Source organism: Phyllobates terribilis, unplaced genomic scaffold, assembly GCF_046119375.1.
Source record: "Phyllobates terribilis strain yellow unplaced genomic scaffold, ASM4611937v1 Scaffold_4__5_contigs__length_816908805, whole genome shotgun sequence".
NCBI lineage: Eukaryota > Metazoa > Chordata > Amphibia > Anura > Dendrobatidae > Phyllobates > Phyllobates terribilis.
Window position 1 is genome coordinate 683,147,083 of NW_027362764.1, and position 144,179 is coordinate 683,291,261.

At 44.2% G+C, this 144,179-nt stretch overlaps 6 non-coding genes and 22 pseudogenes across 6 annotated transcripts; all 28 read right to left on the reverse strand.

Moving 5' to 3' along the window:
- Positions 1-13,316: 13,316 nt before the first annotated feature.
- Positions 13,317-13,436, reverse strand: LOC141268646 (5S ribosomal RNA; annotated as a pseudogene).
- A 621-nt stretch (positions 13,437-14,057) lies between these two features.
- LOC141269483 (5S ribosomal RNA) lies at positions 14,058-14,176 on the reverse strand (annotated as a pseudogene).
- Positions 14,177-25,270: 11,094 nt separating this feature from the next.
- On the reverse strand, positions 25,271-25,390 carry LOC141269830 (5S ribosomal RNA; annotated as a pseudogene).
- A 7,646-nt stretch (positions 25,391-33,036) lies between these two features.
- LOC141268549 (5S ribosomal RNA) lies at positions 33,037-33,156 on the reverse strand (annotated as a pseudogene).
- A 619-nt stretch (positions 33,157-33,775) lies between these two features.
- Positions 33,776-33,894, reverse strand: LOC141266849 (5S ribosomal RNA). Its single transcript, XR_012320870.1, has one exon. It is a non-coding gene; the product is annotated as a 5S ribosomal RNA (ribosomal RNA).
- Positions 33,895-34,692: 798 nt separating this feature from the next.
- Positions 34,693-34,812, reverse strand: LOC141270231 (5S ribosomal RNA; annotated as a pseudogene).
- A 621-nt stretch (positions 34,813-35,433) lies between these two features.
- Positions 35,434-35,552, reverse strand: LOC141268294 (5S ribosomal RNA; annotated as a pseudogene).
- A 922-nt stretch (positions 35,553-36,474) lies between these two features.
- LOC141269482 (5S ribosomal RNA) lies at positions 36,475-36,594 on the reverse strand (annotated as a pseudogene).
- Positions 36,595-37,215: 621 nt separating this feature from the next.
- Positions 37,216-37,334, reverse strand: LOC141269139 (5S ribosomal RNA; annotated as a pseudogene).
- Positions 37,335-38,315: 981 nt separating this feature from the next.
- LOC141269117 (5S ribosomal RNA) lies at positions 38,316-38,435 on the reverse strand (annotated as a pseudogene).
- A 25,251-nt stretch (positions 38,436-63,686) lies between these two features.
- Positions 63,687-63,806, reverse strand: LOC141269722 (5S ribosomal RNA; annotated as a pseudogene).
- Positions 63,807-64,426: 620 nt separating this feature from the next.
- LOC141267053 (5S ribosomal RNA) lies at positions 64,427-64,545 on the reverse strand. Its single transcript, XR_012321071.1, has one exon. It is a non-coding gene; the product is annotated as a 5S ribosomal RNA (ribosomal RNA).
- Positions 64,546-65,486: 941 nt separating this feature from the next.
- Positions 65,487-65,606, reverse strand: LOC141268961 (5S ribosomal RNA; annotated as a pseudogene).
- Positions 65,607-66,212: 606 nt separating this feature from the next.
- Positions 66,213-66,331, reverse strand: LOC141269621 (5S ribosomal RNA; annotated as a pseudogene).
- A 13,068-nt stretch (positions 66,332-79,399) lies between these two features.
- On the reverse strand, positions 79,400-79,519 carry LOC141267826 (5S ribosomal RNA; annotated as a pseudogene).
- A 7,641-nt stretch (positions 79,520-87,160) lies between these two features.
- On the reverse strand, positions 87,161-87,280 carry LOC141267185 (5S ribosomal RNA). Its single transcript, XR_012321198.1, has one exon. It is a non-coding gene; the product is annotated as a 5S ribosomal RNA (ribosomal RNA).
- Positions 87,281-87,901: 621 nt separating this feature from the next.
- LOC141267104 (5S ribosomal RNA) lies at positions 87,902-88,020 on the reverse strand. The gene has a single exon (XR_012321119.1). It is a non-coding gene; the product is annotated as a 5S ribosomal RNA (ribosomal RNA).
- Positions 88,021-88,962: 942 nt separating this feature from the next.
- LOC141267758 (5S ribosomal RNA) lies at positions 88,963-89,082 on the reverse strand (annotated as a pseudogene).
- An 8,415-nt stretch (positions 89,083-97,497) lies between these two features.
- Positions 97,498-97,617, reverse strand: LOC141268945 (5S ribosomal RNA; annotated as a pseudogene).
- A 621-nt stretch (positions 97,618-98,238) lies between these two features.
- LOC141269729 (5S ribosomal RNA) lies at positions 98,239-98,357 on the reverse strand (annotated as a pseudogene).
- An 8,782-nt stretch (positions 98,358-107,139) lies between these two features.
- Positions 107,140-107,259, reverse strand: LOC141267274 (5S ribosomal RNA). The gene has a single exon (XR_012321282.1). It is a non-coding gene; the product is annotated as a 5S ribosomal RNA (ribosomal RNA).
- Positions 107,260-124,631: 17,372 nt separating this feature from the next.
- On the reverse strand, positions 124,632-124,751 carry LOC141269196 (5S ribosomal RNA; annotated as a pseudogene).
- A 621-nt stretch (positions 124,752-125,372) lies between these two features.
- LOC141267060 (5S ribosomal RNA) lies at positions 125,373-125,491 on the reverse strand. Its single transcript, XR_012321078.1, has one exon. It is a non-coding gene; the product is annotated as a 5S ribosomal RNA (ribosomal RNA).
- Positions 125,492-126,414: 923 nt separating this feature from the next.
- Positions 126,415-126,534, reverse strand: LOC141270073 (5S ribosomal RNA; annotated as a pseudogene).
- Positions 126,535-127,155: 621 nt separating this feature from the next.
- Positions 127,156-127,274, reverse strand: LOC141270143 (5S ribosomal RNA; annotated as a pseudogene).
- A 2,757-nt stretch (positions 127,275-130,031) lies between these two features.
- On the reverse strand, positions 130,032-130,151 carry LOC141268324 (5S ribosomal RNA; annotated as a pseudogene).
- A 621-nt stretch (positions 130,152-130,772) lies between these two features.
- On the reverse strand, positions 130,773-130,891 carry LOC141268632 (5S ribosomal RNA; annotated as a pseudogene).
- A 942-nt stretch (positions 130,892-131,833) lies between these two features.
- Positions 131,834-131,953, reverse strand: LOC141268873 (5S ribosomal RNA; annotated as a pseudogene).
- Between the last annotated feature and the right edge of the window lie 12,226 nt (positions 131,954-144,179).

Sequence of the window (144,179 nt, forward strand, 5' to 3'; positions counted from 1 at the left end):
TAGTATTAAAAGTAAAGAAGCAACAATGCTGGAGGCCCACGGTGATCAGAAGGATGCTGGTATTTTGCAGAGATGAAATAGCACAAGAGAGAAAGCAAATGAAAAAAAGAAAAGAGAATGAATGTGTGCACTTGTGAAAGGGAATGGAAAAAAGGCATAGAAGAGAGTGCCCCCTGCTGGTGGAAGGAAGGAAAAAGCAAAAGCCTACAACACCTGGTATTTCCAGGCGGTCTCCCATCCAAGTACTAACCAGTAGAGATGAGCGTTGTTCTACTCGAACTGTTCGCCAATCTCAAATTCGAGCTGTTTTGGGCGGTGTTCGAGCCGTTCGGCGAACACGAACAATTTGAGAAAAATTCGGCTGTTCGAGGTTATGTTCAATAACTGTTCGTGCACCAAAATCATAACTGGATTTTTTCTCAGTAATGATGAAAATTAATGTTAATACGCAGTTTGAGTGTACAGCGGGGTGGGGGGATGGGCAGGGGATGGATCTCTGCAGGAACAATGAAGATCTCCATTTTTTTTTCTCTTTCCCACATTTGCAGTGGGGAGGTGCAATCTGTCAGCCTATCAGCAGCGCACACACGGAGCGAAGTGCTTTTTTTCACACAAGCAAGGGCATGTGTCATTGGCAGTGTATGTCACATGTCCTTGCCCTATAAGACCAAGCCATTTTCCCCGTCGCCAACATTTTCTCACTGCTGCAGCTGCGTGTTAGACGGCACCGCTGTTGCTTGTTAATTTCAAGCCAATTTTCGCACAAATCTACAGATAGCTTGGGAGTAGGGAATAGTTGTGATTGCAGTCCTTTTAAGGACTAGGTTACAGCATTTCCTACGACTTTTATCAGGCAGGTCTGTGCTCTTAAATAGATAGATTGTGAGAGTAAAGACTAATTGTAATTGGAGTCTTTTTCAGGACTAGGTTACATCAGTTCCTATCAGTTTTTGCCAGGCAGGTCTGTGCCAGTGCTGTGCAAGTTTTTTTCACAGCATTTGGCTGAATCTAGCAAAGCTAATCCTTTTTGGCCTATTGCAGAGTGTGTTAGTCAGTGGAGTAGCCTATCTGTGTTGCAAGATATACCACCTGTGTATAGAATACCAATTTTTTTACTGCACCTAGTGAAGTAAAATCTTTTGGGCATAGCATCATTCTATTAGTCCATCTATACTGACCTCCATCAGGTTGCAAATTGAATATAATTTTTTTCTGCATCTAGCTCTGAAAAAATATTGGGCTTCTAGCTGTGTGTGGGACTTGTTCTATTAATCCATCTATACAGACCTCCATCAGGTTGCAAACTGAATATATTTTTTTCTGCATCTACCTCTGAAAAAATATTGGGCTTCTAGCTGTGTGTGGGACTTGTTCTATTAATCCATCTATACAGACCTCCATCAGGTTGCAAACTGAATATATTTTTTTCTGCATCTACCTCTGAAAAAATATTGGGCTTCTAGCTGTGTGTGGGACTTGTTCTATTAATCCATCTATACAGATCTCCATCAGGTTGCAAACTGAATATATTTTTTTCTGCATCTACCTCTGAAAAAATATTGGGCTTCTAGCTGTGTGTGGGACTTGTTCTATTAATCCATCTATACAGACCTCCATCAGGTTGCAAACTGAATATATTTTTTTCTGCATCTACCTCTGAAAAAATATTGGGCTTCTAGCTGTGTGTGGGACTTGTTCTATTAATCCATCTATACAGACCTCCATCAGGTTGCAAACTGAATATATTTTTTTCTGCATCTACCTCTGAAAAAATATTGGGCTTCTAGCTGTGTGTGGGACTTGTTGTATTAGTCCATCTATACTGACCTCCATCAGGTTGCAAACTGAATATATTTTTTTCTGCATCTACCTCTGAAAAAATATTGGGCTTCTAGCTGTGTGTGGGACTTGTTCTATTAATCCATCTATACAGACCTCCTTCAGGTTGCAAACTGAATATATTTTTTTCTGCATCTACCTCTGAAAAAATATTGGGCTTCTAGCTGTGTGTGGGACTTGTTCTATTAATCCATCTATACAGACCTGCATCAGGTTGCAAACTGAATATATTTTTTTCTGCATCTACCTCTGAAAAATATTGGGCTTCTAGCTGTGTGTGGGACTTGTTGTATTAGTCCATCTATACTGACCTCCATCAGGTTGCAAACTGAATATATTTTTTTCTGCATCTACCTCTGAAAAAATATTGGGCTTCTAGCTGTGTGTGGGACTTGTTGTATTAGTCCATCTATAGTGACCTCCATCAGGTTGCAAACTGAATATATTTTTTTCTGCATCTACTTCTGAAAAAATATTGGGCTTCTAGCTGTGTGTGGGACTTGTTCTATTAATCCATCTATACAGAACTGCATCAGGTTGCAAACTAAATATATTTTTTTCTGCATCTAGCTCTGAAAAAATATTGGGCTTCTAGCTGTGTGTGGGACTTGTTGTATTAGTCCATCTATACTGACCTCCATCAGGTTGCAAACTGAATATATTTTTTTCTGCATCTACCTCTGAAAAAATATTGGGCTTCTAGCTGTGTGTGGGACTTGTTCTATTAATCCATCTATACAGACCTCCATCAGGTTGCAAACTGAATATATTTTTTTCTGCATCTACCTCTGAGAAAATATTGGGCTTCTAGCTGTGTGTGGGACTTGTTCTATTAATCAATCTATACAGGCCTCCATCAGGTTGCAAACTGAATATATTTTTTCTGCATCTAGCTCTGAAAAAATATTGGGCTTCTAGCTGTGTGTGGGTTCTTGTTGTATTAGTCCATCTATACTGACCTCCATCAGGTTGCAAACTGAATATATTTTTTTCTGCATCTACCTCTGAAAAAATATTGGGCTTCTAGCTGTGTGTGGGAATTGTTGTATTAGTCCATCTATACTGACCTCCATCAGGTTGCAAACTGAATATATTTTTTTCTGCATCTACCTCTCAAAAAATATTGGGCTTCTAGCTGTGTGTGGGACTTGTTGTATTAGTCCATCTATACTGACCTACATCAGGTTGCAAACTGAATATATTTTTTTCTGCATCTACCTCTGAAAAAATATTGGGCTTCTAGCTGTGTGTGGGACTTGTTCTATTAATCCATCTATAACGACCTCCTTCAGGTTGCAAACTGAATATATTTTTTTCTGCATCTACCTCTGAAAAAATATTGGGCTTCTAGCTGTGTGTGGGACTTGTTCTATTAATCCATCTATACAGACCTGCATCAGGTTGCAAACTGAATATATTTTTTTCTGCATCTACCTCTGAAAAATATTGGGCTTCTAGCTGTGTGTGGGACTTGTTCTATTAATCCATCTATACAGACCTCCATCAGGTTGCAAACTGAATATATTTTTTTCTGCATCTACCTCTGAAAAAATATTGGGCTTTTAGCTGTGTTTGGGACTTGTTGTATTAGTCCATCTATACTGACCTCCATCAGGTTACAAACTGAATATATTTTTTTCTGCATCTACCTCTGAAAAAATATTGGGCTTCTAGCTGTGTGTGGGACTTGTTGTATTAGTCCATCTATACTGACCTCCATCAGGTTGCAAACTGAATATATTTTTTTCTGCATATTCTTCTGAAAAAATATTGGGCTTCTAGCTGTGTGTGGGACTTGTTCTATTAATCCATCTATACAGACCTCCATCAGGTTGCAAACTGAATATATTTTTTTCTGCATCTACCTCTGAAAAAATATTGGGCTTCTAGCTGTGTGTGGGACTTGTTGTATTAGTCCATCTATACTGACCTCCATCAGGTTGCAAACTGAATATATTTTTTTCTGCATCTACCTCTGAAAAAATATTGGGCTTCTAGCTGTGTGTGGGACTTGTTGTATTAGTCCATCTATACTGACCTCCATCAGGTTGCAAACTGAATATATTTTTTTCTGCATCTACCTCTGAAAAAATATTGGGCTTCTAGCTGTGTGTGGGACTTGTTCTATTAATCTATCTATACAGACCTCCATCAGGTTGCAAATTGAATATCATTTTTTTCTGCATCTAACCCAGCCAATAGTTTTGGCCTAATACCACAGTTTGGCCACTCAGCTCTGCTCGGTTACCATCCATTGTTTTTTTGTGCAAACAACTCCAGAGTTGTGAATTAGTTAACCACCAAAATGAGTGGAAAAAGGCCTGCTGCTGGTGGAAAGGGGAATAGGCGTGTTGGGAAGGGGAAAAAAGGTTGTGTCCGTGGGGTAGGTGTTAAAGCAACAGTAACATCTGCAGAAGAAAGACCATCTTCCAGCCAAACTAAAATGTCTACTTCTTTTAGCGGACAATGTGATAAGATCCCTTTCTTACGGCCACGCCAATCGCTACAAATTCCAGATGATGCACAAAAACAGCAGGTGCTTCAACGGATATCAAGTGCTCCTTTAAGTGGGCTCTCCTCCACATCAACTTCAACATCACAAAAACTCCAGTCCTCAAAGGTGTCACCCCAATCGCACTTGCTTCCTCACAGCTCCAAAATCTCCAGCTGCCCGTCTGAGTATGAGGTAGAACAGATGGTTGAGTCTGCAGAGCTGTTTACTCATACTATAGCCTGGGAATCAGAGGTTGACTCCAGCGCTTCTGTGAATCCAGACGAGGAAATGATCTGCACTGATGCCCAGAATCTTTATGAGTCGGATCCAGGACCAGACGCAGAAGGTTCTGACCATAATGTAGACCCTCATTCCCAAACTGTAACTCCTGTTGGTGGAGACAATGAGGAAGACGATGATAAGACTCAAATACCTGATTGTAGCGACAACTTTAGTTTTTTGTCAGGGCAGGAACAGGTTGGCTCTGAGGACGACGGGTGTGATAACGCACAGGGTGATGATGATGAGGTTGGAGATCCCACTTACTGTCAACCCACAGTCAGCCAAGAGATGAGGTGGAGGAAGATGCTAGTGACGACGAGGTCAGGTTGCGCCTTCCTGGACAGAGACGTAGTACTGGAAGCACGTCAACAACTGCATCCTCAAACACAACTCTGCCTCTCACCACAAGTCGTGGTGGCTCTTCAGGTCGCATGGGTGCTAAGCCTTGCATAGCCTGGGCATTTTTTCAGATCGATAAAGATGACCCAACTCGTGTTATCTGTAACATTTGTCAGCAAAAGCTAAGTAGAGGTCAAATAAATACATAGTTTGAGTACTTCATGCATGAACCGGCACATGGACATGAAGCATAAGTTGCAGTGGGAAGCTCACTGTGCTACAATGCGGCCTAGCCGGCCGGGCCAACCACCGTCTGCCATATCTTGTGCATCCGCGGCCTCTTCATCCTCTGTGACTGGGGGGACAGCAGTCACACCTGTTTTGGGGCGCAGACCTGCCACCTCTTTACCCGCAACAGCCAGCGTGATTGGCAGGTCATCATTTTCTTTGGTGGTGGTAACACCAGCTGGTGTTGAGCGCTGTCCGACATCGATAGCACCACCTTTGGATCAAGGCAACCTAACATGTCCGCCTGCATCTTCCTCACAGACCGGCAGTTTGCCGGGACACCCTTATCAACCCCGTCTAAGCACAATAGCCAGCCCTCGGTCCCTCAGATGTGGACAAGTAAAAGACCATTTCCTCCTAGCCATGAAAAAGCTAACAGGTTGAATTTCACCATCTGCAAGCTCTTGGCTACAGAAATGCTGCCTTTCCGCCTGGTGGACACAGAGGATTTTCGGGACCTTATGTCCGTCGCAGTGCCCCAGTACCAGATGCCCAGTCGGCACTACTTCTCAAAGAAAGGTGTGCCTGCGCTCCAACAGCATGTCGCACACAACATCACCGCTTCTTTGAGAAACTCTGTGTGTGACAGGGTGCATTTCACCACAGACACTTGGACGAGTAGGCATGGACAGGGGCGTTACATGTCGCTGACTGGGCACTGGGTAACTATGGCGACAGCAGGACAAGGGGCTGCTGTCCAAGTCTTGCCGTCCCCACGAGTTGTGCGTCAATCCTCTTTATGTCAAAGTTCCTCCACTGCTTCTGCCTCCTCAACCTCCTCTCGGTCTTCCACCTGCACCCAAAGCCTGTCTGGTCATGCCACAAGCTTTCTAACTGCGCAGAAGGGATCCTGCACACCTCCTTACTATGCTGGCAGTAGGGCTCAACGTCATCAGGCGGTTTTTACATTGAAATGTCTGGGAAATGTGAGTCACACAGCTGAGGAGTTGTGGTCAGCTCTGGAGAACCAATTTCATGAATGGTTGTCTCCACTGGACCTGAAACCAGGGAAGGCCGTGTGCGACAATGCTGCAAACCGGGGTGCGGCCCTTCGCCGGGGCAATGTCACACACGTGCCTTGTATGGCTCACGTGTTGAACCTGGTTGTCCAGCAATTTTTAGCCCACTATCCCAGACTAGATGGCCATCTGCAGAGGGCACGGTCGCTGTGTGCTCACTTCCGCCGTTCGCATCCCGCAGCTCAGCGACTTACATCTCTACAGAAGTCGTTGGGCCTGCCACTTCACCGGCTAAAATGCGATGTGCCTACCCGGTGGAATTCAACTCTGCACATGTTGCAGCGACTGTGGCAGCACCGACAAGCCCTGGTGCAATACGTTCTGACGTATAGCCTGGGCCAACGAGATTCAGAGGTGGGGCAAATCACGCTGGAGGAGTGGTCTCAGATCAGGGACCTATGCACCCTTCTGCACAGTTTTGAAATGGCGACGAAGATGTTTAGTGCTGACGATGCCATTATCAGCATGACTATTCCGGTGATTTACATGCTGGAGCACATGTTAAACAGAATTCGGAGTCAGGTGGTGGCACAAGAGGAGGTGGAGGAAGTAGAGGAGGAGGAGTTGTATGCGGAAGGGCTAACATCTGCAAGGTCCAGACGGTCGACAGCACCAAGGCGGCAGGCATGTGAGGGTGGGGGGGTGGTTTTACCAGGGCGCATGGTAGCAGCCAAACTAGTGAGGAAGGTGCAGGAGCCCAGGAAGAAGTGGAGGACGAACTGATGGAAGACTCATCAGATGAGGGAGACCTTGATCACATTTCTGTTGTGCGAGGTTGGGGGGAGAGGACAGAGGAAGGAAGCATGATTGTTACCTCGCCACCAACACAACAGGGACTTGGTGCTCCTGGATGCGCAACACACATGAGTGCCCTCTTGCTGCACTAACTGCAACATGACCCTCGAATTGTGAGAATTAGAAATAATCCTGACTATTGGGTTGCCACACTGTTAGATCCCTGGTACAAAAGTAAATTTGCAGAAATTATTCCTGCCATAGAAAGGGATGCACGCATGCAGGAGTATCAGCAGAGACTGTTGCAGAATCTTACATGTGCTTTTCCACAAAATACCAGTGGTGCACGTAGTGAATCTCACAGTTCCAGCTTGCCAACCGTGGGACCGTCAAGTGTTCAGCACTCAAACCGTAACAGAACCACAGTATCTGCTGGTAACATCAATTTTGCGGAATCATTTCACCACTTTTTTAGCCCATCCTTTGCAAGGCCACAGGAGACAAGAAGTCTGACACATAGTCAACGCCTAGAGACGATGGTACAGGAGTATCTCCAAGTAAACATTAAAGCCACGACTGTGTCACTGGACCCTTGCTCTTTTTGGGCTTCCAATCTGGATAAATGGCCGGAGCTAGCCACTTACACCTTGGAGATCTTGTCATGCCCCGCAGCCAGCGTTCTGTCTGAACGTGTGTTCAGCGCTGCTGGTGGTGTGCTGACAGATAAGCGCACGCGGCTCTCCACTGATAATGTAGACAGACTCACGTTCATAAAGATGAACAAATCATGGATCCGAAACGACTTTTCTACCCCTGTGTCATCCTGGGGAGAGTAAAAGCTTGATGACTGGTTAAAATCACCCTACCAACCGTTTTAAGCTTTCAAATTACTAATCATGTTTATCTGTATCTTGGCTGGAAAATAATTTGGGCTTTGTAGCAGTGTGCAGCACTGATCCTATTAGGCCATCTATACTAAAGCTTCACCAGATTTAAAATTAATAATAATTTTTAGCTGCATCTAGCCCGGAAAATAATTTTGGGGCTCCGAGATGCGCAAGACACATAAGTGCCTTCTTGCTGCACTACCTGCAGCATGACCCTCATATTGTCAGAATTCAAAGTAGTCATGACTACTGGGTTGCCACACTCTTAGATCCCCCAAACTTTTCAATCAACCATTTCATTTTAATAAAGACCAAAAAAATGGTCATTTTTGAAATTATAAGCATTAGCAGGTTGTTAGAAACTGAAATCAAACAGTTTTCAACTCAAAACTTTATTCTAGGTGATGTTACATTTTCACATAGGACCCCTTGTTCGAAAGGAGCTTCTGAACTCTCTCGTCCATTGAATTTGTCAGGTTTTGGATGGTTTCTGCTTCAATTGTTTTGCATGAGGACAGAATACCCTCCCAGAGCTGTTGCTTAGATGTGAACTGCCTCCCGCCATCATAGACACTCCTTTTAATGATGCTCCAAAGGTTCTGAATGGGGTACAGGTCAGGGGAGCATGGGGGTCACACCATAAGTTTGTCCCCTTTTATGCCCATATCAGCCAGAGATGCAGATGTTTTATGTGCAGCATGAGATGGTGCATTATCATGCAGAAAAATGATCTTGCTGTGAAATACACGGTTCTTCTTCTTGAACCATGGCAGGAAGTGCTGTTTGAGAAAATCCACATACATTATGGAGTTCATCTTTAGCGCCTTCAGGGATCCTAAAGGGGCCGACAATCTCTCTCCCCATGATTTCAGCCCAAAACATTACTCCACCTCCTCCTTGTTGGCGCTGTAGCCGTGTTTGTGTGGGGTGTCCATCAACCAGCCATCCTCCACTCCATCCATCTGGACCATCGAGCGCTGCACGGCACTCATCCGTGAACAAAAAAGTTTTGAAATCAGTCTTCATGTAATGTTTGGCCCACTGGAGCCGTTTCTGCTTGTGTGAAGTGGATAGAGGAGGTCAACAGTATGGCGTATGCACAGCTGCAAACCTCTAAAGGACCCTGCATCTTGTTGTTCGGGGGACGTTGGAGGCACAAGCAGCTTCAAAAACTTGTCTGCTGCTATGACAAGGCTTTTTTGCCGCTGCTCTTTCAACCTGACGTAATTGCCTGTAGGAAAGACTCCTCAATTTGCCCTTATCAGCACGCACACGTGTGTACTGTGAATCAGCTACATACTTCTTGATTGCCAAGACACTTCATCCTGATCATCGCACAATGTTAATTGTAGTCATGCCTTGACCTAAACACTCCACAATTTGTTGCTTCTCAGCAGCCGACACATCCTTTTTCTTTCCCATTTTGGCAGAAAATGTAGGCTGCTTAATAATGTGAGACAGCCTTCTTAAGTAGTCTTGCCTTTCATTGGACACACCTGCCAAACTAATTAGCACAGGTGTCTGCAATTGCTTACAGTGATATAAAGAGCCCTGACACACATCACCATCAATGAGTTTAACTGACAAACAAACAAATTCTTCCCTTATCACTCCTAAACACTTTTTGCATAATAATTTGGAACGCAGTGTACATGTGCTTTTCCACAAAACACCAGTGGTTCACGTAGTGAATCTTACAGTTCTAACTTGCCAACCGTGGTCTGTATGGAGTTGTTCAATAAAGGGCCCAAAATTAAGATAACATAGATGGGAGAGGTCTCTATGAATAGGAATTCCTAAGTATTTGATACCCTGTGAGGGCCAGGCAAAGGGAAAGTTGGACTGGATGGAATCCTACATGGATTTGGGGAGGGAGACATCGAGGGCCTCAGACTTCGCTGCATTGATTTTAAAATTTTACCATGTAACAAAGTGATCTATTTCAGCCATAACAGCATGGATGGATATATGTGATTGAGTGATATATACTAGGACATCATCAGCAAATAGAGAGCACTTGTACTCGGTGCCTCCCACCTCAATCCACCTAATATTGGGGTTATGGCGAATTGATGAGAGCAGGTGCTCCGTCACTAGGATGTATAAGAGAGGGGACAGAGGACATCACTGCCTTGTCCCATTGGTGATTGTGAAAGGTGATGAAAATGTTCTGATGCACCCCCTGGGCCTTGGGACACCTGGAGCCGGACCCTTTTTGGTGGATGCTGGTGGTTGTAGTCTTCGTGGCGGCGACCCGGTTCCGTGGCTCAGGGTGGTCAAACCAGTGGCGGAACTATTTATGTGGTTTTGATGTTTAAATGTCCGACTACGCCACCCATGGATTGCGGTCAGAGTGAACCGCTGCTGCAGGGCAGACCGCTGAGGCTGGTGTTGTGGGTGCAGCAGAGCGTAGCATAACTCCCCACGGGAGGAGTATAGCCTCAGGGCAGTGTATGTGGAGGATGGGGGTGATGGTGCAGGGCAGCAGCAGTAACGACACGGAGTCAGTGATGCAGTCCAGGGCCTTTACTCACAGTTGTTATTATCCAGACCACGTCTGCAGGTAACGGCTGCCCACGTCGTACTGTGCTCACCAGGTGAGGGGCTCAGACAACTCCCAGATAACTTTGGAGCGCTTCACAGGACCCCCTTTGTGTGTCCTTTGTCTGGCCTTTCTTACCAACCCTTCTGTCCGGCTGCCTCGGGCCTCCTCTTGGTAAACTTGGCGCCAGTTTCCCTGACCCTATGTGGTGCCTTCCTAGCGGGTGTAGCGAGGGGCTGCGCCACATAAAATGTCACAGCCTCCGGTTTCTAGCTGAGGGTCGTTTCCTGCCTCCACAAGTTTCGGGGACCGGTCTCCCCCTTTGGCCTGACCCCTCCACGCAGGTGGATTCGGGCGTGCGGTGGCGACTCGCCCGTCCGCACCCCTGGGATCCCTTCATTCCTTGTTCCTGGAGCCTTCTCCGCTCCTCTTCCTTCCTTCTCCCTCTTCCAAGCCTGGGCCTCTGTTACTAGGCCCGCCTCCGGAGCAGAGCTCATGCAGAGCCCCTGCTCCTTGCCACTTCTGCTCAGACTTCTCTGCACTGAACTAAGATGGTGCCCACCTTTTATACTCCCTTCTCAATGCACCCAGGAACTGCTTCCTCCCTGCTCCTGCACTACAGGGTTCCCCTTCCTCAGTGTTCCCTCCCCCCACTCCAGCTAGGGACAGGGACTGTCGTGCCCATCTCAGAGGCATATTGGTCGCCCTGCCCCACGGCAATGTGGTGTAATGCATGCAGGTGTCGGGTCCTGATCCACACTCCATCCTTACCTGAGAGTGAGATATCACACCTCTGGGTGAGGTGCAATACCTCTGTAGCAACTGAGCCCTCAGGGTGCTACAGTTCCATTTATCTTCAGCCTAGGTGATGTATTGTGATACAGGGCCGTGATTTTGGCTATAAAAGGGTCCCCTAGACCCCTACCCCAAGCTTTTTAAGAGAATCATATATGGCGTGCCAGGAGACTCTATGGAATGCTTTCTCAGCATCCAATGAGAGTATCTAATTACAAATTTTTAACTGCATCTAGCCCAGGAAATACTTTGTGCCTAGTAGCAGGGTCTGCTAATCAGCGGATTATCCCGGCTGTTAAGCAAGCTACACCACCTGTAGTTTGGACACTTCATTTTTTCAAAGGAAATGCTTCGGGACCACGGGATACTCAGTGAAGAGCATCAGGAGGCACCCCAAGGCATAGGGGCTCGGACTGCCAGTAGGATGCCTTGCGGTGGACAGCCGAGCTCGATCCTTATAAAAGCTTTTTAACTGCAGCAGCTTTAGTGGACGCTACTGGAGCTGGAATTACGCGGCTGCTGGCATGAGACTTGCCCTCCAATAGATCCTTGTAAATGGATTTAAAGTGTATTCATTCAAATTAGAGAGACAATTTAAATTAAAAAGCTTAGAGCTGCCTCCACCACAGGGGGGCTCGCTCGACCCACCAGCGGACAGGCACCAGTATTGGGAGAGGGGGGCTGGCCATCAGGTTCACCGCGGCTCTGGCACAAACCCGGCGACACGGAGGTGGCACGGGCAGGAGCGGACTGGCCGTGTCGACTTCTCACTTTTTGGATTTTAGAAGGGCATGACATGCCTATATCTGTGTCTCCCCCTCCTTTTACTCCTCCACCTCTTTTATTTTCTCATGACTATATGTACTTGTCACTTTTCCATGTGTTAGTTATGTCTTCTGAGCAGTTTGTCAGCTTTTGGACACCTTTGAAGGTGTTTCCTATGTGTTTCTATGTGTTTTTGTTTGCCTGCCATTGGTTTTAACGGTGTTCGAAGGTGTTCGACGAACAGTTCGACGAACAGTTCGGCGAACACACGGGTGTTCGACGAACCGAACCGAACTCGAACACTACGGGGGTGACTCAACACTACTAACCAGGCCTGACCCTGCTTAGCTTCCAAGATCAGATGAGTTCGGGCGTGTTCAGGGTGGTGTGGCAGTAGGCAAAGACATGCCTCTCACTTGCTGCTTTTCTACTTTGACGTCTGGCTGCCGGCTGCCCTTTCCAGTGCTCAGCAAGACCAGGTCCTTTTGTGCTTTCCCTTCTCTTCAATTTTTTTTCTGGCTTCCTTAAAAGGTCGTGTAGACACAACGCCCCACTCAGAGCCGCCGAGCTCACTGATCGGCTGCAGCGCTGTCGACGGAACGTCAGCTTCACGGCCAATGCCACAGGCCGGGAGCAGAGGCGAGACTCACCGATAGACCCGGGTAGGGTGAGTAGAGCGCAGTTAGTTGCTTTCTAATAGGCTGCAGCCGGGGATTAACTTTTAATGAAAGATAACAATCCCTTTGACTGTCTGCAGCGCGCCACACCTAGGAAGCGCACTCTCACACACAAGACAGCATGCACACGTGCTCGCACGTGACAACACCCCCTATCTGCCCCTACAACCTCTCCATCACCATGTGTCAGACTCTCCTGCCTGTTTTATGATTTCAGGGCCCTAGCAGGAATCAACCCCCCCTCCCCAATTTCTTCCGCACCTTGCTTGCACTGAGGTTAGCTCTTTGTCAGCCGTCTGGCTTGGTTACACAAGCTTCTTTGCAGAGAAACATGTTACTTCTGCTGGCCCTCGCTAGGCGGCCGGCATCCAAAACCATCCCTTGGCACCTGGTGAAAGCCTGGCCCCTTCACGGCCCCGGGTGCTTTTAACGCCATCATTTCCACACGGCGAGCTGCGGAGTCAATAAGCACTCCTAGCCGTGGCAAAGAGCTCGGTGTCAGGCCTGCGTAAAGGCGGCGGGGTAGCGTACTTACCTGTCAACTGGCTCAGAGACCTTGGGGCTTCCATCATCTAAGTTACTTAAGGTCGGTGTCCGGCAAGGCGCCGTTCCATGCTAGCCGAGCTGGGCAGTAGGACAAAACGTCATCAAAATGGTCTACAGCACCCGGTGTTCCCAGGAGGTCTCCCATCCAAGTACTGTCCGAGCCCAGCCCTGCTTTGCTTTTGAGATCAGACGAGATCGGGCGTATCCAAGGTGGTAGGACCAGTAGACGCTGCTTGATCCATCGCCCGGCCAGCCTTTCTCAGGATCGCTTGGTGGCGAGCAATCTGGCCGTGACGGGGCGGGCTCCGAAGGGTCCATGCAAAGGCTGTGCCGTCCCTACAGGTGTGGTTTGTTTAGCAGTGATTCACCCGCCGCATCAGGTGTCTTCAAAAATGTCTTGGCGCAGGGTCTCCTGCAGGCTAAACCCTTCATCGCGGTAATGTGACAGAAAGAGCAAGCTGGACCCGTAACTTGGGGGTGGAGCGAGACGTCCAGGGGTGAATGAAGGAAGAGGGTGAGATGGTTGCCTGTGACTTTGAGCTGCTCTTCAGGGGGGAGGGTCGTGTTGCCTGCAAAGGTCTTCTGCTTGGGGTTACCGGTTGTTGCCTCCAGCCACACGGGAGACGCTGGTCCTGGTGAAAAGTAGCCTAGTATTAAAAGTAAAGAAGCAACAATGCTGGAGGCCCACAGTGATCAGAAGGATGCTGGTATTTTGCAGAGATGAAATAGCGCAAGAGAGAAAGCTAATGAAAAAAAGAAAAGAGAATGAATGTGTGCACTTGTGAAAGGGAATGGAAAAAAGGCATAGAAGAGAGTGACCCCTGCTGGTGGAAGGAAGGAAAAAGCAAAAGCCTACAGCACCTTGTATTCCCAGGCAGTCTCCCATCCAAGTATTAACCAGGCCCAATCCTGCTTAGCTTCTAAGATCAGACAAGATAGGGTGTGTTCAGGGTGGTGTGGCCATAGGCAGAGACAAACCTCTCTCTTGTTGCTTTTCTACTTTGAAGTCTGGCTGCCGGCTGCCCTTTCCAGTGCTCAGCAAGACCAGGTCCTTTTGTGCTTTACCTTCTCTTCAATTTTTTTGCTGGCTTCCTTAAAAGGTCTTGTAGACACAACGCCCACTCAGAGCCGCTGAGCTCACTGATCGGCTGCAGCGCTGTCGACGGAACGTCTTCTTCACGGCCAATGCCAAAGGCCGGGAGCAGAGGCGAGACTCACCGGTAGACCCGGGTAGGGTGAGTAGAGCGCGGTTAGTTGCTTTCTAATAGCCTGCAGCCGGGGATTAACTTTTAATGAAAGGGAACAATCCCTTTGACTGTCTGCAGCGCGCCACACCTAGGAAGCACACTGTCACACACAAGCCAGGATGCACACGTGCTCGCACGTGACAACACCCCCTATCTGCCCCTACAACCTCTCCGTCACCATGCGTCAGACTCTCCTGCCTGTTTTATGATTTCAGGGCCCTAGCAGGAATCACGCCCCCCCTCCCCAATTCCTTCCTTGCCTTCCTTGCACTGAGGTTAGCTCTTTGTCAGCCGTCTGGCTTGGTTACACAAGCTTCTTTGCAGAGAAACATGTTACTTCTGCTGGCCCTCGCTAGGCGGCCGGCATCCAAAACCTTCCCTGGGCACCTGCTGAAAGCCTGGCCCCTTCACGGCCCCGGGTGCTTTTAACGCCATCATTTCCACATTGCGAGCTGCGGAGTCAATAAGCACTCCTAGCCGTGGCAAGTAGTGTTGAGCCACCCCCGTAGTGTTCGAGTTCGGTTCGGTTCGTCGAACACCCGTGTGTTCGCCGAACTGTTTGTCGAACTGTTCGTCGAACACCTTCGAACACCGTTAAAACCAATGGCAGGCAAACAAAAACACATAGAAAACACCTTCAAAGGTGTCCAAAAGCTGTCAAACTGCTCAGAAGACATAACTAACACATGGAAAAGTGACAAGTACATATAGTCATGTGAAAATAAAAGAGGTGGAGGAGTAAAAGGAGGGGGAGACACAGATATAGGCATGTCATGCCCTTCTAAAATCCAAAAAGTGAGAAGCCGACACGGCCAGTCCGCTCCTGCCTGTGCCACCTCTGTGTCGCCGGGTTTGTGCCAGAGCGGCGGTGAACCCTGACGGCCAGCCCCCCTCTCCCAATACTGGTGCCTGTCCGCTGGTGGGTCGAGCGAGCCCCCCTGTGGTGGAGGCAGCTCTAAGCTTTTTAATTTAAATTGTCTCTCTAATTTGAATGAATACACTTTAAATCCATTTACAAGGATCTATTGGAGGGCAAGTCTCATGCCAGCAGCCGCGGTAATTCCAGCTCCAGTAGCGTCCACTAAAGCTGCTGCAGTTAAAAAGCTTTTATAAGGATCGAGCTCGGCTGTCCACCGCAAGGCATCCTACTGCCAGTCCCAGCCCCTATGCCTTGGGGTGCCTCCTGATGCTCTTCACTAAGTATCCCATGGTCCCGAAGCATTTCCTTTGAAAAAATTAAGTGTCTAAACTACAGGTGGTGCAGCTTGCTTAACAGCCGGGATAATCCGCTCACTAGCAGACACTGCTACTAGGCACAAAGTATTTCCTGGGCTAGATGCAGTTAAAAATTTGTAATTAGATACTCTCGTTGGATGCTGAGAAAGCATTCCATAGAGTCTCCTGGCACGCCATATATGATTCTCTTAAAAAGCTTGGGGTAGGGGTCTAGGGGACCCTTTTATAGCCAAAATCACGGCCCTGTATCGCAATACGTCACCTAGGCTGACGATAAATGGAACTGTAGCACCCTGAGGGCTCGGTTGCTACAGACGTATTGCACCTCACCCAGAGGTGTGATATCTCACTCTCAGGTAAGGATGGAGTGTGGATCAGGACCCGACACCTGCATGCATTACACCACATTGCCGTGGGGCAGGGCGACCAATATGCCCCTGAGATGGGCACGACAGTCCCTGTCCCTGGCTGGAGTGGGGGGAGGGAACACTGAGGAAGGGGAACCCTGTAGTGCAGGAGCAGGGAGGAAGCAGTTCCTGGGTGCATTGAGAAGGGAGTATAAAAGGTGGGCACCATCTTAGTTCAGTGCAGAGAAGTCTGAGCAGAAGTGGCAGGGAGCAGGGGCTCTGCATGAGCTCTGCTCCGGAGGCGGGCCTAGTAACAGAGGCCCAGGCCTGGAAGAGGGAGAAGGAAGGAAGAGGAGCGGAGAAGGCTCCAGGAACGAGGAATGAAGGGATCCCAGGGGTGCGGACGGGCGAGTCGCCACCGCACGCCCGAATCCACCTGCGTGGAGGGGTCAGGCCAAAGGGGGAGACCGGTCCCCGAACTAGTGGAGGCAGGAAACGACCCTCAGCTAGAAACCGGAGGCTCTGACATTTTATGTGGCGCAGCCCCTCGCTACACCCGCTAGGAAGGCACCACATAGGGTCAGGGAAACTGGCGCCAAGTTTACCAAGAGGAGGCCCGAGGCAGCCGGACAGAAGTGTTGGTAAGAAAGGCCAGACAAAGGACACACAAAGGGGGTCCTGTGAAGTGCTCCAAAGTTATCTGGGAGTTGTCTGAGCCCCTCACCTGGTGAGCACAGTACGACGTGGGCAGCCGTTACCTGCAGACGTGGTCTGGATAATAAGAACTGTGAGTAAAGGCCCTGAACTGCATCACTGACTCCGTGTCGTTACTGCTGCTGCCCTGCACCATCACCCCCATCCTCCGCATACACTGCCCTGAGGCTATACTCCTCCCGTGGGGAGTTATGCTACGCTCTGCTGCACCCACAACACCAGCCTCAGTGGTCTGCCCTGTAGCGGCGGTTCACTCTGACCGCAATCCACGGGTGGCGTAGTCGGACATTTAAACATGAAAACCACATAAATAGTTCCGCCACTGGTTTGACCGCCCTGAGCCACGGAACTGGGCCGCCGCCACGAAGACTACAACCACCAGCATCCACCAAAAAGGGTCCGGCTCCGGGTGTCCCAAGGCCCAGGGGGTGCGTCAGAACATTTTCATCACCTTTCACAATCACCAATGGGACAAGGCAGTGATGTCCTCTGTCCCCTCTCTTATACATCCTAGTGACGGAGCACCTGCTCTCATCAATTCGCCATAACCCCAATATTAGGTGGATTGAGGTGGGAGGCACCGAGTACAAGTGCTCTCTATTTGCTGATGATGTCCTAGTATATATCACTCAATCACATATATCCATCCATGCTGTTATGGCTGAAATAGATCACTTTGTTACATGGTAAAATTTTAAAATCAATGCAGCGAAGTCTGAGGCCCTCGATGTCTCCCTCCCCAAATCCATATAGGATTCCATCCAGTCCAACTTTCCCTTTGCCTGGCCCTCACAGGGTATCAAATACTTAGGAATTCCTATTCATAGAGACCTCTCCCATCTATGTTATCTTAATTTTGGGCCCTTTATTGAACAACTCCATACAGACCACGGTTGGCAAGTTAGAACTGTAAGATTCACTACGTGAACCACTGGTGTTTTGTGGAAAAGCACATGTACACTGCGTTCCAAATTATTATACAAAAAGTGTTTAGGAGTGATAAGGGAAGAATTTGTTTGTTTGTCAGTTAAACTCATTGATGGTGATGTGTGTTAGGGCTCTTTATATCACTGTAAGCAATTGCAGACACCTGTGCTAATTAGTTTGGCAGGTGTGTCAAATGAAAGGCAAGACTACTTAAGAAGGCTCTCTCACATTATTAAGCAGCCTACATTTTCTGCCAAAATGGGAAAGAAAAAGGATGTGTCGGCTGCTGAGAAGCAACAAATTGTGGAGTGTTTAGGTCAAGGCATGACTACAATCAACATTGTGCGATGATCAGGATGAAGTGTCTTGGCAATCAAGAAGTATGTAGCTGATTCACAGTACACACGTGTGCGTGCTGATAAGGGCAAATTGAGGACTCTTTCCTACAGGCAATTACGTCAGGTTGAAAGAGCAGCGGCAAAAAAGCCTTGTCATAGCAGCAGACAAGTTTTTGAAGCTGCTTGTGCCTCCAACGTCCCCCGAACAACAAGATGCAGGGTCCTTCAGAGGTTTGCAGCTGTGCATGCGCCATCCTGTCGACCTCTTCTATCCACTTCACACAAGCAGAAACGGCTCCAGTGGGCCAAACATTACATGAAGACTGATTTCAAAACTGTTTTGTTCACGGATGAGTGCCGTGCAGCGCTCGATGGTCCAGATGGATGGAGTGGAGGATGGCTGGTTGATGGACACCCCACGCAAACACGGCTACAGCGCCAACAAGGAGGAGGTGGAGTAATGTTTTGGGCTGAAATCATGGGGAGAGAGATTGTCGGCCCCTTTAGGATCCCTGAAGGCGCTAAAGATGAACTCCATAATGTATGTGGATTTTCTCAAACAGCACTTCCTGCCATGGTTCAAGAAGAAGAACCGTGTATTTCACAGCAAGATCATTTTTCTGCATGATAATGCACCATCTCATGCTGCACATAAAACATCTGCATCTCTGGCTGATATGGGCATAAAAGGGGACAAACTTATGGTGTGACCCCCATGCTCCCCTGACCTCTACCCCATTCAGAACCTTTGGAGCATCATTAAAAGGAGTGTCTATGATGGCGGGAGGCAGTTCACATCTAAGCAACAGCTCTGGGAGGGTATTCTGTCCTCATGCAAAACAATTGAAGCAGAAACCATCCAAAACCTGACAAATTCAATGGACGAGAGAGTTCAGAAGCTCCTTTCGAACAAGGGGTCCTATGTGAAAATGTAACATCACCTAGAATAAAGTTTTGAGTTGAAAACTGTTTGATTTCAGTTTCTAACAACCTGCTAATGCTTATAATTTCAAAAATGACCATTTTTTTGGTCTTTATTAAAATGAAAAGGTTGATCGAAAAGTTTGGGGGATCTAAGAGTGTGGCAACCCAGTAGTCATGATTACTTCGAATTCTGACAATATGAGGGTCATGCTGCAGGTAGTGCAGCAAGAAGGCCCTTATGTGCCTTGCGCATCTCGGAGCCCCAAAATTATTTTCCGGGCTAGATGCAGCTAAAAATTATTTTTAATTTTAAATCTGGTGAAGCTTTAGTATAGATGGCCTAATAGGATCAGTGCTGCACACTGCTACAAAGCCCAAATTATTTTCCAGTCAAGATACAGATAAACATGATTAGTAATTTGAAAGCTTAAAACGGTTGGTAGGGTGATTTTAACCAATCATCAAGCTTTTACTCTCCCCAGGATGACACAGGGGTAGAAAAGTCGTTTCGGATCCATGATTTGTTCATCTTTATGAACGTGAGTCTGTCTACATTATCAGTGGAGAGCCGCGTGCGCTTATCTGTCAGCACACCACCAGCAGCGCTGAACACACGTTCAGACAGAACGCTGGCTGCGGGGCATGACAAGATCTCCAAGGCGTAAGTGGCTAGCTCCGGCCATTTATCCAGATTGGAAGCCCAAAAAGAGCAAGGGTCCAGTGACACAGTCGTGGCTTCAATGTTTACTTGGAGATACTCCTGTACCATCGTCTCTAGGCGTTGACTATGTGTCAGACTTCTTGTCTCCTGTGGCCTTGCAAAGGATGGGCTAAAAAAGTGGTGAAATGATTCCGCAAAATTGATGTTACCAGCAGATACTGTGGTTCTGTTACGGTTTGAGTGCTGAACACTTGACGGTCCCACGGTTGGCAAGTTGGAACTGTGAGATTCACTACGTGCACCACTGGTATTTTGTGGAAAAGCACATGTAAGATTCTGCAACAGTCTCTGCTGATACTCCTGCATGCGTGCATCCCTTTCTATGGCAGGAATAATTTCTGCAAATTTACTTTTGTACCGGGGATCTAACAGTGTGGCAACCCAGTAGTCAGGATTATTTCTAATTCTCACAATTCGAGGGTCATGTTGCAGGTAGTGCAGCAAGAAGGCACTCATGTGTGTTGCGCATCCAGGAGCACCAAGTCCCTGTTGTGTTGGTGGCGAGGTAACAATCATGCTTCCTTCCTCTGTCCTCTCCCCCCAACCTCGCACAACAGAAATGTGATCAAGGTCTCCCTCATCTGATGAGTCTTCCATCAGTTCGTCCTCCACTTCTTCCTGGGCTCCTGCACCTTCCTCACTAGTTTGGCTGCTACCATGCGCCCTGGTAAAACCATCTCCCCCACCCTCACATGCCTGCCGCCTTGGTGCTGCCGACTGTCTGGACCTTGCAGATGTTAGCCCTTCCGCATACAACTCCTCCTCCTCTACTTCCTCCACCTCCTCTTGTGCCACCACCTGACTCCGAATTCTGTTTAACATGTGCTCCAGCATGTAAATCACCGGAATAGTCATGCTGATAATGGCATCGTCAGCACTAAACATCTTCGTCGCCATTTCAAAACTGTGCAGAAGGGTGCATAGTTCCCTGATCTGAGACCACTCCTCCAGCGTGATTTGCCCCACCTCTGAATCTCGTTGGCCCAGGCTATACGTCAGAACGTATTGCACCAGGGCTTGTCGGTGCTGCCACAGTCGCTGCAACATGTGCAGAGTTGAATTCCACCGGGTAGGCACATCGCATTTTAGCCGGTGAAGTGGCAGGCCCAACGACTTCTGTAGAGATGTAAGTCGCTGAGCTGCGGGATGCGAACGGCGGAAGTGAGCACACAGCGACCGTGCCCTCTGCAGAAGGCCATCTAGTCTGGGATAGTGGGCTAAAAATTGCTGGACAACCAGCTTCAACACGTGAGCCATACAAGGCACGTGTGTGACATTGCCCCGGTGAAGGGCCGCACCCAGGTTTGCAGCATTGTCGCACACGGCCTTCCCTGGTTTCAGGTCCAGTGGAGACAACCATTCATGAAATTGGTTCTCCAGAGCTGACCACAACTCCTCAGCTGTGTGACTCACATTTCCCAGACATTTCAATGTAAAAACCGCCTGATGACGTTGAGCCCTACTGCCAGCATAGTAAGGAGGTGTGCAGGATCCCTTCTGCGCAGTTAGAAAGCTTGTGGCATGACCAGACAGGCTTTGGGTGCAGGTGGAAGACCGAGAGGAGGTTGAGGAGGCAGAAGCAGTGGAGGAACTTTGACATAAAGAGGATTGACGCACAACTCGTGGGGACGGCAAGACTTGGACAGCAGCCCCTTGTCCTGCTGTCACCATAGTTACCCAGTGCCCAGTCAGCGACATGTAACGCCCCTGTCCATGCCTACTCGTCCAAGTGTCTGTGGTGAAATGCACCCTGTCACACACAGAGTTTCTCAAAGAAGCGGTGATGTTGTGTGCGACATGCTGGTGGAGCGCAGGCACACCTTTCTTTGATAAGTAGTGCCGACTGGGCATCTGGTACTGGGGCACTGCGACGGACATAAGGTCTCGAAAATCCTCTGTGTCCACCAGGCGGAAAGGCAGCATTTCTGTAGCCAAGAGCTTGCAGATGGTGAAATTCAACCTCTTAGCTTTCTCATGGCTAGGAGGAAATGGTCTTTTACTTGTCCACATCTGAGGGACCGAGGGCTGGCTATTGTGCTTAGACGGGGTTGATAAGGGTGTCCCCGGCAAACTGCCGGTCTGTGAGGAAGATGCAGGCGGACATGTTAGGTTGCCTTGATCCAATGGTGGTGCTATCGATGTCGGACAGCGCTCAACACCAGCTGGTGTTACCACCTCCAAAGAAAATGATGACCTGCCAATCACGCTGGCTGTTGCGGGTAAAGAGGTGGCAGGTCTGCGCCCCAAAACAGGTGTGACTGCTGTCCCCCCAGTCACAGAGGATGAAGAGGCCGCGGATGCACAAGATATGGCAGACGGTGATTGGCCCGGCCGGCTACGCCGCATTGTAGCACACTGAGCTTCCCACTGCAACTTATGCTTCATGTCCATGTGCCGGTTCATGCATGAAGTACTCAAACTATGTATTTTTTGGCCTCTACTTAGCTTTTGCTGACAAATGTTACAGATAACACGAGTTGGGTCATCTTTATCGATCTGAAAAAATGCCCAGGCTATGCAAGGCTTAGCACCCATGCGACCTGAAGAGCCACCACGACTTGTGGTGAGAGGCAGAGTTGTGTTTGAGGATGCAGTTGTTGACGTGCTTCCAGTACTACGTCTCTGTCCAGGAAGGCGCAACCTGACCTCGTTGTCACTAGCATCTTCCTCCACCTCCTCTGCTGACCTCATCTCTTGGCTGACTGTGGGTTGACAGTAAGTGGGATCTCCGACCTCATCATCATCACCCTGTGCGTTATCACACCCGTCGTCCTCAGAGCCAACCTGTTCCTGCCCTGACAAAAAACTAAAGTTGTCGCTCCAATCAGGTATTTGAGTCTTATCATCGTCTTCCTCATTGTCTCCACCAACAGGAGTTACAGTTTGGGAATGAGGGTCTACATTATGGTCAGAACCTTCTGCGTCTGGTCCTGGATCCGACTCATAAAGATTCTGGGCATCAGTGCAGATCATTTCCTCGTCTGGATTCACAGAAGCGCTGGAGTCGACCTCTGATTCCCAGGCTATAGTATGAGTAAACAGCTCTGCAGACTCAACCATCTGTTCTACCTCATACTCAGACGGGCAGCTGGAGATTTGGGAGCTGTGAGGAAGCAAGTGCGATTTGGGTGACACCTTTGAGGACTGGAGTATTTGTGATGTTGAAGTTGATGTGGAGGAGAGCCCACTTAAAGGAGCACTTGATATCCGTTGAAGCACCTGCTGTTTTTGTGCCTCATCTGGAATTTGTAGCGATTGGCGTGGCCGTAAGAAAGGGATCTTATCACATTGTCCGCTAAAAGAAGTAGACATTTTAGTTTGGCTGGAAGATGGTCTTTCTTCTGCAGATGTTACTGTTGCTTTAACACCTACCCCACGGACACAACCTTTTTTCCCCTTCCCAACACGCCTATTCCCCTTTCCACCAGCAGCAGGCCTTTTTCCACTCATTTTGGTGGTTAACTAATTCACAACTCTGGAGTTGTTTGCACAAAAAAACAATGGATGGTAACCGAGCAGAGCTGAGTGGCCAAACTGTGGTATTAGGCCAAAACTATTGGCTGGGTTAGATGCAGAAAAAAATTATTTTGAATTTGCAACCTGATGGAGGTCAGTATAGATGGACTAATACAAATAGTCCCACACACTGCTAGAAGCCCAAATATTTTTTCAGAGGTACTGTAGATGCAGATAAAAATTATTTTTAATTTGTAACCTGATGGAGGTCAGTATAGATGGACTATTAGACCAAGTCCCACACACTGCTAGAAGCCCAAATATTTTTTCAGAGCTAGATGCAGAAAAAAATTATTTTTAATTTGCAACCTGATGGAGGTCAGTATAGATGGACTAATAGACCAAGTCCCACACACCGCTAGAAGCCCAACTATTTTTTCAGAGCTAGATGCAGAAAAAAATTATATTCAATTTGCAACCTGCTGGAGGTCAGTATAGAAGGACTAATAGAACAAGTCCCACACACTGCTAGAAGCCCAAATATTTTTTCAGAGCTAAATGAAGAAAAAAATTATTTTTAATTTGCAACCTGATGGAGGTCAGTATAGATGGACTAATAGACCAAGTCCCACACACTGCTAGAAGCCCAAATATTTTTTCAGAGCTAGATGCAGAAAAAAATTATTTTTAATTTGCAACCTGATGGAAGTCAGTATAGATGGACTAATAGACCAAGTCCCACACACCGCTAGAAGCCCAAATATTTTTTCAGAGCTAGATGCAGAAAAAAATTATTTTTAATTTGCAACCTGATGGAGGTCAGTATAGAAGGACTAATAGAACAAGTCCCACACACTGCTAGAAGCCCAAATATTTTTTCAGAGCTAAATGAAGAAAAAAATTATTTTTAATTTGCAACCTGATGGAGGTCAGTATAGATGGACTAATAGACCAAGTCCCACACACTGCTAGAAGCCCAAATATTTTTTCAGAGCTAGATGCAGAAAAAAATTATATTCAGTTTGCAACCTGATGGAGGTCAGTATAGATGGACTAATAGAATGATGCTATGCCCAAAAGATTTTACTTCACTAGGTGCAGTAAAAAAATTGGTATTCTATACACAGGTGTTATATCTTGCAACACAGATAGGCTACTCCACTGACTAACACACTCTGCAATAGGCCAAAAAGGATTAGCTTTGCTAGATTCAGCCAAATGCTGTGAAAAAAACTTGCACAGCACTGGCACAGACCTGCCTGGCAAAAACTGATAGGAACTCATGTAACCTAGTCCTGAAAAGGACTCCAATTACAATTAGTCTTTACTCCCACAACCTATCTATTTAAGAGCACAGACCTCCCTGATAAAAGTCGTAGGAAATGCTGTAACCTAGTCCTTAAAAGGACTGCAATCACAACTATTCCCTACTCCCAAGCTATCTGTATATTTGAGCGAAAATTGGCTTGAAATTAACAAGGTATAGCGCACACAGCAACAGCGGTGCCGTCTAACACGCAGCTGCAGCAGTGAGAAAATGGTGGCGACGGGGAAAATGGCTTGGTCTTATAGGGCAAGGACATGTGACATACACTGCCAATGACACATGCCCTTGCTTGTGTGAAAAAAAGCACTTCGCTCCGTGTGTGCGCTGCTGATAGGCTGACAGATTGCACCTCCCCACTGCAAATGCGGGAAAGAGAAAAAAAAATGGAGATCTTCATTGTTCCTGCAGAGATCCATCCCCTGCCCCTCCCCCCACCCCGCTGTACACTCAAACTGCGTATTAACATTAATTTTCATCATTACTGAGAAAAAATCCAGTTATGATTTTGGTGCACGAACAGTTATCGAACATAACCTCGAACAGCCGAATTTTTCTCAAATTGTTCGTGTTCGCCGAACGGCTCGAACACCGCCCAAAACAGCTCGAATTTGAGATTGGCGAACAGTTCGAGTAGAACAACGCTCATCTCTAGTGGCAAGGAGCTCGGTGTCAGGCCTGCGTGAAGGCGGCGGGGTAGCGTACTTAGCTGCCAACTGGCTCAGAGGCCTTGGGGCTTCCATCATCTAAGTTACTTAAGGTCGGTGTCCGGCAAGGCGCCGTTCCATGCTAGCCGAGCTGGGCAGTAGGGCAAAACGTCATCAAAATGGTCTACAGCACCCAGTGTTCCCAGGACGTCTCCCATCCAAGTACTGTCCGAGCCCAGCCCTGCTTTGTTTCCAAGATCAGACGAGATCAGGCGTATCCAAGGTGGTATGGCCAGTAGACGCTGCTCGATCCATCGCCCGGCCAGCCTTTCTCAGGATCGCTCGGTGGCGAGCAATCTGGCCGTGACGGGGCGGGCTCCGAAGGGTCCATGCAAAGGCTGTGCCGTCCCTACAGGTGTGGTTTGTTTAGCAGTGATTAACCCGCCGCATCAGGTGTCTTCAAAAATGTCTCGGCGCAGGGTCTCCTGCAGGCTAAACCCTTCATCGCGGTAATGTGACAGAAAGAGCAAGCTGGACCCGTAACCTGGGGGCGGAGCGAGACGTCCAGGGGTGAATGAAGGAAGAGGGTGAGATGGTTGCCAGTGACTTTGAGCTGCTCTTCAGGGGGGAGGGTCGTGTTGCCTGCAAAGGTCTTCTGCTTGGGGTTACCGGTGGTTGCCTAGAGCCACGCGGGAGATGCCGATCCTGGTGAAAAGGAGCCTAGTATTAAAAGTAAAGAAGCAACAATGCTGGAGGCCCACGGTGATCAGAAGGATGCTGGTATTTTGCAGAGATGAAGTAGCGCAAGAGAGAAAGCAAATGAAAAAAAGAAAAGAGAATGAATGTGTGCACTTGTGAAAGGGAATTGAAAAAAGGCATAGAAGAGAGTGGCCCCTGCTGGTGGAAGGAAGGAAAAAGCAAAAGCCTACAGCACCTGGCATTCCCAGGCGGTCTCTGTTAAATGGTTAATTATGGAAATTCATTTGGAATGTTAATCGATAATCATTTTTCTGAGTTCTATGCCTCAGCCATCGTGTCTAGTTGACATGCGCTATTTGTGTGTGTATTTTTGGTTCACTACCATATGTAGAACAGGTGTCCATACGACTGGCTATAAAAGCCCATGGTACAGAAAGGGGGGGCTCTCTTGCTCTGCCCACCCCACAAGACACAGAATCTTCATGCTGAGAAGCAGATGACATGTAGGCCTGGACACATGCTGGACAAAGACATGATTTACCAGCCAGGATCCAAGGAAAGATGCGTGAATCTCAACAATTAACTAATTATGGACAAATGGACAATTACTTTATAACTAATTATTGTATGTACCTGCTGCAATCTGATTCTTTTTAATGGACTATCCAAGAATAAATAGATACATTTTTTTATAAGAATATCGTGATATTGATACTTTGAGAAGTCCTCAGTAGAAAAAAATAATACAGGAAGAGTATTATTTTACAATGGTGAGCCAGCCAGTCCTGTTTTTTTGTTTTTTAAATTAAGTAAGTGAATTTCTTCCGTGAACAAGGGGGGAGTCCTGACGAGCTGAACAGCTGTTGTTCACGTGTCAGTAAATTCACTAGTTTGTCACGAGAAGCAGAAAGGACCTACAGACTGAGGAAAGACAGGAAGCAGAGGTACTAACAAGGAACAGAATCACACAGGAAAATAATCAGACGAACTGAAGACAGGACGTGTTGATAAAGAGAAGCCAAGGAATCTTAAGGTAAGCAAAATATGGATATAATTTCTTCTTTTGCTAAACAAAGTAATATTAATTTCAAAGGTAATGTAGGAGATGACATAGAAGTTTTGTGGCTCAGTTTATACAAAGAATGTGAATTGCAGAATTTACAGTTAACTTCTAAATTGGTAAATAAAGACAAACAGAAATTGAGAAATATTCTACATTTGGTAGATTTTTTTCTTAGTCTTGTGTTAGAGATTTCTAAGCAGGAAAATAGTGTAGAAGTGTCAGACGGTGATACTGATTCTGACTGTAATGTGGAAAATGAACAAGAAGTAAGACACGTGTCTGTAACTGAAGGTGACCTTGGGTCTGACCAAGAGACGGACATACAGAAACCTGACATGGGAGGAGACATGACTGACATACGAGGAACCGACATACTAGGTGATGTGGGAGGAGACGTGAGTGACGTAGGAGGAACGGACGTACAAGAGCCACTAAAAATATCAGAGAATTCTGGAATTACCCAGGCTCAACTCCAAATTAAAATGAGGAAAAATTTGCTGAAATTATACAAAATCATGCCAAAATATGATGTCAAAATCCATGCCTGTAGAAATTCAGAGACATTTGAGAGCTTCTCTGATAAGTTTGATTTATCCAATGAGGAGAGGAATCAATTATTTAAAATATGGATTCCTGTGACATTGTCCAGACGTTTACATTTAATGCCCTGTGAAAATGACTCTCCTAATGGATGGGAAAATGATTCGGACAGATTAAGATATTTGATTTATTGTGTCACAAAGGATTTTCCCAACATAGAAGATCTGCAGAAACTAAGGATTGGTAGGAAGGAATGTACATATACATTCATGTCCATATTTGAACGGTTGTACAAAGCTCTCATCAAAAATGGAAAAGTACAACATATGATAACAACTTTTGTACAAAAATTCAAATTCCTAAATTCAGTTTCCCAAGTTATGGCATCACAAAAAAATTCATTATTTGAATGTGCGCAGATGCTGGATTTTGTTAGAAAACATGAGAATCGTGAAAAGAAAATAAATCAAGCTAAATTTATAAAACCAGGAAAGGTAAAATCTTACCAAAAGCCAATATCAAACTCTCCTAGACTGAGTCATCCCCATAGTGAACTCTATCAAATACGCAGAAGATTTCATATATGTTATAAGCCATATCAGCCAGTGCAAAGATCCATCTCTCCACAGAATGAGTTAATTCTCAGTCAGAACTGTGATTCTCTAAAAAGGAAAATGGCTGAAACTGATGGACAGAGACAGGTGAGACGACCAACTCACTGTGACGTCATGGAATGTGGACAGAAGAACAGGCAGTTCTCTGAGGTTTTGAAGGATAGAAAAATGTCTTTCCTAAATAGGGCGTTCCTGGAGATATTTGAGAGAGACAGAAGATTTGGTTTAGGGAGTGGCTAAGGAAAAACTGTAATTATAATGTTGTATCAAAATGTAATACAATGTCACAATATTTATTTATAATCTCATACAGTAAAATTGTAGTTACATAGTTTCTAATAGTTCATATATATATATATATATATACATATATATATATACACTTGTCTAAGTAGAGATTGCGTATAATTGTATTTATATATACGTTTATAAAATATATATATATATTAATTAATAAATTAGAACTTCATATATATAAATTTAAGTAGCAATATTTTGAATTACATTAGAACCAACCAATATATGTATAAGATATTTAAATAATTCTGTTTCTGTATGAATTTGATATTTAATTTTATTTTCTTATATTTCCTTAGAGTTTTCATTCCAAAGCAGGATTTGATCAAAGAACTCTAAAATGGATTTATTTCTTTATTCACACAGGAAGTGAAAAAATTGCATGATTTTATGTGTATAACATTTAAAAATAATAACAATATATCTAGTTGAACTATAATATATATGTAATACTTATTAATTCTTTTGTGTTGCTAATATTTTCTGTGCATGAAGTGTTCGTGCAAATTAAAGTAGCTTTACAGCATGACGTGTGACAGCTGCGGCCTTTGAACTTTGAGCTAATAGTATAGTATCCCATTCATTCTATTTTCAACTGATGTAACTTAAGACCGGGCAGCCAGTGAAAAAAGAATCTAAGACAAGAGTTTTTTCAAGTGTCTGAAATTCCAGTGACTTACTCTCATATTATATAATATGTACTTGGGGAATATTCAAAGAAATATAAAGATATTCAATTGATATGGCAATGCGCATTAATAAATTGGGATACAACAATTTTGGGTTAAATATATATATATATATCTAAAACTTCATATGTGGAATGTTTGAGTTGAACAGATCTGTGAATGTCAGAGTGAAGGTGACAGATGAGTAAATCAGCAGCTGCTAAGTGTGATTGATGTGACAGAGGCCTCGAATGTTTGTATGTTTAAAAAAAAAAAATGTTTCTTTATGTGAAGGTACAAAAATATATTTAATTCTGAGGAAATTATAATACATAATTTGGTATTATCTACATATATATATTTCTATATTTCTTTAATAATTATTATTTCTTGATTTAACTAATAGTGGATAAGGGCAACCACACATCAAAATGGTTTACAAAGCAAATTTATATTTAGAATAATTTTCCACATGATAATATTCTTGAATAACTATAATATTATTTTTAATGGTTACCTAAATAGGTACACACCTCTCTTTAGTCAAATCTATGCTACTCATCGATATGAAATTTATGCACAATATTTCTAGAAGAATAATTATTTTTAATTGGGTTCTGATATATACATAAATTTTATAAAATAATATTTTTGGTATTAAGGGGAAAAATGTGTTTTTGATCCTGATTACATAATCACTTTTGATCAATACTTATTTTACACACATTTAATAAAGAAGAAATAATAAGGTACTATGGTATAATTAAGAAGGGTATTACATGCAAAGTTGCATAATTTAATATTTTTTGGTGGTACAAGGTTATGACAAATATGAAATCATCCAGATAATGGAGATATAAGGGTATTTTTTATGGAGAATATAATTACTCTGCATTTGTCATTAAAATTTAAAGGCCTTATTTTTATTTTTATTCTTATTTTTACTCTTAATTTTATTTTTCATTTTTAAAATTTTATTCTTACTTTATGCTTCTTATTTTTCTATTTTTTCATTTTTTAATTCTCATTTGATTTTATTTCAGTTCAATATCTCAATTGAGAAAACACATTAATATTTAATAAAGTAATGTCTAATACAAGAGTATTGCTTCATTAAATATATATTGCTAAAGAAAAAAATGTTTACATTATCTGAGTAAACACAACAATTCATTCATTCATTTATTCATTCATTCATTCATTCATACATTCATATATTTATTCATTTTGGTTCAGGAGTATACATTCTTTGATATTATTGGTTTAATAAAGATATAAAAACTTGTTTTTTCAAAATACACTGACACCTATGGGTTGGAAAAGGTAATTACACCTATGACATAAAAATGTTCTATCATATGGAGTACTTGATTGATAATGAAATATCTATTATTGTTTATTATTCCAAACATAATTTATTTTAATATTTTGATAATAATTAGATGGATATTACTGATTGCTATGGTACGCTGTGATATTATAGGTTAGGAAAAACTGCCAGATTTGGTATCAGATTAGGGAATGAAGACTTCAATCAAGACATCGCAATTATGAATTCTATCTTAATAAAGACTTTTAATTTTTATAAATCAAAGAGATTCTCAAAAGTTACAAGAAGAAGCAACTGATATCCGGACGTCTCAGAAGGTAACAGGTGTGAATGCTGAGTGTTATAATAGACTGTGTCCATTACATACAATACAATTCACACCACTGATCACTAGGACGGCAGAGGACGATGATCCTATATGTACTGTGTTGTGTTCAAGTTTCATCATGTTCCACTGGTTTCTTATCACCTGCAACGCTTCAATGAAAGCTGGTGAACAGGTAATACCTGGCATATGTGTCCTGTATATAAAGGACTGAGTACTGGTTATGGTGCTATATAAAGCAGGAAAGTGTCAAGTTAACCCTTGCTTTACTGACCAAAGACGTCACATCTGTTCCAAAAGTGACACGAGACCAGTGCGGACACACGGAAGATTCCAAAGACGATCCAACGTAAGTCCAGGTGACACTGCACAGATATTAAAGCTACATTTCATCCATGGACTTTGTTTTCTTATCAACTGAAACACATGATCTTTCTAATAAAGAGTACAGTTTATGGACTGAACAATAATGAACACAATTATGGACTGTACAATATCTACATGCTGTAATTTATTTCAAAGGAGTTTTCATCTAAAGACTGTGTTATAAAAGAACCAAGAAGAAGACGAGACGACGACCCGATGACATCAGATGATGACGATTGAACCCGCGATTGCTTCAATTTAGATATAGGGAAGTATAATTATACATATTAAATGAATATTAGTCACGGCTTACCATAACATGAATTCACATCATTATATAACAATTATCCGATATTGATACTATTATTACTATTATTACTATTATTATGGAAATTTAATGATATTGCCAAGGAAGAAGGAAAGAAAAAATGATTGATGAATGTATCTTCTTTTGAGAAATTTCAGTTAAAGTCCTTTTATTCTCAAAAAAGGGGGAAATGTTAAATGGTTAATTATGGAAATTCATTTGGAATGTTAATCGATAATCATTTTTCTGAGTTCTATGCCTCAGCCATCGTGTCTAGTTGACATGCGCTATTTGTGTGTGTATTTTTGGTTCACTACCATATGTAGAACAGGTGTTCATACGACTGGCTATAAAAGCCCATGGTACAGAAAGGGGAGGGGCTCTCTTGCTCTGCCCACCCCAGAAGACACAGAATCTTCATGCTGAGAAGCAGATGACATGTAGGCCTGGACACATGCTGGACAAAGACATGATTTACCAGCCAGGATCCAAGGAAAGATGGGTGAATCTCAACAATTAAGCTAATTATGGACAAATGGACAATTACTTTATAACTAATTATTGTATGTACCTGCTGCAATCTGATTCTTTTTAATGGACAATCCAAGAATAAATAGATACATTTTTTTATAAGAATATCGTGATATTGATACTTTGAGAAGTCCTTAGTAGAAAAAAAATAATACAGGAAGAGTATTATTTTACAGTCTCCCATCCAAGTACTAGCCAGGCTTGACCCTGCTTAGCTTCCAAGATCAGATGAGATCGAGCGTGTTCAGGGTGGAGTGGCCATAGGCAGAGACAAGCCTCTCACTTGCTTCTTTTCTACTTTGATGTCTGGCTGCCGGCTGCCCTTTCCAGTGCTCAGCAAGACCAGGTCCTTTTGTGCTTTCCCTTCTCTTCAATTTTTTTGCTGGCTTCCTTAAAAGGTCTTGTAGACACAACGCCCCACTCAGAGCCACTGAGCTCACTGATCAGCTGCAGCGCTGTCGACGGAACGTCAGCTTCACGGCCAATGCCACAGGCCGGGAGCAGAGGCGAGACTCACCGGTAGACCTGGGTAGGGTGAGTAGAGCGCGGTTAGTTGCTTTCTAATAGCCTGCAGCCAGGGATTAACTTTTAATGAAAGGGAACAATCCCTTTGACTGTCTGCAGCGCGCCACACCTAGGAAGCGCACTCTCACACACAAGCCAGCATGCACACGTGCTCGCACGTGACAACACCCCCTATCTGCCCCTACAACCTCTCCCTCACCATGCATCAGACTCTCCTGCCTGTTTTATGATTTCAGGGCCCTAACAGGAATCACCCCCCCCTCAACAATTCCTTCCGCACCTTCCTTGCCTTCTTTGCACTGAGGTTAGCTCTTTGTCAGCCGTCTGGCTTGGTTACACAAGCTTCTTTGCAGAGAAACATGTTACTTCTGCTGGCCCTCGCTAGGCGGCAGGCATCCAAAACCTTTCCTGGGAACCTGCTGAAAGCCTGGCCCCTTCACGGCCCCGGGTGCTTTTAACGCCATCATTTCCACACGGCGAGCTGCGGAGTCAATAAACACTCCTAGACGTGGCAAGGAGCTCGGTGTCAGGCCTGCGTGAAGGCGTCGGGGTAGCGTACTTAGCTGCCAACTGGCTCAGAGGCCTTGGGGCTTCCATCATCTAAGTTACTTAAGGTCGGTGTCCGGCAGGGCGCCGTTCCATGCTAGCCGAGCTGGGCAGTAGGTAAAAACGTCATCAAAATGGTCTACAGCACCCGGTGTTCCCAGGATGACTCCCATCCAAGTACTGTCCGAGCCCAGCCCTGCTTTGCTTCCGAGATCAAATGAGATCGGGCGTATCCAAGGTGGTATGGCCAGTAGAAGCTGCTCGATCCATCGCCCGGCCAGCCTTTCTCAGGATCGCTTGGTGGCGAGCAATCTGGCCGTGACGGGGCGGGCTCTAAAGGGTCCATGCAAAGTCTGTGCCGTCCCTACAGGTGTGGTTTGTTTAGCAGTGATTCACCGGCCGCATCAGGTGTCTTCAAAAATGTCTCGGCGCAGGGTCTCCTGCAGGCTAAACCCTTCATCGCGGTAATGTGACAGAAAGAGCAAGCTGGACCCGTAACTTGGGGACGGAGCGAGACGTCCAGGGGTGAATGAAGGAAGAGGGTGAGATGGTTGCCAGTGACTTTGAGCTGCTCTTCAGGGGGGAGGGTCATGTTGCCTGCAAAGGTCTTCTGCTTGGGGTTACCGGTGGTTGCCTCCAGCCACGCGGGAGACGCTGGTCCTGGTGAAAAGGAGCCTAGTATTAAAAGTAAATAAGCAACAATGCTGGAGGTCCACGGTGATCAGAAGGATGCTGGTATTTTGCAGAGATGAAATAGCGCAAGAGAGAAAGCAAATGAAAAAAAGAAAAGATAATGAATGTGTGCACTTGTGAAAGGGAATGGAAAAAAGGCATAGAAAAGTGCCCCCTGCTGGTGGAAGGAAGGAAAAAGCAAAAGCCTACAGCACCTGGTATTCCCAGGAGATCTCCCATCCAAGTACTAACCAGGCCCAACCCTGCTTAGCTTCCAATATCAGACGATATCGGGTGTGTTCAGGGTGGTGTGGCCGTAGGCAGAGACAATCCTCTCACTTGCTGCTTTTCTACTTTGACGTCTGGCTGCCGGCTGCCCTTCCCAGTGCTCAGCAAGACCAGGTCCTTTTGTGCTTTCCCTTTTCTTCAATTTTTTTGCTGGCTTCCTTAAAAGGTCTTGTAGACTCAACGCCCCACTCAGAGCCGCTGAGCTCACTGATCGGCTGCAGCGCTGTCGACGGAACGTCAGCTTCACGGCCAATGCCACAGGCCGGGAGCAGAGGCGAGACTCACCGGTAGACACGGGTAGGGTGAGTAGAGCGCGGTCAGTTGCTGCACCTACAACCTCTCCGTCACCATGCGTCAGACTCTCCTGCCTGTTTTATGATTTCAGGGCCCTAGCAGGAATCACCCCCCCCCTCCCCAATTCCTTCTGCACCTTCCTTACCTTCCTTGCACTGAGGTTAGATCTTTGTCAGCCGTCTGGCTTGGTTACACAAGCTTCTTTGCAGAGAAACATGTTACTTCTGCTCGCCCTCGCTAGGCGGCCGGCATCCAAATCCAACCCTGGGCACCTGCTGAAAGCCTGGCCCCTTCACGGCCCCGAGTGCTTTTAACGCCATCATTTCCACACGGCGAGCTGCGGAGTCAATAAGCACTCCTGGCCGTGGCAAGGAGCTCGGTGTCAGGCCTGCGTGAAGGCGGCGGGGTAGCGTACTTAACTGCCAACTGGCTCAGAGGCCTTGGGGCTTCCATCATCTAAGTTACTTAAGGTCGGTGTCCGGCAAAGCGCCGTTCCATGCTAGCCGAGCTGGGCAGTAGGGCAAAACGTCATCAAAATGGTCTACAGCACCCGGTGTTCCCAGGAGGTCTCCCATCCAAGTTCTGTCTGAGCTCAGCCCTGCTTTGTTTCCGAGATCAGATGAGATCAGGCATATCCAAGGTCGTATGGCCAGTAGACGCTGCTCGATCCATCGCCCGGCCAGCCTTTCTTGGGATCGCTTGGTGGCGAGCAATCTGGCCGTGACGGGGCGGGCTCCGAAGGGTCCATGCAAAGGCTGTGCCATCCCTACAGGTGTGTTTTGTTTAGCAGTGATTCACCCGCCGCATCAGGTGTCTTCAAAAATGTCTCGGCGCAGAGTCTCCTGCAGGCTAAACCCTTCATCGCGGTAATGTGACAGAAAGAGCAAGCTGGACCCGTAACTTGGGGGCGGAGCGAGACGTCCAGGGGTGAATGAAGGAAGAGGGTGAGATGGTTGCCAGTGACTTTGAGCTGCTCTTCAGTGGGGAGGGTCGTGTTGCCTGCAAAGGTCTTCTGCTTGGGGTTACCGGTTGTTGCCTCAAGCCACGCGGGAGACGCTGGTCCTGGTGAAAAGGAGCCTAGTATTAAAAGTAAATAAGCAACAATGCTGGGGGCCCACGGTGATCAGAAGGATGCTGGTATTTTGCAGAAATGAAATAGCGCAAGAGAGAAAGCAAATGAAAAAAAGAAAAGAGAATGAATATGTGCACTTGTGAAAGGGAATGGAAAAAAGGCATAGAAGAGAGTGCCCCCTGCTGGTGGAAGGAAGGAAAAAGCAAAAGCCTACAGCACCTGGTATTCCCAGGTGATCTCCCATCTAAGTACTAACCATGCCCAGCCCTGCTTAGCTTCAAAGATAAGACGAGATCAGGCGTGTTCAGGGTGGTGTGGCTGTAGGCAGAGACAAGCCTCTCACTTGCTGCTTTTCTACTTTGACGTCTGGCTGCCGGCTGCCCTTTACAGTGCTCAGCAAGACCAGGTCCTTTTGTGCTTTCCCTTCTCTTCAATTTTTTTGCTGGCTTCCTTAAAAGGTCTTGTAGACACAACGCCCCACTCAGAGCCGCTGAGCACACTAATCGGCTGCAGCGCTGTCGACGGAACGTCAGCTTCACGGCCAATGTCACACGCCGGGAGCAGAGGCGATACTCACCCGTAGACCCGGGTAGGGTGAGTAGAGCGCGGTTAGTTGCTTTCTAATAGGCTGCAGCCGGGGATTAACTTTTAATGAAAGGGAACAATCCCTTTGACTGTCTGCAGCGCGCCACACCTAGGAAGCGCACTCTCACACACAAGCCAGCATGCACACGTGCTCGCACGTGACAACACCCCCTATCTGCCCCTACAACCTCTCCGTCACCATGCATCAGACTCTCCTTCCTGTTTTATGATTTCAGGGCGCTAGCAGGAATCACCCCCCCCGTCTCCAATTCCTTCCTTGCCTTCCTTGCACTGAGGTTAGCTCTTTGTCAGCCGTCTGGCTTGGTTACACAAGCTTCTTTGCAGAGAAACATGTTACTTCTGCTGGCCCTCGCTAGGCGGCCAGCATCCAAAACCTTCCCTGGGCACCTGCTGAAAGCCTGGCCCCTTCACGGCCCCGGGTGCTTTTAACACCATCATTTCCACACAGCGAGCTGCGGAGTCAATAAGCACTCCTAGCCGTGGCAAGGAGCTCGGTGTCAGACCTGCGTGGTAGCGTACTTAGCTGCCAACTGGCTCAGAGGCCTTGGGGCTTCCATCAACTAAGTTACTTAAGGTCGGTGTCCGGCAAGGCACCGTTCCATGCTAGCCGAGTTGGGCAGTAGGGCAAAACGTCATCAAAATTGTCTACAGCACCCGGTGTTCCCAGTAGTTATCCCATCCAAGTACTGTACGAGCCCAGCCCTGCTTTGCTTCCGAGATCAGACGAGATCAGGCGTATCCAAGGTGGTATGGCCAGTAGACGCTGCTCGATCCATCACCCGGCCAGCCTTTCTCAGGATCGCTTGGTGGCGAGCAATCTGGCCGTGACGGGGCGGGCTCCGAAGGGTCCATGCAAAGGCTGTGCCGTCCCTACAGGTGTGGTTTATTTAGCAGTGATTCATCCGCCGCATCAGGTGTCTTCAAAAATGGCTCGGCGCAGGGTCTCCTGCAGGCTAAACCCTTCATCGCGGTAATGTGACAGAAAGAGCAAGCTGGACCCGTAACTTGGGGACGGAGCGAGACGTCCAGGGGTGAATGAAGGAAGAGGGTGAGATGCTTGCCAATGACTTTGAGCTGCTCTTCAGGGGGGAGGGTCGTGTTGCCTGCAAAGGTCTTCTGCTTGGGGTTACCGGTGGTTGCCTCCAGCCACGCGAGAGACGCTGGTCCTGGTGAAAAGGAGCCTAGTATTAAAAGTAAATAAGCAACAATGCTGGAGGCCCACGGTGATCAGAAGGATGCTGGTATTTTGCAGAGATGAAATAGCGCAAGAGAGAAAGCAAATGAAAAAAAGAAAAGAGAATGAATGTGTGCACTTGTGAAAGGGAATGGAAAAAAGGCATAGAAGAGAGTGCCCCCTGCAGGTGGAAGGAAGGAAAAAGCAAAAGCCTATAGCACCTGGTATTTGCAGGTGGTCTCCCATCCAAGTACTAACCAGGCCCAACCCTGCTTAGCTTCCAAGATCAGACAAGATCAGGCGTGTTCAGGGTGGTTTGGCGGTAGGGACCAGCAAGCCTCTCACTTGCTGCTTTTCTACTTTGTAGGCACAGACAAGCCTCTCACTTGCTGCTTTTCTACTTTGACGTCTGGCTGCTGGCTGCCCTTTCCAGTGCTCAGCAAGACCAGGTCCTTTTGTCCTTTCCCTTTTCTTCAATTTTTTGGCTGGCTTCCTTAAAAGGTCTTGTAGACTCAACGCCCCACTCAGAGCCGCTGAGCTCACTGATCGGCTGCAGCGCTGTCGACGGAACGACAGCTTCACGGCCAATGCCACAGGCCGGGAGCAGAGGCGAGACTCACCTGTAGACACGGGTAGGGTGAGTAGAGCGCGGTTAGTTGCTTTCTAATAGGCTGCAGCCGGGGATTAACTTTTAATGAAAGGGAACAATCCCTTTGACTGTCTGCAGCGCGCCACACCTAGGAAGCGCACTCTCACACACAAGCCAGCATGCACACGTGCTCGCACGTGAAAACACCACCTATCTGCCTCTACAACCTCTCCGTCACCATGCGTCAGACTCTCCTGCCTGTTTTATGATTTCAGGGCCCTAGCAGGAATCACCCCCCCTCCCCAATTCCTTCCGCACCTTCCTTGCCTTCCTTGCACTGAGGTTAGCTCTTTGGCATCCGTCTGGCTTGGTTATACAAGCTTCTTTGCAGAGAAACATGTTACTTCTGCTGGCCCTCGCTAGGCAGCCGGCATCCAAAACCTTCCCTGGGCACCTGCTGAAAGCCTGGCCCCTTCACGGCCCCGGGGGCTTTTAACACCATCATTTCCACACGGCGAGCTGCGGAGTCAATAAGCACTCCTAGCCGTGGCAAGGATCTCGGTGTCAGGCCTGCGTGAAGGCGGCGAGGTAGCGTACTTAGCTGCCAACTGGCTCAGAGGCCTTGGGGCTTCCATCAACTAAGTTACTTAAGGTCGGTGTCCGGCAAGGCGCCGTTCCATGCTAGCCGAGCTGGGCAGTAGGGCAAAACGTCATCAAAATGGTCTACAGCACCCAGTGTTCCCAGGAGTTATCCCATCCAAGTACTGTACGAGCCCAGCCCTGCTTTGCTTCCGAGATCAGACGAGATCAGGCGTATCCAAGGTGGTATGGCCAGTAGACGCTGCTCGATCCATCACCCGGCCAGCCTTTCTCAGGATCGCTTGGTGGCGAGCAATCTGGCCGTGACGGGGCGGGCTCCGAAGGGTCCATGCAAAGGCTGTGCCGTCCCTACAGGTGTGGTTTATTTAGCAGTGATTCACCCGCCGCATCGGGTGTCTTCAAAAATGGCTCGGCGCAGGGTCTCCTGCAGGCTAACCCTTCATCGCGGTAATGTGACAGAAAGAGCAAGCTGGACCCGTAACTTGGGGACGGAGCGAGACGTCCAGGGGTGAATGAAGGAAGAGGGTGAGATGGTTGCCAATGACTTTGAGCTGCTCTTCAGGGGGGAGGGTCGTGTTGCCTGCAAAGGTCTTCTGCTTGGGGTTACCGGTGGTTGCCTCCAGCCACGCGAGAGACGCTGGTCCTGGTGAAAAGGAGCCTAGTATTAAAAGTAAATAAGCAACAATGCTGGAGGCCCACGGTGATCAGAAGGATGCTGGTATTTTGCAGAGATGAAATAGCGCAAGAGAGAAAGCAAATGAAAAAAAGAAAAGAGAATGAATGTGTGCACTTGTGAAAGGGAATGGAAAAAAGGCATAGAAGAGAGTGCCCCCTGCTGGTGGAAGGAAGGAAAAAGCAAAAGCCTACAGCACCTGGCATTCCCAGGCGGTCTCTGTTAAATGGTTAATTATGGAAATTCATTTGGAATGTTAATCGATAATCATTTTTCTGAGTTCTATGCCTCAGCCATCGTGTCTAGTTGACATGCGCTATTTGTGTGTGTATTTTTGGTTCACTACCATATGTAGAACAGGTGTCCATACGACTGGCTATAAAAGCCCATGGTACAGAAAGGGGGGGCTCTCTTGCTCTGCCCACCCCACAAGACACCGAATCTTCATGCTGAGAAGCAGATGACATGTAGGCCTGGACACATGCTGGACAAAGACATGATTTACCAGCCAGGATCCAAGGAAAGATGGGTGAATCTCAACAATTAAGCTAATTATGGACAAATGGACAATTACTTTATAACTAATTATTGTATGTACCTGCTGCAATCTGATTCTTTTTAATGGACAATCCAAGAATAAATAGATACATTTTTTTATAAGAATATCGTGATATTGATACTTTGAGAAGTCCTCAGTAGAAAAAAATTATACAGGAAGAGTATTATTTTACAATGGTGAGCCAGCCAGTCCTGTTTTTTTGTTTTTTAAATTAAGTAAGTGAATTTCTTCCGTGAACAAGGGGGGAGTCCTGACGAGCTGAACAGCTGTTGTTCACGTGTCAGTAAATTCACTAGTTTGTCACGAGAAGCAGAAAGGACCTACAGACTGAGGAAAGACAGGAAGCAGAGGTACTAACAAGGAACAGAATCACACAGGAAAAGAATCAGACGAACTGAAGACAGGACGTGCTGATAAAGAGAAGCCAAGAAATCTTAAGGTAAGCAAAATATGGATATAATTTCTTCTTTTGCTAATTAAATTAATATTAATTTCAAAGTTAATGTAGGAGATGACATAGAAGTTTTGTGGCTCAGTTTATACAAAGAATGTGAATTGCAGAATTTACAGTTAACTTCTAAATTGGTAAATAGAGACAAACAGAAATTGAGAAATATTCTACATTTGGTAGATTTTTTTCATAGTCTTGTGTTAGAGATTTCTAAGCAGGAAAATAGTGTAGAAGTGTCAGACGGTGATACTGATTCTGACTGTAATGTGGAAAATGAACAAGAAGTAAGACACGTGTCTGTAACTGAAGGTGACCTTGGGTCTGACCAAGAGACGGACATACAGAAACCTGACATGGGAGGAGACATGACTGACATACGAGAAACCGATATACTAGGTGATGTGGGAGGAGACGTGAGCGACGTAGGAGGAACGGACGTACAAGAGCCACTAAAAATATCAGAGAATTCTGGAATTACCCAGGCTCAACTCCAAATTAAAATGAGGAAAAATTTGCTGAAATTATACAAAATCATGCCAAAATATGATGTCAAAATCCATGCCTGTAGAAATTCAGAGACATTTGAGAGCTTCTCTGATAAGTTTGATTTATCCAATGAGGAGAGGAATCAATTACTTAAAATATGGATTCCTGTGACATTGTCCAGACGTTTACATTTAATGCCCTGTGAAAATGACTCTCCTAATGGATGGGAAAATGATTCGGACAGATTAAGATATTTGATTTATTGTGTCACAAAGGATTTTCCCAACATAGAAGATCTGCAGAAACTAAGGATTGGTAGGAAGGAATGTACATATACATTCATGTCCATATTTGAACGGTTGTACAAAGCTCTCATCAAAAATGGAAAAGTACAACATATGATAACAACTTTTGTACAAAAATTCAAATTCCTAAATTCAGTTTCCCAAGTTATGGCATCACAAAAAAATTCATTATTTCAATGTGCGCAGATGCTGGATTTTGTTAGAAAACATGAGAATCGTGAAAAGAAAATAAATCAAGCTAAATTTATAAAACCAGGAAAGGTAAAATCTTACCAAAAGCCAATATCAAACTCTCCTAGACTGAGTCATCCCCATAGTGAACTCTATCAAATACGCAGAAGATTTCATATATGTTATAAGCCATATCAGCCAGTGCAAAGATCCATCTCTCCACAGAATGAGTTAATTCTCAGTCAGAACTGTGATTCTCTAAAAAGGAAAATGGCTGAAACTGATGGACAGAGACAGGTGAGACGACCAACTCACAGTGACGTCATGGAATGTGGACAGAAGAACAGGCAGTTCTCTGAGGTTTTGAAGGATAGAAAACTGTGTTTCCTAAATAGGGCGTTCCTGGAGATATTTGAGAGAGACAGAAGATTTGGTTTAGGGAGTGGCTAAGGAAAAACTGTAATTATAATGTTGTATCAAAATGTAATACAATGTCTCAATATTTATTTATAATCTTATACAATAAAATTGTAGTTACATAGTTTCTAATAGTTCATATATATATATATATATATATATATATATATACACTTGTCTAAGTAGAGATTGCGTATAATTGTATTTATATATACATTTATAAAATATATATATATATTAATTAATAAATTAGAACTTCATATATATAAATTTAAGTAGCAATATTTTGAATTACATTAGTACCAACCAATATATGTATAAGATATTTAAATAATTCTGTTTCTGTATGAATTTGATATTTAATTTTATTTTTCTTATATTTCCTTAGAGTTTTCATTCCAAAGCAGGATTTGATCAAAGAACTCTAAAATGGATTTATTTCTTTATTCACACAGGAAGTGAAAAAATTGCATGATTTTATGTGTATAACATTTTAAAATAATAACAATATATCTAGTTGAACTATAATATATATATAATACTTATTAATTCTTTTGTGTTGCTAATATTTTCTGTGCATGAAGTGTTCGTGCAAATTAAAGTAGCTTTACAGCATGACGTGTGACAGCTGCGGCCTTTGAACTTTGAGCTAATAGTATGGGATCCCATTCATTCTATTTTAAACTGATAAAAAACCAGGCAATGTGAACTGAGGTCTAAGATGGTAGACATGCAAGAAATAGGAGCATGTTCACACTAGCAAAAAAGAAACAAAACCTACAAAAGACAAAAGACAAAAATATATCTCATACCCTACCATCATTATATATAAATGTAAAGCAAAGTTGCATAATAAATATAGGGTACTTAGTGAACTATTTTTGATCAAAAAAAGTATACAAGCCGTCCCACCAGCGGCAAGGTGACCCTAAATTGGGACGGTACCTATACTGCCTATATTAAAAACCTTACTGTATATCAAAGTTGAAGTAATGCATATAAAAGGGTAGACAAATAGGACCGGGTCCCAACTCCAGACCACCCAGGCCCGTGGTAAGGTACATATATACCAGTCAGCTCAACAAAGGGGATGCCACACCCTTAAATTGCACAGAATGCAAACAAGACAAAAAACCAGGCAATGTGAACTGAGGTCTAAGATGGTAGACATGCAAGAAATAGGAGCATGTTCACACTAGCAAAAAAGAAACAAAACCTACAAAAGACAAAAGACAAAAATATATCTCATACCCTACCATCATTATATATAAATGTAAAGCAAAGTTGCATAATAAATATAGGGTACTTAGTGAACTATTTTTGATCAAAAAAAGTATACAAGCCGTCCCACCAGCGGCAAGGTGACCCTAAATTGGGACGGTACCTATACTGCCTATATTAAAAACCTTACTGTATATCAAAGTTGAAGTAATGCATATAAAAGGGTAGACAAATAGGACCGGGTCCCAACTCCAGACCACCCAGGCCCGTGGTAAGGTACATATATACCAGTCAGCTCAACAAAGGGGATGCCACACCCTTAAATTGCACAGAATGCAAACAAGACAAAAAACCAGGCAATGTGAACTGAGGTCTAAGATGGTAGACATGCAAGAAATAGGAGCATGTTCACACTAGCAAAAAAGAAACAAAACCTACAAAAGACAAAAGACAAAAATATATCTCATACCCTACCATCATTATATATAAATGTAAAGCAAAGTTGCATAATAAATATAGGGTACTTAGTGAACTATTTTTGATCAAAAAAAGTATACAAGCCGTCCCACCAGCGGCAAGGTGACCCTAAATTGGGACGGTACCTATACTGCCTATATTAAAAACCTTACTGTATATCAAAGTTGAAGTAATGCATATAAAAGGGTAGACAAATAGGACCGGGTCCCAACTCCAGACCACCCAGGCCCGTGGTAAGGTATATATATACCAGTCAGCTCAACAAAGGGGATGCCACACCCTTAAATTGCACAGAATGCAAACAAGACAAAAAACCAGGCAATGTGAACTGAGGTCTAAGATGGTAGACATGCAAGAAATAGGAGCATGTTCACACTAGCAAAAAAGAAACAAAACCTACAAAAGACAAAAGACAAAAATATATCTCATACCCTACCATCATTATATATAAATGTAAAGCAAAGTTGCATAATAAATATAGGGTAGTTAGTGAACTATTTTTGATCAAAAAAAGTATACAAGCCGTCCCACCAGCGGCAAGGTGACCCTAAATTGGGACGGTACCTATACTGCCTATATTAAAAACCTTACTGTATATCAAAGTTGAAGTAATGCATATAAAAGGGTAGACAAATAGGACCGGGTCCCAACTCCAGACCACCCAGGCCCGTGGTAAGCTACATATATACCAGTCAGCTCAACAAAGGGGATGCCACACCCTTAAATTGCACAGAATGCAAACAAGACAAAAAACCAGGCAATGTGAACTGAGGTCTAAGATGGTAGACATGCAAGAAATAGGAGCATGTTCACACTAGCAAAAAAGAAACAAAACCTACAAAAGACAAAAGACAAAAATATATCTCATACCCTACCATCATTATATATAAATGTAAAGCAAAGTTGCATAATAAATATAGGGTACTTAGTGAACTATTTTTGATCAAAAAAAGTATACAAGCCGTCCCACCAGCGGCAAGGTGACCCTAAATTGGGACGGTACCTATACTGCCTATATTAAAAACCTTACTGTATATCAAAGTTGAAGTAATGCATATAAAAGGGTAGACAAATAGGACCGGGTCCCAACTCCAGACCACCCAGGCCCGTGGTAAGCTACATATATACCAGTCAGCTCAACAAAGGGGATGCCACACCCTTAAATTGCACAGAATGCAAACAAGACAAAAAACCAGGCAATGTGAACTGAGGTCTAAGATGGTAGACATGCAAGAAATAGGAGCATGTTCACACTAGCAAAAAAGAAACAAAAACCTACAAAAGACAAAAGACAAAAATATATCTTATACCCTACCATCATTATATATAAATGTAAAGCAAAGTTGCATAATAAATATAGGGTAGTTAGTGAACTATTTTTGATCAAAAAAAGTATACAAGCCGTCCCACCAGCGGCAAGGTGACCCTAAATTGGGACGGTACCTATACTGCCTATATTAAAAACCTTACTGTATATCAAAGTTGAAGTAATGCATATAAAAGGGTAGACAAATAGGACCGGGTCCCAACTCCAGACCACCCAGGCCCGTGGTAAGCTACATATATACCAGTCAGCTCAACAAAGGGGATGCCACACCCTTAAATTGCACAGAATGCAAACAAGACAAAAAACCAGGCAATGTGAACTGAGGTCTAAGATGGTAGACATGCAAGAAATAGGAGCATGTTCACACTAGCAAAAAAGAAACAAAACCTACAAAAGACAAAAGACAAAAATATATCTCATACCCTACCATCATTATATATAAATGTAAAGCAAAGTTGCATAATAAATATAGGGTACTTAGTGAACTATTTTTGATCAAAAAAAGTATACAAGCCGTCCCACCAGCGGCAAGGTGACCCTAAATTGGGACGGTACCTATACTGCCTATATTAAAAACCTTACTGTATATCAAAGTTGAAGTAATGCATATAAAAGAGTAGACAAATAGGACCGGGTCCCAACTCCAGACCACCCAGGCCCGTGGTAAGCTACATATATACCAGTCAGCTCAACAAAGGGGATGCCACACCCTTAAATTGCACAGAATGCAAACAAGACAAAAAACCAGGCAATGTGAACTGAGGTCTAAGATGGTAGACATGCAAGAAATAGGAGCATGTTCACACTAGCAAAAAAGAAACAAAACCTACAAAAGACAAAAGACAAAAATATATCTCATACCCTACCATCATTATATATAAATGTAAAGCAAAGTTGCATAATAAATATAGGGTACTTAGTGAACTATTTTTGATCAAAAAAAGTATACAAGCCGTCCCACCAGCGGCAAGGTGACCCTAAATTGGGACGGTACCTATACTGCCTATATTAAAAACCTTACTGTATATCAAAGTTGAAGTAATGCATATAAAAGGGTAGACAAATAGGACCGGGTCCCAACTCCAGACCACCCAGGCCCGTGGTAAGCTACATATATACCAGTCAGCTCAACAAAGGGGATGCCACACCCTTAAATTGCACAGAATGCAAACAAGACAAAAAACCAGGCAATGTGAACTGAGGTCTAAGATGGTAGACATGCAAGAAATAGGAGCATGTTCACACTAGCAAAAAAGAAACAAAACCTACAAAAGACAAAAGACAAAAATATATCTCATACCCTACCATCATTATATATAAATGTAAAGCAAAGTTGCATAATAAATATAGGGTACTTAGTGAACTATTTTTGATCAAAAAAAGTATACAAGCCGTCCCACCAGCGGCAAGGTGACCCTAAATTGGGACGGTACCTATACTGCCTATATTAAAAACCTTACTGTATATCAAAGTTGAAGTAATGCATATAAAAGGGTAGACAAATATAACCGGGTCCCAACTCCAGACCACCCAGGCCCGTGGTAAGCTACATATATACCAGTCAGCTCAACAAAGGGGATGCCACACCCTTAAATTGCACAGAATGCAAACAAGACAAAAAACCAGGCAATGTGAACTGAGGTCTAAGATGGTAGACATGCAAGAAATAGGAGCATGTTCACACTAGCAAAAAAGAAACAAAACCTACAAAAGACAAAAATATATCTCATACCCTACCATCATTATATATAAATGTAAAGCAAAGTTGCATAATAAATATAGGGTACTTAGTGAACTATTTTTGATCAAAAAAAGTATACAAGCCGTCCCACCAGCGGCAAGGTGACCCTAAATTGGGACGGTACCTATACTGCCTATATTAAAAACCTTACTGTATATCAAAGTTGAAGTAATGCATATAAAAGGGTAGACAAATAGGACCGGGTCCCAACTCCAGACCACCCAGGCCCGTGGTAAGCTACATATATACCAGTCAGCTCAACAAAGGGGATGCCACACCCTTAAATTGCACAGAATGCAAACAAGACAAAAAACCAGGCAATGTGAACTGAGGTCTAAGATGGTAGACATGCAAGAAATAGGAGCATGTTCACACTAGCAAAAAAGAAACAAAACCTACAAAAGACAAAAGACAAAAATATATCTCATACCCTACCATCATTATATATAAATGTAAAGCAAAGTTGCATAATAAATATAGGGTACTTAGTGAACTATTTTTGATCAAAAAAGTATACAAGCCGTCCCACCAGCGGCAAGGTGACCCTAAATTGGGACGGTACCTATACTGCCTATATTAAAAACCTTACTGTATATCAAAGTTGAAGTAATGCATATAAAAGGGTAGACAAATAGGACTGGGTCCCAACTCCAGACCACCCAGGCCCGTGGTAAGCTACATATATACCAGTCAGCTCAACAAAGGGGATGCCACACCCTTAAATTGCACAGAATGCAAACAAGACAAAAAACCAGGCAATGTGAACTGAGGTCTAAGATGGTAGACATGCAAGAAATAGGAGCATGTTCACACTAGCAAAAAAGAAACAAAACCTACAAAAGACAAAAGACAAAAATATATCTCATACCCTACCATCATTATATATAAATGTAAAGCAAAGTTGCATAATAAATATAGGGTAGTTAGTGAACTATTTTTGATCAAAAAAAGTATACAAGCCGTCCCACCAGCGGCAAGGTGACCCTAAATTGGGACGGTACCTATACTGCCTATATTAAAAACCTTACTGTATATCAAAGTTGAAGTAATGCATATAAAAGGGTAGACAAATAGGACCGGGTCCCAACTCCAGACCACCCAGGCCCGTGGTAAGCTACATATATACCAGTCAGCTCAACAAAGGGGATGCCACACCCTTAAATTGCACAGAATGCAAACAAGACAAAAAACAGGCAATGTGAACTGAGGTCTAAGATGGTAGACATGCAAGAAATAGGAGCATGTTCACACTAGCAAAAAAGAAACAAAACCTACAAAAGACAAAAGACAAAAATATATCTCATACCCTACCATCATTATATATAAATGTAAAGCAAAGTTGCATAATAAATATAGGGTAGTTAGTGAACTATTTTTGATCAAAAAAAGTATACAAGCCGTCCCACCAGCGGCAAGGTGACCCTAAATTGGGACGGTACCTATACTGCCTATATTAAAAACCTTACTGTATATCAAAGTTGAAGTAATGCATATAAAAGGGTAGACAAATAGGACCGGGTCCCAACTCCAGACCACCCAGGCCCGTGGTAAGCTACATATATACCAGTCAGCTCAACAAAGGGGATGCCACACCCTTAAATTGCACAGAATGCAAACAAGACAAAAAACCAGGCAATGTGAACTGAGGTCTAAGATGGTAGACATGCAAGAAATAGGAGCATGTTCACACTAGCAAAAAAGAAACAAAACCTACAAAAGACAAAAGACAAAAATATATCTCATACCCTACCATCATTATATATAAATGTAAAGCAAAGTTGCATAATAAATATAGGGTACTTAGTGAACTATTTTTGATCAAAAAAAGTATACAAGCCGTCCCACCAGCGGCAAGGTGACCCTAAATTGGGACGGTACCTATACTGCCTATATTAAAAACCTTACTGTATATCAAAGTTGAAGTAATGCATATAAAAGGGTAGACAAATAGGACCGGGTCCCAACTCCAGACCACCCAGGCCCGTGGTAAGCTACATATATACCAGTCAGCTCAACAAAGGGGATGCCACACCCTTAAATTGCACAGAATGCAAACAAGACAAAAAACCAGGCAATGTGAACTGAGGTCTAAGATGGTAGACATGCAAGAAATAGGAGCATGTTCACACTAGCAAAAAAGAAACAAAACCTACAAAAGACAAAAGACAAAAATATATCTCATACCCTACCATCATTATATATAAATGTAAAGCAAAGTTGCATAATAAATATAGGGTACTTAGTGAACTATTTTTGATCAAAAAAAGTATACAAGCCGTCCCACCAGCGGCAAGGTGACCCTAAATTGGGACGGTACCTATACTGCCTATATTAAAAACCTTACTGTATATCAAAGTTGAAGTAATGCATATAAAAGGGTAGACAAATAGGACCGGGTCCCAACTCCAGACCACCCAGGCCCGTGGTAAGCTACATATATACCAGTCAGCTCAACAAAGGGGATGCCACACCCTTAAATTGCACAGAATGCAAACAAGACAAAAAACCAGGCAATGTGAACTGAGGTCTAAGATGGTAGACATGCAAGAAATAGGAGCATGTTCACACTAGCAAAAAAGAAACAAAACCTACAAAAGACAAAAGACAAAAATATATCTCATACCCTACCATCATTATATATAAATGTAAAGCAAAGTTGCATAATAAATATAGGGTACTTAGTGAACTATTTTTGATCAAAAAAAGTATACAAGCCGTCCCACCAGCGGCAAGGTGACCCTAAATTGGGACGGTACCTATACTGCCTATATTAAAAACCTTACTGTATATCAAAGTTGAAGTAATGCATATAAAAGGGTAGACAAATAGGACCGGGTCCCAACTCCAGACCACCCAGGCCCGTGGTAAGCTACATATATACCAGTCAGCTCAACAAAGGGGATGCCACACCCTTAAATTGCACAGAATGCAAACAAGACAAAAAACCAGGCAATGTGAACTGAGGTCTAAGATGGTAGACATGCAAGAAATAGGAGCATGTTCACACTAGCAAAAAAGAAACAAAACCTACAAAAGACAAAAGACAAAAATATATCTCATACCCTACCATCATTATATATAAATGTAAAGCAAAGTTGCATAATAAATATAGGGTACTTAGTGAACTATTTTTGATCAAAAAAAGTATACAAGCCGTCCCACCAGCGGCAAGGTGACCCTAAATTGGGACGGTACCTATACTGCCTATATTAAAAACCTTACTGTATATCAAAGTTGAAGTAATGCATATAAAAGGGTAGACAAATAGGACCGGGTCCCAACTCCAGACCACCCAGGCCCGTGGTAAGCTACATATATACCAGTCAGCTCAACAAAGGGGATGCCACACCCTTAAATTGCACAGAATGCAAACAAGACAAAAAACCAGGCAATGTGAACTGAGGTCTAAGATGGTAGACATGCAAGAAATAGGAGCATGTTCACACTAGCAAAAAAGAAACAAAACCTACAAAAGACAAAAGACAAAAATATATCTCATACGCTACCATCATTATATATAAATGTAAAGCAAAGTTGCATAATAAATATAGGGTACTTAGTGAACTATTTTTGATCAAAAAAAGTATACAAGCCGTCCCACCAGCGGCAAGGTGACCCTAAATTGGGACGGTACCTATACTGCCTATATTAAAAACCTTACTGTATATCAAAGTTGAAGTAATGCATATAAAAGGATAGACAAATAGGACCGGGTCCCAACTCCAGACCACCCAGGCCCGTGGTAAGCTACATATATACCAGTCAGCTCAACAAAGGTGTAGTGCCGGCGTCCCTGCCCTCTGCTAGGCAGGGACGCTGCTCCCCTCACCGCTCTGCTCCGTGCCCGGCATCTTCCCCCCGCTCTGCTGTCAGCGCGGGCTCCGTCCCGGCGTCCTCCTCCTGCTCTGCTCTCAGCGCGCGCTCCTTCCCGGCCCCTGTGCTTAGGGCGCGCGCGCGCGCGCTCCCCTCCTCTTAAAGGGGCCGCGCGCGCCGCCCTAAAGAGTCCCCGGCCAATGGCCGGAGGACTTCATCATATATAAGGCACCTTCTCCAAAATGGAGGTGCCCGAGCAATGTTGTTTGCACCTGTGTCTCACCTGTGCTTCAGCCCTCAGGTCCCGTTGCCAGTTACCTGCCAGTTTCCTGCTAGTTACCTGCCAGTTACCTGCCTGATTCCTGTCTGAATACTTGTTACCTGTCTGCCAGTCTGAGGTCCGACGGTCTGCCTTACTACTCCTGTCAGTTTGTCTAAAGGACCAGCCTGCCCGCTCACCTGGGAGCGCATATCAGCTACCTGCCTGCTTGCCTGAGGTCCGACGGTCTGCCTTACTACTCCGGTCAGTCTGTCTATGGACCAGCTTGCCCGCTCACCTGGGAGCGCTTCTCCGTTATCTGCCTGCTTGCCAGCCCGGAGGCTCCGTTGTCACGTGCTGTGACCACCAGCTATCTCAGAGACTCTTGCCCGCTCACCTGGGAGCGCATCTCCGTTACCTGCCTGCTTGCCAGCCCGGAGGTCCCGTTGTCACGTGCGGTGACCACCAGCTATTCCAGAGACTCTTGCCCGCTCACCTGGGAGCGCTTCTCCGTTACCTACCTGCCTGCCAGCCCGGATGTTCCGCCGTCACGTGCCGTGACCACCTGCTATTCCAGAGACTCTCGCTTGCTCACCTGGGAGCACACATCTACCATCTGCCTGCTAGCCTACCCGGAGGCTCTGCCATCACAGGTCGTACCTACCCCTTACCCAGAGACTGCCCTGATCACTTGCCGTAACTCCCTGTCCGTTCACCCAGAGACTGCCACCCGCTCCCTTACAAGGGCCGCCCCCTTGTATAGTAGCTCAGAGGTTCCGCCTCCCGGACCCGTTACAGTCCGCCTCCCGGACCCGTTACGGTTTGCTCGGGCCATGGAACCCGGTGGCACCCAAGCTCCCTCGCTCACGGACCTGTGTCATGAACTGTCCCGTCAAAGGTCCCAACAGGAGTCCATCCTGGGTCACCTGCGGAATGTCAATACTCGCCTGGACACTCTGACTGCACCACCTGCAGCCACTGCCAGTACCATGACTCGCAACCCGGCAGCTCCGCTACCCACTAATACCATGGTAACCTATCCCGGTCCCCGGCTGTCTGCACCTCCTCGCTTCGGAGGCGACTCCGTCCAGGCTCGGGGCTTCATAAATCAGTGCACCCTGCACTTTGAACTTTTGTCCCATCAGTTTAATTCCGACCGGGCCAAAATTGCCTTTATCATGTCCCATCTCACCGGGGAGGCCCTGGCCTGGCTAAATCCTCTATGGGAGAGAGGAGACCCCCTGGTGTCCAACTTGCCTGCTTTTCTCTCGGCTTTCCGGAAAGTCTTCGACGAACCCGGACGGAAGACCTCATCCGCATCCTCTCTGCTACGCCTCCGTCAGGAGGGTCTCACCGTGGGCCAATATGCCATACGGTTCCGCACCCTTGCCTCGGAGCTGGCTTGGGATAACGACGCTCTGGTATCCGTCTTCTGGGAGGGTCTGTCCGGTCGTATTAAAGATGAACTTGCTGGTCGGGACATTCCTACCTCTCTCGATGATCTAATAACCCTTGCCACCCGGATTGACCTACGGTTCCAGGAGTGTGCCAAAGAGGTCACCCGTGAGAGAAGGATTCCCCGTTTAGCTCCTACTTTCCAGAAACCCGTCATTCCCTCCATCTCTCCCCAGGTACACTCTCCTGAGCCTATGCAGGTCGACCAGACCAAGATGGTCAAAACCCGTCAGGACTCACGCCGTGCCGAGGGGAGCTGCTTCTACTGTGGCAGTAAGGAGCACCGGATCCGTGCCTGCCCGGAGAGGTCGGGAAACGCCTGTGTCTAGGTTCGCTCAGAGAGGTCCACCTAGACAAGAATAAATCCTCTCCATCCCTGCTGTTGTCAGTTTCGATCATCTACGGGGAGAACCGTTATTTCGAACTAGCCCAACTTGACTCTGGAGCAGCCGGGAACCTTATTTCACAGTCCCTGGTTGAGAAATACCGCATCCCCACCAAACCTCTGGCTGTACCCTTGTCTGTCGCTGCCGTGGATGGGGGCCTCTTACCTCGCCCCATTCAACTCATCACCGAATCCATTACCCTGCAGGTGGGAATGCTGCATTCTGAAAGTATCTCCTTTCATGTTCTGCCTGGACTCTCTCACGCCCTCTTGCTAGGTCTGCCCTGGCTCCAGAGACTTGCACCCGTGCTAGACTGGCAAACCGGAGAGGTCCTTCGCTGGGGACAAGACTGTCATAAAACCTGCCTGGTTCCCGTCCATCCCGTCCGTCCCTCTCCTACCCCAGCTAATCTACCTGGACTTCCGATTCCTTATTGGTCTTATGCAGATGTCTTTAATAAAAAGGAGGCAGAGACATTACCACCACATAGACCATACGACTGTCCCATCGATCTGCTACCCGGTACTACTCCTCCCCGTGGGCGTATCTATCCTTTATCCGCTGCTGAGACCCGGTCAATGTCCGAATATATTGAGGAGAATCTGGCCAGAGGATTCATCCGGAAATCTACCTCCCCGGCGGGAGCAGGCTTCTTTTTCGTCAAAAAGAAGGACGGCTCTCTCCGTCCCTGTATAGACTATAGAGGCCTAAACCTGATCACGGTGAAGAATAAGTACCCCCTTCCGCTCATTCCAGAATTATTTGATCGTCTGAGGGGGGCTAGGATCTTCACCAAACTGGACCTTCGTGGGGCGTACAACCTGGTTCGTATTCGTCAGGGGGATGAATGGAAGACGGCATTCAACACCCGGGACGGCCACTATGAATACCTGGTAATGCCCTTTGGTCTCTGTAACGCTCCTGCCGTCTTTCAAGAGTTGGTCAATGACATCTTCCGGGACCTTCTCTACTCCTGCGTAGTGGTGTACCTGGACGACATCTTGGTCTTCTCTCCGGATCTCCAGACTCACCGGAGGGACGTTCGTCAGGTCCTGCTCAGGCTAAGGCAGAACCATCTCTACGCTAAATTTGAGAAGTGCCTCTTTGAGTAGACCTCGCTTCCGTTTCTGGGCTACATTATCTCTCAGACCGGCCTACAAATGGATCCAGAGAAACTGTCTGCCATCGAGAAATGGCCCCGACCGGAGGGGTTGAAGGCCATTCAGCGATTCCTGGGCTTCGCCAACTACTACCGCCTCTTCATACCACACTTCTCTTCCCGGACGGCCCCAATTTCTGCGCTCACCCGTAAAGGTACTAATCCCAAAGAGTGGCCACCCGAAGCAGAGGAGGCCTTTCTTTCCCTTAAAAAGGCCTTCTCTTCCGCCCCGGTGCTGCATCGCCCAGATGGCAACAAGCAGTTCTTCCTGGAAGTTGACGCCTCCTCCTCTGGAGCCGGAGCGGTACTTACTCAAAAATCATCTTCCGGGAGGATGGTAACTTGTGGCTTCTTCTCTAAACTCTTCTCCTCCTCTGAGCGCAACTATTCCATAGGAGACCGAGAGTTATTGGCCATCAAACTGGCATTGGAGGAGTGGCGTTACCTGCTCGAGGGGGCTCTTCACCCGGTAATAATTTACACTGACCACAAGAACTTGGCTTACCTCCAGCATGCCCAGAGACTTAACCCGCGCCAAGCCCGGTGGTCCTTGTTTTTTGCTCGTTTTGATTTTGTCCTTCATTTTCGCCCGGCTGACAAAAACGTCAAGGCGGACGCCTTGTCTCGGTCCTTTCTGGTGTCTGATCTCGAGGAGGATCCGAAACATATCATCGATCCCGCCAGAGTAATGCAGGTGGCTCCCGTGAGTCTAAATCGTCTTCCTCCTGGTAAGACGTTCGTACCAGTACCTGATCGGGAGAAGATCCTACACTGGGGTCATTCGTCTAAACTAGCTGGCCACGCCGGTCAGAAAAAGACCCTCCAGCTTATTACCCGGCACTACTGGTGGCCTAACCTGCACAAGGATGTAATAGGCTTTGTTTCTGCCTGTGTGTCCTGCGCCCGCAACAAAGTTCCGAGACACCTGCCGGCCGGCCGCCTCCTACCTCTGCCAGTTCCTGCTGCCCCCTGGCAGCATATAGCGATGGACTTCATTACTGATCTGCCCGTCTCTGCCGGTTGTACGGTCATTTGGGTGGTCGCTGACCGCTTCTCCAAGATGGCTCACTTCATTCCACTGCCAGGTCTTCCGTCTGCACCCGAGCTGGCTAAAGACTTTATCCGCCACATCTTCCGTCTTCATGGCCTGCCCCGTCACATCGTGTCGGATCGTGGGGTACAGTTCACTTCCCGTTTCTGGAGAGCCACTTGTAAATTGCTGGACGTCACCCTGGACTTCTCCTCCGCTTACCACCCACAGTCTAATGGTCAAGTGGAGCGGATCAATCAGAACCTGACCAGTTACCTTCGGCACTTCGTTAATGCCCACCATTCTGACTGGGTGGATCTCCTGCCATGGGCCGAATTCTCGTACAACAATCACGAGAGCGAGTCTTCCTCCAAATCCCCGTTTTTTGTAGTCTACGGTCAGCATCCTCGGATCCCGTTTCCCGTCTCCACCTCGGCGGACAATCCGGCTGCGGAATCTCTTGTTAACAAATTTTCCTCCATATGGGAGAGTACCCGGTCCGCACTCCTTCTGTCATCCGAGCGTATGAAAAGACACGCTGACAAAAAACGTCTGGACCCTCCTCAATTCCGCCCTGGGGATAAAGTCTGGCTCTCGTCCAAATATGTCCGGCTCAAGATCCCTTCCTATAAGTTAGGGCCTCGGTTCATCGGCCCACTGGAGGTCATCAGTCAGATCAATCCGGTGGCCTATAAATTGAAACTCCCGGCCAACTTACGGATCCCTAACTCCTTCCATGTGTCTCTCCTCAAACCTGTGGTGCTTAACTCTTTTTCCAAGTCTACAGGTACGCCTCCTGCTCCGGTTTCTGCTGAGGACGAGTTTGAGGTAGAGAACATTCTTGCCACCAAAAGGGTAAGAGGAAAGACCTTTTTCCTGGTAGATTGGAAGGGGTTTGGTCCTGAGGAGAGAACGTGGGAGCCCCGGGAGAACATCCATGCCCCTCTCATCCTTGCTAAATTTCTGTCTGGCCTAAAAAAGGGGGGCCTAAAGGGGGGGGTACTGTAGTGCCGGCATCCCTGCCCTCTGCTAGGCAGGGACTCTGCTCCCCTCACCGCTCTGCTCCGTGCCCGGCATCTTCCCCCCGCTCTGCTGTCAGCGCGCGCTCCGTCCCGGCGTCCTCCTCCTGCTCTGCTCTCAGCGCGCGCTCCTTCCCGGCCCCTGTGCTTAGGGCGCGCGCGCGCGCGCTCCCCTCCTCTTAAAGGGGCCGCGCGCGCCGCCCTAAAGAGTCCCCGGCCAATGGCCGGAGGACTTCATCATATATAAGGCACCTCCTCCAAAATGGAGGTGCCCGAGCAATGTTGTTTGCACCTGTGTCTCACCTGTGCTTCAGCCCTCAGGTCCCGTTGCCAGTTACCTGCCAGTTTCCTGCTAGTTACCTGCCAGTTACCTGCCTGATTCCTGCCTGAATACTTGTTACCTGTCTGCCAGTCTGAGGTCCGACGGTCTGCCTTACTACTCCTGTCAGTCTGTCTAAAGGACCAGCCTGCCCGCTCACCTGGGAGCGCATATCAGCTACCTGCCTGCTTGCCTGAGGTCCGACGGTCTGCCTTACTACTCCGGTCAGTCTGTCTATGGACCAGCTTGCCCGCTCACCTGGGAGCGCTTCTCCGTTATCTGCCTGCTTGCCAGCCCGGAGGCTCCGTTGTCACGTGCTGTGACCACCAGCTATCTCAGAGACTCTTGCCCGCTCACCTGGGAGCGCATCTCCGTTACCTGCCTGCTTGCCAGCCCGGAGGTCCCGTTGTCACGTGCGGTGACCACCAGCTATTCCAGAGACTCTTGCCCGCTCACCTGGGAGAGCTTCTCCGTTACCTACCTGCCTGCCAGCCCGGAGGTTCCGCCGTCACGTGCCGTGACCACCTGCTATTCCAGAGACTCTCGCTTGCTCACCTGGGAGCACACATCTACCATCTGCCTGCTAGCCTACCCGGAGGCTCTGCCATCACAGGTCGTACCTACCCCTTACCCAGAGACTGCCCTGATCACTTGCCGTAACTCCCTGTCCGTTCACCCAGAGACTGCCACCCGCTCCCTTACAAGGGCCGCCCCCTTGTATAGTAGCTCAGAGGTTCCGCCTCCCGGACCCGTTACAGTCCGCCTCCCGGACCCGTTACAAAAGGGGATGCCACACCCTTAAATTGCACAGAATGCAAACAAGACAAAAAACCAGGCAATGTGAACTGAGGTCTAAGATGGTAGACATGCAAGAAATAGGAGCATGTTCACACTAGCAAAAAAGAAACAAAACCTACAAAAGACAAAAGACAAAAATATATCTCATACCCTACCATCATTATATATAAATGTAAAGCAAAGTTGCATAATAAATATAGGGTACTTAGTGAACTATTTTTGATCAAAAAAAGTATACAAGCCGTCCCACCAGCGGCAAGGTGACCCTAAATTGGGACGGTACCTATACTGCCTATATTAAAAACCTTACTGTATATCAAAGTTGAAGTAATGCATATAAAAGGGTAGACAAATAGGACCGGGTCCCAACTCCAGACCACCCAGGCCCGTGGTAAGCTACATATATACCAGTCAGCTCAACAAAGGGGATGCCACACCCTTAAATTGCACAGAATGCAAACAAGACAAAAAACCAGGCAATGTGAACTGAGGTCTAAGATGGTAGACATGCAAGAAATAGGAGCATGTTCACACTAGCAAAAAAGAAACAAAACCTACAAAAGACAAAAGACAAAAATATATCTCATACCCTACCATCATTATATATAAATGTAAAGCAAAGTTGCATAATAAATATAAGATACTTAGTTCACTAAGTTCACTTAGTTCACTAAGTACCCTATATTTATTATGTAACTTTGCTTTACATTTATATATAATGATGGTAGGGTATGAGATATATTTTTGTCTTTGTCTTTTGTAGGTTTTGTTTCTTTTTTGCTAGTGTGAACATGCTCCTATTTCTTGCATGTCTACCATCTTAGACCTCAGTTCACATTGCCTGGTTTTTTGTCTTGTTTGCATTCTGTGCAATTTAAGGGTGTGGCATCCCCTTTGTTGAGCTGACTGGTATATATGTAGCTTACCACGGGCCTGGGTGGTCTGGAGTTGGGACCCGGTCCTATTTGTCTACCCTTTTATATGCATTACTTCAACTTTGATATACAGTAAGGTTTTTAATATAGGCAGTATAGGTACTGTCCCAATTTAGGGTCACCTTGCCGCTGGTGGGACGGCTTGTATACTTTTTTTGATCAAAAATAGTTCACTAAGTACCCTATATTTATTATGCAACTTTGCTTTACATTTATATATAATGATATTAGGGTATGAGATATATTTTTGTCTTTTGTCTTTTGTAGGTTTTGTTTCTTTTTTGCTAGTGTGAACATGCTCCTATTTCTTGCATGTCTACCATCTTAGACCTCAGTTCACATTGCCTGGTTTTTTGTCTTGTTTGCATTCTGTGCAATTTAAGGGTGTGGCATCCCCTTTGTTGAGCTGACTGGTATATATGTAGCTTACCACGGGCCTGGGTGGTCTGGAGTTGGGACCCGGTCCTATTTGTCTACCCTTTTATATGCATTACTTCAACTTTGATATACAGTAAGGTTTTTAATATAGGCAGTATAGGTACCGTCCCAATTTAGGGTCACCTTGCCGCTGGTGGGACGGCTTGTATACTTTTTTTGATCAAAAATAGTTCACTAAGTACCCTATATTTATTATGCAACTTTGCTTTACATTTATATATAATGATGGTAGGGTATGAGATATATTTTTGTCTTTTGTCTTTTGTAGGTTTTGTTTATTTTAAACTGATGTAACTTAAGACCGGGCAGCCAGTGAAAAAAGAATCTAAGACAAGAGTTTTTTCAAGTGTCTGAAATTCCAGTGACTTACTCTCATATTATATAATATGTACTTGGGGAATATTCAAAGAAATATAAAGATATTCAATTGATATGGCAATGCGCATTAATAAATTGGGATACAACAATTTTGGGTTAAATATATATATATACAGTACAGACCAAAAGTTTGGACACTCATTCTCATTTAAAGATTTTTCTGTATTTTCTTGACTATGAAAATTGTACATTCACACTGAGGGCATCAAAACTATGAATTAACACATGTGGAATTATATACTTAACAAAAAAGTGTGAAACAACTGAAAATATGTCTTATATTCTAGGTTCTTCAAAGTAGCCACCTTTTGCTTTGATGACTGCTTTGCACACTCTTGGCATTCTCTTGATGAGCTTCAAGAGGTAGTCACCGGAAATGGTCTTCCGTCAATCTTGAAGGAGTTCCCAGAGATGCTAAGTACTTGTTGGCCCTTTTGCCTTCACTCTGCGGTCCAGCTCACCCCAAACCATCTCGATTGGGTTCAGGTCTGGTGACTGTGGAGGCCAGGTCATCTGGCCTAGCACCCCATCACTCTCCTTCTTGGTCAAATAGCCCTTACACAGCCTGGAGGTGTATTTGGGGTCATTGTCCTGTTGAAAAATAAATGATGGTCCAACTAAACACAAACAGGATGGAATAGCATGCCGCTGCAAGATGCTGTGGTAGCCATGCTGGTTCAGTATGCCTTCAATTTTGATTAAATCCCCAACAGTGTCACCATCAAAGCACCCCAACACCATCACACCTCCTCCTCCATACTTCACGATGGGAACCAGGCATGTAGAGTCCATCCGTTCACCTTTTCTGCGTCGCACAAAGACACGGTGGTTGAAACCAAAGATCTCAAATTTGGACTCATCAGACCAAAGCACAGATTTCCACTGGTCTAATGTCCATTCCTTGTGTTCTTTAGCCCAAACAAGTCTCTTCTGCTTGTTGCCTGTCCTTGGCAGTGGTTTCCTAGCAGCAATTTTACCATGAAGGCCTGCTGCACAAAGTCTCCTCTTAACAGTAGTTGAAGAGATGTGTCTGCTGCTAGAACTCTGTGTGGCATTGACCTGGTCTCTAATCTGAGCTGCTGTTAACCTGCGATTTCTGAGGCTGTTGACTCGGATAAACTTATCCTCAGAAGCAGAGGAGACTCTTGGTCTTCCTTTCCTGGGGCGGTCCTCATGTGAGCCAGTTTCTTTGTAGCGCTTGATGGTTTTTGCAACTGCACTTGGGGACACTTTCAAAGTTCGCCCAATTTTTCAGATTGACTGACCTTAATTTCTTAAAGTAATGATGGCCACTAGTTTTTCTTTACTTAGCTGATTTTTTCTAGCCATAATACAAATTCTAACAGTCTATTCAGTAGGACTATCAGCTGTGTATCCACCAGACTTCTGCACAACACAATTGAAGGTCCCAACCCCATTTATAAGGCAAGAAATCCCACTTATTAAACCTGACAGAGCACACCTGTGAAGTGAAAACCATTTCCGGTGACTACCTCTTGAAGCTCATCAAGAGAATGCCAAGAGTGTGCAAAGCAGTCATCAATGCAAAAGGTGGCTACTTTGAAGAACCTAGAATAGATGACATATTTTCAGTTGCTTCACACTTTTTTGTTAAGTATATAATTCCACATGTGTTAATTCATAGTTTTGAAGCCTTCAGTGTGAATGTACACTTTTCATAGTCATGAAAATACAGAAAAATCTTTAAATGAGAAGGTGTGTCCAAACTTTTGGTCTGTACTGTATATCTAAAACTTCATATGTGGAATGTTTGAGTTGAACAGATCTGTGAATGTCAGAGTGAAGGTGACAGATGAGTAAATCAGCAGCTGCTAAGTGTGATTGATGTGACAGAGGCCTCATATGTTTGTATGTTTGAAAAAAAAAAATGTTTCTTTATGTGAAGGTACAAAAATATATTTAATTCTGAGGAAATTATAATACATAATTAGGTATTATCTACATATATATATTTCTATATTTCTTTAATAATTATTATTTCTTGATTTAACTAATAGTGGATAAGGGCAACCACACATCAAAATGGTTTACAAAGCAAATTTAAATTTAGAATAATTTTCCACATGATAATATTCTTGAATAACTATAATATTATTTTTAATGGTTACCTAAATAGGTACACACCTCTCTTTAGTCAAATCTATGCTACTCATCGATATGAAATTTATGCACAATATTTCTAGAAGAATAATTATTTTTAATTTGGTTCTGATATACACATAAATTTTATAAAATAATATTTTTGGTATTAAGGGGGAAAATGTGTTTTTGATCCTGATTACATAATCACTTTTGATCAATACTTATTTTCCACACATTTTAATAAAGAAGAAATAATAATAAGGTACTATGGTATAATTAAGAAGGGTATTACATGCAAAGTTGCATAATTTAATATTTTTTGGTGGTACAAGGTTATGACAAATATGAAATCATCCAGATAATGGAGCTATAAGGGTATTTTTTATGGAGAATATAATTACTCTGCATTTGTCATTAAAATTTAAAGGCCTTATTTTTATTTTTATTCTTATTTTTACTCTTAATTTTCTTTTTCATTTTTAAAATTTTATTCTTACTTTATACTTCTTATTTTTCTATTTTTTCATTTTTTAATTCTCATTTGATTTTATTTCAGTTCAATATCTCAATTGAGAAAACACATTAATATTTAATAAAGTAATGTCTAATACAAGAGTATTGCTTCATTAAATATATATTGCTAAGGAAAAAAATGTTTACATTTTCTGAGTAAACACAACAATTCATTCATTCATTTATTCATTCATTCATTCATTCATACATTCATATATTTATTCATTTTGGTTCAGGAGTATACATTCTTTGATATTATTGGTTTAATAAAGATATAAAAACTTGTTTTTTCAAAATACACTGACACCTATGGGTTGGAAAAGGTAATTACACCTATGACATAAAAATGTTCTATCATATGGAGAACTTGATTGATAATGAATTATTATCTATTATTGTTTATTATTCCAAACATAATTTATTTTAATATTTTGATAATAATTAGATGGATATTACTGATTGCTATGGTACGCTGTGATATTATAGGTTAGGAAAAACTGCCAGATTTGGTATCAGATTTGGGAATGAAGACTTCAATCAAGACATCGCAATTATGAATTCTATCTTAATAAAGACTTTTAATTTTTATAAATCAAAGAGATTCTCAAAAGTTACAAGAAGAAGCAACTGATATCCGGACGTCTCAGAAGGTAACAGGTGTGAATGCTGAGTGTTATAATAGACTGTGTCCATTACATACAATACAATTCACACCACTGATCACCAGGACGGCAGAGGACGATGATCCTATATGTACTGTGTTGTGTTCAAGTTTCATCACGTTCCAGTGGTTTCTTATCACCTGCAACGCTTCAATGAAAGCTGGTGAACAGGTAATACCTGGCATATGTGTCCTGTATATAAAGGACTGAGTACTGGTTATGGTGCTATATGAAGTAGGGAAGTGTCAAGTTAACCCTTGCTTTACTGACCAAAGACGTCACATCTGTTCCAAAAGTGACACGAGACCAGTGCGGACACACGGAAGATTCCAAAGACGATCCAACGTAAGTCCAGGTGACACTGCACAGATATTAAATCTACATTTCATCCATGGACTTTGTTTTCTTATCAACTGACACACATGATCTTTCTAATAAAGAGTACAGTTTATGGACTGAACAATAATGAACACAATTATGGACTGTACAATATCTACATGCTGTTATTTATTTCAAAGGAGTTTTCATCTAAAGACTGTGTTATAAAAGAACCAAGAAGAAGACGAGACGACGACCCGATGACATCAGATGATGACAATTGAACCCGCGATTGCTTCAATTTAGATATAGGGAAGTATAATTATACATATTAAATGAATATTAGTCACGGCATACCATAACATGAATTCACATCATTATATAACAATAATCCGATATTGATACTATTATTACTATTATTATTATTATGGAAATTTAATGATATTGCCAAGGAAGAAAGAAAGAAAAAATGATTGATGAATGTATCTTCTTTTGAGAAATTTCAGTTAAAGTCCTTTTATTCTCAAAAAAGGGGGAAATGTTAAATGGTTAATTATGGAAATTCATTTGGAATGTTAATCGATAATCATTTTTCTGAGTTCTATGCCTCAGCCATTGTGTCTAGTTGACATGCGCTATTTGTGTGTGTATTTTTGGTTCACTACCATATGTAGAAAAGGTGTCCATACGATTGGCCATAAAAGCCCATGGTACAGAAAGGGGGGGCTCTCTTGCTCTGCCCACCCCACAAGACACAGAATCTTCATGCTGAGAAGCAGATGACATGTAGGCCTGGACACATGCTGGACAAAGACATGATTTACCAGCCAGGATCCAAGGAAAGATGGGTGAATCTCAACAATTAAGCTAATTATGGACAAATGGACAATTACTTTATAACTAATTATTGTATGTACCTGCTGCAATCTGATTCTTTTTAATGGACAATCCAAGAATAAATAGATACATTTTTTTATAAGAATATCGTGATATTGATACTTTGAGAAGACCTTAGTAGAAAAAAAAAAAATACAGGAAGAGTATTATTTTACAGTCTCCCATGCAAGTACTAACCAAGCCTGACCCTGCTTAGCTTCTGAGATCAGATGAGATCGGGCGTGTTCAGGGTGGTGTGGCCATAAGCAGAGACAAGCCTCTCACTTGCTGCTTTTCTACTTTGACGTGTGGCTGCCGGCTGCCCTTTCCAGTGCTCAGCAAGACCAGGTCCTTTTGTGCTTTCCCTTCTCTTCAATTTTTTTGCTGGCTTCCTTAAAAGGTCTTGTAGACAGAACGCCCCACTCAGAGCCACTGAACTCACTGATCGGCTGCAGCGCTGTCGACGGAACGTCAGCTTCACGGCCAATGCCACAGGCCGGGAGCAGAGGCGAGACTCACCGGTAGACCCGGGTAGGGTGAGTAGAGCGCGGTTAGTTGCTTTCTAATAGCCTGCAGCCGGTGATTAATTTTTAATGAAAGGGAACAATCCCTTTGACTGTCTGCAGCGCGCCACACCTAGGAAGCGCACTCTCACACACAAGCCAGCATGCACACGTGCTCGCACGTGACAACACCCCCTATCTGCCCCTACAACCTCTCTGTCACCATGCATCAGACTCTCCTGCCTGTTTTATGATTTCAGGGCCCTAGCAGGAATCACTCCCCCCCCTCCACAATTCCTTCCGCACCTTCCTTGCACTGAGGTTAGCTCTTTGTCAGCCGTCTGGCTTGGTTACACAAGCTTCTTTGCAGAGAAACATGTTACTTCTGCTGGCCCTCGCTAGGCGGCCAGCATCCAAAACCTTCCCTGGGCACCTGCTGAAATCCTGGCCCCTTCACGGCCCCGGGTGCTTTTAACGCCATCATTTCCACACGGCGAGCTGCGGAGTCAATAAGCACTCCTAGCCGTGGCAAGGAGCTCGGTGTCAGGCCTGCGTGAAGGGGGCGGGGTAGCGAACTTAGCTGCCAACTAGCTCAGAGGCCTTGGGGCTTCCATCATCTAAGTTACTTAAGGTCGATGTCCGGCAAGGCGCCGTTCCATGCTAGCCGAGTTGGGCAGTAGGTAAAAATGTCATCAAAATGGTCTACAGCACCTGGTGTTCCCAGGAGGACTCCCATCCAAGTACTTTCCGAGCTCAGCCTTGCTTTGCTTCTGAGATGAGATGAGATCGGGCGTATCCAAGGTGGTATGGCCAGTAGATGCTGCTCGATCCATCGCCCGGCCAGCCTTTCTCAGGATCGCTTGGTGGCGAGCAATCTGGCCGTGACAGGGCGGTCTCCGAAGGGTCCATGCAAAGGCTGTGCCGTCCCTACAGGTGTGGTTTGTTTAGCAGTGATTCACTCGCCGCATCAGGTGTCTTCAAAAATGGCTCGGCGCAGGGTGTCCTGCAGGCTAACCCTTCATCACGGTAATGTGACAGAAAGAGCAAGCTGGACCCATAACTTGGGGGCGGAGCGAGACGTCCAGGGGTGAATAAAGGAAGAGGGTGAGATGGTTGCCAGTGACTTTGAGCTGCTCTTCAGGGGGGAGGGTCGTGTTGCCTGCAAAGGTCTTCTGCTTGGGGTTACCGGTGGTTGCCTCCAGCCACGCGGGAGACGCTGGTCCTGGTGAAAAGGAGCCTAGTATTAAAAGTAGAGAAGCAACAATGCTGGAGGCCCACGGTGATCAGAAGGATGCTGGTATTTTGCAGAGATAAAATAGCGCAAGAGAGAAAGCAAATGAAAAAAAGAAAAGAGAATGAATGTGTGCACTTGTGAAAGGGAATGGAAAAAAGGCATAGAAGAGAGTGCCCCCTGCTGGTGGAAGGAAGGAAAAAGCAAAAGCCTACAGCACCTGGTATTCCCAGGTGGTCTCCCATCCAAGTACTAACCAGGCCCAACCCTGCTTAGCTCCCAAGATCAGACAATATCGGGCGTGTTCAGGGTGGTGTGGCCGTAGGCAGAGACAAGCCTCTCTCTTGCTGCTTTTCTACTTTGACGTCTGGCTGCCGGCTGCCCTTTCCAGTGCTCAGCAAGACCAGGTCCTTTTGTGCTTTCCCTTTTCTTCAATTTTTTTGCTGGCTTCCTTAAAAGGTCTTGTAGACTCAACGCCCCACTCAGAGCCGCTGAGCTCACTGATCGGCTGCAGCGCTGTTGACGGAACGTCAGCTTCACGGCCAATGCCACAGGCCGGGAGCAGAGGCGAGACTCACCGGTAGACCCGGGTAGGGTGAGTAGAGCGCGCTTAGTTGCTTTCTAATAGGCTGCAGCCGGGGATTAACTTTTAATGAAAGGGAACAATCCCTTTGACTGTCTGCAGTGCGCCACACCTAGGAAGCACACTCTCACACACAAGCCAGCATGCACACGTGCTCGCACGTGACAACACCCCCTATCTGCCCCTACAACCTCTCCGTCACCATGCGTCAGACTCTCCTGCCTGTTTTATGATTTCAGGGCCCTAGCAGGAATCACCCCCCCCCCCCCAATAACTTCCGCACCTTCCTTGCATTCCTTGCACTGAGGTTAGCTCTTTGGCAGCCGTCTGGCTTGGTTACACAAGCTTCTTTGCAGAGAACCATGCTACTTCTGCTGGCCCTCGCTAGGCGGCCGGCATCCAAAACCTTCCCTGGGCACTTTCTGAAAGCCTCGCCCCTTCACGGCCCCAGGTGCTTTTAACGCCATCATTTCCACACGGCGAGCTGCGGAGTCAATAAGCACTCCTAGCCGTGGCAAGGAGCTCGGTGTCAGGCCTGCGTGAAGGCGGCGGGGTAGCGTACTTAGCTGCCAACTGGCTCAGAGGCCTTGGGGCTTCCATCATCTAAGTTACTTAAGGTCGGTGTCCGGCAAGGCGCCGTTCCATGCTAGCCGAGCTGGGCAGTAGGGCAAAACGTCATCAAAATGGTCTACAGCACCCGGTGTTCCCAGGAGGTCTCTCATCCAAGTACTGTCTGAGCCCAGCCCTGCTTTGCTTCCGAGATCAGACGAGATCGGGCGTATGAAAGGAGGTATGGCCAGTAGACGCTGCTCGATCCATCGCCCGGCCAGCCTTTCTCAGGATCTTTTGGTGGCGAGCAATCTGGCCGTGACGGGGCGGGCTCCGAAGGGTCCATGCAAAGGCTGTGCCGTCCCTACAGGTGTGGTTTGTTTAGCAGTGATTCACCCGCCGCATCAGGTGTCTTCAAAAATGGCTCGGCGCAGGGTCTCCTGCAGGCTAAACCCTTCATCGCGGTAATGTGACAGAAAGACCAAGCTAGACCCGTAACTTGGGGGCGGAGCGAGACGTCCAGGGGTGAATGAAGGAAGAGGGTGAGATGGTTGCCAGTGACTTTGAGCTGCTCTTCAGGGTGGAGGGTCGTGTTGCCTGTAAAGGTCTTCTGCTTGGGGTTACCGGTGGTTGCCTCCAGCCACGCGGGAGACGCTGGTCCTAGTATTAAAATTAAAGAAGCAACACTGCTGGAGGCCCACGGTGATCAGAAGGATGCTAGTATTTTGCAGAGATGAAATAGCGCAAGGGAGAAAGCAAATGAAAAAAAGAAAAGAGAATGAATGTGTGCACTTGTGAAATGGAATAGAAAAAAGGCACAGAAGAGAGTGCCCCCTGCTGGTGGAAGGAAAGAAAAAGCAAAAGCCTACAGCACCTGGTAGTCCCAGGCTGTCTCCCATCCAAGTACTAACCAGGCCTGACACTGTTTAGCTTCCGAGATCAGACAAGATCAGGCGTGTTCAGGGTGGTGTGGCCATAGGCAGAGACAAGCCTCTCACTTGCTGCTTTTCTACTTTGACGTCTGGCTGCCGGCTGCCCTTTCCAGTGCTCAGCAAGACCAGGTCCTTTTGTGCTTTCCCTTCTCTTCAATTTTTTTGCTGGCTTTCTTAAAAGGTCTTGTAGACACAACTAGTGTTGAGCCACCCCCGTAGTGTTCGAGTTCGGTTCGGTTCGTCGAACACCCGTGTGTTCGCCGAACTGTTCATCGAACTGTTCGTCGAACACCTTCGAACACTGTTAAAACCAATGGCAGGCAAACAAAAACACATAGAAACACATAGAAAACACATTCAAAGGTGTCCAAAAGCTGACAAACTGCTCAGAAGACATAACTAACACATGGAAAAGTGACAAGTACATATAGTCATGCGAAAATAAAAGAGGTGGAGGAGTAAAAGGAGGGGGAGACACAGATATAGGCATGTCATGCCCTTCTAAAATCCAAAAAGTGAGAAGCCGACACGGCCAGTCCGTTCCTGCCCGTGCCACCTCCGTGTCGCCGGGTTTGTGCCAGAGCCGCGGTGGACCCTGACGGCCAGCCCCCCTCTCCTAATACTGGTGCCTGTCCGCTGGTGGGTGGAGCCCCCCGCGGTGGGGGGGGAGTAACATCTGCAGAAGAAAGACCATCTTCCAGCCAAACTAACATGTCGACTTCTTTTCGTGGACAATGTGATACGATCCCTTTGTTACGGACACGCCCATCGCTACAAATTCCAGATGAGGCACAAAAACAGCAGGTGCTTCAGCGGATATCAAGTGCTCCTTCAAGTGGGCTCTCCTCCACCTCAACTTCAACATCACAAATACTCCAGTCCTCAGAGGTGTCACCCCAATCGCACTTGCTTCCTCACAGCTCCCAAGTCTCCAGCTGCCGGTCTGAGTATGGGGTAACACAGATGGTTGAGTCTGCACAGCTGTTTACTCATACTATAGCCTGGGAAACGGAGGTCTGCTCCAGAGCTTCTGTTAATCCAGACGAGGAAATGATCTGCACTGATGCCCAGAATCTTTATAAGTCGGATCCAGGACCAGATGAAGAAGGTTCTGAGCATAATGTAGACCATTGCTCCCAAACTGTATCTCCTGTTGGTGGAGACAATGATGAAGACGATGATGAGACTCAAATACCTGATTGGAGCGACAACTTGACTTTTCGGTCAGGGCAGGAAGAGGTTGGCTTTGAGGACGACGGGTGTGATAACACACAGGGTGATGATGACAAGGTTGGAGATGCCACTTACTGTCAACCCACAGTCAGCCAGTCGATGAGGTCACCCGGGCCTTTGCCTGGCCTTTGGGATGTCGCGGTGGTCGGCTCCCTGGCCCTTACCCTTGGGTCACTCTTTAAAAGGGTGGATAATTGTTAATTTTATAAGAGTTTGTGACACCACCTGTGGTATCTGGTGAGAAGCACCAGCGCTGCAGCAGTCCACTGAGGCCCGTGATAAGGCAGCTCGATGGTATAGCTCCCCACAGGTGGAGCTAGGTCTCAGGTCAGCGTATGCAGGGGGAATGCAGGACAGGCGAGACCCAGCTGGGTCAGAGCAAGAACGGAAACGGACACGGTAGTCACTTCAGTACCTTTTACTGGAGGAAATTCAGGCACATCCTGGAGCACTGTAGGGTGAAGGGTGCATATCAGGATCCTCCCCAATGAGCGGGTGTAGGGCCTCCTGTTTCTTGCCTCTGCGCAGTAAGTTTCTGACCTGCCTGGAGCTAGGCCTAACTTTGTCTCTGTCCTGCGCTGGCTGACCTTGTGGTAGGGCCTTCTCTTGAAGTTCACGCTCCCAGTATGCGGGGCCTAAGCGTCTCCTGGCTCTGTTACGTATCAGTACCTTAGCGATCCTGGGACTTGTAGTTCTCCAGGGATTCCGGTTATGCCTTACTGGGTCATAGAGATCCCGGTAAGCTCGGATCCGGTGTCCGGTAAATGCTTCGGGGTGAGCTTGTTAAGCTCCTCTGCCCCTTATGTACTAACTCGCCACTCGCCTTCGGCCTACTCGGGCCCTCAATAGGCTATACACACTAACGGCAGCTTGCCGCGCTTCACCGATTTTATGACGCCGGCACACCTTAAGCTCTATCTGGGCTCCCTGAATCTAGCTAGCAGGAGCCTCGTGCTCCACTGCTGAACTATTAACTGAGTTCTCTAGACTAGACTGAGCTCCACTGCAGACTGACCTCTCTTAGGCTTCTCTACTGCAGGAACTCTTCAGAGGAACTGAACTGCCTAGCTCCACCTTCCCTATTTATATCCCTAACGGGCTCCCTCTGCTGGTCTGAGGTGGAAGGTGGAGATGTGTGAATGTTTATGGGGCCTCTTGTGGAGGATTCCATCAATACACTCTTCTAGGATCTGTGATACCAAGCGCAGCGGGGCGTCACAGATGCTATTGACGACGAGGTTAGGTTGCGCCTTCCTGGACAGAGACGGAGTACTGGAAGCACGTCAACAACTGCATCCTCAACCACAACTCCGCCTCTGACCACAAGTCGTAGTGGCTCTTCAGGTCGCATGAGCTCTAAGCCTTGCATAGCCTGGGCATTTATTCAGATCGATAAGGATGACCCAACTAGTGTTATCTGTAATATTTGTCACCAAAAGCTAAGTAGAGGCCAAAAAATCCATAGTTTGAGTACTTCATGCATGTACCGTCACATGGATATGAAGCATAAGTTGCAGTGGGAAGCTCACTGTGCTACAATGCGGCCTAGCAGGCTGGGCCAACCACCGTCTGCCCCATCTTGTGCATCCGCGGCCTCTTCATCCTCTGTGACTGGGGGGACAGCAGTCACACATGTTTTTGGACGCAGACCTGCCACCTCTTTACCTGCAACAGCCAGTGTGATTGGCAGGTCATCAGTTCATTGGGAAGTGGAAACACCTGCTGGTGTTGAGAGCTCTCTGACATCGAGAGCACCACCTTTGGATCAAGGCAACCTAACATGTCCGCCTGCATCTTCCTCACAGACCGGCAGTTTGCCAGGGACACCCTACTCAACCCCGTCAAAGCACAACAGCCAGCCCTCGGTCCCTCAGATGTGGACAAGTAAAAGACCATTTCCTCCTAGCCATGAGAAAGCTAAGAGGTTGAATTTCACCATCTGCAAGCTGTTGGCTACAGAAATGCTGCCTTTCCGCCTGGAGGACACAGTGGATTTTTGAGACCTTATGTCCGTCGCAGTGCCCCAGTACCAGATGCCCAGTCGGCACTACTTCTCAAAGAAAGGTGTGCCTGCGCTCCACCAGCATGTCGCACACAACATCACCGCTTCTTTGAGAAACTCTGTGTGTGACAGGGTGCATTTCACCACAGACACTTGGACGAGTAGGCATGGACAGGGGCGTTACATGTCGCTGACAGGGCACTGGGTAACTATGGTGACAGCAGGACAAGGGGCTGCTGTCCAAGTCTTGCCGTCCCCGCGAGTTGTACGTCAATCCTCTTTATCTAGAAGTTCCTCCACTGCTTCTGCCTCCTCAACCTCCTCTCGGTCCTCCACCTGCACCCAAAGCCTGTCTGGTAATGCCACCTGCTTTCTAACTGCGCACCTCCTTACTATGCTGGCAGCAGGGCTCAACGGCATCAGTGTTTACTTTGAAATGTCTGGGAAATGTGAGTCACACAGCTGAGGACTTGTGGTCAGCTCTGGAGACCCAGTTTCATGAATGGTTGTCTCCACTGGACCTGCAACCAGGGAAGGCCGTGTGCGACAATGCTGCAAACCTGGGTGCGGCCCTTCGCCGGGGCAATGTTACACACGTGCCTTGTATGGCTCACGTGTTGAACCTGGTTGTCCATAAATTTTTAGCCCACTATCCCGGACTAGATGGCCTTCTGCAGAGGGCACGGTCGCTGTGTGCTCACTTCCGCCGTTCGCATCCCGCAGCTCAACGACTTACATCTCTACAGAAGTCGTTGGGCCTGCCAGTTCACCGGCTGAAATGCGATGTGCCGACACGGTGGAATTCAACTCTGCACATGTTGCAGCGACTGTGGCAGCACCGACAAGCCCTGGTGCAATAGTTTCTGACGTATAGCCTGGGCCAACGAGATCCAGAGGTGGGGCAAATCACACAGCAGGAGTGGTCTCAGATCAGGGACCTATGAAGTTGATGCGCCCCCTGGGCCGTGGGGTACCCGGAGCCGGGCCGGTAGACGCTGGGGGTTGTAGTCACTGTGGCGGTGACCCGGTCTGTGACCCAGGGCGGTCAATCCAACGGTAATTTGTATATATGGATTTTATAATGTCCGACTACGCCACCTGTGGAGTGCGGCCAAAGGGGCCGCCGCTGCGGAACAGTCCTCTGAAGCTGGTGGTTTTGCTGCAATGGTATTATTACTCACCACAGGAAGAGTGTAGCTTCAGGGCAGTGTGGGTGGATGATGGTGGTTGTAGTGCAGGGAGTCAGTAATGAACACAGAGTCCGTGTGATGCAGTCCCAAGATCTTTACTCACAGTTGTTGCAGTCCAGATTACAGGTACCAGAGCTATCTCACCCGTCGTGCTGTGCGTACTCAGTGAGGGGCTCAGTCCACCCCCAGATAGCTCCGGAGTACTTAGCAGGACCCACTTCTGTGTGTCCTTTCTCTGGCCTTCTCCCTGCACCTCACACCCAGTGACACTTCTATCCGGTATCCTCGGGGCTTGGCGGGCGACTTGTGTTCCGTCCCCTGGGTCCTATGTGGCTACCTTCTTAGTGAGACTGGTGTGGACTTTTGCCTGCAGTACATGAAATGCTGCAGCCTCCGGTTTCTAGTTGAGCCTTGCTGTTTCTCCTCTAGTTGAGGGACTGGTTCCCCTTATCTGGCCTGACCCCTCTACCTCCTGGTAGCAGCGGGAGTACAGGTGGCCTTCTGCACGGCCCGTAGCCCTAGGGTCCCTTCGGTTCCTGGAGCCTTCCTGCTCCCACTCCTCTCTTCTCTCCTTCAGTCCTGGGCCTCCCAGGCTAGGCCCGCCTCCGGAGCAGAGCTCATGTCGAGCATCTGCTCCTGTCACTTTTCCTCCTCTGACTAGCTTGCTCTTTCTAAGATGGCTTCCTATTTATACTCTCCCTGTCATGTGCTCCCCTAAGCTGCTCCCCTAAGCACCCACTACATAGGATCCTCCCACCAGCTAGGGACCTGGGACTGTGCGCTCCCTTAGGAGCAATCTCGCCCTAACCCCACTGCGGGTATGTGTTGGATGCAGGTGTTAGGGTCCCGAGCCATACGCCTTCCTTACCTGAGGGTGAGATACCACACCTCTGGGTGAGATGCAGTAACTCTGTGGTGACTGCACCCTCAGGGGCACCACACACCTTTCTGCACAGTTTTGAAATGGCGACGAAGATGTTTAGTGCTGACGACGATGCCATTATCAGCATAACTATTCCGGTGATTTACATGCTGGAGCACACATTAAACAGAATTCAGAGTCAGGTGGTCAGACAAGAGGAGGTGGAGGAAGTAGAGGAGGAGTCGAATGCGGAAGGGATAACATCTCCAAGGTCCAGACGGTTGGCAGCACCAAGGAGGCAGGCATGGGAGGGTGGGGGAGAGGGATTAAACAGGGCGCATGGTAGCAGCTAACTGTTGAGGAAGGTGCAGGAGCCGAGGAAGAAGTGGAGGATGAACTGGCGATGGGCATGGAAGACTCATCAGATGAGGGAGACCTTGATCACATTTCTGTTGTGCGAGGTTGGGGGGAGAGGGCAGAGGAAAGAAGCATGATTCTTACCTCGCTACCAACACAACAAGGACTTTGTCCTCCTGGATGCGCAAGACACATGAGTGCCTTCTTGCTGCACTACCTGCAACATGACCCTCAGATTGCAGAATTCGAAGTAATCTCGACTACTGGGTTGCCACACTCTTAGATCCCCGGTACAAAAGTAAATTTGCCGAAATAATTCCTGCCATAAAAAGGGATTGACACATGCAGGAGTATCTGCAGACGCTGTTGCAGAATCTTACATGTGCTTTTCCACAAAACACCAGTGGTGCACGAAGTGAATCTCACAGTTCTAACTTGCCAACCGCGGGACTGTCGAGTCTTCATCACTCAAACCGTAACAGTAACACAGTATCTGCTGGTAACAGCAATTTTGTGAAATCGTTTCACCACTTTTTTAGACCATCCTTTGCAAGGCCACAGGAGACAAGAAGTCTGACACATAGTCAATGCCTAGAGAGGATGGTGCAGGAGTATCTCCAAGTGACCATCGAAGCCATGACTGTGTCACTGGACCCTTGCTCATTTTGGTATTCCAATCTGGAAAAATGGCCGGAGCTCGCCACTCATGCCTTGGAGATCTTGTCATGCCCTGCAGCCAGTGTTCTCTCTGAACGTGTGTTCAGCGCTGCTGATGGTGTGCTGACAGATAAGCGCACGCGGCTGTCCACTGAGAATGTAGACAGACTCACGTTCATAAAGATGAACAAATCATGGATTCGCAAGGACTTTTCTAATCCTGTGTTATCCTTGGGAGGCTAAAAGCTTGAGGATTTGGTAATATCACCTCACCAACCGTTTTAAGCAACTGTGGGGCAATTGATGCCACTTAACCCTAGAACGCATGACCATAAAAATCTACACTTTCATATACCTGGGGCCTTTTAGGCCCGTGTGCAAATAACATTGAATAACTCAAACTCAAATGACAAACAACTATATACATGAAGAATACCTAGAGTTTCAAAATTCTAACTAAAGTAATCTTGCAGAAAATAGAAAACAATTAACAGGGCGGGACTGCGAGGCCCCAGGTATGCGTTCTAGGGTTAAGTGGTGTCTGTGCCACAATTTTGGGAAAAAATGGAAACTCTTTTTGGAGTCCCCTTGCTGTGTCTTACGTGACGTTGGCATCGTCAATTCCAGGTGGGTTGGGTCGCTCCCCCCCCCTTTTAACTGTAAGAAACTACATACACTATGGCTTGGGGTAACACAGATGATTGAGTCTGAAGAGCTGTTTACTCAGAGGTCTGCTCCAAATCTTCAGTGTCTGCTAGTCAGCGTAGAATTTTTAACTACATCTAGCCTAGGCAATACTTTGGGCGTAGTAGCCCAGCTGCGAAGCAAGCTGCACCGCCTGTGTATCTAATAAGAATTTTTAAATGCATCTAGCCTAGGCAGACTGTGGGGACCCCCAACCAAACCCAGACGCTCAGCCCCCCTACCGCCCCCCTTTCCTTGACAATACAATAATGTAACTCTTACAACTGGATGGGTGAGGATCGGTCACAGCTTTATTAACTCTTTATACTCATTCCATTAGAAAGACATTTTATTTCTAAAATAATTCAGCTTGTTGCAGCATGCCCTGGGTCTCCACTCCGGCAACTTGGCCAACAAGTGTAACTCTCCAACATGTCCTTTCTATTTCCAGGCCACGGAGGATCCTGCGTACTCGTATGCAGGACTCTGACCCCCACCCATCACTCTTAACGCTTGTTCCACTCCGTCCTGGAGTCCTGACAGGAATATGTCCAGTCCAATATCCATTAATTGAACACCGTCGGGCCGTATGAGGCCTGCTTTATCTCCTTCCAGTTGTCGGTGTCGTACCACTACACCGCCTCTGTCTCTTCTAAATTTTGCCATCCGAATATTTATTACCCGCCTTGTCCGTTCGATGGCCGTGATGTCTCGCGCACCTTGCCATACCGCTATCGGCACAATCTCTGACCATACTATAGCTAGTTTTGTGAAAAATTCTCTGAAGCGCTCAGTGTCTAGTTTCATTATTGCCATTAGTTATGCGCTCTTGTGATGACCTAGGTTGTTTCCCCCGGCCTGTATAACTAAGATGACCAGACATCTTGCCTCTCTCCCTACCTTGATTACCTCCATTAGTACCTGTGGACATAGCAGGCCTCTAATACCTCTCAAGTTGAAATATGTGTTATGAAACTCTAATTTCCTCCCGCCTGGGCGGACTTTCGCCCTTTAATCTGCCCAATATATATACGAGTGGCCTATCACCCACACTGTTGGCTTAGCATCACCTGTAAAAGAAACAAACCACGTTAGGATAACAAGTCCGGTCTTATGTATCTTGCCAAACACGTGGATCACCATCTCTCTATCCTCTGAACTTCCGTTTCTGACAGTCCTGCTCTTGCTGCTTCTGTGACCGCGCCTATTCGGAATGAGTGTGTCCCGTAATCTTTGGGGTGGTTCCCTGCCGATGTTATGCATTTATTAAATATAGCTTGGAACTGGTATCTTGATAATGGCGTCCCATCAATGTGTGATAGGAACAAATTACTTTGTGATCTGATGGTTAGATATGGTTTTACTATTGTTACCCGACTCAGTGTACCGTTTGTGGGTTGTAGAAGTACCCAAGTGCCCCTGCCCGCTGGAACCATTTTCGATTTGTGTATGCGTAGACGTATTGCATTATTGCCTATGACTACGTCCTGGTGTAATAAGCCTCCACTGGTGCTAATTTTGGATTGAGGGACTAATTCGCTTATGCATAGCGCCCCGAAGAAGGCGATCACAAATGCAGTAGACAGTAGTGTTGCTTCAAATTGTGAGTGTCATGTTAATGGTGTTAGGGATATGATGTGAGAAATCAGTTTTAGTGACACGGGACGGGACGTCTACACTCCTGACTTGGCTGACCCCTTTTTCACCCTTTTATGGATTGTCTGATGATGAATCTTTGTCACATCTCCCCAGTTCAGTAGTTGGAAGTGAAATGCTACTCCGGTCAGACACCGCTGCGCTGACGCCCCTGATATGCCCCTCATCATTAGCTGGTGGAGAAATTCTATGGTGACTTGTGATCTGGCTTGTTCACATTGGTCAACCCGTCTGCCTGCTACTAGTCGTGTCCACTCTTCCCATGCCTTACCGTATGCTTGCCACGTCGACGGGAAGATGGGCAACTGTTGTCCCGATGGGTGGGCATTGTGGAAGAGCTCTGTGAAAATCTGCCAATTGAATTGTTATAAAGCGTTAGCAGCAGCTTTAGACCCCTCAGCATAGTGGCTAGCGCGGACCCATACATTGTAATTTAGGCACAGGAATGCTAGCCTGGGTAGTAGGCCTAGCACTGGGAGAGACGATGATGCCATCTTATTAATGCAGTGCGCTAAGCTGGTGTTTTTTGTTATGAAGCGTATATTTTTGTAAGCCAGGAGCGCGCCCCATATTTCTTTTGCTACCACTATTGGGAAGAAAAATTATTTTCAGGGCTAGATGCAGCGAAAAATTATTATTAATTGAAAAGCTGGTGGAGCTTGGTATAGATGGCCTAATACAATGAGACCCACACACTGCTAGAAGGCCAAATATTTATTCAGAGTTAGATGCAGAAAAAAATTATATTCAGTTTGCAACCTGATGGAGGTCAGTATAGATGGACTAATAGAACAAGTCCCACACACTGCTAGAAGGCCAAATATTTTTTCAGAGGTAGATGCAGACAAAAAATTATTTTGAATTTGCAACCTGATGGAGGTCAGTATAGATGACTAATAGAACAAGTCCCACACACTGCTAGAAGGCCAAATATTTTTTCAGTGCTAGATGCAGAAAAAAAATATATTCAGTTTGCAACCTTATGGAGGTCAGTATAGATGGACTAATAGAACAAGTCCCACACACAGCTAGAAGCCCAAATATTTTTTCAGAGGTAGATGCAGAAAAAAATTATATTCAGTTTGCAACCTGATGGAGGTCTGTATAGATGGATTAATAGAACAAGTCCCACACACAGCTAGAAGCCCAATATTTTTTCAGAGGTAGATGCAGAAAAAAATATATTCAGTTTGCAACCTGATGGAGGTCTGTATAGATGGATTAATAGAACAAGTCCCACACACAGCTAGAAGCCCAATATTTTTTCAGAGGTAGATGCAGAAAAAAATATATTCAGTTTGCAACCTGATGGAGGTCTGTATAGATGGATTAATAGAACAAGTCCCACACACAGCTAGAAGCCCAATATTTTTTCAGAGGTAGATGCAGAAAAAACTATATTCAGTTTGCAACCTGATGGAGGTCAGTATAGATGGACTAATAGAACAAGTCCCACACACTGCTAGAAGGCCAAACATTTTTTCAGAGCTAGATGCAGAAAAAAATTATATTCAATTTGCAACCTGATGGAGGTCAGTATAGATGGACTAATAGAACAAGTCCCACACACAGCTAGAAGGCCAAATATTTTTTCAGAGGTAGATGCAGAAAAAAATTATATTCAGTTTGCAACCTTATGGAGGTCAGTATAGATGGACTAATAGAACAAGTCCCACACACAGCTAGAAGCCCAAATATTTTTTCAGAGGTAGATGCAGAAAAAAATTATATTCAGTTTGCAACCTGATGGAGGTCTGTATAGATGGATTAATAGAACAAGTCCCACACACAGCTAGAAGCCCAATATTTTTTCAGAGGTAGATGCAGAAAAAAATATATTCAGTTTGCAACCTGATGGAGGTCTGTATAGATGAATTAATAGAACAAGTCCCACACACAGCTAGAAGGCCAAATATTTTTTCAGAGGTAGATGCAGAAAAAAATTATATTCAGTTTGCAACCTTATGGAGGTCAGTATAGATGGACTAATAGAACAAGTCCCACACACAGCTAGAAGCCCAAATATTTTTTCAGAGGTAGATGCAGAAAAAAATTATATTCAGTTTGCAACCTGATGGAGGTCTGTATAGATGGATTAATAGAACAAGTCCCACACACAGCTAGAAGCCCAATATTTTTTCAGAGGTAGATGCAGAAAAAAATATATTCAGTTTGCAACCTGATGGAGGTCTGTATAGATGAATTAATAGAACAAGTCCCACACACAGCTAGAAGGCCAAATATTTTTTCAGAGGTAGATGCAGAAAAAAATTATATTCAGTTTGCAACCTTATGGAGGTCAGTATAGATGGACTAATAGAACAAGTCCCACACACAGCTAGAAGCCCAAATATTTTTTCAGAGGTAGATGCAGAAAAAAATTATATTCAGTTTGCAACCTGATGGAGGTCAATATAGATGGACTAATACAACATGTCCCACACACAGCTAGAAGCCCAATATTTTTTCAGAGGTAGATGCAGAAAAAAATATATTCAGTTTGCAACCTGATGGAGGTCTGTATAGATGGATTAATAGAACAAGTCCCACACACAGCTAGAAGCCCAATATTTTTTCAGAGGTAGATGCAGAAAAAAATATATTCAGTTTGCAACCTGATGGAGGTCTGTATAGATGGATTAATAGAACAAGTCCCACACACAGCTAGAAGCCCAATATTTTTTCAGAGCTAGATGCAGAAAAAAATTATATTTAATTTGCAACCTGATGGAGGTCAGTATAGATGGACTAATAGAATGATGCTATGCCCAAAAGATTTTACTTCACTAGGTGCAGTAAAAAAATTGGTATTCTATACACAGGTGGTATATCTTGCAACACAGATAGGCTACTCCACTGACTAACACACTCTGCAATAGGCCAAAAAGGATTAGCTTTGCTAGATTCAGCCAAATGCTGTGAAAAAAACTTGCACAGCACTGGCACAGACCTGCCTGGCAAAAACTGATAGGAACTGATGTAACCTAGTCCTGAAAAGGACTCGAATTACAATTAGTCTTTACTCCCACAATCTATCTATTTAAGAGCACAGACCTGCCTGATAAAAGTCGTAGGAAATGCTGTAACCTTGTCCTTAAAAGGACTGCAATCACAACTATTCCCTACTCCCAAGCTATCTGTATATTTGTGCGAAAATTGGCTTGAAATTAACAAGGTATAGCGCACACAGCAACAGCGGTGCCGTCTAACACGCAGCTGCAGCAGTGAGAAAATGGTGGCGACGGGGAAAATGGCTTGGTCTTATAGGGCAAGGACATGTGACATACACTGCCAATGACACATGCCCTTGCTTGTGTGAAAAAAAGCACTTCGCTCCGTGTGTGCGCTGCTGATAGGCTGACAGATTGCACCTCCCCACTGCAAATGCGGGAAAGAGAAAAAAAAATGGAGATCTTCTTTGTTACTGCAGAGATCCATCCCCTGCCCCTCCCCCCACCCCGCTGTACACTCAAACTGCGTATTAACATTAATTTTCATCATTACTGAGAAAAAATCCAGTTATGATTTTGGTGCACGAACAGTTATCGAACATAACCTCGAACAGCCGAATTTTTCTCAAATTGTTCGTGTTCGCCGAACGGCTCGAACACCGCCCAAAACAGCTCGAATTTGAGATTGGCGAACAGTTCGAGTAGAACAACGCTCATCTCTAGACACAACGCCCCACTCAGAGCCGCTGAGCTCACTGATCGGCTGCAGCGCTGTCGACGGAACGTCAGCTTCACGGCCAATACCACAGGCCGGGAGCAGAGGCGAGACTCACCGGTAGACCCGGGTAGGGTGAGCAGAGCGCGGTTAGTTGCTTTCTAATAGCCTGCAGCCGGGGATTAACTTTTAATGAAAGGGAACAATCCCTTTGACTGTCTGCAGCGCGCCACACCTAGGAAGTGCACTCTCACACAAAAGCCAGCATGCACACGTGCTCGCACGTGACAACACCCCCTATCTGCCCGTACAACCTCTCTGTCACCATGCATCAGACTCTCCTGCCTGTTTTATGATTTCAGGGCCCTAGCAGGAATCAACCCCCCCCCTCCCCAATTCCTTCCACACCTTCCTTGCCTTCCTTGCACTGAGGTTAGCTCTTTGGCAGCCGTCTGGCTTGGTTACACAAGCTTCTTTACAGAGATACATGTTACTTCTGCTGGCCCTCGCTAGGCGGCCGGCATCCAAAACCTTCCCTGGGCACCTGCTGAAAGCCTGGCCCCTTTACGGCAACAGGTGCTTTTAACGCCATCATTTCCACACGGCGAGCTGCGGAGTCAATAAGCACTCCTAGCCGTGGCAAGGAGCTCGGTGTCAGGCCTGCGTTAAGGCGGCGGGGTGGTGTACTTAGCTGCCAACTGGCTCAGAGGCCTTGGGGCTTCCATCATCTAAGTTACTTAAGGTCGGTGTCCGGCAAGGCTCCGTTCCATGCTAGCCGAGCTGGGCAGTAGGGCAAAACGTCATCAAAATGGTCTACAGCACCCGGTGTTCCCAGGAGGTCTCTCATCCAAGTACTGTCCAAGCCCAGCCCTGCTTTGCTTCCGAGATCAGAAGAGATCGGGCGTATCCAAGGTGGTATGACCAGTAGACGCTGCTTGATCCATCGCCTGGCCAGCCTTTCTCAGGATCGCTTGGTGGCGAGCAATCTGGCCGTGACGGGGCAGGCTCCGAAGGGTCCATGCAAAGGCTGTGCCATCCCTACAGGTGTGGTTTGTTTAGCAGTGATTCACCCGCCGCATCAGGTGTCTTCAAAAATGTCTGGGCGCAGGGTCTCCTGCAGGCTAAACCCTTCATCGCGGTAATGTGACAGAAAGAGCAAGCTGGTCCCGTAACTTGGGGGCAGATCGAGACGTCCAGGGGTGAATGAAGGAAGAGGGTGAGATGGTTGCCAGTGACTTTGAGCTGCTCTTCAGGGGGAGGGTCGTGTTGCCTGCAAAAGTCTTCTGCTTGGGGTTACCAGTTGTTGCCTCCAGCCACCCGGGAGACGCTGGTCCTGGTGAAAAGGAGCCTAGTATTAAAAGTAAATAAGCAACAATGCTGGAGGCCCACGGTGATCAGAAGGATGCTGGTATTTTGCAGAGATGAAATAGCGCAAGAGAGAAAGCAAATGAAAAAAAGAAAAGAGAATGAATGTGTGCACTTGTGAAAGGGAATGGAAAAAAGGCATAGAAGAGAGTGCCCCCTGCTGGTGGAAGGAAGGAAAAAGCAAAAGCCTACAGCACCTGGCATTCCCAGGCGGTCTCTGTTAAATGGTTAGTTATGGAAATGCATTTGGAATGTTAATCGATAATCATTTTTCTGAGTTCTATGCCTCAGCCATCGTGTCTAATTGACATGCGCTATTTGTGTGTGTATTTTTGGTTCACTACCATATGTAGAACAGGTGTCCATACGACTGGCTATAAAAGCCCATGGTACAGAAAGGGGGGGCTCTCTTGCTCTGCCCACCCCACAAGACACAGAATCTTCATGCTGAGAAGCAGATGACATGTAGGCCTGGACACATGCTGGACAAAGACATGATTTACCAGCCAGGATCCATGGAAAGATGGGTGAATCTCAACAATTAAGGTAATTATGGACAAATGGACAATTACTTTATAACTAATTATTGTATGTACCTGCTGCAATCTGATTCTTTTTAATGGACAATCCAAGAATAAATAGATACATTTTTTTATAAGAATATCATGATATTGATACTTTGAGAAGTCCTCAGTAGAAAAAAATAATACAGGAAGAGTATTATTTTACAATGGTGAGCCAGCCAGTCCTGTTTTTTTGTTTTTTAAATTAAGTAAGTGAATTTCTTCCGTGAACAAGGGGGAGTCCTGACGAGCTGAACAGCTGTTGTTCACGTGTCAGTAAATTCACTAGTTTGTCACGAGAAGCAGAAAGGACCTACAGACTGAGGAAAGACAGGAAGCAGAGGTACTAACAAGGAACAGAATCACACAGGAAAAGAATCAGACGAACTGAAGACAGGACGTGCTGATAAAGAGAAGCCAAGGAATCTTAAGGTAAGCAAAATATGGATATAATTTCTTCTTTTGCTAAACAAAGTAATATTAATTTCAAAGTTAATGTACGAGATGACATAGAAGTTTTGTGGCTCAGTTTATACAAAGAATGTGAATTGCAGAATTTACAGTTAACTTCTAAATTGGTAAATAGAGACAAACAGAAATTGAGAAATATTCTACATTTGGTAGATTTTTTTCATAGTCTTGTGTTAGAGATTTCTAAGCAGGAAAATAGTGTAGAAGTGTCAGACGGTGATACTGATTCTGACTGTAATGTGGAAAATGAACAAGAAGTAAGACACGTGTCTGTAACTGAAGGTGACCTTGGGTCTGACCAAGAGACGGACATACAGAAACCTGACATGGGAGGAGACATGACTGACATACGAGAAACCGACATACTAGGTGATGTGGGAGGAGACGTGAGTGACGTAGGAGGAACGGACGTACAAGAGCCACTAAAAATATCAGAGAATTCTGGAATTACACAGGCTCAACTCCAAATTAAAATGAGGAAAAATTTGCTGAAATTATACAAAATCATGCCAAAATATGATGTCAAAATCCATGCCTGTAGAAATTCAGAGACATTTGATAAATTCTCTGATAAGTTTGATTTATCCATTGAGGAGAGGAATCAATTATTTAAAATATGGATTCCTGTGACATTGTCCAGACGTTTACATTTAATGCCCTGTGAAAATGACTCTCCTAATGGATGGGAAAATGATTCGGACAGATTAAGATATTTGATTTATTGTGTCACAAAGGATTTTCCCAACATAGAAGATCTGCAGAAACTAAGGATTGGTAGGAAGGAATGTACATATACATTCATGTCCATATTTGAACGGTTGTACAAAGCTCTCATCAAAAATGGAAAAGTACAACATATGATAACAACTTTTGTACAAAAATTCAAATTCCTAAATTCAGTTTCCCAAGTTATGGCATCACAAAAAAATTCATTATTTGAATGTGCGCAGATGCTGGATTCTGTTAGAAAACATGAGAATCGTGAAAAGAAAATAAATCAAGCTAAATTTATTAAACCAGGAAAGGTAAAATCTTACCAAAAACCAATATCAAACTCTCCTAGACTGAGTCATCCCCATAGTGAACTATATCAAATACGCAGAAGATTTCATATATGTTATAAGCCATATCAGCCAGTGCAAAGATCCATCTCTCCACAGAATGAGTTAATTCTCAGTCAGAACTTTGATTCTCTAAAAAGGAAAATGGCTGAAACAGATGGACAGAGACAGGTGAGACGACCAACTCACAGTGACGTCATGGAATGTGGACAGAAGAACAGGCAGTTCTCTGAGGTTTTGAAGGATAGAAAAATGTCTTTCCTAAATAGGGCGTTCCTAGAGATATATGAGAGAGACAGAAGATTTGTTTAGGGAGTGGCTAAGGAAAAACTGTAATTATAATGTTGTATCAAAATGTAATACAATGTCTCAATATTTATTTATAATCTTATACAGTAAAATTGTAGTTACATAGTTTCTAATAGTTCATATATATATATATATATATATATATATATATATACACTTGTCTAAGTAGAGATTGCGTATAATTGTATTTATATATACGTTTATAAAATATATATATATATTAATTAATAAATTAGAACTTCATATATATAAATTTAAGTAGCAATATTTTGAATTACATTAGAACCAACCAATATATGTATAAGATATTTAAATAATTCTGTTTCTGTATGAATTTGATATTTAATTTTATTTTCTTATATTTCCTTAGAGTTTTCATTCCAAAGCAGGATTTGATCAAAGAACTCTAAAATGGATTTATTTCTTTATTCACACAGGAAGTGAAAAAATGGCATGATTTTATGTGTATAACATTTTAAAATAATAACAATATATCTAGTTGAACTATAATATATATGTAATACTTATTAATTATTTTGTGTTGCTAATATTTTCTGTGCATGAACTGTTCGTGCAAATTAAAGTAGCTTTACAGCATGACGTGTGACAGCTGCGGCCTTTGAACTTTGAGCTAATAGTATAGGATCCCATTCATTATATTTTCAACTGATGTAACTTAAGACCGGGCAGCCAGTGAAAAAAGAATCTAAGACAAGAGTTTTTTCAAGTGTCTGAAATTCCAGTGACTTACTCTCATATTATATAATATGTACTTGGGGAATATTCAAAGAAATATAAAGATATTCAATTGATATGGCAATGCGCATTAATAAATTGGGATACAACAATTTTGGGTTAAATATATATATATCTAAAACTTCATATGTGGAATGTTTGAGTTGAACAGATCTGTGAATGTCAGAGTGAAGGTGACAGATGAGTAAATCAGCAGCTGCTAAGTGTGATTGATGTGACAGAGGCCTCGTATATTTGAAAAAAAAAATGTTTCTTTATGTGAAGGTACAAAAATATATTTAATTCTGAGGAAATTATAATACATAATTAGGTATTACTGTATCTACATATATATATTTCTATATTTCTTTAATAATTATTATTTCTTGATTTAACTAATAGTGGATAAGGGCAACCACACATCAAAATGGTTTACAAAGCAAATTTATATTTAGAATAATTTTCCACATGATAATATTCTTGAATAACTATAATATTATTTTTAATGGTTACCTAAGTAGGTACACACCTCTCTTTAGTCAAATCTATGCTACTCATCGATATGAAATTTATGCACATTATTTCTAGAAGAATAATTATTTTTAATTTGGTTCTGATATATACATAAATTTTATAAAATAATATTTTTGGTATTAAGGGGGAAAATGTGTTTTTGATCCTGATTACATAATCACTTTTGATCAATACTTATTTTCCACACATTTTAATAAAGAAGAAATAATAATAAGGTACTATGGTATAATTAAGAAGGGTATTACATGCAAAGTTGCATAATTTAATATTTTTTGGTGGTACAAGGTTATGACAAATATGAAATCATCCAGATAATGGAGATATAAGGGTATTTTTTATGGAGAATATAATTACTCTGCATTTGTCATTAAAATTTAAAGGCCTTATTTTTATTTTTATTCTTATTTTTACTCTTAATTTTATTTTTCATTTTTTAAATTTTATTCTTACTTTATACTTCTTATTTTTCTATTTTTTCATTTTTTAATTCTCATTTGATTTTATTTCAGTTCAATATCTCAATTGAGAAAACACATTAATATTTAATAAAGTAATGTCTAATACAAGAGTATTGCTTCATTAAATATATATTGCTAAGGAAAAAAATGTTTACATTTTCTGAGTAAACACAACAATTCATTCATTCATTTATTCATTCATTCATTCATTCATTCATACATTCATATATTTATTCATTTTGGTTCAGGAGTATACATTCTTTGATATTATTGGTTTAATAAAGATATAAAAACTTGTTTTTTCAAAATACACTGACACCTATGGGTTGGAAAAGGTAATTACACCTATGACATAAAAATGTTCTATCATATGGAGAACTTGATTGATAATGAATTATTATCTATTATTGTTTATTATTCCAAACATAATTTATTTAAATATTTTGATAATAATTAGATGGATATTACTGATTGCTATGTTACGCTGTGATATTATAGGTTAGGAAAAACTGCCAGATTTGGTATCAGATTAGGGAATGAAGACTTCAATCAAGACATCGCAATTATGAATTCTATCCTAATAAAGACTTTTAATTTTTATAAATCAAAGAGATTCTCAAAAGTTACAAGAAGAAGCAACTGATATCCGGACGTCTCAGAAGGTAACAGGTGTGAATGCTGAGTGTTATAATAGACTGTGTCCATTACATACAATACAATTCACACCACTGATCACCAGGACGGCAGAGGACGATGATCCTATATGTACTGTGTTGTGTTTAAGTTTCATCACGTTCCAGTGGTTTCTTATCACCTGCAACGCTTCAATGAAAGCTGGTGAACAGGTAATACCTGGCATATGTGTCCTGTATATAAAGGACTGAGTACTGGTTATGGTGCTATATAAAGCAGGAAAGTGTCAAGTTAACCCTTGCTTTACTGACCAAAGACTTCACATCTGTTCCAAAAGTGACACGAGACCAGTGCGGACACACGGAAGATTCCAAAGACGATCCAACGTAAGTCCAGGTGACACTGCACAGATATTAAAGCTACATTTCATCCATGGACTTTGTTTTCTTATCAACTGACACACATGATCTTTCTAATAAAGAGTACAGTTTATGGACTGAACAATAATGAACACAATTATGGACTGTACAATATCTACATGCTGTAATTTATTTCAAAGGAGTTTTCATCTAAAGACTGTGTTATAAAAGAACCAAGAAGAAGACGAGACGACGACCCGATGACATCAGATGATGACGATTGAACCCGCGATTGCTTCAATTTAGATATAGGGAAGTATAATTATACATATTAAATGAATATTAGTCACGGCTTACCATAACGTGAATTCACATCATTATATAACAATAATCCGATATTGATACTATTATTACTATTATTATTATTATAGAAATTTAATGATATTTCCAAGGAAGAAGGAAAGAAAAAATGATTGATGAATGTATCTTCTTTTGAGAAATTTCAGTTAAAGTCATTTTATTCTCAAAGAAGGGGGAAATGTTAAATGGTTAATTATGGAAATTCATTTGGAATGTTAATCGATATTCATTTTTCTGAGTTCTATGCCTCAGCCATCGTGTCTAGTTGACATGCGCTATTTGTGTGTGTATTTTTGGTTCACTACCATATGTAGAACAGGTGTCCATACGACTGGCTATAAAAGTCCATGGTACAGAAAAGGGGGGGTCTCTTGCTCTGCCCACCCCACAAGACACAGAATCTTCATGCTGAGAAGCAGATGACATGTAGGCCTGGACACATGCTGGACAAAAACATGATTTACCAGCCAGGATCCAAGGAAAGATGGGTGAATCTCAACAATTAAGTTAATTATGGACAAATGGACAATTACTTTATAACTAATTATTGTATGTACCTGCTGCAATCTGATTCTTTTTAATGGACAATCCACGAATAAATAGATACATTTTTTTATAAGAATATCGTGATATTGATACTTTGAGAAGTCCTCAGTAGAAAAAAATAATTCAGGAAGAGTAATATTTTACAGTCTCCCATCCAAGTACTAACCAGGCCCGACCCTGCTTAGCTTCCGAGATCAAATGAGATCAGGCGTGTTCAGGGTGGTGTGGCCGTAGGCAGAGACAAGCCTCTCACTTGCTGCTTTTCTACTTTGACGTCTGGCTGCCGGCTGCCCTTTCCAGTGCTCAGCAAGACCAGGTCCTTTTGTGCTTTCCCTTCTCTTCAATTTTTTTGCTGGCTTCCTTAAAAGGTCTTGTAGACACAACGCCCCACTCAGAGCCGCTGAGCTCAATGATCGGCTGCAGCGCTGTCGACGGAACGTCAGCTTCACGGCCAATGCCACAGGCCGGGAGCAGAGGCGAGACTCACCGGTAGACCCGGGTAGGGAGAGTAGAGCGCGGTTAGTTGCTTTCTAATAGGCTGCAGCCGGGGATTAACTTTTAATGAAAGGGAACAATCCCTTTGACTGTCTGCAGCGCGCCACACCTAGGAAGCGCACTCTCACACACAAGCCAGCATGCACACGTGCTTGCACGTGACAACACCCCCTATCTGCCCCTACAACCTCTCCGTCACCATGCGTCAGACTCTCCTGCCTGTTTTAGGATTTCAGGGCCCTAGCAGGAATCACCCCCCCCTCCAAAATTCCTTCCGCACCTTCCTTGCCTTCCTTGCACTGAGGTTAGCTCTTTGTCAGCCGTCTGGCTTGGTTACACAAGCTTCTTTGCAGAGAAACATGTTACTTCTGCTTGCCTTCGCTAGGCGACCGGCATCCAAAACCTTCCCTGGGCACCTGCTGAAAGCCTGGCCCCTTCACGGCCCCGGGTGCATTTAACGCCATCATTTCCACACGGCGAGCTGCGGAGTCAATAAACACTCCTAGCCGTGACAAGGAGCTCGGTGTCAGGCCTGTGTGAAGGCGGCGGGGTAGCGTACTTAGCTGCCAACTGGCTCAGAGGCCTTGGGGCTTCCATCATCTAAGTTACTTAATGTCGGTGTCTGGCAAGGCGCCGTTCCATGCTAGCCGAGCTGGGCAGTAGGGCAAAACGTCATCAAAATGGTCTACAGCACCCGGTGTTCCCAGGAGGTCTCCCATCAAAGTACTGTCTGAGCCCAGCCCTGCTTTGCTTCCGAGATCAGACGAGATCGGGTGTATCCAAGGTGGTATGGCCAGTAGACGCTGCTTGATCCATTGCCCGGCTAGCCTTTCTCAGGATCGCTTGGTGGCGAGCAATCTGGCCGTGACGGGGCGGGCTCCGAAGGTTCCATGCAAAGGCTGTGCCGTCCCTACAGGTGTGGTTTGTTTAGCAGTGATTCACCCGCCGCATCAGTTGTCTTCAAAAATGTCTCGGCGCAGGGTCTCCTGCAGGCTAAATCCTTCATCGCGGTAATGTGACAGAAAGAGCAAGCTGGACCCGTAACTTGGGGGCGGAGCGAGATTTCCAGGGGTGAATGAAGGAAGAGGGTGAGATGGTTGCCAGTGACTTTGAGCTGCTCTTCAGGGGGGAGGGTCGTGTTGCCTGCAAAGGTCTTCTGCTTGGGGTGACCGGTGGTTGCCTCCAGCCACCCAGGAGACGCTGGTCCTGGTGAAAAGGAGCCTAGTATTAAAAGTAAATAAGCAACAATGCTGGAGGCCCACGGTGATCAGAAGGATGCTGGTATTTTGCAGAGATGAAATAGCGCAAGAGAGAAAGCAAATGAAAAAAAGAAAAGAAATTGAATGTGTGCACTTGTGAAAGGGAATGGAAAAAAGGCATAGAAGAGAGTGCCCCCTGCTGGTGGAAGGAAGGAAAAAGCAAAAGCCTACAGCACCTGGTATTCCCAGGTGGTCTCCCATCCAAGTACTAACCAGGCCCAAGCCTGCTTAGCTTCAAAGATCAGACAAGATTGGGCGTGTTCAGGGTGGTTTGGCCATAGGCACAGACAAGCCTCTCACTTGCTGCTTTTCAACTTTGAAGGCTGGCTGCCGGATGCCCTTTCCAGTGCTCAGCAAGACCAGGTCCTTTTGTGCTTTCCCTTCTCTTCAATTTTTTTGCTGGCTTCCTTAAAAGGTCTTGTAGACAGAACGCCCCATTCAGAGCCACTGAGCTCACTGATCGGCTGCAGCGCTGTCGACGGAACGTCAGCTTCACGGCCAATGCCACAGGCCGGGAGCAGAGGCGACACTCACCGGTAGACCCGGGTAGGGTGAGTAGAGCGCGGTTAGTTGCTTTCTAATAGCCTTCAGCCGGGGATTAACTTTTAATGAAAGGGAACAATCCCTTTGACTGTCTGCAGCGCGCCACACCTAGGAAGCGCACTCTCACACACAAGCCAGCATGCACACGTGCTCGCACGTGACAACACCCCCTATCTGCCCCTACAACCTCTCCGTCACCATGCATCAGACTCTCCTGCCTGTTTTATGATTTCAGGGCCCTAGCAGGAATCAACCCCCCCTCCCCAATTCCTTCCGCACCTTCTTTGCCTTCCTTGCACTGAGGTTAGCTCTTTGTCAGCCGTCTGGCTTGGTTGCACAAGCTTCTTTGCAGAGAAACATGTTACTTCTGCTGGTCCTCGCTAGGCGGCCGGCATCCAAAACCTTCCCTCGGCACCTGCTGAAAGCCTGGCCCCTTCACGGCCACGGGTGCTTTTAACGCCATCATTTCCACACGGCGAGCTGTGGAGTCAATAAGCACTCCTAGTCGTGGCAAGGAGCTCGGTGTCAGGCCTGCGTGAAGGGCGGCGGGGTAGCGTACTTAGCTGCCAACTGGCTCAGAGGCCTTGGGGCTTCCATCATCTAAGTTTCTTAAAGTCGGTGTCCGGCAAGGCGCCATTCCATGCTTGCCGAGCTGGGCAGTAGGGCAAAACGTCATCAAAATGGTCTACAGCACCCGGTGTTCCCAGGAGGTCTCCCATGCAAGTACTGTCCAAGCCCAGCCCTGCTTTGCTTCCGAGATCAGACGAGATCAGGCGTATCCAAAGCGGTATGGCCAGTAGACGCTGCTCAATCCATCGCCCGGCCAGCCTTTCTCAGGATCGCTTGGTGGCGAGCAATCTGGCCGTGCTCCAAAGGGTCCATGCAAAGTCTGTGCCATCCCTACAGGTGTGGTTTGTTTAGCAGTGATTCACCCGCCGCATCAGGTGTCTTCAAAAATGTCTCGGCGCAGGGTCTCCTGCAGGCTAAACCCTTCATCGCGGTAATGTGACAGAAAGAGCAAGCTGGACCCGTAACTTGGGGGTGGAGCGAGACGTCCAGGGTTGAATGAAGGAAGAGGGTGAGATAGTTGCCAGTGACTTTGAGCTGCTCTTCAGGGGGAGGGTCGTGTTGCCTGCAAAAGTCTTCTGCTTGGGGTTACCGGTTGTTGCCTCCAGCCACCCGGGAGACGCTGGTACTGGTGAAAAGGAGCCTAGTATTAAAAGTAAATAAGCAACAATGCTGGAGGCCCACGGTGATCAGAAGGATGCTGGTATTTTGCAGAGATGAAATAGCGGGGAGGAGGCCGAAGCCCAAAAAAAAAGGATGATCCATAGTGGTAAAAAGGTATAAATTTATTAGAAATGCGGGTAGGATAACACACATAAGATGCAAAGTATAAAAAATGGCGCACACATTAGGTGGAAACACTCAGGATCAGGTGAGATATACATATGGTAGCCAATAACCAAAAGACCTGAACTGGCTAGAGCATATAGCATTTGTAATATACCACATAGCACATAGAGACCTTAAATTATACATAAACTTTACTATATAACATGACAGTAAGTCCCCAAAGGATAGTCTACCTGTACCTGGTATGTTTGCGCACACATACCAGGTACAGGTAGACTATCCTTTGGGGACTTACTGTCATGTTATATAGTAAAGTTTATGTATAATTTAAGGTCTCTATGTGCTATGTGGTATATTACAAATGCTATATGCTCTAGCCAGTTCAGGTCTTTTGGTTATTGGCTACCATATGTATATCTCACCTGATCCTGAGTGTTTCCACCTAATGTGTGCGCCATTTTTTATACTTTGCATCTTATGTGTGTTATCCTACCCCCATTTCTAATAAATTTATACCTTTTTACCACTATGGATCATTCTTTTTTTTTTGGGCTTTGGCCTCCTCCCCCCTCTTTGTGTAGTGTTACACGATGATCCCTCACCGGATTAGTCCGTAGGTGGGCAATCTACTATAGATATGGAATACATTGTGCGTACTAGGGCTACTATTACTATTTTGCCTCTATCTATTAAGCTCCTTTGTCCAGAGATGAAATAGCGCAAGAGAGAAAGCAAATGAAAAAAAGAAAAGAGAATGAATGTGTGCACTTGTGAAAGGGAATGGAAAAAAGGCATAGAAGAGAGTGCCCCCTGCTGGTGGAAGGAAGGAAAAAGCAAAAGCCTACAGCACCTGGCATTCCCAGGCGGTCTCTGTTAAATGGTTAATTATGGAAATTCATTTGGAATGTTAATCGATAATCATTTTTCTGAGTTCTATGCCTCAGCCATCGTGTCTACTTGACATGCGCTATTTGTGTGTGTATTTTTGGTTCACTACCATATGTAGAACAGGTGTCCATACGACTGGCTATAAAAGCCCATGGTACAGAAAGGGGGGGCTCTCTTGCTCTGCCCACCCCACAGGACACAGAATCTTCATGCTGAGAAGCAGATGACATGTAGGCCTGGACACATGCTGGACAAAGACATGATTTACCAGCCAGGATCCAAGGAAAGATGGGTGAATCTCAACAATTAAGCAAATTATGGACAAATGGACAATTACTTTATAACTAATTATTGTATGTACCTGCTGCAATCTGATTCTTTTTAATGGACAATCCAAGAATAAATAGATACATTTTTTATAAGAATATCGTGATATTGATACTTTGAGAAGTCCTCAGTAGAAAAAAATAATACAGGAAGAGTATTATTTTACAATGGTGAGCAAGCCAGTCCTGTTTTTTTGTTTTTTAAATTAAGTAAGTGAATTTCTTCCGTGAACAAGGAGGGTGTCCTGACGAGCTGAACAGCTGTTGTTCACGTGTCAGTAAATTCACTAGTTTGTCACGGGAAGCAGAAAGGACCTACAGACTGAGGAAAGACAGGAAGCAGAGGTACTAACAAGGAACAGAATCACACAGGAAAAGAATCAGACGAACTGAAGACAGGACGTGCTGATAAAGAGAAGCCAAGGAATCTTAAGGTAAGCAAAATATGGATATAATTTCTTCTTTTGCTAAACAAAGGAATATTAATTTCAAAGTTAATGTAGGAGATGACATAGAAGTTTTGTGGCTCAGTTTATACAAAGAATGTGAATTGCAGAATTTACAGTTAACTTCTAAATTGGTAAATAGAGACAAACAGAAATTGAGAAATATTCTACATTTGGTAGATTTTTTTCATAGTCTTGTGTTAGAGATTTCTAAGCAGGAAAATAGTGTAGAAGTGTCAGACGGTGATACTGATTCTGACTGTAATGTGGAAAATGAACAAGAAGTAAGACACGTGTCTGTAACTGAAGGTGACCTTGGGTCTGACCAAAAGACGGACATACAGAAACCTGACATGGGAGGAGACATGACTGACATACGAGAAACCGATATACTAGGTGATGTGGGAGGAGACGTGAGTGACGTAGGAGGAACGGACGTACAAGAGCCACTAAAAATATTAGAGAATTCTGGAATTACCCAGGCTCAACTCCAAATTAAAATGAGGAAAAATTTGCTGAAATTATACAAAAATCATGCCAAAATATGATGTCAAAATCCATGCCTGTAGAAATTCAGAGACATTTGAGAGCTTCTCTGATAAGTTTGATTTATCCAATGAGGAGAGGAATCAATTATTTAAAATATGGATTCCTGTGACATTGTCCAGACGTTTACATTTAATGCCCTGTGAAAATGACTCTCCTAATGGATGGGAAAATGATTCGGACAGATTAAGATATTTGATTTATTGTGTCACAAAGGATTTTCCCAACATAGAAGATCTGCAGAAACTAAGGATTGGTAGGAAAGAATGTACATATACATTCATGTCCATATTTGAACGGTTGTACAAAGCTCTCATCAAAAATGGAAAAGTACAACATATGATAACAACTTTTGTACAAAAATTCAAATTCCTAAATTCAGCTTCCCAAGTTATGGCATCACAAAAAAATTCATTATTTGAATGTGCGCAGATGCTGGATTTTTTTAGAAAACATGAGAATCGTGAAAATAAATCAAGCTAAATTTATAAAACCAGGAAAGGTAAAATCTTACCAAAAGCCAGTTTCAAACTCTCCTAGACTGATTCATCCCCATAGTGAACTCTATCAAATACGCAGAAGATTTCATATATAATATAAGCCATATCAGCCAGTGCAAAGATCCATCTCTCCACAGAATGAGTTAATTCTCAGTCAGAACTGTGATTCTCTAAAAAGGAAAATGGCTGAAACTGATGGACAGAGGCAGGTGAGACGACCAACTCACAGTGACGTCATGGAATGTGGACAGAAGAACAGGCAGTTCTCTGAGGTTTTGAAGGATAGAAAACTGTTTTTCCTAAATAGGGCATTCCTGGAGATATTTGAGAGAGACAGAAGATTTGGTTTAGGGAGTGGCTAAGGAAAAACTGTAATTATAATGTTGTATCAAAATGTAATACAATGTCTCAATATTTATTTATAATCTTATACAGTAAAATTGTAGTTACATAGTTTCTAATAGTTCATATATATATATATATATATATATATATATATATATATACACTTGTCTAAGTAGAGATTGCGTATAATTGTATTTATATATACGTTTATAAAATATATATATATATATTAATTAATAAATTAGAACTTCATATATATAAATTTAAGTAGCAATATTTTGAATTACATTAGAACCAACCAATATATGTATAAGATATTTAAATAATTCTGTTTCTGTATGAATTTGATATTTAATTTTATTTTCTTATATTTCCTTAGAGTTTTCATTCCAAAGCAGGATTTGATCAAAGAACTCTAAAATGGATTTATTTCTTTATTCACACAGGAAGTGAAAAAATTGCATGATTTTATGTGTATAACATTTTAAAATAATAACAATATATCTAGATGAACTATAATATATATGTAATACTTATTAATTCTTTTGTGTTGCTAATATTTTCTGTGCATGAAGTGTTCGTGCAAATTAAAGTAGCTTTACAGCATGACGTGTGACAGCTGCGGCCTTTGAACTTTGAGCTAATAGTATAGGATCCCATTCATTCTATGTTCAACTGATGTAACTTAAGACCGGGCAGCCAGTGAAAAAAGAATCTAAGACAAGAGTTTTTTCAAGTGTCTGAAATTCCAGTGACTTACTCTCATATTATATAATATGTACTTGGGGAATATTCAAAGAAATATAAAGATATTCAATTGATATGGCAATGCGCATTAATAAATTGGGATACAACAATTTTGGGTTAAATATATATATATATATATCTAAAACTTCATATGTGGAATGTTTGAGTTGAACAGATCTGTGAATGTCAGAGTGAAGGTGACAGATGAGTAAATCAGCAGCTGCTAAGTGTGATTGATGTGACAGAGGCCTCGTATGTTTGTATGTTTGAAAAAAAAAAAATGTTTCTTTATGTGAAGGTACAAAAATATATTTAATTCTGAGGAAATTATAATACATAATTAGGTATTATCTACATAAATATATTTCTATATTTCTTTAATAATTATTATTTCTTGATTTAACTAATAGTGGATAAGGGCAACCACACATCAAAATGGTTTACAAAGCAAATTTATATTTAGAATAATTTTCCACATGATAATATTCTTGAATAACTATAATATTATTTTTAATGGTTACCTAAATAGGTACACACCTCTCTTTAGTCAAATCTATGCTACTCATCGATATGAAATTTATGCACAATATTTCTAGAAGAATAATTATTTTTAATTTGGTTCTGATATATACATAAATTTTATAAAATAATATTTTTGGTATTAAGGGGGAAAATGTGTTTTTGATCCTGATTACATAATCACTTTTGATCAATACTTATTTTCCACACATTTTAATAAAGAAGAAATAATAATAAGGTACTATGGTATAATTAAGAAGGGTATTACATGCAAAGTTGCATAATTTAATATTTTTTGGTGGTACAAGGTTATGACAAATATGAAATCATCCAGATAATGGAGCTATAAGGGTATTTTTTATGGAGAATATAATTACTCTGCATTTGTCATTAAAATTTAAAGGCCTTATTTTTATTTTTATTCTTATTTTTACTCTTAATTTTATTTTTCATTTTTAAAATTTTATTCTTACTTTATACTTCTTATTTTTCTATTTTTTCATTTTTTAATTCTCATTTGATTTTATTTCAGTTCAATATCTCAATTGAGAAAACAGATTAATATTTAATAAAGTAATGTCTAATACAAGAGTATTGCTTCATTAAATATATATTGCTAAGGAAAAAAATGTTTACATTTTCTGAGTAAACACAACAATTCATTCATTCATTTATTTATTCATTCATACATTCATATATTTATTCATTTTGGTTCAGGAGTATACACTCTTTGATATTATTGGTTTAATAAAGATATAAAAACTTGTTTTTTCAAAATACACTGACACCTATGGGTTGGAAAAGGTAATTAAACCTATGACATAAAAATGTTCTATCATATGGAGAACTTAATTGATAATGAATTATTATCTATTATTGTTTATTATTCCAAACATAATTTATTTTAATATTTTGATAATAATTAGATGGATATTACTGATTGCTATGTTACGCTGTGATATTATAGGTTAGGAAAAACTGCCAGATTTGGTATCAGATTAGGGAATGAAGACTTCAATCAAGACATCGCAATTATGAATTCTATCTTAATAAAGACTTTTAATTTTTATAAATCAAAGAGATTCTCAAAAGTTACAAGAAGAAGCAACTGATATCCGGACGTCTCAGAAGGTAACAGGTGTGAATGCTGAGTGTTATAATAGACTGTGTCCATTACATACAATATAATTCACACCACTGATCACCAGGATGGCAGAGGACGATGATCCTATATGTACTGTGTTGTGTTCAAGTTTCATCACGTTCCACTGGTTTCTTATCACCTGCAATGCTTCAATGAAAGCTGGTGAACAGGTAATACCTGGCATAGGTGTCCTGTATATAAAGGACTGAGTACTGGTTATGGTGCTATATAAAGCAGGAAAGTGTCAAGTTAACCCTTGCTTTACTGACCAAAGACGTCACATCTGTTTCAAAAGTGACACGAGACCAGTGCGGACACACGGAAGATTCCAAAGATGATCCAACGTAAGTCCAGGTGACACTGCACAGATATTAAAGCTACATTTCATCCATGGACTTTGTTTTCTTATCAACTGACACACATGATCTTTCTAATAAAGAGTACAGTTTATGGACTGAACAATAATGAACACAATTATGGACTGTACAATATCTACATGCTGTAATTTATTTCAAAGGAGTTTTCATCTAAAGACTGTGTTATAAAAGAACCAAGAAGAAGACGAGACGACGACCCGATGACATCAGATGATGACGATTGAACCCGCGATTGCTTCAATTTAGATATAGGGAAGTATATTTATACATATTAAATGAATATTAGTCACGGCTTACCATAACATGAATTCACATCATTATATAGCAATAATCCGATATTGACACTATTATTACTATTATTATTATTATGGAAATTTAATGATATTGCCAAGGAAGAAGGAAAGAAAAAATGATTGATGAATGTATCTTCTTTTGAGAAATTTCAGTTAAAGTCCTTTTATTCTCAAAAAAGGGGGAAATGTTAAATGGTTAAATATGGAAATTCATTTGGAATGTTAATCGATAATCATTTTTCTGAGTTCTATGCCTCAGCCATCGTGTCTAGTTGACATGCGCTATTTGTGTGTGTATTTTTGGTTCACTACCATATGTAGAACAGGTGTCCATACGACTGGCTATAAAAGCCCATGGTACAGAAAGGGGGGGCTCTCTTGCTCTGCCTACCCCACAAGACACAGAATCTTCATGCTGAGAAGCAGATGACATGTAGGCCTGGACACATGCTGGACAAAGACATGATTTACCAGCCAGGATCCAAGGAAAGATGGGTGAATCTCAACAATTAAGCTAATTATGGACAAATGGACAATTACTTTCTAACTAATTATTGTATGTACCTGCTGCAATCTGATTCTTTTTAATGGACAATCCAAGAATAAATAGATACATTTTTTTAGAAGAATATCGTGATATTGATACTTTGAGAAGTCCTCAGTAGATAAAAATAATACAGGAAGAGTATTATTTTACAGTCTCCCATCCAAGTACTAACCAGGCCCAACCCTGCTTAGCATCCGAGATCAGATGAGATCGGGCGTGTTCATGGTGGTGTGGCCGTAGGCAGAGACAAGCATCTCACTTGCTGCTTTTCTACTTTGACGTCTGGCTGCCGGCTGCCCTTCCCAGTGCTCAGCAAGACCAGGTCCTTTTGTGCTTTCCCTTTTCTTCAATTTTTTTGCTGGCTTCCTTAAAAGGTCTTGTAGACTCAACGCCCCACTCAGAGCCGCTGAGCTCACTGATCGGCTGCAGCGCTGTCGACGGAACGTCAGCTTCACGGCCAATGCCACAGGCCGGGAGCAGAGGCGAGACTCACCGGTAGACCCGGGTAGGGTGAGTAGAGCGCGGTTAGTTGCTTTTTAATAGGCTGCAGCCGGGGATTAACTTTTAATGAAAGGGAACAATCCCTTTGACTGTCTGCAGTGCGCCACACCTAGGAAACGCACTCTCACACACAAGCCAGCATGCACACGTGCTCGCACGTGACAACACCCCCTATCTGCCCCTACAACCTCTCCGTCACCATGCGTCAGACTCTCATGCCTGTTTTATGATTTCAGGGCCCTAGCAGGAATCACCCCCCCCTCCCCAATTCCTTCCGCACCTTCCTTGCCTTCCTTGCACTGAGGTTATCTCTTTGGCAGCCGTCTGGCTTGGTTACACAAGCTTCTTTGCAGAGAACCATGTTACTTCTGCTGGCCCTCGCTAGGCGGCCAGCATCCAAAACCTTCCCTGGGCACCTTCTGAAAGCCTGGCCCCTTCACGGCCCCGGGTGCTTTTAACGCCATCATTTCCACACGGCGAGCTGCGGAGTCAATAAGCACTCCTAGCCGTGGCAAGGAGCTCGGTGTCAGGTCTGAGTGAAATGCGGCGGGTAGCGTACTTAGCTGCCAACTGGCTCAGAGGCCTTGGGGCTTCCATCATCTAAGTTACTTAAGGTCGGTGTCCGGCAAGGCATCTTTCCATGCTAGCCGAGCTGGGCAGTAGGGCAAAACGTCATCAAAATGGTCTACAGCACCCGGTGTTCCCAGGAGGTCTCCCATCCAAGTACTGTCTGAGCCCAGCCCTGCTTTGCTTCCGAAATCAGAAGAGATCGGGCGTATCCAAAGTGGCATGGCCAGTAGACTTTGCTCGATCCATCGCCCGGCCAGCCTTTCTCAGGATCGCTTGATGGCGAGCAATCTGGCCGTGACGGGGCGGGCTCCGAAGGGTCCATGCTAAGGCTGTGCCGTCCCTACAGGTGTGGTTTGTTTAGCAGTGATTCACCCGCCGCATCAGGTGTCTTCAAAAATGTCTCGGCGCAGGTGCTCCTGCAGGCTAAACCCTTCATCGCGGTAATGTGACAGAAAGAGCAAGCTGGACCCGTAACTTGGGGGCGGAGCGAGACGTCCAGGGGTGAATGAAGGAAGAGGGTATGATGGTTGCCAGTGACTTTGAGCTGCTCTTCGGAGGGGAGGGTCGTGTTGCCTGCAAAGGTCTTCTGCTTGGGGTTACCGGTGGTTGCCTCCAGCCACGCGTGAGACGCTGGTCCTGGTGAAAAGGAGCCTAGTATTAAAAGTAAAGAAGCAACAATGCTGGAGGCCCACGGTGATCAGAAGGATGCTGGTATTTTGCAGAGATGAAATAGCGCAAGAGAGAAAGCAAATGAAAAAAAGAAAAGAGAATGAATGTGTGCACTAGTGAAAGGGAATGGAAAAAAGGCATAGAAGAGAGCACCCCCTGCTGGTGGAAGGAAAGAAAAAGCAAAATCCTACAGCACCTAGTATTCCCAGGTGGTCTCCCATCCAAGTACTAAACAGGCCCAACCCTGCTTAGATTCCAAGATTAGTCAAGATCGGGCGTGTACAGAGTGGTTTGGCCGTAGGCACAGACAAGCCTCTCACTTGCTGCTTTTCTACTTTGAAGGCACAGACAAGCCTCTCACTTGCTGCTTTTCTACTTTGAAGGCTGGCTGCCGGATGCCCTTTCCAGTGTTCAGCAAGACCAGGTCCTTTTGTGCTTTCCCTTCTCTTCAATTTTTTTGCTGGCTTCCTTAAAAGGTCTTGTAGACAGAAGGCCCCACTCAGAGCCGCTGAGCTCACTGATCGGCTGCAGCGCTGTCGACGGAACGTCAGCTTCACGGCCAATGCCACAGGCTGGGAGCAGAGGCGAGACTCACCGGTAGACCCGGGTAGGGTGAGTAGAGCGCGGTTAGTTGCTTTCTAATAGCCTGCAGCCGGGGATTAACTTTTAATGAAAGGGAACAATCCCTTTGACTGTCTGCAGCGCACCACACCTAGGAAGCGCACTCTCACACACAAGCCAGCATGCACACGTGCTCGCAAGTGACAACACCCCCTATCTGCCCCTACAACCTCTCCGTCACCATGCGTCAGACTCTCCTGCCTGTTTTATGATTTCAGGGCCCTAGCAGGAATCACCCCCCCCTCCCCAATTCCTTACTTGCCTTCATAGAATCATAGAATCATAGAATGGTAGAGTTTGAAGGGACCTCCTGGGTCATCTGGTCCAACCCCCTGCTCAAAGCAGGATTCACTAAATCATCTCAGACAGATGTCTGTCCAGCCTCTGTTTGAAAACGTCCATTGAAGGGGAACTCACCACCTCTCGTGGCAGACTGTACCACTCATTAATCACCCTAACTGTCAAAAAGTTTTTTCTAATATCTCATCTGTGTCTCCTCCCATTTAGTTTCATCCCATTGCTTCTAGTCTTTCCTTGTGCAAATGAGAATAAAGATCATCCTTCTACAATGTGACAGCCCTTGACATATTTGTAGACAGCTATTAAGTCTCCTCTCAGTCTTCTTTTTTGCAAGCTAAACATTCCCAAATCCTGCAACCGGTCCTCATAGGACATGGTTTGCAGACCAGTCACCATTCTGGTCGCTCTTCTCTGAACTTGCTCCAGTTTGTCTATGTCTTTTTTAAAATGTGGTGCCCAAAACTGTACACAGTGTTCCAGATGAGGTCTGACCAAAGAGGAGTAAAGACCGATAATGACTTCACGTGATCTAGACTGTATGCTTCTGTTAATACATCCCAGAATTGTATTTGCCTTTTTTGCTGCTGCATCACACTGTTGACTCATGTTCAGTCTATGATCTATTAGTATACCTAAGTCTTTTTCACATGTACTGTTGCTTAGCTCTATTCCTCCCATTCTGTATATGCTTTTTTCATTTTTATTGCCCAGATGTAGTACTTTGCATTTTTCCCTGTTAAAAACCATTCTGTTGGTTGCTGCCCACTGCTCCAGTTTATTTAGGTCTTTTTGAATCCTCTCTCTCTCTTCTCTAGTATTAGCTATCCCTCCTAGCTTTGTGTCATCAGCAAATTTAATCAGTTTACCCTCAATTCCTTCATCTAAATCATTGATAAAGATGTTGAACAATACAGGTCCCAGGACGGAGCCCTGTGGTACCCCACTTGAGACATTCATCCAGCTGGATGTGAAGCCATTTACAACCACCCTTTGAGTCCGATCACTAAGCCAGTTATGAATCCACCTAACAGTTGCCTGGTCCATTGCATACTTGGTCGTTTTTTCAATAAGGATGGTGTGAGATACTTTGTCAAATGCTTTGCTGAAGTCAAGATATACTATATCTACAGCATTTCCCTGATCCACCCAGTCAGTGATTCTGTCATAGAAGGAAATTAAGTTAGTCTGACATGACTTGTTAGTTACAAACCCATGCTGACTCTGGTTAATCACTTCATTCTTATCCATGTACTTACATACATGTTGTTTAATAATTTGTTCAAAGATCTTTCCTGGTATAGAAGTCAGACTCACCGGCCTATAGTTCCCTGGGTCCACCTTCTTCCCCTTTTTGAAGATAGAACAACATTTGCTCTTCTCCAGTCTTCTGGGACTTCTCCTGTTCTCCAAGAATTTTCAAAGATTATGGAGAGTGGTTCTAAAATTTCTTCTACGATCTCCTTCAGTACTCTGGGGTGTAATTCATCTGGACCTGGAGACTTGAACTCATTTATGTTAGCTAAATATTCCCTCACAATCTTTCTGTTTACAGATAACTTGGAATCCTCTATTCCTTTAAAAGGACAGTGGAGATCAGTTGATGTTACATTTTCTTTCTGAGAGAAAACAGATGCAAAATAGGAATTAAAAAGTTCGGCCTTCTCAACATCCTCTCTTACCATTTCTCCATTTTCATCCTGTAAAAATCCTATAGCATCTTTGACTTTTCTTTTACTTTTGACATACCCCCAAAATCCTTTTTTATTGCTTTTGACATCTCTTGCAAGCCTTAATTCACTGTCAGCTTTAGCTAACCTGATACGTGCCCTGCAGGATCTGCAGACTGCATTATAATCTTCTTTAGATATGCCTCCCTCTTTCCATTTAATAAACATTTCTTTCTTTCTTTTTAGCATGTGTTTAAATTCTGTGTTCATCCATCCTGGTTTCCTTAAATGCTTCCCATTCGTCCTACTTTTCGGGATTGTTAACGATTGTGCTTTGAGAATCTCATTTTTAAAAATTTCCCATCCTTCCTGGACATTTTTGTCCTTAAGGACATCCAGCCATTGGATCCCTCCTATTCTCTTTCTGAGTCTCTTAAAATCTGCCTTTCTAAAATCTAACCTTGAAGTTTGAGTCTTCACATGTCTTCCTCCTCTAGTTATCCAAAATTCTATAATAGCATGATCGCTGCCTCCTAGGGTCCCAGCCACCTTTACCTCCTCAACCATTTCCTCCCTGTTTATAAGGATTAGATCCAAAGTAGCAGATCCCCTTGTTTCTCCCCTACCTTTTGGAAGATAAAGTCAGCAAGAGAGGATAAGAATTTGCTTGACCTGTTAGTTTTACTTGAGAGAGATTCCCAACAAATGTCTGGATAGTTGAAATCTCCCATGACCACTACGTCATATTTTTTGGAGAACTTGGTCATTTGATACATAAAGAGTTCATCCATATCTTCAGCTTGCCCAGGTGGCCTGTAGTAAATGATTACAATGGTGTCCTTTCCGTTGTTCTCTCCTTGTATTCTTACCCAAACAGTTTCCACAGAACTCCCAGTCTCTGAAGCTTCAATCTCTGTGCAGATATACGCTTTTCTAACATACAATGCAACACCTCCTCCTCGATTATCAAGTCTGTTTCTTTTAAATAAGTTGTATCCTTTTAGCCTTTTATTCCAATCATGTGTATCGTCCCACCAAGTTTCAGTGATTCCAATGACGTCATATTCCTTTTCCTGCGTTAGTAGTTCCAATTCTCCTTGTTTGTTGCCCATGCTTTGTGCATTTGTATAAAAACATTTTAGTTTGTGATTGGTTTCTCTTCCTCCCATATTTTTATTATTTAAATTGTTTTGTCTTTGTTCTTCCTTTCCACTTCCAGTAGCAGAGATCTCAATAGTATTTGTCAGCTGTATGGCTTTTTCTGGCCTTTTGCTTCCCTTCCCACATTGTTCTAGTTTAAAGCTCTTCTGATGAGTGTAGCAAGGCGACTTCCAAATACATGTTTTCCAGTCTTCGTAAGGTGCACCCCATCTCTAGCAAGTAGTCCATCGTATAGGTAATTCATTCCGTGATCCAGAAATCCAAATCCTTGTTGACGGCACCATCGACGTAGCCAGTTGTTCACCTGTAGAATCTTATTCCACCTCATTGTTCCATGGCCATCCACTGGGAGGATGGATGAGAAGACCACCTGCGCTCCCAATTCTTTCACTTTCTTGCCTAAGTCTTCAAAGTCACTGCAGATGGTTTCCAGGTCCTATCTTGCGGTGTCATTTGTCCCCACATGTATTAGCAGGAATGGGTAGTGATCTGTAGGTCTGAAGAGTCTTGATATCCTGTCAGACACATCTTTAATTTTTGCTCCTGGAAGACAGCACATTTCTCTTGAGGTTATGTCTGGTCTGCAGATAGCGGCCTCTTTTCCTCTTAACAGGGAATCCCCCATGACCACCACTCTCTGTTTTTTCTTCACAACATTCTTCTTTTTCCATCCAGGAGGATTCTGAGGGCTTACAAGGTTACTCATTGCTGGCAAAGTCTTATTTTGCTGTATTTCTTCATGGTTCTCCTGCGTGAGAGCCTGGTACTGGTTCCTGAGCAGTATGGGTGCTGACTGCCTCTCGATCCTCCTGCTTCTGTGGGTCACATGCTTCCATTCCTCTGTTTCGTCAGGTGCAGTTCAAATTTCTTCTCTTTCTGAATCATGAAGAGATAATTCTGCTCTGTCTAAGAACTCTTCACCTTCCTTAATGATTTTCAAGGTAGTTAACCTCTCTTCTAGATTTTGCAACTTTTCCTCCAACAGGGACACAAGCTTGCATTTCTGGCATGTGAAGTTTGGCTTTTCCACTGGCAAGTCTGTGAACATGTAGCAGGATGTCCTCTTTTCAGCTCCAACAGCCAAAATCCAGTGTTCTTTGAGCTCGCGGAGACTCTTCACTTACCCCAAAATGAAGTGGGAATATGCAAATTATCTCCTCAGGACTCCTCCCCTGGTTTACCGATGTCCTCTTTTCAGCTCCAACAGCCAAAATCCAGTGTTCTTTGAGCTCACGGAGACTCTTCACTTACCCCAAAATGCAGTGGGAATATGCAAATTATCTCCTCAGGACTCCTCCCCTGGTTTACCGATGTCCTCTTTTCAGCTCCAACAGCCAAAATCCAGTATATAAATATAAAGATATTCAATTGATATGGCAATGCACATTAATAAATTGGGATACAACAATTTTGGGTTAAATATATATATATATATATATATAAAACTTCATATGTGGAATGTTTGAGTTGAACAGATCTGTGAATGTCAGAGTGAAGGTGACAGATGAGTAAATCAGCAGCTGCTAAGTGTGATTGATGTGACAGAGGCCTCGTATGTTTGTATGTTTGAAAAAAAAAAAATGTTTCTTTATGTGAAGGTACAAAAATATATTTAATTCTGAGGAAATTATAATACATAATTAGGTATTACTGTATCTACATATATATATTTCTATATTTCTTTAATAATTATTATTTCTTGATTTAACTAATAGTGGATAAGGGCAACCACACATCAAAATGGTTTACAAAGCAAATTTATATTTAGAATAATTTTCCACATGACAATATTCTTGAATAACTATAATATTATTTTTAATGGTTACCTAAATAGGTACACACCTCTCTTTAGTCAAATCTATGCTACTCATCGATATGAAATTTATGCACAATATTTCTAGAAGAATAATTATTTTTAATTTGGTTCTGATATATACATAAATTTTATAAAATAATATTTCTGGTATTAAGGGGGAAAATGTGTTTTTGATCCTGATTACATAATCACTTTTGATCAATACTTATTTTCCACACATTTTAATAAAGAAGAAATAATAATAAGGTACTATGGTATAATTAAGAAGGGTATTACATGCAAAGTTGCATAATTTAATATTTTTTGGTGGTACAAGGTTATGACAAATATGAAATCATCCAGATAATGGAGATATAAGGGTATTTTTTATGGAGAATATAATTACTCTGCATTTGTCATTAAAATTTAAAGGCCTTATTTTTATTTTTATTCTTATTTTTACTCTTAATTTTATTTTTCATTTTTTAAATTTTATTCTTACTTTATACTTCTTATTTTTCTATTTTTTCATTTTTTAATTCTCATTTGATTTTATTTCAGTTCAATATCTCAATTGAGAAAACACATTAATATTTAATAAAGTAATGTCTAATACAAGAGTATTGCTTCATTAAATATATATTGCTAAGGAAAAAAATGTTTACATTTTCTGAGTAAACACAACAATTCATTCATTCATTTATTCATTCATTAATTCATTCATACATTCATATATTTATTCATTTTGGTTCAGGAGTATACATTCTTTGATATTATTGGTTTAATAAAGATATAAAAACTTGTTTTTTCAAAATACACTGACACCTATGGGTTGGAAAAGGTAATTACACCTATGACATAAAAATGTTCTATCATATGGAGAACTTGATTGATAATGAATTATTATCTATTATTGTTTATTATTCCAAACATAATTTATTTTAATATTTTGATAATAATTAGATGGATATTACTGATTGCTATGGTACGCTGTGATATTATAGGTTAGGAAAAACTGCCAGATTTGGTATCAGATTAGGGAATGAAGACTTCAATCAAGACATCGCAATTATGAATTCTATCTTAATAAAGACTTTTAATTTTTATAAATCAAAGAGATTCTCAAAAGTTAAAAGAAGAAGCAACTGATATCCGGACGTCTCAGAAGGTAACAGGTGTGAATGCTGAGTGTTATAATAGACTGTGTCCATTACATACAATACAATTCACACCACTGATCACCAGGACGGCAGAGGACGATGATCCTATATGTACTGTGTTGTGTTTAAGTTTCATCACGTTCCAGTGGTTTCTTATCACCTGCAACGCTTCAATGAAAGCTGGTGAACAGGTAATACCTGGCATATGTGTCCTGTATATAAAGGACTGAGTACTGGTTATGGTGCTATATAAAGCAGGAAAGTGTCAAGTTAACCCTTGCTTTACTGACCAAAGACGTCACATCTGTTCCAAAAGTGACACGAGACCAGTGCGGACACACGGAAGATTCCAAAGACGATCCAACGTAAGTCCAGGTGACACTGCACAGATATTAAAGCTACATTTCATCCATGGACTTTGTTTTCTTATCAACTGACACACATGATCTTTCTAATAAAGAGTACAGTTTATGGACTGAACAATAATGAACACAATTATGGACTGTACAATATCTACATGCTGTAATTTATTTCAAAGGAGTTTTCATCTAAAGACTGTGTTATAAAAGAAACAAGAAGAAGACGAGACGACGACCCGATGACATCAGATGATGACGATTGAACCCGCGATTGCTTCAATTTAGATATAGGGAAGTATAATTATACATATTAAATGAATATTAGTCACGGCTTCCATAACATGAATTCACATCATTATATAACAATAATCCGATATTGATACTATTATTACTATTATTATTATTATGGAAATTTAATGATATTGCCAAGGAAGAAGGAAAGAAAAAATGATTGATGAATGTATCTTCTTTTGAGAAATTTCAGTTAAAGTCCTTTTATTCTCAAAAAAGGGGGAAATGTTAAATGGTTAATTATGGAAATTCATTTGGAATGTTAATCGATAATCATTTTTCTGAGTTCTATGCCTCAGCCATTGTGTCTAGTTGACATGCGCTATTTGTGTGTGTATTTTTGGTTCACTACCATATGTAGAACAGGTGTCCATACGACTGGCTATAAAAGCCCATGGTACAGAAAGGGGGGGCTCTCTTGCTCTGCCCACCGCACAAGACACAGAATCTTCATGCTGAGAAGCAGATGACATGTAGGCCTGGACAAATGCTGGACAAAGACATGATTTACCAGCCAGGATCCATGGAAAGATGGGTGAATCTCAACAATTAAGCTAATTATGGACAAATGGACAATTACTTTATAACTAATTATTGTATGTACCTGCTGCAATCTGATTCTTTTTAATGGACAATCCAAGAATAAATAGATACATTTTTTTATAAGAATATCGTGATATTGATACTTTGAGAAGTCCTCAGTAGAAAAAAATAATAAAGGTAGAGGATTATTTTACAGTCTCCCATCCAAGTACTAACCAGGCCCAACCCTGCTTAGCTTCCTAGATCAGATGAGATCTAGGAAGCTGCTTTTCTACTTTGATGTCTGGCTGCCGGCTGTCCTTTCCAGTGCTCAGCAAGACCAGGTCCTTTTGTGCTTTCCCTTCTCTTCAATTTTTTTGCTGGCTTCCTTAAAAGGTCTTGTAGACACAACGCCCCACTCAGAGCCGCTGAGCTCACTGATCGGCTGCAGCGCTGTCGACGGAACGTCAGCTTCACGGCCAATGCCACAGGCCGGGAGCAGAGGCGAGACTCACAGGTAGACCCGGGTAGGGTGAGTAGAGCGCGGTTAGTTGCTTTCTAATAGGCTGCAGCCGGGGATTAGCTTTTAATGAAAGGGAACAATCCCTTTGACTGTCTGCAGCGCGCCACACTTAGGAAGCGCACTCTCACACACAAGCCAGCATGCACACGTGCTCGCACGTGACAACACCCCCTATCTGCCCCTACAACCTCTCCGTCACCATGCGTCAGACTCTCCTGCCTGTTTTATGATTTCAGGGCCCTAGCAGGAATCACCCCCCCCCCCCTCCCCAATTCCTTCGGCACCTTCCTTGCCTTCCTTGCACTGAGGTTAGCTCTTTGTCAGCCGTCTGGCTTGGTTACACAAGCTTCTTTGCAGAGAAACATGTTACTTCTGCTGGCCCTCGCTAGGCGACCGGCATCCAAAACCTTCCCTGGGCACCTGCTGAAAGCCTGGCCCCTTCACGGCCCCGGATGCTTTTAACGCCATCATTTCCACACGGCGAGCTGCGGAGTCAATAAGCACTCCTAGCCGTGGCAAGGAGCTCGGTGTCAGGCCTGCGTGAAGGCGGCGGGGTAGCATACTTAGCTGCCAACTGGCTCAGAGGCCTTGGGGCTTCCATCATCTAAGTTACTTTGGGTCAGTGTCCGGCAAGGCGCCGTTCCATGCTAGCCGAGCTGGACAGTAGGTAAAAACGTTATCAAAATGGTCTACAGCACCCGGTATTCCCAGGAGGTCTCCCATCCAAGTACTGTCCGAGCCCAGCCCTGCTTTGCTTCCGAGATCAGATGAAATCGGGCGTATCCAAGGTGGTATGGCCAGTAGAAGCTGCTCGATCCATTGCCCGGCCAGCCTTTCTCAGGATCGCTTGGTGGCGAGCAATCTGGCCGTGACGGGGCGGGCTCCGAAGGGTCCATGCAAAGTCTGTGCCGTCCCTACAGGTGTGGTTTGTTTAGCAGTGATTCACCGGCCGCATCAGGTGTCTTCAAAAATGTCTCGGCGCAGGGTCTCCTGCAGGCTAAACCATTCATCACGGTAATGTGACAGAAAGAGCAAGCTGGACCCGTAACTTGGGGGTGGAGCGAGACGTCCAGGGGTGAATGAAGGAAGAGGGTGAGATGGTTGCCAGTGACTTTGAGCTGCTCTTCAGAGGGGAGGGTCGTGTTGCCTGCAAAGATCTTCTGCTTGGGGTTACCGGTGGTTGCCTCCAGCCACGCGGGAGACGCTGGTCCTGGTGAAAAGGAGCCTAGTATTAAAAGTAAAGAAGCAACAATGCTGGAGGCCCACGGTGATCAGAAGGATGCTGGTATTTTGCAGAGATGAAATAGCGCAAGAGAGAAAGCAAATGAAAAAAAGAAAAGAGAATGAATGTGTGCACTTGTGAAAGGGAATGGAAAAAAGGCATAGAAGAGAGTGCCCCCTGCTGGTGGAAGGAAGGAAAAAGCAAAAGCCTACAGCACCTGGCATTCCCAGGCGGTCTCTGTAAAATGGTTAATTATGGAAATTCATTTGGAATGTTAATCGATAATCATTTTTCTGAGTTCTATGCCTCAGCCATCGTGTCTAGTTGACATGCGCTATTTGTGTGTGTATTTTTGGTTCACTACCATATGTAGAACAGGTGTCCATACGACTGGCTATAAAAGCCCATGGTACAGAAAGGGGGGGCTCTCTTGCTCTGCCCACCCCACAAGACACAGAATCTTCATGCTGAGAAGCAGATGACATGTAGGCCTGGACACATGCTGGACAAAGACATGATTTACCAGCCAGGATCCAAGGAAAGATGGGTGAATCTCAACAATTAAGCTAATTATGGACAAATGGACAATTACTTTATAACTAATTATTGTATGTACCTGCTGCAATCTGATTCTTTTTAATGGACAATCCAAGAATAAATAGATACATTTTTTTATAAGAATATCGTGATATTGATACTTTGAGAAGTCCTCAGTAGAAAAAAATAATACAGGAAGAGTATTATTTTACAATGGTGAGCCAGCCAGTCCTGTTTTTTTGTTTTTTAAATTAAGTAAGTGAATTTCTTCCGTGAACAAGGGGGGAGTCCTGACGAGCTGAACAACTGTTGTTCACGTGTCAGTAAATTCACTAGTTTGTCACGAGAAGCAGAAAGGACCTACAGACTGAGGAAAGACAGGAAGCAGAGGTACTAACAAGGAACAGAGTCACACAGGAAAAAAATCAGACGAACTGAAGACAGGACGTGCTGATAAAGAGTAGCCAAGGAATCTTAAGGTAAGCAAAATATGGATATAATTTCTTCTTTTGCTAAACAAAGTAATATTAATTTCAAAGTTAATGTAGGAGATGACATAGAAGTTTTGTGGCTCAGTTTATACAAAGAATGTGAATTGCAGAATTTACAGTTAACTTCTAAATTGGTAAATAGAGACAAACAGAAATTGAGAAATATTCTACATTTGGTAGATTTTTTTCATAGTCTTGTGTTAGAGATTTCTAAGCAGAAAAATAGTGTAGAAGTGTCAGACGGTGATACTGATTCTGACTGTAATGTGGAAAATGAACAAGAAGTAAGACACGTGTCTGTAACTGAAGGTGACCTTGGGTCTGACCAAGAGACGGACATACAGAAACCTGACATGGGAGGAGACATGACTGACATACGAGAAACCGACATACTAGGTGATGTGGGAGGAGACGTGAGTGACGTAGGAGGAACGGACATACAAGAGCCACTAAAAATATCAGAGAATTCTGGAATTACCCAGGCTCAACTCCAAATTAAAATGAGGAAAAATTTGCTGAAATTATACAAAATCATGCCAAAATATGATGTCAAAATCCATGCCTGTAGAAATTCAGAGACATTTGTGTAGCATCGGCATCTCTGCCCCGTGCTAGGCAGAGACTCCGTCCCTCTCACCTCCCCACTCCTGGCGCGGTGTCCTCCAGCGCTTCTCTCCCCGCTGCTTCCGGCACGCGCTTCTTCCCCGGCAGTGTGCTTAGGGCACGCGCGCGCGCGCTCCCCCGCTCTTAAACGGACCGCGCGCGCCGTCCTAAGGAGTCCCCGGCCAATTGCCGGAGGACCTCCCATTTATAAGGCACCTCCTCCAAAATGGAGGTGCCCGAGCTATGTTGTTGCACTGTTCACTACTCTGCTTCAGCCCTCAGGTCCCGTTGCCAGTTACCTGCCTGATTCCTGCCAGAGTCCTGCCAGTTTGCTGTCTGTTTCCTGCCTGATATTCCTGCTACCTGCTTGCTAGCCTGAGGTCCGACGGTCTGCCTTCCTACTCCTGTCAGTCTGTCTATGGACCAGCTTGGCCGCTCACCTGGGAGCGCACATCTGCTACCTGCCTGCTAGCCTTCCTGGAGGCTCTGCCGTCACGTGCTGTGACCACCTGCTATTCCAGAGACCTCCTGCCCGTTCATCCAGAGACTGCCCCGGTCACTTGCCGTGACCTCCTGCCCGTTCATCCAGAGACTGCCCCGGTCACTTGCCGTGACCTCCTGCCCGTTCATCCAGAGACTGCCCCGGTCACTTGCCGTGACCACCTGCCTATCTACCCAGAGACTGCCCCGGTCACTTGCCGTGACCTCCTGTCCGTTCATTCAGAGACTGTCCCAGTCACCTGCTGTGACTGCCTGCCCGTCTACCCTGGTCGCCACCCGCTCCCTTACAAGGACCGCCCCCTTGTATAGTAGCTCAGAGGTTCCGCCTCCCAGACCCGTTACAGTTTGCTCGGGCCATGGAACCCGGTGGCACCCAAGCTCCCTCGCTCTCTGACCTATACCATGAACTCTCCCGTCAGAGATCCCAGCAGGAGTCCATCCTGAACCACCTGCGGAATGTCAACTCCCGCCTGGACACACTGTCTGCTCCACCAGCAACCACCGCTAGTGTCACGACTCGCACCCCGGCAGCACTGTTGCCCACCAATACCATGGCATCCTGTCCCGGACCCCGGCTGTCTGCACCTCCTCGCTTCGGAGGCGACCCCGCTCAAGCTCGGGGCTTCATAAACCAGTGCACCCTGCACTTTGAACTCTTGACTCACCAGTTTATCTCCGACCGGGCCAAAGTGGCATTCATCATGTCCCATCTCACTGGGGAGGCACTGGCATGGCTTAACCCCCTGTGGGAGAGAGGGGATCCCCTGGTGTCCGACCTGTCGTCTTTCCTCATTGCTTTCCGGAGAGTCTTCGATGAACCGGGACGAAAGAAATCATCTGCCTCCTCTTTGCTACGTCTCCGTCAAGGGAGTCTCACCGTGGGCCAATATGCCATACGGTTCCGCACCCTCGCTTCTGAGCTTGCCTGGGATAATGAGGCCCTGGTGTCCGTCTTCTGGGAGGGCCTTTCCGGTCGGATTAAAGATGAGCTCGCCGGTCGGGATATTCCTACCACCCTGGATGACCTGGTGTCGTTGGCTACCCGGATTGACATCCGGTTTCAAGAACGCACCAAAGAGACCACCCGTGAGAGAAGGTTTCCCCGCCTAGCTCCTACTTTCCAGAAACCTGTCTCCTCTTCTGTCACTCCCCGGGCACACTCACCCAAGCCCATGCAGGTCGACCAGACCAAGATGGTCAAATCTCGCCAAGAGTCTCGCCGAGCCGAGGGGAGCTGCTTCTATTGTGGCAGTAAGGAGCACTTGATTCGTTCCTGCCCGGAGAGGCCGGGAAGCTTCATTGTCTAGGACCGCTCGGAGAGGTCGCCCTAGACAAAAATAAATCCTCTCCAACCCTGACTTTGTCTGTATCTATCTCCTGGGGAGAGACCCGTCACTTTGAACTCGCCCACCTGGATTCTGGATCCGCTGGAAACCTCATCTCCCAGTCCCTGGTTGAGAAATACCGTATTCCCACCAAGTCTCTGGCTGAACCCTTGTCGGTCGCCTCAGTGGATGGAAGACTCCTTCCGGTGACCATCCTGCTCGCCACAGAACCCATAACCCTGCAGGTGGGAATGCTGCACTCTGAGGTAATCTCCTTCCATGTGTTGCCCGGACTCTCCCACTCCCTATTGCTAGGTCTACCTTGGCTCCAAACACACGAACCCGTGTTGAACTGGCATTCCGGTGAAGTACTCCGGTGGGGGCCGGACTGCCATAAGACCTGCCTGGTTCCGGTTCGTCCGGTTCGTCCTCCACCTACCCCAGCTAATTTACCTGGTCTTCCGGCTCCTTACTGGACCTATGCTGACGTCTTTGGTAAGAAGGAAGCAGAGACATTGCCACCTCATAGGCCATATGATTGCCCAATTGACCTGGTTCCTGGCGCCACTCCACCCCGTGGGCGTATTTATCCGTTGTCTGCGGCTGAAACCCGGGCCATGTCTGAGTACATAGAGGAGAATCTGGCCAGGGGATTCATCCGGAAGTCTACTTCCCCGGCTGGAGCCGGATTCTTCTTTGTCAAAAAAAAGGATGGCTCGCTACGCCCCTGTATTGACTATAGAGGACTTAATCAGATCACGGTAAAAAATAAATACCCCCTTCCGCTCATCTCCGAGTTATTTGATCGCCTTAAAGGCGCCAGGATCTTTTCCAAGCTGGATCTACGTGGAGCGTATAACCTGGTCCATATCCGTCAGGGAGACGAGTGGAAAACGGCATTTAATACCCGTGACGGACACTATGAGTACCGTGTGATGCCCTTCGGTCTCTGCAATGCTCCCGCCGTCTTCCAAGAACTGGTCAACGACATCTTCTGTGACCTTCTTTACTCCTGCGTGGTGGTATACCCGGACGACATCTTGGTCTTCTCTCCGGATCTTCCCTCACACCGGAGGGATGTTCGTCAGGTCCTGCTGAGGCTCAGGCAGAACCACCTCTATGCTAAATACGAGAAGTGCCTTTTTGAGCAGACCTCTCTTCCATTCCTGGGCTATGTTATCTCCCAGACGGGTTTGCGAATGGATTCCGAGAAGCTCTCTGCTGTCCTAAAGTGGCCCCGTCCGGAGGGCTTGAAGGCGATACAGCGATTCCTGGGCTTCGCTAATTACTATCGTCTCTTCATTCCTCACTTCTCGTCTCGGACTGCGCCCATATCTGCGCGCACCCGTAAGGGAGCAAATCCCAAGGTATGGCCAACCGAAGCTGAGGAGGCCTTCCTTTCCCTGAAGCAAGCCTTCTCCTCTGCCCCTGTGCTGCACCGTCCGGACTGCAACAAACAGTTCTACCTGGAGGTTGATGCTTCCTCCTCTGGAGCCGGAGCGGTGCTCACCCAAAAGTCTTCTTCCGGGAGAATGGTAACCTGCGGTTTCTGCTCTAAAATCTTCTCCTCCTCTGAGCGCAATTACTCCATTGGAGACCGAGAACTGTTAGCTGTTAAATTGGCGCTGGAGTAGTGGTGTTACCTGCTTGAAGGGGCTCTATACCCGGTGATCATCTACACGGATCACAAAAACCTGGCATATCTCCAAAATGCCCAGAGACTTAATCCACGTCAGGCCCGGTGGTCTTTGTTTTTTGCCCGCTTCGATTTCATCCTTCATTTCCGCCCGGCGGACAAGAATGTCAAAGCTGATGCCTTGTCCCGATCCTTCCTGTCCTCCGACCAAGAGGAGGAGGCTATGCACATTATCGACCCCTCCAAGGTGATGAATGTGGCCCCCCTGGATTTGACTCGTCTTCCACCCGGCAAGACGTTCGTGGCGCCTCCTGACCGTGAGAAGGTTCTTCACTGGGGTCATTCTTCTAAACTTGCTGGCCATGCCGGCCAAAAAAAGACCTTCCTACTCATTTCCCGGCATTACTGGTGGCCTACCCTGCGTAAGGATGTGGTAGACTTCGTCTCTGCATGTTCATCTTGTGGCCGCAACAAGGTTCCCAGACACTTACCAGCTGGTCATCTCCTGCCGATTCCCATACCTGTTTCCCCGTGGCAACACATCGCTATGGACTTCATTACCGATCTTCCTGTCTCTGCCGGGTGTACTGTCATTTGGGTGGTCGCTGACCGCTTTTCTAAAATGGCCCACTTCATTCCCCTGCCTGGTCTCCCATCTGCACCTGAGCTGGCTAAGGACTTTATCCGCCATATCTTCCGTCTTCATGGCCTACCCCTCCACATCATGTCGGATCGAGAAGTTCAGTTCACCTCGCGCTTCTGGAGAGCCACATGTAAACTGCTGGACGTCACCCTGGACTTCTCCTCCGCTTACCACCCTCAGTCCAATGGTCAAGTGGAGCGGATCAATCAGATCCTTACCAGCTATCTCCGGCACTTTGTTAATGCCCACCATTCTGATTGGGTGGACCTCCTCCCTTGGGCCGAGTTTTCTTACAATAACCACGAGAGCGAGTCCTCTTCCAAATCCCCGTTCTTTGTTGTCTTTGGCCAGCACCCCCAGATTCCGTTTCCCGTCTCCGCCTCTGTGGACAACCCTGCCGCGCAGTCTCTTGTCAGCGAGTTTTCTACCATTTGGGAGAGTACTAGATCCGCACTTCTTCTGTCCTCCGAGCGGATGAAGAGATATGCTGATAAGAGACGTCTGGATCCGCCTCAATTCCGTCCGGGAGACAAGGTTTGGCTCTCCTCCAAACATGTACGGCTCAAGATACCCTCCTACAAGTTAGGTCCTCGCTTCATCGGCCCATTCGAAATCCTCAGGCAAATAAATCCGGTGGCCTACAAACTAAAACTCCCGGCCACCTTACGGATTCCTAACTCCTTCCATGTGTCTCTCCTCAAACCCGTTGTCTTTAACTCTTTTTCCAATAATCCAGGTGCCCCTCCTGCTCCGGTTTCCGCTGATGACGTCTTTGAGGTAGAGAGTATTCTGGCCTCCAAGAGGGTAAGAGGAAAGACGTTTTTTCTGGTAGATTGGAGGGGGTTTGGTCCTGAGGAGAGAACTTGGGAGCCCAGGGAGAACATCAACGCCCCGCTTCTCCTTGAAAAATTTCTTTCTGGCCAAAAAAAGAGGGGGCCTAAAGGGGGGGGTACTGTAGCATCGGCGTCTCTGCCCCGTGCTAGGCAGAGACGCCGTCCCTCTCACCTCCCCACTCCTGGCGCGGCGTCCTCCAGCGCTTCTCTCCCCGCTGCTTCCGGCACGCGCTCCTTCCCCGGCAGTGTGCTTAGGGTACGCGCGCTCGTGCTCCCCCGCTCTTAAAGGGACCGCACGCGCCGTCCTAAGGAGTCCCCGGCCAATTGCCGGAGGACCTCCCATTTATAGGGCACCTCCTCCAAAATGGAGGTGCCCGAGCTATGTTGTTGCACTGTTCACTACTCTGCTTCAGCCCTCAGGTCCCGTTGCCAGTTACCTGCCTGATTCCTGCCAGAGTCCTGCCAGTTTGCTGTCTGTTTCCTGCCTGATATTCCTTCTACCTGCTTGCTAGCCTGAGGTCCGACGGTCTGCCTTCCTACTCCTGTCAGTCTGTCTATGGACCAGCTTGGCCGCTCACCTGGGAGCGCACATCTGCTACCTGCCTGCTAGCCTTCCTGGAGGCTCTGCCGTCACGTGCTGTGACCACCTGCTATTCCAGAGACCTCCTGCCCGTTCATCCAGAGACTGCCCCGGTCACTTGCCGTGACCTCCTGCCCGTTTATCCAGAGACTGCCCCGGTCACTTGCCGAGACCTCCTGCCCGTTCATCCAGAGACTGCCCAGGTCACTTGCCGTGACCTCCTGCCAGTTCATCCAGAGACTGCCCCGGTCACTTGCCGTGACCTCCTGTCCATTCATTCAGAGACTGTCCCAGTCACCTGCTGTGACTGCCTGCCCGTCTACCCTGGTCGCCACCCGCTCCCTTACAAGGACCGCCCCCTTGTATAGTAGCTCAGAGGTTCCGCCTCCCAGACCCGTTACAATTTGAGAGCTTCTCTGATAAGTTTGATTTATCCAATGAGGAGAGGAATCAATTATTTAAAATATGGATTCCTGTGACATTGTCCAGACGTTTACATTTAATGCCCTGTGAAAATGACTCTCCTAATGGATGGGAAAATGATTTGGACAGATTAAGATATTTGATTTATTGTGTCACAAAGGATTTTCCCAACATAGAAGATCTGCAGAAACTAAGGATTGGTAGGAAGGAATGTACATATACATTCATGTCCATATTTGAACGGTTGTACAAAGCTCTCATCAAAAATGGAAAAGTACAACATATGATAACAACTTTTGTACAAAAATTCAAATTCCTAAATTCAGTTTCCCAAGTTATGGCATCACAAAAAAATTCATCATTTGAATGTGCGCAGATGCTGGTTTTGTTAGAAAACATGAGAATCGTGAAAAGAAAATAAATCAAGCTAAATTTATAAAACCAGGAAAGGTAAAATCTTACCAAAAGCCAATATCAAACTCTTCTAGACTGAGTGATCCCTATAGTGAACTCTATCAAATACGCAGAAGATTTCATATATGTTATAAGCCATATCAGCCAGTGCAAAGATCCATCTTTCCACAGAATGAGTTAATTCTCAGTCAGAACTGTGATTCTCTAAAAAGGAAAATGGCTGAAACTGATGGACAGAGACAGGTGAGATGACCAACTCACAGTGACGTCATGGAATGTGGACAGAAGAACAGGCAGTTCTCTGAGGTTTTGAAGGATAGAAAAATGTCTTTCCTAAATAGGGCGTTCCTGGAGATATTTGAGAGAGACAGAAGATTTGGTTTAGGGAGTGGCTAAGGAAAAACTGTAATTATAATGTTGTATCAAAATGTAATACAATGTCTCAATATTTATTTATAATCTTATACAGTAAAATTGTAGTTACATAGTTTCTAATAGTTCATATATATATATATATATATATATATACACTTGTCTAAGTAGAGATTGCGTATAATTGTATTTATATATACGTTTATAAAATATATATATATATATATTAATTAATAAATTAGAACTTCATATATATAAATTTAAGTAGCAATATTTTGAATTACATTAGAACCAACCAATATACAGTGCCTACAAGTAGTATTCAACCCCCTGCAGATTTAGGTGGTTGACACATGCGGAATTAACTTGGCATTGTGACATTTGTACTGTAGATCAGCCTGGAAGTGGGAAATGCACTGCAGCAACTTTTTTTTTGTTTTTTTGTTTTTTTAAAACGTTAAAAGTTAATTCAGAGTGTCATTTATTATTCAACCCCTCAAACCACAAGAATTCTGTTTGGTCCCCCTAAAGTATTAAGAAGTAGTTCAGGCACCAAGAATAATGAGCTTCACATGTGTGGATTAAAGATCTCTTTTGCCAGCCTTTTCTGACTATTTAAGACCCTCCCCAAACTTGTGAACAGCACTCAGACATGGTCAACATGGGAAAGACAAAAGAGCATTCCAAGGCCATCAGAGACAAGATCGTGGAGGGTCACAAGGCTGGCAAGGGGTACAAAACCCTTTCCAAGGAGTTGGGCCTACCTGTCTCCACTGTTGGGAGCATCATCCGTAAGTTTAAGGCTTATGGAACTACTGTTAGCCTTCCACGGCCTGGACAGCCTTTGAAAGTGTCCTCCCGTGCCGAGGCCAGGCTTGTCCGAAGAGTCAAGGCTAACCCAAGGACAACAAGGAAGGAGCTCCGGGAAGATCTCATGGCAGTGGGGACATTGGATTCAGTCAATACCATAAGTAACGTACTCCACCGCAATGGTCTCCGTTCCAGACGAGCCCGTAAGGTACCTTTACTTTCAAAGCGTCATGTCAAGGCTCGTCTACAGTTTGCTCATGATCACTTGGAGGACTCTGAGACAGACTGGTTCAAGGTTCTATGGTCTGATGAGACCAAGATCGAGATCTTTGGTGCCAACCACACACGTGACGTTTGGAGACTGGATGGCACTGCATACGACCCCAAGAATACCATCCCTACAGTCAAGCATGGTGGTGGCAGCATCATGCTGTGGGGCTGTTTCTCTGCCAAGGGGCCTGGCCATCTGGTCCGCATCCATGGGAAGATGGATAGCACGGCCTACCTGGAGATTTTGGCCAAGAACCTCCGCTCCTCCATCAAGGATCTTAAGATGGGTCGTAATTTCATCTTCCAACAAGACAACGACCCAAAGCACACAGCCAAGAAAACCAAGGCCTGGTTCAAGAGGGAAAAAGTCAAGGTGTTGGAGTGGCCTAGTCAGTCTCCTGACCTTAACCCAATTGAAAACTTGTGAAAGGAGCTCAAGAATAAAGTCCACATGAGACACCCAAAGAACCTAGATAACTTGGAGAAGATCTGCATGGAGGAGTGGGCCAAGATAACTCCACAGACCTGTGCCGGCCTGATCAGGTCTTATAAAAGACGATTATTAGCTGTAATTGCAAACAAGGGTTATTCCACAAAATATTAAACATAGGGGTTGAATAATAATTGACCCACACTTTTATGTTTAAAATTTAATAAAATTCAACTGAGCAACATAACTTTTTGGTTTGTAAGATTTATGCTTCTGTTCATAAAACCTACTCTCATTTGCAGTTTGAAGGCTCTAACTTATTTGCATCTTATCAAACCAGCTAAATCTGCAGGGGGTTGAATACTACTTGTAGGCACTGTATGTATAAGATATTTAAATAATTCTGTTTCTGTATGAATTTGATATTTAATTTTATTTTCTTATATTTCCTTAGAGTTTTCATTCCAAAGCAGGATTTGATCAAAGAACTCTAAAATGGATTTATTTCTTTATTCACACAGGAAGTGAAAAAATTGCATGATTTTATGTGTATAACATTTTAAAATAATAACAATATATCTAGTTGAACTATAATATATATGTAATACTTATTAATTCTTTTGTGTTGCTAATATTTTCTGTGCATGAAGTGTTCGTGCAAATTAAAGTAGCTTTACAGCATGACGTGTGACAGCTGCGGCCTTTGAACTTTGAGCTAATAGTATAGGATCCCATTCATTCTATTTTTAACTCATGTAACTTAAGACCGGGCAGCCAGTGAAAAAAGAATCTAAGACAAGAGTTTTTTCAAGTGTCTGAAATTCCAGTGACTTACTCTCATATTATATAATATGTACTTGGGGAATATTCAAAGAAATATAAAGATATTCAATTGATATGGCAATGCGCATTAATAAATTGGGATACAACAATTTTGGGTTAAATATATATATATATATATCTAAAACTTCATATGTGGAATGTTTGAGTTGAACAGATCTGTGAATGTCAGAGTGAAGGTGACAGATGAGTAAATCAGCAGCTGCTAAGTGTGATTGATGTGACAGAGGCCTCGTATGTTTGTATGTTTGAAAAAAAAAATGTTTCTTTATGTGAAGGTACAAAAATATATTTAATTCTGAGGAAATTATAATACATAATTAGGTATTATCTACATATATATATTTCTATATTTCTTTAATAATTATTATTTCTTGATTTAACTAATAGTGGATAAGGGCAACCACACATCAAAATGGTTTACAAAACAAATTTATATTTAGAATAATTTTCCACATGATAATATTCTTGAATAACTATAATATTATTTTTAATGGTTACCTAAATAGGTACACACCTCTCTTTAGTCAAATCTATGCTACTCATCGATATGAAATTTATGCACAATATTTCTAGAAGAATAATTATTTTTAATTGGGTTCTAATATATACATAAATTTTATAAAATAATATTTTTGGTATTAAGGGGGAAAATGTGTTTTTGATCCTGATTACATAATCACTTTTGATCAATACTTATTTTCCACACATTTTAATAAAGAAGAAATAATAATAAGGTACTTTGGTATAATTAAGAAGGGTATTACATGCAAAGTTGCATAATTTAATATTTTTTGGTGGTACAAGGTTATGACAAATATGAAATCATCCAGATAATGGAGATATAAGGGTATTTTTTATGGAGAATATAATTACTCTGCATTTGTCATTAAAATTTAAAGGCCTTATTTTTATTTTTATTCTTATTTTTACTCTTAATTTTATTTTTCATTTTTAAAATTTTATTAATCATAGAATCATAGAATCATAGAATGGTAGAGTTGGAAGGGACCTCCTGGGTCATCTGGTCCAACCCCCTGCTCAAAGCAGGATTCACTAAATCATCTCAGACAGATGTCTGTCCAGCCTCTGTTTGAAGACGTCCATTGAAGGGGAACTCACCACCTCTCGTGGCAGCCTGTTCCACTCATTAATCACCCTAACTGTCAAAAAGTTTTTTCTAATATCTAATCTGTGTCTCCTCCCATTTAGTTTCATCCCATTGCTTCTAGTCTTTCCTTGTGCAAATGAGAATAAAGATGATCCTTCTACAATGTGACAGCCCTTGACATATTTGTAGACAGCTATTAAGTCTCCTCTCAGTCTTCTTTTTTGCAAGCTAAACATTCCCAAATCCTGCAACCGTTCCTCATAGGACATGGTTTGCAGACCAGTCACCATTCTGGTCGCTCTTCTCTGAACTTGCTCCAGTTTGTCTATGTCTTTTTTAAAATGTGGTGCCCAAAACTGTACACAGTATTCTAGATGAGGTCTGACCAAAGAGGAGTAAAGACCGATAATGACTTCACGTGATCTAGACTGTATGCTTCTGTTAATACATCCCAGAATTGTATTTGCCTTTTTTGCTGCTGCATCACACTGTTGACTCATGTTCAGTCTATGATCTATTAGTATACCTAAGTCTTTTTCACATGTACTGTTGCTTAGCTCTATTCCTCCCATTCTGTATATGCTTTTTTCATTTTTATTGCCCAGATGTAGTACTTTGCATTTTTCCCTGTTAAAAACCATTCTGTTGGTTGCTGCCCACTGCTCCAGTTTATTTAGGTCTTTTTGAATCCTCTCTCTCTCTTCTCTAGTATTAGCTATTCCTCCTAGCTTTGTGTCATCAGCAAATTTAATCAGTTTACCCTCAATTCCTTCATCTAAATCATTGATAAAGATGTTGAACAATACAGGTCCCAGGACGGAGCCCTGTGGTACCCCACTTGAGACATTCATCCAGCTGGATGTGAAGCCATTTACAACCACCCTTTGAGTCCGATCACTAAGCCAGTTATGAATCCACCTAACAGTTGCCTGGTCCATTGCATACTTGGTCATTTTTTCAATAAGGATGGTGTGAGATACTTTGTCAAATGCTTTGCTGAAGTCAAGATATACTATATCTACAACATTTCCCTGATCCACCCAGTCAGTGATTCTGTCATAGAAGGAAATTAAGTTAGTCTGACATGACTTGTTAGTTACAAACCCATGCTGACTCTGGTTAATCACTTCATTCTTATCCATGTACTTACATACATGTTGTTTAATAATTTGTTCAAAGATCTTTCCTGGTATAGAAGTCAGACTCACCGGCCTATAGTTCCCTGGGTCCACCTTCTTCCCCTTTTTGAAGATAGGAACAACATTTGCTCTTCTCCAGTCTTCTGGGACTTCTCCTGTTCTCCAAGAATTTTCAAAGATTATGGAGAGTGGTTCTAAAATTTCTTCTATGATCTCCTTCAGTACTCTGGGGTGTAATTCATCTGGACCTGGAGACTTGAACTCATTTATGTTAGCTAAATATTCCCTCACAATCTTTCTGTTTACAGATAACTTGGATTCCTCTATTCCTTTAAAAGGACAGTGAAGATCAGTTGATGTTACATTTTCTTTCTGAGAGAAAACAGATGCAAAATAGGAAATAAAAAGTTCGGCCTTCTCAACATCCTCTCTTACCATTTCTCCATTTTCATCCTGTAAAAATCCTATAGCATCTTTGACTTTTCTTTTACTTTTGACATACCCCCAAAATCCTTTTTTATTGCTTTTGACATCTCTTGCAAGCCTTAATTCATTGTCAGCTTTAGCTAACCTGATACGTGCCCTAAATGATCTGCAGACTGCATTATAATCTTCTTTAGATATGCCTCCCTCTTTCCATTTAATAAACATTTCTTTCTTTCTTTTTAGCATGTGTTTAAGTTCTGTGTTCATCCATCCTGGTTTCCTTAAATGCTTCCCATTCTTCCTACTTTTCGGGATTGTTAACGATTGTGCTTTGAGAATCTAATTTTTAAAAATTTCCCATCCTTCCTGGACATTTTTGTCCTTAAGGACATCCAGCCATTGGATCCCTCCTATTCTCTTTCTGAGTCTCTTAAAATCTGCCTTTCTAAAATCTAACCTTGAAGTTTGAGTCTTCAAGGTTGAGTATTCTTACTTTATACTTCTTATTTTTCTATTTTTTTCATTTTTTTATTCTCATTTGATTTTATTTGAGTTCAATATCTCAATTGAGAAAACACATTAATATTTAATAAAGTAATGTCTAATACAAGAGTATTGCTCTATTAAATATATATTGCTAAGGAAAAAAATGTTTACATTTTCTCAGTAAACACAACAATTCATTCATTCATTTATTCATTCATTCATTCATTCATACATTCATATATTTATTCATTTTGGTTCAGGAGTATACATTCTTTGATATTATTGGTTTAATAAAGATATAAAAACTTGTTTTTTCAAAATACACTGACACCTATGGGTTGGAAAAGGAAATTACACCTATGACATAAAAATGTTCTATCATATGGAGAACTTGATTGATAATGAATTATTATCTATTATTGTTTATTATTCCAAACATAATTTATTTTAATATTTTGATAATAATTAGATGGATATTACTGATTGCTAAGGTACGCTGTGATATTATAGGTTAGGAAAAACTGCCAGATTTGGTATCAGATTAGGGAATGAAGACTTCAATCAAGACATCGCAATTATGAATTCTATCTTAATAAAGACTTTTTATTTTTCTAAATCAAAGAGATTCTCAAAAGTTACAAGAAGAAGCCACTGATATCCGGACGTCTCAGAAGGTAACAGGTGTGAATGCTGAGTGTTACAATAGACTGTGTCCATTACATACAATACAATTCACACCACTGATCACCAGGACGGCAGAGGACGATGATCCTATATGTACTGTGTTGTGTTCAAGTTTCATCACGTTCCACTGGTTTCTTATAACCTGCAACGCTTCAATGAAAGCTGGTGAACAGGTAATACCTGGCATATGTGTCCTGTATATAAAGGACTGAGTACTGGTTATGGTGCTATATAAAGCAGGAAAGTGTCAAGTTAACCCTTGCTTTACTGACCAAAGACGTTACATCTGTTCCAAAAGTGACACGAGACCAGTGCGGACACACGGAAGATTCCAAAGACGATCCAACGTAAGTCCAGGTGACACTGCACAGATATTAAAGCTACATTTCATCCATGGACTTTGTTTTCTTATCAACTGACACACATGATCTTTCTAATAAAGAGTACAGTTTATGGACTGAACAATAATGAACACAATTATGGACTGTACAATATCTACATGCTGTAATTTATTTCAAAGGAGTTTTCATCTAAAGACTGTGTTATAAAAGAACCAAGAAGAAGACGAGACGACGACCCGATGACATCAGATGATGACGATTAAACCCGCGATTGCTTCAATTTAGATATAGGGAAGTATAATTATACATATTAAATGAATATTAGTTGCGGCTTACCATAACATGAATTCACATCATTATATAACAATAATCCGATATTGATACTATTATTACTATTATTATTATTATGGAAATTTAATGATATTGCCAAGGAAGAAGGAAAGAAAAAATGATTGATGAATGTATCTTCTTTTGAGAAATTTCAGTTAAAGTCCGTTTATTCTCAAAAAAGGGGGAAATGTTAAATGGTTAATTATGGAAATTCATTTGGAATTTTAATCGATAATCATTTTTCTGAGTTCTATGCCTCAGCCATCGTGTCTAGTTGACATGCGCTATTTGTGTGTGTATTTTTGGTTCACTACCATATGTAGAACAGGTGTCCATATGACTGGCTATAAAAGCCCATGGTACAGAAAGGGGGGGCTCTCTTGCTCTGCCCACCCCACAAGACACAGAATCTTCATGCTGAGAAGCAGATGACATGTAGGCCTGGACACATGCTGGACAAAGACATGATTTACCAGCCAGGATCCAAGGAAAGATGGGTGAATCTCAACAATTAAGCTAATTATGGACAAATGGACAATTACTTTATAACTAATTATTGTATGTACCTGCTGCAATCTGATTTTTTTAATGGACAACCCAAGAATAAATAGATACATTTTTTTATAAGAATATCGTGATATTGATACTTTGAGAAGTCCTCAGTAGAAAAAAATAATACAGGAAGAGTATTATTTTACAGTCTCCCATCCAACTACTAAACAGGCCTGCCCCTGCTTAGCTTCCAAGATCAGATGAGATCGGGCGTGTTCAGGGTGGTGTGGCCGTAGGCAGAGACAAGCCTCTCACTTGCTGCTTTTCTACTTTGACGTCTGGCTGCCGGCTGCCCTTTCCAGTGCTCAGCAAGACCAGGTCCTTTTGTGCTTTCCCTTCTCTTCAATTTTTTTGCTGGCTTCCTTAAAAGGTCTTGTAGACACAACACCCCGCTCAGAGCCGCTGAGCTCACTGATCGGCTGCAGCGCTGTCAACGGAACGTCAGCTTAACGGCCAATGCCACAGGCCGGGAGCAGAGGCGAGACTCACCGGTAGACCCGGGTAGGGTGAGTAGAGTGCGGTTAGTTGCTTTCTAATAGGCTGCAGCCGGGGATTAACTTTTAATGAAAGGGAACAATCCCTTTGACTGTCTGCAGCGCGCCACACCTAGGAAGCGCACTCTCACACACAAGCCAGCATGCACACGTGCTCACACGTGACAACACCCCCTATCTGCCCCTACAACCTCTATGTCACCATGCGTCAGACTCTCCTGCCTGTTTTATGATTTCAGGGCCCTAGCAGGAATCACCCCCCCCACCCCAATTCCTTCCGCACCTTCCTTGCCTTCCTTGCACTGAGGTTAGCTCTTTGGCAGCCGTCTGGCTTGGTTACACAAGCTTCTTTGCAGAGAAATATGTTACTTCTTCTGGCCCTCGCTAGGCGGCCGGCATCCAAAACCTTCCCTGGGCACCTGCTGAAAGCCTGGCCCCTTCACGGCCCCGGGTGCTTTTAACGCCATCATTTCCACACAGCGAGCTGCGGAGTCAATAAGCACTCCTAGCCGTGGCAAGGAGCTCGGTGTCAGGACTGCGTGAAGGCGGCGGGGTAGCGTACTTAGCTGCCAACTGGCTCAGAGGCCTTGGGGCTTCCATCATCTAAGTTACTTAAGTTCGGTGTCCGGCAAGGCACCGTTCCATGCTAGCCGAGCTGGGCAGTAGGACAAAACGTCATCAAAATGGTCTACAGCACCCGGTGTTCCCAGGAGGTATCCCATCCAAGTAATGTTCGAGCCCAGCAATGCTTTGCTTCCGAGATCAGACGAGATCAGGCGCATCCAAGGTGGTATGGCCAGTAGACGCTGCTCGATCCATCGCCCGGCCAGACTTTCTCAGGATCGCTTGGTGGCGAGCAATCTGGCCGTGACGGGGCGGGCTCCGAAGGGTCCATGCAAAGGCTGTGCCGTCCCTACAAGTGTGGTTTGTTTAGCAGTGATTCACCCGCCGCATCAGGTGTCTTCAAAAATGGCTCGGCGCAGGGTCTCCTGCAGGCTAAACCCTTCATCGCGGTAATGTGACAGAAAGATCAAGCTGGACCCGTAACTTGGGGGTGGAGCGAGACGTCCAGGGGTGAATGAAGGAAGAGGGTGAGATGGTTGCCAGTGACTTTGAGCTGCTCTTCAGGGGAGAGGGTCGTGTTGCCTGCAAAGGTCTTCTGCTTGGGGTTACTGGTTGTTGCCTCCAGCCACCCGGGAGACGCTGGTCCTGGTGAAAAGGAGCCTAGTATTAAAAGTAAAGAAGCAACAATGCTGGAGGCCCACGGTGATCAGAAGGATGCTGGTATTTTGCAGAAATGAAATAGCGCAAGAGAGAAAGCAAATGAAAAAAAGAAAAGAGAATGAATGTGTGCACTTGTGAAAGGGAATGGAAAAAAGGCATAGAAGAGAGTGCCCCCTGCTGGTGGAAGGAAGGAAAAAGCAAAAGCCTACAGCACCTGGTATTCCCAGGTGGTCTCCCATCCAAGTACTAACCAGGTCCAGCCTTGCTTAGCTTCCAAGATCAGACAAGATCAGGCGTGTTCAGGGTGGTGTGGCCGTAGGCAGAGACAAGCCTCTCACTTGCTGCTTTTATACTTTGACGTCTGGCTGCCGGCTGCCCTTTCCAGTGCTCAGCAAGACCAGGTCCTTTTGTGCTTTCCCTTCTCTTCAATTTTTTTGCTGGCTTCCTTAAAAGGTCTTGTAGACACAACGCCCCACTCAGAGCCGCTGAGCTCACTAATCGGCTGCAGCGCTGTCGACGGAACGTCAGCTTCACGGCCAATGCCACACGCCGGGAGCAGAGGCGAGACTCACCGGTAGACCCGGGTAGGGTGAGTAGAGTGCGGTTAGTTGCTTCCTAATAGCCTGCAGCCGGGCATTAACTTTTAATGAAAGGGAACAATCCCTTTGACTGTCTGCAGCGCGCCACACCTAGGAAGCTCACTCTCACACACAAGCCAGCATGCACACGTGCTCGCATGTGACAACACCCCCTATCTGCCCCTACAACCTCTCTGTCACCATGCGTCAGACTCTCCTGCCTGTTTTATGATTTCAGGGCTCTAGCAGGAATCACCCCCCCCTCCCCAATATCTTCCTTGCCCTGAGGTTAGCTCTTTGTCAGCCGTCTGGCTTGGTTACACAAGCTTCTTTGCAGAGATACATGTTACTTCTGCTGGCCCTCGCTAGGCGGCCGGCATCCAAAACCTTCCCTGGGCACCTGCTGAAAGCCTGGCCCCTTCACGGCCCCGGGTGCTTTTAACGCCATCATTTCCACACGGCGAGCTGCGGAGTCAATAAGCACTCCTAGCCGTGACAAGGAGCACGGTGTCAGGCCTGCGTGAAGGCGTTGGGGTAGCGTACTTAGCTGCCAACTGGCTCAGAGGCCTTGGGGCTTCCATCATCTAAGTTACTTTAGGTCGGTGTCCGGCAAGGCGCCGTTCCATGCTAGCCGAGCTGGGCAGTAGGGCAAAACGTCATCAAAATGGTCTACAGCAGCCGGTGTTCCCAGGAGGTATCCCATCCAAGTACTGTCTGAGCCCAGCCCTGCTTTGCTTCCGAGATCAGACGACATCAGGCGTATCCAAGGTGGTATGGCCAGTAGACGCTGCTCGATTCATCGCCCGGAAAGCCTATCTCAGGATCGCTTGGTGGCGAGCAATCTGGCCGTGATGGGGCTGGCTCCGAAGGGTCCATGCAAAGGCTGTGCCTTCCCTACAGGTGTGGTTTGCTTAGCAGTGATTCACCCGCCGCATCAGGTGTCTTCAAAAATGTCTCGGCGCAGGGTCTCCTGCAGGCTAAACCCTTCATCGCGGTAATGTGACAGAAAGAGCAAGCTGGACCCGTAACTTGGGGGCGTAGCGAGACATCCTGGGGTGAATGAAAGAAGAGGGTGAGATGGTTGCCAGTGAATTTGAGCTGCTCTTCAGGGGGGAGGGTCGTGTTGCCTGCAAAGGTCTTCTGCTTAGGGTTACCGGTGGTTGCCTCCAGCCACGCGGGAGACGCCGGTCCTGGTCAAAAGGAGCCTAGTATTAAAAGTAAAGAAGCAACAATGCTGGAGGCCCACGGTGATCAGAAGGATGCTGGTATTTTGCAGAGATGAAATAGCGCAAGAGAGAAAGCAAATGAAAAAAAGAAAAGAGAATGAATGTGTGCACTTGTGAAAGGGAATGGAAAATAGGCATAGAAGAAAGTGCCCCCTGCTGGTGGAAAAAAGGAAAAAGCAAAAGCCTACAGCACCTTGTATTCCCAGGCAGTCTCCCATCCAAGTACTAACCAGACCCAACCCTGCTTAGCTTCCAAGATCAGGCAAGATCGGTCACATTCAGGGTGCTGTGGCCGTAGGTACAGCCAAGCCTCTCACTTGCTGCTTTTCTACTTTGACGTCTGGCTGCCGGCTGCCCTTTTCAGTGCTCAGCAAGACCAGGTCCTTTTGTGCTTTCCCTTCTCTTCAATTTTTTTGCTGGCTTCCTTAAAAGGTCTTGTAGACACAACGCCCCACTCAGAGCCGCTGAGCTCACTGATCGGCTGCAGCGCTGTCGACGGAACGTCAGCTTCACGGCCAATGCCACAGGCCGGGAGCAGAGGCGAGACTCACCAGTAGACCCGGGTAGGGTGAGTAGAGCGTGGTTAGTTGCTTTCTAATAGCCTGCAGCCGGGGATTAACTTTTAATGAAAGGGAACAATCCCTTTGACTGTCTGCAGCGCGCCACACCTAGGAAGCGCACTCTCACACACAAGCCAGCATGCACACGTGCTCGCACGTGACAACACCCCCTATCTGCCCCTACAACCTCTCCGTCACCATGCGTCAGACACTCCTGCCTGTTTTATGATTTCAGGGCCCTAGCAGGAAACACCCCCCCCCTCCCCAATTCCTTCCGCACCTTCCTTGCCTTCCTTGCACTGAGGTTAGCTCCTGTCATACGTCTGGCTTGGTTACACAAGCTTCTTTGCAGAGAAATATGTTACTTCTGCTGGCCCTCGCTAGGCGGCCGGCATCCAAAATCTTCCCTGGGCACCTTCTGAAAGCCTGGCCCCTTCACGGCCCCGGGTGCTTTTAACGCCATCATTTCCACACGTCGAGCTGCGGAGTCAATAAGCACTCCTAGCCGTGGCAAGGAGCTCGGTGTCAGGCCTGCGTGAAGGCGGCAGGGTAGCGTACTTAGCTGCCAACTGGCTCTTAGGCCTTGGGGCTTCCATCATCTAAGTTACTTAAGGTCGGTGTCCGGCAAGGCGCCGTTCCATGATAGCCGAGCTGGGCAGTAGGGCAAAACGTCATCAAAATGGTCTACAGCACCCGGTGTTCCGAGGAGGTCTCCCATCGAAGTGCTGTCTGAACCCAGCCCTGCTTTGCTTTCAAGGTCAAACGAGATCAGGCGTATCCAAGGTGGTATGGCCGGTATACACTGCTCGATCCATCGCCCGGCCAGCCTTTCTCGGGATCGCTTGGTGGCGAGCAATCTGGCCGTGACGGGGCGGGCTCCGAAGGGTCCATGCAAAGGCTGTGCCGTCCCTACAGGTGTGGTTTGTTTAGCAGTGATTCACCCGCCGCATCAGGTGTCTTCAAAAATGTCTCGGCGCAGGGTCTCCTGCAGGCTAAACCCTTCATCGCGGTAATGTGACAGAAAGAGCAAGCTGGATCCGTAACCTGGGGGCGGATCGAGACGTCCAGGGGCGAATGAAGGAAGAGGGTGAGATGGTTGCCAGTGACTTTGAGCTGCTCTTCAGGGGGGAGGGTCGTGTTACCTGCAAAGGTCTTCTGCTTGGGGTTAACGGTGGTTGCCTCCAGCCACGCGGGAGACGCCGGTCCTGGTCAAAAGGAGCCTAGTATTAAAAGTAAAGAAGCAACAATGCTGGAGGCCCACGGTGATCAGAAGGATGCTGGTATTTTGCAGAGATGAAATAGCGCAAGAGAGAAAGCAAATGATAAAAAGAAAAGGGAATGTATGTGTGCACTTGTGAAAGGGAATGGAAAAAAGGCACAGAGGAGAGTGCCGCCTGCTGGTGGAAGGAAAGAAAAGGCAAAAGCCTACTGCACCTGGTATTCCTAGGCAGTCTCCCATCTAAGTACTAACCAGGCCTGACCCTGCTTAGCTTCCAAGATGAGATGAGACCAGGCTTGTTCAGGGTGGTGTGGCCTTAGAGACAGGCAACCCTCTCACTTGCTGCTTTTCTACTTTGAAGTCTGGCTGCCGGCTGCCCTTTCCAGTGCTCAGCAAGACCAGGTCCTTTTGTGCTTTCCCTTCTTTTCAATTTTCTTGCTGGCTTCCTTAAAAGGTCTTGTAGACACAACGCCCCACTCAGAGCCACTGAGCTCACTGATCGGCTGCAGCGCTGTCGACGGAACGTCAGCTTCACGGCCAATGCCACAGGCCGGGAGCAGAGGCGAGACTCACCGGTAGACCCGGGTAGGGTGAGTAGAGCACGGTTAGTTGCTTTCTAATAGCCTGCAGCCGGGGATTAACTTTTAATGAAAGGGAACAATCCCTTTGACTGTCTGCAGCGCGCCACACCTAGGAAGCGCTATCTCACACACAAGCCAGCATGCACACGTGCTCGCATGTGACAACACGCCCTATCTGCCCCTACATCCTCTCCGTCACCATGCGTCAGACTCTCCTGCCTGTTTTATGATTTCAGGGCCCTAGCAGGAATCACCCCCCCCTCCCCATTTCCTTCCGCACCTTCCTTGCCTTCCTTGCACTGAGGTTAGCTCTTTGTCAGCCGTCTGGCTTGGTTACACAAGCTTCTTTGCAGAGAAACATGTTACCTCTGCTGGCCCTCGCTAGACGGCCGGCATCCAAAATCTTCCCTGGGCACCTGCTGAAAGCCTGGCCCCTTCACGGCCCCGGGTGCTTTTAGCGCCATCATTTCCACACGGCGAGCCAATTGTGCTTATTGACACGGAGTCAATAAGCACTCCTAGCCGTGGCAAGGAGCTCGGTGTTAGGCCTGCGTGAAGGCGGCGGGGTAGCGTACTTAGCTGCCAACTGGCTCAGAGGCCTTGGGCTTCCATCATCTAAGTTACTTAAGGTCGGTGTCCGGCAAGGTGCCGTTCCATGATAGCCGAGCTGGGCAGTAGGGCAAAACGTCATCAAAATGGTCTACAGCACCCGGTGTTCCCAGGAGGTCTCCCATGCAAGTACTGTCTGAGCCCAGCCCTGCTTTGCTTCTGAGATCAGACGAGATCAGGCGTATCCAAGGTGGTATGGCCAGTAGATGCTGCTTGATCCATCGCCCGGCCAGCCTTTCTCAGGATCGCTTGATGGCGAGCAATCTGGCCGTGACGGGGCGGGCTCCGAAGGGTCCATGCAAAGGCTGTGCCGTCCCTACAGGTGTGGTTTATTTAGCAGTGATTCATCCGCCGCATCAGGTGTCTTCAAAAATGTCTCGGCACAGGGCCTCCTGCAGGCTAAACCCTTCATCGCGGTAATGTGACAGAAAGAGCAAGCTGGACCTGTAACTAGGGGGCGGAGCGAGACATCCAGGGGTGAATGAAGGAAGAGGGTGAGATGGTTGCCAGTGACTTTGAGCTGCTCTTCAGGGAGGAGGGTCGTGTTGCCTGCAAAGGTCTTATGCTTGGGGTTACCGGTGGTTGCCTCCAGCCACGCGGGAGACGTTGGTCCTGGTGAAAAGGAGCCTAGTATTAAAAGTAAAGAAGCAACAATGCTGGAGGCCCACGGTGATCAGAAGGATGCTGGTATTTTGCAGAGATGAAATAGCGCAAGAGAGAAAGCAAATGAAAAAAAGAAAAGAGAATGAATGTGTGCACTTGTGAAAGGGAATGGAAAAAAGGCATAGAAGAGAGTCCCCACTGCTGGTGGAAGGAAAGAAAAAGCAAAAGCCTACAGCACCTGGTATTCCCAGGCAGTCTCCCATCCAAGTACTAAGCAGGCCCAACCCTGGATAGCTTCTGAGATCAGACAAGATCAGGCATGTTCAGGGTAGTGTGGCCATAGGCAGAGACAAGCCTCTCACTTGCTGCTTTTCTACTTTGAAGTCTGGCTGCCGGCTGCCCTTTCCAATGCTCAGCAAGACCAGGTCCTTTTGTGCTTTCCCTTCTCTTCAATTTTTTTGCTGGCTTCCTTAAAAGGTCTTGTAGACAGAACGCCCCACTCAGAGCCGCTGAGCTCACTGATCGGCTGCAGCGCTGTCGACGGAACGTCAGCTTCACGGCCAATGCCACAAGTCGGGAGCAGAGGCGAGACTCATCGGTAGACCCGGGTAGGGTGAGTAGAGCGCGGTTAGTTGCTATCTAATAGCCTGCAGCCGGGGATTAACTTTTAATGAAAGGGAACAATCCCTTTGACTGTCTGCAGCGCGCCACTCCTAGGATGCGCACTCTCACACACAAGCCAGCATGCACACGTGCTCGCACGTGACAACACCACCTATCTGCCCCTACAACCTCTCCGTCACCATGCGTCAGACTCTCCTGCCTGTTTTATGATTTCAGGGCCCTAGCAGGAATCACCCCCCCCCTCCCCAATTCCTTCCGCACGTTCCTTGCCTTCCTTGCACTGAGGTTAGCTCTTTGTCAGCCGTCTGGCTTGGTTACACAAGCTTCTTTGCAGAGAAACATGTTACTTCTGCTGGCCCTCGCTAGGCGGCCGGCATCCAAAGCCTTCCATGGGCACCTGCTGAAAGCCTGGCCCCTTCACGGCACCGGGTGCTTTTAACGCCATCATTTCCACACGGCGAGCTGCGGAGTCAATAAGCACTCCTAGCCGTGGCAAGGAGCTCGGTGTCAGGCCTGCGTGAAGGCGGCGGGGTAGCGTACTTAGCTGCCAACTGGCTCAGAGGCCTTGGGGCTTCCATCATCTAAGTTACTTAAGGTCGGTGTCCGGTAAGGCGCCGTTCCATGCTAGCCGAGCTGGGCAGTAGGGCAAAACGTTATCAAAATGGTCTACAGCACCCGGTGTTCCAAGGAGGTATCCCATCCAAGAACTGTCCGAGCCCAGCCATGCTTTGCTTCCGAGATCAGACGAGATCAGGCGTATCCAAGGTGGTATGGCCAGTAGACGCTGCTTGATCCATCACCCGGCCAGCCTTTGTCAGGATCGCTTGGTGGCGACCAATCTGGCCGTGACGGGGCGGGCTCCGAAGGGTCCATGCAAAGGCTGTGCCGTCCCTACAGGTGTGGTTTATTTAGCAGTGATTCACCCGCGTATCAGGTGTCTTCAAAAATGGCTCGGCGCAGGGTCTCCTGCAGGCTAAACCCTTCATCGCGGTAATGTGACAGAAAGTGCAAGCTGGACCCGTAACTTGGGGGCTGAGCGAGACGTCCAGGGGTGAATGAAGGAAGAGGGTGAGATGGTTGCCAGTGACTTTGAGCTGCTCTTCAGGGGGGAGGGTCGTGTTGCCTGCAAAGGCCTTCTGCATGGGGTTACCGGTGGTTGCCTCCAGCCACCCGGGAGACGCTGGTCCTGGTGAAAAGGAGCCTAGTATTAAAAGTAAAGAAGCAACAATGCTGGAGGCCCACGGTTATCAGAAGGATGCTGGTATTTTGCAGAGATGAAATAGCGCAAGAGAGAAAGCAAATGAAAAAAAGAAAAGAGAATGAATGTGTGCACTTGTGAAAGGGAATGGAAAAAAGGCATAGAAGAGAGTGCCCCCTGCTGGTGGAAGGAAGGAAAAAGCAAAAGCCTACAGCACCTGGCATTGCCAGGCGGTCTCTGTTAAATGGTTAATTATGGAAATTCATTTGGAATGTTAATCGATAATCATTTTTCTGAGTTCTATGCCTCAGCCATCGTGTCTAGTTGACATGCGCTATTTGTGTGTGTATTTTTGGTTCACTACCATATGTAGAACAGGTGTCCATACGACTGGCTATAAAAGCCCATGGTACAGAAAGGGGGGGCTCTCTTGCTCTGCCCATCCCACAAGACACAGAATCTTCATGCTGAGAAGCAGATGACATGTAGGCCTGGACACATGCTGGACAAAGACATGATTTACCAGCCAGGATCCAAGGAAAGATGGGTGAATCTCAACAATTAAGCTAATTATGGACAAATGGACAATTACTTTATAACTAATTATTGTATGTACCTGCTGCAATCTGATTCTTTTTAATGGACAATCCAAGAATAAATAGATACATCTTTTTATAAGAATATCGTGATATTGATACTTTGAGAAGTCCTCAGTAGAAAAAAATAATACAGGAAGAGTATTATTTTACAATGGTGAGCCAGCCAGTAGAGATGAGCGGTGTTCGACTAGAACTGTTCGCCAATCTCAAATTCGAGCTGTTTTGGGCGGTGTTCGAGTTGTTTGACGAATCCAAACGATTTGCAAAAAATTCGGCTGTTCGAGGTTATGTTCGATAACTGTTCGTGCACCAAAAGCGTGTCCTGCATGTCTGGCGCTATTTAGGGCACCAATCTTGCAGGGATTGTCTGCCACTCACTGTAATGCCACAGCCATGGTGGTTGTGGCATTACAGTGATTGCCCAAATCGATGGGAACAGTGCTCACAGTGAAACATGAAAAGCCGGCTATTCAGCAGCGGCATACACCGGTACCCGACAATTTAGAACCGAAAGAATAGAGCTTCACACATAGATTAGATAGATAGAAACATGTCAGTCACATATATATGAAGTACTGTGACAGTGTTGCTTACTGTACTTGTCATTTAGTGTAAAGGATTTATCAAAAAAAATAATAGTGTTTTCATGCAACGTCTCTTTAAAAAAGCCGGCCGGCAATTCAGCAGAGGTACCCGACAATTTAGAATCGAAGGAATAGAGAATCACACATAGATTAGATAGATAGAAACATGTCAGTCACATATATATGAAGTACAGTGACAGTGTTGCTTACTGTACTTGTCATTTAGTGTAAAGGATTTATTAAAAAAAATAATAATGTTTTCATGCACCGTCTCTTTAAGAAAGCCGGCCGGCAATTCAGCATCTGTACCCAACAATTTATAATAGACAGAATAGAGCTTCACACATAGATTAGATAGATAGAAACATGTCAGTCACATATATATGAAGTACAGTGATAGTGTTGGTTACTGTACTTGTCATTTAGTATTAAAATAAAGGATTTATTATTAAAAAAATTGGCGTGGGGTTCCCCTTAATTTTAGGCTCTAGCGGAGGTTAAGCAGACAGCTGGGGCAGATGTTTGAAGCCTGGGAAGGGGGTAATACCCACGGAGCTTCCCAGGCTACTAATATCAGCCCCCAGCTGAATACCTAGCCTTTACTAGCTATTAAAATGGGGGACCCCCCCAAAAAAATGACGTGGGGTCCCCCTAATTTAATAGCTAGCAAAGGCTAGGCAGACAGCTGGGGACTGATATTAATAGCCCAGGAAGGGAGCCATGAATATTGGCCCCCTCCCAGGCTAGAAACACCAGCCGTCAGCCGCCCCAGAAATGGCGCATCCATAGGATGTGCCAATTCTGGCACTTAGCCTCGCTCTTCCACGCTGCCCTGGTGCGGTGGCAGGGGGTAATAGGGCTGGGGTTGATGTCAGCTTATAATGCCAGCTGACATCAAGCCCAGGTTAGTAATGGAGAGGCGTCTATAAGACACCCCCATTACTAACCCCATAGTCAAAGTTAAAAAAAACACAAACACCCAGAATAAAGTCCTTTAATTGAAATAAAGACACAATTCTTTATTGTTCTAAATTAAACCATACTTACCGTCACGCCCATTCCAGCTGAAGCCAACGATCTCCTGTAATAAAAATAAAATAATAAAGCAACATCATCCTTACCTTTCCATGGTTCCCACGACAGCTCCAGCTCTGCTACATCGAGATGACTGGCTGGACCGCAGCAGAACGCTGCCATCCAGCCTGTCATCCCGCAGACACTGAGAAGCGCAGGCTTGCTTGCGCTCCACATTGTCTCTCTGTGACGGCATAAAGATGAGCCGAGGTCATGTCCAATGAACTCGGCTCACCTCATGCACGTCACTTACAGCGTGGGAGAATTCTCACGCTGAAGCGCAGGAGAATTTTCCCACGCTGTCAGTGAGGTGCATGAGGTGAGCTGAGTTCATTGGACATGAGCTCACCTCATGCACGTCACTGACAGCGTGGGAGAATTCTCCTGCACTCAGCACTTCAGCGTGAGAATTTTCCCACGCTGTCAGTGACGTGCATGAGGTGAGCCGAGTTCATTGGACATGACCTCGGCTCATCTGGATGCTGTCACAGCGAGACACTGAGGAGCGCAAGCATGCCTGCACTTCTCAGTGTCCGCGGGATGACAGGCTGGATGGCGGCGTTCTGCTGCGGTCCAGCCTGTCATCTCGATGTAGCAGAGCTGAAGCTGTCGTGGGAACCATGGAAAGGTATGGATGAGGTTGGTTTATTATTTTTCTTTTATTGCAGGAGATCGTTGGCTTCAGCTGGAATGGGCGTGATGGTAAGTATGGTTTAATTTAGAACAATAAAGAATTGTGTGTTTATTTCAATTAAAGGACTTTATTCTGGGTGTTGTGTTTTTTTTAAATGCTTTACTAGAAATTCATGGCGGTCATGTCTAATACTGATTTCTAAGCAGGAAAATAGTGTAGAAGTGTCAGACGGTGATACTGATTCTGACTGTAATGTGGAAAATGAACAAGAAGTAAGACACGTGTCTGTAACTGAAGGTGACCTTGGGTCTGACCAAGAGACGGACATACAGAAACCTGACATGGGAGAAGACATGACTGACATACGAGAAACCGACATACTAGGTGATGTGGGAGGAGACATGAGTGACGTAGGAGGAACGGACGTACAAGAGCCACTAAAAATATCAGAGAATTCTGGAATTACCCAGGCTCAACACCAAATTAAAATGAGGAAAAATTTGCTGAAATTATACAAAATCATGCCAAAATATGATGTCAAAATCCATGCCTGTAGAAATTCAGAGACATTTGAGAGCTTCTCTGATAAGTTTGATTTATCCAATGAGGAGAGGAATCAATTATTTAAAATATGGATTCCTGTGACATTGTCCAGACGTTTACATTTAATGCCCTGTGAAAATGACTCTCCTAATGGATGGGAAAATGATTCGGACAGATTAAGATATTTGATTTATTGTGTCACAAAGGATTTTCCGAACATAGAAGATCTGCAGAAACTAAGGATTGGTAGGAAGGAATGTACATATACATGCATGTCCATATTTGAACGGTTGTACAAAGCTCTCATCAAAAATGGAAAAGTACAACATATGATAACAACTTTTGTACAAAAATTCAAATTCCTAAATTCAGTTTCCCAAGTTATGGCATCACAAAAAAATTCATTATTTGAATGTGCGCAGATGCTGGATTTTGTTAGAAAACTCCTAGACTGAGTCATCCCCATGGTGAACTCTATCAAATACGCAGAAGATTTCATATATGTTATAAGCCATATCAGCCAGTGCAAAGATCCATCTCTCCACAGAATGAGTTAATTCTCAGTCAGAACTGTGATTCTCTAAAAAGGAAAATGGCTGAAACTGATGGACAGAGACAGGTGAGACGACCAACTCACTGTGACGTAATGTAATGTGGACAGAAGAACAGGCAGTTCTCTGAGGTTTTGAAGGATAGAAAAATGTCTTTCCTAAATAGGGCGTTCCTGGAGATATTTGAGAGAGACAGAAGATTTGGTTTAGGGAGTGGCTATGGAAAAACTGTAATTATAATGTTGTATCAAAATGTAATACAATGTCTCAATATTTATTTATAATCTCATACAGTAAAATTGTAGTTACATAGTTTCTAATAGTTCATATACATATATATATATATATATATATATATATATATATATATACACTTGTCTAAGTAGAGATTGCGTATAATTGTATTTATATATACGTTTATAAAATATATATATATATATTAATTAATAAATTAGAACTTCATATATATAAATTTAAGTAGCAATATTTTGAATTACATTAGAACCAACCAATATATGCATAAGATATTTAAATAATTCTGTTTCTGTATGAATTTGATATTTAATTTTATTTTCTTATATTTCCTTAGAGTTTTCATTCCAAAGCAGGATTTGATCAAAGAACTCTAAAATGGATTTATTTCTTTATTCACACAGGAAGTGAAAAAATTGCATGATTTTATGTGTATAACATTTTAAAATAATAACAATATATCTAGTTGAACTATAATATATATGTAATACTTATTAATTCTTTTGTGTTGCTAATATTTTCTGTGCATGAAGTGTTCGTGCAAATTAAAGTAGCTTTACAGCATGACGTGTGACAGCTGCGGCCTTTGAACTTTGAGCTAATAGTATAGGATCCCATTCATTCTATTTTCAACTGATGTAACTTAAGACCGGGCAGCCAGTGAAAAAAGAATCTAAGACAAGAGTTTTTTCAAGTGTCTGAAATTCCAGTGACTTACTCTCATATTATATAATATGTACTTGGGGAATATTCAAAGAAATATAAAGATATTCAATTGATATGGCAATGCGCATTAATAAATTGGGATACAACAATTTTGGGTAAAATATATATATATATATCTAAAACTTCATATGTGGAATGTTTGAGTTGAACAGATCTGTGAATGTCAGAGTGAAGGTGACAGATGAGTAAATCAGCAGCTGCTAAGTGTGATTGATGTGACAGAGGCCTCGTATGTTTGTATGTTTGAAAAAAAAAATGTTTCTTTATGTGAAGGTACAAAAATATATTTAATTCTGAGGAAATTATAATACATAATTAGGTATTATCTACATATGTATATTTCTATATTTCTTTAATAATTATTATTTCTTGATTTAACTAATAGTGGATAAGGGCAACCACACATCAAAATGGTTTACAAAGCAAATTTATATTTAGAATAATTTTCCACATGATAATATTCTTGAATAACTATAATATTATTTTTAATGGTTACCTAAATAGGTACACACCTCTCTTTAGTCAAATCTATGCTACTCATCGATATGAAATTTATGCACAATATTTCTAGAAGAATAATTATTTTTAATTTGGTTCTGATATATACATAAATTTTATAAAATAATATTTTTGGTATTAAGGGGGAAAATGTGTTTTTGATCCTGATTACATAATCACTTTTGATCAATACTTATTTTCCACACATTTTAATAAAGAAGAAATAATAATAAGGTACTATGGTATAATTAAGAAGGGTATTATATGCAAAGTTGCATAAATTAATATTTTTTGGTGGTACAAGGTTATGACAAATATGAAATCATCCAGATAATGGAGATATAAGGGTATTTTTTATGGAGAATATAATTACTCTGCATTTGTCATTAAAATTTAAAGGCCTTATTTTTATTTTTATTCTTATTTTTACTCTTAATTTTATTTTTCATTTTTAAAATTTTATTCTTACTTTATACTTCTTATTTTTCTATTTTTTCATTTTTTAATTCTTATTTGATTTTATTTGAGTTCAATATCTCAATTGAGAAAACACATTAATATTTAATAAAGTAATGTCTAATACAAGAGTATTGCTTCATTAAATATATATTGCTAAGGAAAAAAATGTTTACATTTTCTGAGTAAACACAACAATTCATTCATTCATTTATTCATTCATTCATTCATTCATACATTCATATATTTATTCATTTTGGTTCAGGAGTATACATTCTTTGATATTATTGGTTTAATAAAGATATAAAAACTTGTTTTTTCAAAATACACTGACACCTATGGGTTGGAAAAGGTAATTACACCTATGACACAAAAATGTTCTATCATATGGAGAACTTGATTGATAATGAATTATTATCTATTATTGTTTATTATTCCAAACATAATTTATTTTAATATTTTGATAATAATTAGATGGATATTACTGATTGCTATGGTACGCTGTGATATTATAGGTTAGGAAAAACTGCCAGATTTGGTATCAGATTAGGGAATGAAGACTTCAATCAAGACATCGCAATTTTGAATTCTATCTTAATAAAGACTTTTAATTTTTATAAATCAAAGAGATTCTCAAAAGTTACAAGAAGAAGCAACTGATATCCGGACGTCTCAGAAGGTAACAGGTGTGAATGCTGAGTGTTATAATAGACTGTGTCCATTACATACAATACAATTCACACCACTGATCACCAGGACGGCAGAGGACGATGATCCTATATGTACTGTGTTGTGTTCAAGTTTCATCACGTTCCACTGGTTTCTTATCACCTGCAACGCTTCAATGAAAGCTGGTGAACAGGTAATACCTGGCATATGTGTCCTGTATATAAAGGACTGAGTACTGGTTATGGTGCTATATAAAGCAGGAAAGTGTCAAGTTAACCCTTGCTTTACTGACCAAAGACGTTACATCTGTTCCAAAAGTGACACGAGACCAGTGCGGACACACGGAAGATTCCAAAGACGATCCAACGTAAGTCCAGGTGACACTGCACAGATATTAAAGCTACATTTCATCCATGGACTTTGTTTTCTTATCAACTGACACACATGATCTTTCTAATAAAGAGTACAGTTTATGGACTGAACAATAATGAACACAATTATGGACTGTACAATATCTACATGCTGTAATTTATTTCAAAGGAGTTTTCATCTAAAGACTGTGTTATAAAAGAACCAAGAAGAAGACGAGACAACGACCCGATGACATCAGATGATGACGATTGAACCCGCGATTGCTTCAATTTAGATATAGGGAAGTATAATTATACATATTAAATGAATATTAGTCGCGGCTTACCATAACATGAATTCACATCATTATATAACAATAATCCGATATTGATACTATTATTACTATTATTATTATTATGGAAATTTAATGATATTGCCAAGGAAGAAGGAAAGAAAAAATGATTGATGAATGTATCTTCTTTTGAGAAATTTCAGTTAAAGTCCTTTTATTCTCAAAAAAGGGGGAAATGTTAAATGGTTAATTATGGAAATTCATTTGGAATGTTAATCGATAATCATTTTTCTGAGTTCTATGCCTCAGCCATCGTGTCTAGTTGACATGCGCTAGTTGTGTGTGTATTTTTGGTTCACTACTGATAGGAAAATTAGTATACCATATCAATTAATCCCTTTTAATATAACCCTTTAACACTCCTATAAACCAATGTAGTAAAATATGCTGCTTAAACAACTAAATTATAATAAGATTAATCAATAATCTCTAAGCAAAGATGTAAAGTTTACCCAAGCCACTGTGGAATTTGCAGGGGTTGCTTATCTTAGTCAAAGTGCCCTTTTGAGGTCAGGTTGATCTAGGGAAAGCACATTGACCAACAAAACAGGTACATTGCATCAAGTAATTATATAAGTACATAGGTAAGTATTTTATGTAATCGCCTGATTACTAATGATTGGATGCTAGTTGTTTATATTGTAAGATGATTGGTTATGTTATAATCTTCCTATGTCCCACCTACTATGTACAACCCACAATTTATACTATAAGAATTGTGCCCCAATACAATGGAGGCAGTTCTGTTCTAATATTGATCAGAGCTCTTGTGGCTACAATAAAACTTTCTTTAATCTGCAGAGATAGTGTGTGCACTCATCCTTTGGGAGACTGAGACGTTATTCCATATCAGTTGGTGCCGAAACCCGGGACCTCACGCCGCTACTTTGGACGGGAGAATTGCAAGCTGTATGCTGGCTGGACAGGTGGATCACTACTACAAAAGCGCGCTGCAGGTGAGAATTCCCTGTTGTTTGGGTGGTCATCCACTTTGTCCTGTCAGTAACTTCTTGTTCCTGTCCAGTAGCGTCTGAGGTATTTATTTTAGCCTTTATTTTATCCACTCTCCCAAAGGGTATATAGTAAATGTACGTAAGGTATTGGAGTTTATTTCAATGTTATAAAGTTTTACTGTCATGTAAATATTGCTGATATTTCTGGTCTGTTTCCTGAGAGAGCTGTGTAATATACTATTGTTACTATTGTTTACCTAATCAATATATCACTCACACTCACTGCCAGTTTCTCCTGTTCAGTGAACGTTTCACAAGCACAAGCTAATGAGACGGGACAGTGGTATTAATATTGCACAGCACTCTGAGCAAACATATTGGAATAACCAGATAAAAATTACAAATAGACATACGGTTATTGTCATTAATTGTTTGAACTAATAACTTAGTTTAGAAAAATAAGTTTGAAAAGTGATAAGAAACTTAGTATCATTCATATATATATATATTTACACTGAATATTGTTAACTCATAAGTTGGTCTGACGAGACCCACATTTATTTCCTGTAATAAAATAACTCCAAAGAGGAAATGGGGAATGTCCATAGCAATTGTGCTAAACCCGGCAAAACCCCACAGAAGGAAATTAAATGTGTTCAATACTCAGAAGGGAGTCCGATGATTTATATGATTGATACATATGGGCAACCAGCATTCAATATATGGACTAGATGGAGATCTGTTTTGCCTGATCTACCAATCGAAGGCACATTAGATATTACTCTATTAAAGACTATATCACCTTGCTGTATCAGTGAGGAAGAACAGAAAATGTACTGTTCTTGGTTAGAAGTAGCTGCATCTACCACTAATCCAGTATCCGTGACTCCTCTTATGCCTCGTGCCCCACCATCATATTATTCTAGTAAACCAAAATTATTAAATATGATGGATTGTGATGATGAACAAATGATAGCCTGCATGGCCCAGAGCCTGATAGACCAAGCCCGGGCTGCCAGAGTTGCACAAGCAGCTCAGCCTTATGCATCCGTAACCACACCTTCCCCATTGCAAACATCTGCCCCAATAGGTCCCGATGCACCTTTATCCATGATCACAGATACTGGTTTTATAAAAACAAGCCCATCATCATCTGGTGCTAGTATAGATGAGAAGGTGCATGAAGGAACACTTGCTAGGACCACTGTAGTAAGAGAAGAATTATACCCAAATAGGGAATTGGAAGAATATTCTGACAAAACACCAATAATAGATAAAAATTATACCAATGTAAGCACAGATAACATTATAACTGAAGGTAGAAGGCGCCTACAAAACAATCCCCCTGCTCAAATGTACCCCATGCAAGAAATCACAGGCCCAGGTAACCAGTCATGGAAGATGAGAAAACCTTACACTTGCACTGATTTGTTTGAGATAAATAAGCAAGTGGGTGAATATAGGAAAAATCCCAGAAGATCTTGGGAAATGTTAGATAAGATCTTTCATACACATCAACTATATGGTCAAGATATTCTACAAATCTTGCATACTGTATTTACACCTGCAGAGGTTGTAGAATTACTTAAGAATACTCAATATACTGGACCTAATCCAGAGTTCAAAATTGATGACGTACAAAATCAGTGGGATAAAATTCGTCACAATTATAAGGAAATGTTTAAGCAAACCCCTGATTGGAATACAATAAGCAATATACAACAAGGGTCAACTGAATCAGTAAGAGAGTATTATCACAGATTCAGTCAGTTGGTGAAAGATCAGAGTGGTGAAAAAAGTCTATTTGAAGTTCCTGAAGTAGCTATAATTCTTATCCAAACATTTGTTGATGGGTTAACTAAGGTGTTAAAAAGCAGATTAACCACTCAGATGCCTCATTGGAAAACTTTAACTATGGATAGTGTGTAAGCTGATTTATATCATCACGAGAAAAATCTAGAGGGGGCACAAAAGAAAAAGGAAGAAAGATTAATGCAGTTACAAATATCTGCTACAGAGAGAACTCTGAAAACCACAGGCACTGCTAACAAGGATGACAACTCAAAAGGGAAGGATTTTAGGTGTTTCAATTGCAATGGGAAGGGTCACATTGCCAGGTATTGCAAGAAACCAAAGAAACAACAAAAGCAGGAAGAAGATAAACAGAGTTGACTAGATGATAGTGAAACTGTGCAATATATGGTTAACCCTTTAATGCCTTTAAACACTTCTTCCTTTTCCTCTAGAGAACCAGTTTTACACTGTGAAGTGGCAGGAGAAACTGTACCTTTTCTTATTGACACAGGTGCTTCAGTGTCTCTAACTAATGATAACTCATTCCTTCCCAAAACAGGAGAAAAATTGAAAACGGTTGGAGTCACAGGAAAACCTAATTTTCTTTCTATTTCAGATCCAACTAGGGTTACTATAGGTCCCATTACAACTGAACATTCTTTTCTGTTGTCAGCAGATGCCCCGATAAGCCTCCTGGGACGGGACCTGCTATGTAAACTGAATTGTACCATATTTTGTACCCCGGATGGAGTACATTTACAGGTACCCAAGGGTCATACGGAGGATGCAGTGAATTTATTGTACATGAGTCCAGATACCATATTGGTCTCCAAAATATTGGATCCGGCGGTAGAATCAATGTTGACAAAGGTCCCACCTAAATTGTGGAATACTGATTCTACTGAGGTTGGTAACATGAATCATGTCCAACCTGTACAAATTGACTTAAAACCTCACTGTATCCTCCCCTGTAAACCTCAATACCCATTAAAACCAGAAGCTGAAGTTGGCATAGCCCCAACTATTAAATCACTCTTGATACAAGGTGTGTTGAAGAAAATTCAGAGTCCATGTAACAGTCCTATTTTCCCCATCAAGAAACCTGGTAGTAAGGGACAGTGGAGGATGGTTCAAGATCTAAGGACCATAAATGAAGTGGTTGTACCATTACACCCAGTCGTTCCAAATCCAGCTACTATCTTAATGCAGATCCCAGCAAATAGTTCTTATTTTTCTGTCATAGATCTGTGTTCCGCTTTCTTCTCCATCCCCATTCACCCTGACTCCCAGTACCTTTTTGCCTTTACTTACAGAGGACAGCAGTATACATGGACTCGGTTGCCACAAGGTTTTCTAAACTCACCTACCATCTTCAGTCAAGCACTCAGTAACAACCTGGCAGATCTAGTGCTCCCATGCGGATCCATCTTGATTCAGTATGTGGATGACCTGTTGCTGTGTTCTGTTTCAAAAGATGAGAGTCTGGAAGATGCAGAAGCCCTTCTGTGCTTTCTAGCAGAAAACGGACACAAAGCAGCACTTGCCAAGTTGCAACTGTGCCAGACAAAGGTAGTATACATTGGACACTGTTTGACAAAAGGACTAAGACATCTCTTGACAGAAAGAGTAATGGCCATTAAACATATGACCATTCCCTATAACAAGAAACAGAGGAGACAGTTTTTAGGGATGGTTGGATACTGTAGACAGTGGATTCCTTGTTTTTCTTTATATTCCACACCACTGTATGCCCTTACCAAAGATACTGTCCCAGA